This window comes from Oryctolagus cuniculus, chromosome 11 (genome assembly GCF_051225735.1).
Source record: "Oryctolagus cuniculus isolate XC-2025 breed Fujian yellow rabbit chromosome 11, ASM5122573v1, whole genome shotgun sequence".
In the NCBI taxonomy this organism is placed as follows: Eukaryota; Metazoa; Chordata; class Mammalia; order Lagomorpha; family Leporidae; genus Oryctolagus; species Oryctolagus cuniculus.
This window is the reverse complement of record NC_142877.1, coordinates 115,066,478-115,193,013: the sequence shown is the minus strand read 5'-3', so window position 1 is coordinate 115,193,013 and position 126,536 is coordinate 115,066,478. Positions and strand designations below refer to the sequence as shown.

The window sequence follows — 126,536 nt, the reverse complement described above, 5'->3', positions numbered from 1 at the left end:
GCTCCCCTCCCTGGGCCTCCGCGGTCCTGGGCTGGGTCACAAGCACTCACTCAGGGCTCCCACCCTGGTTTCTCCCGAGCTCCCTGCGGCCGCTGTGCTCAGCTGGACGGCCTGGCTGTTTGCTGGCTGGGGTCCTTGGTCCTCCTCCAGGGGTCTCTCCTCCTCCAGCAGCCACCTTGGGCACCTCGGTGCAGCAGCCTTTGAGGGCAAAGGCAGAGGCTGTCAGGTCTCTGGAGGCCTAGCCTTGAACTTGTAGAACTGCCACTGGGTTCCATTGGCCTATCCAGGTCACAAGGCCCTGCCCAGATTCAAAGGGTGGGAAATGGACCCCGCCCACTGCAGGAGCCCTAAGTCGAGGGGCCCTTCCAGCTCCAGCCCTGTCCCACGTGCCAGCCACATGCCCAGCATCCGGGCTGTAAGGAGGCAGAGGGCACCGTCCCTGCCCCCGGGAATCCCCTACCTCAGGGAGCCAGCAGGCGAGCTCCCGGGGAGGGGCCACTCTGAAAGACCAGCACCGGCACCGTGCACCCGGCGTGCCTGGCAACAGTCTCACCAGGGGCCTCCAAGTCCCACCCAAATACCTGGGTGCACCTCTCACCTCCCTCAGTTCCCCGAACTCATCCCAGACCCCAAGAGGTCTCGTTGGGCAGGGGAGGAGGTGGGGGCTCAGGAGCCAGGGCCGGGAGACCGGAGGCAGAGGGGCTGCTTCCACTTTGCTCTCCGTGCCTCCAGCAGGGGCTGCCCCCACCTGACTTCCCAGCGTGCACTTGGCTGGGGCAGGGCTACTGGGGCGGGGGGGACGACGCCCTTCCACCCTCTGCCTGGGGAGACCCCCTCAGGCTCTCACCTGGGAGCCCCGGCCCCTCTCTCCAGCACTGCAGGCCTGGCAAGCCCTGGCCGGTCTCGCCCCCCTGCCCCTGCCTGCCGGGTTCTCCGCAAGGCTGCGCCGAGCAGCACCCACAGAGGACTCGGGCTCAGGTGCTCCTGGACTCAGACCCCAGGGCACATGGGGCCCACCCTGCGGGGCCCCCAACACACCCAGAGCTACGGGGCCCCTTCAAGGTCCCTCCCCAACATCCTGGCCCCCCGTTTGCCACCTGCTCAGACACCCCTGGCTCTCCGGCCAGTCACAGCAAGGCGACCTGCGGGACGCAGGAGGGGCAAAGCCAAGAGCTCCTGAGCGCCAGGGAGGCACTGAGGGGGCGGGGTGCAGAGCTGCAGAGTGGAGCACAGGCGGGCGCAGGGCGCGGCTGCACGGAGCGGCTCCGCCCCAGATTCTGCTGCTCCCTCCGCTCAGAGCTGACTCACCTTCCCTCTCCCACCTGCTCCCCGTTCACAGCCCTCCCACCTGCCTCCCGCTCTGCTCCCTGCTCCCTGCTCCCCGATCTCCCCTGGCAGCCGTGGCGCTGTGCCGTGGGCATAAATAAGAGCCTCAGCTATGGGGCTGCAGGCTGCAGGGGCCCAGCCGCTTGCCCCCCACCGCCCTGCCCTGCCCTGCCCTGCCCCCTCCCGCTCAGTCACAGCCCCCGGGGAGTGGAAGAAGGGGAGCTAGGAGGGGTGCGGGGGGGTGCAGGAAGAGGGTGTGGTCTGGGGGAAGCTGACAGTCAGCTGCTTGCCCACAGCCCCCCCAGACACCAGCCTTGCGAATTCAGTGTGGCTTCCTACCCCGCTGTTTCTGGAAGCCTCCTTTCCTTAGGCGTTTAAACGCCTCACGGTGAAACAGAAGGACATCCGGGGGAGGTCAGCAGGGCACTGCGCCCAGGGCTGCTCCCTCCTGGTCTCTGAGTCCTCTCAGGTCAGCGGCCATGACCAGGACTCCTTCTTCCTGGGTTGCATTTCCTGGGTCGTGACTTTCCTGCGCGCCGGCGGAGTCTTCCATGAGGACATCGTGCCCCGAGATCACAGGGCTCAGGGGCCTCTGACGGGTCCTGGGGGCAGCCCGAGCCCCAGAATGCGGGCACCTTGAACCCAGGCCTCCCGGCCCCCAGCCCAGCGACCTTCCCACGGCTCCACACAGGACCAGCTACGTCATTCGTGGGGCCCACGCTAGATGGGAGGTGTGGAATTCTTGTTCGATAACCAAGTAAACGGAGCCGTGAAAAGCAGTAAAATCTTGTGCTTTTCCTCGCTTCGGAGTTCCTCCTCTGCTCACACGTGTGCTATGAAGTTCACTTGCAAAACACAAGCTCGAAGGTCCAAGGAAGACATTCGGAAGCGGAGAGCACAGGGCACGGGTCCCTGCGCGAGGCCGGCCCGGGACTGAGCTCTGCGGCCTCACCCTTCCCCCACTGCAGAGCCCCGGTGCTTCCTCCTCTCCATCCAAGCCCTCCGATGACCATCTGGGGGCAGCTTTGTCCCCCTTGTGGCCGTTTGCTTGGGCTAAGCGCTAACTATAAAGGCTGTCGGGATTCCAGGGAACGTTTGCCAGCCTCTCTGTAAACACAAGCTTCAGGGGTGGGCATGAGGACAGCACTAGGGGCCGGCGCTGTGGCGTAGTGGGTAAAGCTGCCGCCTGTGACGCCAGCATCCCATACGGGCGCCGGTTCGAGCCCTGGCTGCTTCACTCCCAACCCAGCTCCCTGCTAACGGCCTGGGAAAAGCAGCGGCGGATGGCCCAAGTGCTCGGGCCCCTGCACCCACGTGGGAGACCCTGATGGAGCCCCTGGCTCCTGGCTTCAGCTTGGTCCAGTGCTGGACACTGAGGCCATCTGGGGAGTGAACCAGCAGGTGGAAGACCTCTCTGTGAAAAGACACCGCTGTGTATCTCTGATCTGCGCCCTCTATCGGAGTGCCTGGGCTGGAGTCGCAGTTCCTCTCCCGACTCCAGTGTCCGGCCGCTGCCCCTGGGAGACAGCAAGTGGGGGCTCGAGCAGGTGCGCCCCTGCCACCCACGTGGGAGACCTGAGTGGAGCTCCTTGGCTCTTGGCTTCGGCCCAGCCCAGTGTCCAGCTGTTGTAACATTGCACAATGAACCGGTGGGTGGGAGCTGTGTCTGTCTCTCTTTGTGCTTCTCAAATTTTAAAAAAGCCAACTTTAGGGGCTGGCACTGTGGCACAGCGGGTTAATGCCCTGGCCTGCAGAGTCGGCATCCCATATGGGCGCCGGTTCGAGACCCGGCTGCTCCGCTTCTGATCCACCTCTCTGCTGATGGCCTGGGAAAGCAGTAGAAGATGGCCAAGTCCTCGGGCCCCTGCACCCATGTGGGAGACCCGGAAGAAGCTCCTGGCTCCTGGCTTCAGATAGGCACAGTTCTGGCCATTGTGGCCATTTGGGGATTAAACCAGCGGATTGGAGACCTCTCTCTCTCTCTCTCTCTGCCTCTCCTCTCTCTGTGTAACCCTGACTTTCAAAAAAATAAATAAATATTAAAAATAAAAGCCGACTTTAGCACCCAAACCTCTCCACGAGGATAGTACAGAGCAGGATTGCAAAGAGGGGACAAGGAAAAAGCTTCAAAACCAAGCCCCCACCCCCTCTCCTCAGGGTGCTCCCCCGGCCAGTGAGGAAAAGTGGCAGGCACTGGGCACATCCGTGGGCAGGAGGGTGGCCCTGGGGCTCGGGGCCAGGTCCAGTGGCACTAGCATGCCTGTCTGCAGAGGACAGATCTTGGCTGGGAGGGCCCCAGAGTCTTGGGTTCGAATTCTGCCGCTGTCATACAGGAGCTCTGTGACTTTGGCCAAGTTGATTTCTGTCTCTGTGTCCAGATCTATAAAAGGGCATGGCTGTCTGTCCCACGTGCTCCAACAAGACCCCGCGTGTGACCAGGCAGGGAACGGGGTCAGGCACGTGACTGGAACCAAGACAACATGCCCTGCCTCTGGGAGGATTTTGGCTGGCTTACAGGACGAGCCCAGGTGGTTTACGAACGGCCTCTGAGCTTCCTGGCAGCCACGCAGAAAGGGAAACCCGACGGGCGGCAGAGCTCTCAGTGCCTGAGCCCCGGTAGCAAGAGAAAGAGCTTGGGTTTGACTCCCTGTGGCCCAGCGCAACCTCCTCCCTCCTCTGGGCCCCTCTCCCCCCGCAGCCCTGGCGTGTGGCATCAGCCAGGAGGCCTGAGACAATCCTGCCACGCCTGTCAGGCCTGGGGCAGCAGCGGGCTCCCCCCTGGCTGCACCGGCTGCCCGCTGTGGCCCCAGTGCTCGGGCCGGCCGTGGAGGAGGCAGACCCCTGGGCAAAGCACACCGCGGGAGGGAGGCCACGAGGGGGCTTGGGTGCCCCCTGCAGGGGGACGACGTGCTTGCAGCTACCGCACAGAGCAGCTCCCGACCCTGACCCAGGCCCCACGGAGCAGCACCTGCCCCGTCCACTTCCTGGGTCAGCTCGCCTGACCCTCCCCTGTCACGTCCAGGAGCCGCTCTGGGTCTGTCTGAGCCCCCTTCTCCAGGTCTCCCGGTCACCACCTGGTGCAGGGACAGAGAGGGCTCAGAGAGAGGTGGCAGAGACAGGCGGCCGAGTCGGGCGGAGAGGGGGCGGGACGAGAGGAGACCCGAGCAGACTGGCAGCTCAGCTATGGCTCCTCCCAAGGCCCAGCGAATGCCGGTGCTCAGCCTGCACCTGGCCACACAGGACCCGGGACTTTGGGGACGGGTGGGCATGGAGGGTGGCTGGGGCGGCGTGGGGGGTGTACCCCGAGGACAGCACCGGGGTGCTGAATAACCAGCTAAAGAGAATTCGGAGGCTGAGGCAACCTTGAACTAGAGCAGCTGCCCAAGCCTGGGCCACCCGGGGCCGGGGACCAACCGGTCAGCACCAGGCGCGGCAGCAGCGCCCCGAGCCCTTCCTTCCCTGGGGGTGGAGACAGCTCTGGCCCTGCCCTGGGGGCTGATCTGCATGGTCACGTGGGCCACAGCAGTAGCTGGAGAGGCCTGCACTGCCCTGCTTGCAAAGCTCCCCCTAGCAGGGCGGGGGTCCAGGTCCTTCCCTACCCCGTATGAAGATGGACAGGCTCAGCAGGGTCTTATCCCAGGTCGCAGGGCACCGTGGCCCTCGTCCCGAGGCTGCGGCTGCCAGCCCCCCCATCCCGCCCGGAAGGCAGACTGCAGATGGGGGGGCTTTCCCGTGCGGGCAGCTGTGAGCCATGGGCGGTCTGGGAGCAGAGGAGTGAGAGCCGGGGCCGGCATTCAGGGAGCTGCAAGTGGTGGCTGAGTGGTCTGGAGTGGGAGCGGGCGGGGGCAGGAGCAGGAGGCGGGGGCGGGCGGCGCCGCAGCCGGGAGGGGCACAGCCTGCATGTAGCCCTTGCCCAGCTCCAGCTCCCTGGCTCCTGCGGGGGACGCTAGATGGACAGCAGGGAAAGGACGGGCCGTTCTCCCAACTTGGAAACACAGGCAGGACCCGGGACTCCGGCCAAGGCGCACACACGCGTGTGTGAACGTACGTGTGCATGTGTGTGCTTTGCAGCACGGTGAGCACCTGCCCCCCACCCCGGACACCAGCGCTGCTTATGGCCCGGCCGCCCCCAACCCCCAGCAGCCAAAACCCAGGCTGGAGAGGGCAGGGGGCTGTGCGCCAGGCCCTGCGGGCTCGGCTGCCACCGGTGCCCCCTCCCCTGCGGGGAGTCCTGGGCTTCAGCTGTAAACACAGAGGCATAAGAGCAGTCCCTCCTCTGCAGGGGCGAGGCCGGGCGGGTGGGCCCCTGAGGAAGGCGGGCAGCCCCCCGGGCCATCACACAACCTGCGGGTGGACAGCCCTTGGGGCCTGCATGACCCCATCTCCTGGAAGCTCAGATGGAGACACCGAGGCAGCAGGAATGGATGCCCACCCCTCCCAGGTCGCCCCCGGGGCACTCAGGGGACAGTGGCTCCTCCTCGTCCCGCCCTCTGCTGTGCACCGTCCGGCATCGTCCGGACCTGGGCTCAATCCCGGCTCTGCCACGTGCTGCTGCGTGACCTTGGACAAGCGTCTCGGCTCCTCGGTTAATGGGGAGCCCCAGTACCCACTTTCATGAGGGTGGAGGGGATAAGGCGTGCAGCCCCCCGCACCCCTGCCTTGCACCCCACCCCCAGAGCCCTCATCTCCTCCCTCGGGGGAGGGGGGCTGGCCGCAAAGGGACTGGACAGGAAAGGACTCCTGCTCCTCTCACGCCCAGCGGGGTCCTGTTTTCAATCCCCTTCCCCACCCAGGGGCCCAGAGCACCGGGCAAGGGCGTTTGGCTGCCCAAGGCTTGAGGCGTGAGGCCGGTGCCCGCTTTCTAGCCAGTGCCCCAGACTCCAGCCGCGTGGCCCAGGCTTGCGCCCCGCACCCCCAGGCAGGAGAGGAGCCCCTCGGGCTGGCCAGGCGCGAGCCGAGGACGCGCAGAGGCGTCTGGTCCCCCCGCGGAACCGAGGGATCTGGCTGCGGGCAGGCCGAAGGAAGCGGCGGGAGCCAGAAGAGCGCGGCTCTGCCGGGAGGCCCTGCCCCGCTCCCGTCGCAGCGACTGCAGGGGGCGCGCGGAGCGCTCACCTGCGTCTCCCCCGCTGCCGCGCAGAGCGCGCCCCGCCGCCTCCCCAGGGAAGTCGGCCCCGGGCCCCGAACCGCGGACGGCACCCGCCCGGACCCCGCGGGGTCCCTGCCTCCCACAGCGCCGCCTCGTGGCGGCCTCGGGCGCTGCGGCCGCTCGCGGACCCCCGCACCCCGACTCTGCGCCGAGCCCCGGCCCTCGGCGCCCCCCGCGTCTCGGCGCCTTCTGCTGCGAGCACCCCGAGGGCGCCAGGGCTGTGCCGGCCGCACCTGGCACCTGCTCACCCGACACGTGCGCACCTGCACAGCTCCCAGGCCCTTGGCCCATTTTGCAGGCGAGGAGAAGGGATTTGCAAGGCCGCGCCGCGAGCAAGGGGAGAGGGGTTGGGGTAGGAAAGGTTGGGGAAGGGGCTCAGGTAGCCCCGCCCTCAGGGCCGCTGGACTAGGTAGGACGTGCTGTGTTTGGAACATTTACGCTGTATCTCGAAGACCTGGAACCTAAAAAAAAAATTCTATTTTTTTAAAATATGGATTACATTGTTTAAGTGATACTATGTGGGTCATAGAGAGTTACATACAATACTGAGTAAAATTAATCTCATCTGCTTTTTATTGGATTACTGGAACACTCCCATTGACACGTGGATTATTTGTGCGGCTCTTGTATTTCTAGGAGACATCTCCGGATTGGCTTGACACTAGGTGCGAGCTCTCAGGCCACCCCCAGACCCCTGACATCCCGACCTGGGAGTTGGGGGCGGGGAGCCTGCATTTTAGGAGGATATCGCCCGGGATTCTGCAGGTCCTACGATGGAGACTCATCGTAGCCCCATCGTAGTTCTCAGCACCTGACGGAGTGAGTGCTCATTAAACACTTGTGCCGTGTGCGTTATCTCGTCCAGAACTCGTGAAAGGTAAGTAGAGCAGATAACACATTTTTAAAGTTCTGTGCACCTGCTCACCCCCAGAACTGACGTACTTGCAAGGACTTCAAAACGGTCGTGGAGGGGCAAGCGTTTGGTGGAATGGTTAAGACCCCGCTTGGCACGGCTGCATTCCGTATGGGAGCCTGGGTTTGGGTCCTGGCGCTGCCTCTGACCCAGCTTCCCGCTGCTGTAGACCCCGGGGGTCAGCAGCTGACGGCTGAAGTGCTTGAGTCTCTGGCACCGTGTGGGAAACCTGGGTTGGATTCCCAGCTCCTTGGGTCAGCCTGAGGACTGAACCAGTGGATGGAAGACCTCTCTCTTCCTCTCTGCCTATCTGATATAAAATGACCAGAGGCCAGCACTGTGGCACAGCGGGTTAAAGCCCTGGCCTGCAGCACCAGCATCCCATATGGGTGCTGGTTCGAGTCCTGGCTGCTCCACTTCCCATCCAACTCCCTGCTGATGGCCTGGGAAAGCAGCAAAGGACGGTCCAAGTCCTTGGGCCCCTGCACCCACATGGGAGACCTGGAAGAAGCTCCCGGCTCCTGGCTTCAGCCTGGCCCAGCCCTGGCTGATGCGGCCATTTGGAGAGTGAATTGGTGGATGGAAGACCTCTCTCTCTCGCTGCCTCTCTGTAACTGACTTTCAAATAAAATAAATCTTTAACAAGAAGAAGAAAAGGAGGAAGAGAACGGGGGTTACGGAGCTGGGCTGGAGGGAGGAAGGGAGATGAGACCTTGGGCAAAGGACACAAAACCTCCCTCAGAGGACTGAGTTTGGAGCTCCAGTGGTGCCCCGGTGACTGGTTAGCAGCGACGCCCGGTGCTGAGAATCCACTCCGGCCTTCTCACCACGGGAACAGCTGGTGGGTGACGCGTATGCTAATTAGCTGGACACACTTCACAACAATGCACTGGACTTGGTAAATGACTGGAATTTGTCAATTTAAAAAGACAAACAAATATGATTCTTGAAAATTGTAAACTAAATTAAAAAATCTGTGGGGTGGCGGGCGGGCACCGCGGCACAGCCGGTGGATCGACGCCCGCACTGGGGCCTGGTTTGAGCCCGGCTGCTCCACTTCCCATCCAGCTTCCTGCAGGTGCACCCAGGAAGGAGCAGGGATGGCCCAGGTGCTTGGGCCCCTGCACCCACCTGGGAGACCCAGATAGCGCTCCTGGCTCCGCCTTGGGCCCGGCCCAGCCCAAGCTCCTGCCGGCATTTGGGGATGAACCCACAGATGGAACATCTCTCTGTCTCTGTTTCTCTCTCTCTCTCCCTCTCTCTCGGTTACTCTTCCTTTCAAATAAATAGGCATTTTAGAAAAATTTGTGGAAAATAAAAGACAAATTTATTCTGATGCAAAAAATTCTGAAACTCATGTATACAAAAGGTCTCCCAAAAGTTAACGGGTAATGTATTTTTGAAAAAGCCATGGGGCTGGCGCTGTGGCATAGTGGGTAAAGCCACTGCCTGCAGTGCTGGCACCCGATAGGGGCACCGGTTCGAGACCTGGATGCTCCACTTCCAATCCAGGTCTCTGCTATTGCCTGGAAAGCAGTGGAAGATGGCCCAAGTCCTTGGGCCCCTGCACCCGCGTGGAAGACCTGGAAGAAGCTCCTGGCTCCTGGCTTTGGATTGGCACAGCTCTGGCCAATAGGGGAGTGAACCAGTGGATGCAAGACCTCTCTCTCTCTCTCTCTCCCTCTCCCTCTCCCTCTCCTTCTCCTTCTCCTTTACTTTCTGTGTAACTCAGACTTTCAAATAAATGAATAAATCTTTAAAAAAAAAGAAAAATCCATGTCTGATTTTAAAATTTTTAACAAAAATAGCTTACCTTTTAACTTAATTTTCCATGAATTTAAAAAATTCACTTATTTATTTAAGATTTGTTTTTATTTATTTGAATGGTAGAGTTACAGAGAGAGGTAGAGACACTTCCCAAATGGCTACAACGGCTGAGCTGATCCAAAGCCAGGAGCCAGGAGCTTCTTCCGGTCTCCCACATGGGCCCAAGGACTTGAGCCACCTTCTACTGCTGGATTGGAAGTGGAGCAGCTGGGACTCGAACCCGTGCTCTGATGTGGGACACTGGTGTTACAGGTGACAGCTTAACCTGCTGTGCCAGGAGTTAATTTTTTATTAAAAAATATTGATTTATTTGCAAGGCAGGGTGACAGGAAGGAAGGGAGAGAGACCTGTGTGGTCTGCCATCTGCTGATTCACTCCCCAGATGCCCACGACAGCCAGGACGGGGTCAGCCTGAAGCCAGGAGCCAGGCACCATCATGCACTGCCCCAGGCTCGTTAACAGGAAGCTGGGTTGAGAGCAGAGGCAGGACTCAAACCCAGGTGCCCCATACACGACGCGGGTGTCCAAGTGGCGGCTTCGGCCCTGCCCGGCCCTGGCTATTGCGGCCATTTGGGGGAGTCAACCCGTGGAAGCTCGCTCGCTCACTCTCTGTCCCTCTGCCTTTTAAATAAAATAAATGAATATTTTTAAAAGATTTACTTATCTATTTCCAAGTCAGAGCTACAGAGAGGGCGAGGCAGAAGCCAGGAGTTTCATCTGGGTCTCCCATGCAGGTGCAGGGGCCCAAGGACTTGAGCCATCTTCTACTGCTTTCCTAGGCCACGGCAGGGAGCTGGATCAGAAGTGGAGCAGCCGGGACTCAAACTGGTACCCACATGGGATGCCGGCACTGCAGGCGGCGGCTTTACCCGCTACGCCACAGCGCTGGCCCCATAAATGAATATTTTTTAAAAGGCAGGTATTTGTCCGGCGCCGCAGCTCACTAGGCTAATCCTCCGCCTGTGGCGCCGGCACACTGGGTTCTAGTCCCGGTTGGGGCGCTGGATTCTGTCCTGGTTGCTCCTCTTCCAGGCCAGCTCTCTGCTGTGGCCCAGGAGTGCAGTGGAGGATGGCCCTGCACCCACATGGGAGACCAGGAGAAGCACCTGGCTCCTGCCTTCTGATCAGCGCGATGCGCCGGCCACAGCGTCCATTGGAGGGTGAATCAACGGCAAAGGAAGACCTTTCTCTCTGTCTCTCTCTCTCACTGTCCACTCTGCCTGTCAAAAAAAAAAAAAAAAAAAAAAAAAAAGGCAGGGGCCGGCGCCGCGGCTCACTAGGCTAATCCTCCACCTAGCGGCGCCGGCACACCGGGTTCTAGTCCTGGTCGGGGCGCCGGATTCTGTCCTGGTTGCCCCTCTTCCAGGCCAGCCCTCTGCTGTGGCCAAGGAGTGCAGTGGAGGATGGCCCAAGTGCTTGGGCCCTGCACCCCATGGGAGACCAGGAAAAGCACCTGGCTCCTGGCTCCTGCCATCGGATCAGCGCGGTGCGCCGGCCGCAGCGCGCTGGCCGCGGCGGCCATTGGAGGGTGAACCAACGGCAAAGGAAGACCTTTCTCTCTGTCTCTCTCTCTCACTGTCCACTCTGCCTGTCAAAAAAAAAAAAAGAAAAAAAAAAAAAGGCAGGTATTGAACATCATTAGCCGCGATGGCAGAAATTACAAGTTTGCACGGCTTGGAAAGACGGTGGCTCTGTGGGCCTCGTGCGCTCTGGGCGGGACAGCAAGTGGCCGGCTGTCCCAGGGAGACAGCCTAGCCTGGCGCAACAGGGCTGAATACGTCAGCAACTCTGGTCTCCAGTTTCAGACAGAAGGCGACCTGTGTGGGGGAGACGGGGCCGTGCCGGTGCAGGGGGCGGGGCCGTGCCGGTGCAGGGGGCGGGGCTGTGCCGTGCAGGGGGCGGGGCTGTGCCGTGCAGGGGGCGGGGCTGTGCCGGTGCAGGGGGCGGGGCTGTGCCGTGCAGGGGGCGGGGCTGCGGCCGGGGGAGGGGGGGCGGCGTCCAGCTCGCAGCGTCTCTGCTGCTTCTCTTTTGCTTGTGCATCGTGGGACCTACTGCCGAGGCGTTGGGCTGCCCTTTGGAACTGGCGGCCCAAATCAGGTCTCCCAGGTGGGTGCAGGAGCCCAAGGACCTGGGCCATCTTTTACTGCTTTCCCAGGCCACAGCAGGGAGCTGGATCGGAAGTGGAGCAGCCGGGACTCAAACCGGCTCCCATATGGTGCCACTGCAGGAGGTGGCTTTACCCCTGCGCTACAGCGCCGGCCCCGACTTGGTTTATTTTCAAGACCTCACGAAAGTGAGTGACTTTAAAACAAAACCCAAGTAACGGACAGGAGATACACGAGGACCAGGAAGGAAGAGGCCTCCCGTTCCGGGCCCTCAGCTTGCCCGTCTGTAAAGTGGGCCCACGGCCCCGTCTACCAGGGTCCCTGCAAGACTGGGTGGGATGAGAGGGGCCCCGGCCACAGAGATGGTGCTGAAACCACGGAAGGAAGGGAGGGGGTGTGGGGATTCCACGGGGGGCTAGGGGACGTGGGGACGGCCGCATGATGGCACTGTGGCTGGAGGTGGGGCCAGCTGGGCCTGGGGAGGTGGGCACTGGGCAGGAATAAGATTGACCCAGAGATGGCATGCAAATAAATGCAAATTTGAATGCAAATGAGCCCAGCTGGGTGGCCAAGGGAAACTTCCCAGCTGTCGATTTTATTGTGAAGTGCGGCCCAGGGCCACCTGTGCCGACACCTTGGTCCCCTCCCCCCACCAGCCCTCTATGTCCGTCTTCTGGGGCAGCAGCCCAGGAGCCCACGTGTGGGGAGACCCCCGGGTGAGTTTTTCTTCCGCACACACGTGGCGTGCGGGGCGCCACACCATGTAAACATCCCGACAGCGCCCAGCCCCTCCTCACAGGCAGTGCCAGCGCCGTCCTGTGCCCTTCTGGGAGATCCTCTGCACATTTCAGATCCACGGCGTCTCAGGGTCAGGCACGCTGGGAAGCCCACGCCCCCAAGCACTCGGGTCTCTCCCGATCAGCCCTTTCCTCCAAGGCCTGCCTCCTCCAGGCAGCCTTCCTGACTTCTCCGGCTACGAGAGGTGGAGAAGGAGCACTCACTGCCCACCAGGCTCACCAGGCACCTGCTGCTGGTCCTGCACTTCCACCCACAAAAATACCAAATGGTGGGGGCATTAGCCTAGCGGCTCGGCAGAGCACCTGGGCTCCGGCTCCGACTCCTGGCTCCAGCTTCCTGCGGCTGAGCCCTGGGAGGCAGCGGCCAGGGCTCCAGGGATTGGGTTCCTACGGCAGAGCTGGGCTGAGGCTCCGGGCTTCTGCGGGCGTTTGGGGAGTGAACCAGCAGATAGGAGAGCTCGCCCTCGCCCTCGCCCTCGCCCTCGCCCTCGCCCTCGCCCTCGCCCTCGCCCTCTCCCTCTCCCTCTCCCTCGCCCTCTCCCCCTCTCCCCCACTCTCTCTCCTCCTCCCTCTCCCTCTCCCCACCTCTCTCTCCCTCCCTCTCCCACTCTCTCCCTCTCTCTCTCCCTCTCCCTCTCTCCCCCTCTCCCCCTCTCCCTCTCCCTCCCCCACTCCCTCTGAAATAAGTAAACACAAATTTTAAACTAACATCAATAAAAAAAGGAAAAATTCTGATTTGTCTCCCTGATTCCTTGATAGCATTAGCACCTGTGATGACTTGGGCTCTGGGGCCGCCCGTGCACGCTCGGAGCCTGCGCCGTCCTCTCCTTGGGCCTCCCAGCAGTGATGCCCGGGGACAGGGCGGAGCCGGGCCAGCTGGGCTCCCGCCAGCCCAGTCACTCATTAATGGGCGACCCTGGATGACCCGGCCTGCTCTCCTTCCTCTGGGCCTTAATGATCTCATCCGTCAAACGGCCTTGCTGGGGCCCTGGGCGCGGGGGTGCTGCTGGCTCCACCTGGGCGCCCCACCCCGTCTTCCCCCATCTTCTTGTCTCTGCTGCAGGCCCTGCGTCCTGTGGCTTCTCCAGGCACAGGGCTCCCGCAGAGCAGCTCTGTGGTCCCCGTGGGCAGGCCCAGGCTGCTTCAACTCAGAAACACCTGCAGGACAGGCGCACCGGCCGACAGCAGTGCTGCTGGGGGGGCCGGGGGCCATCTTCCGTGGCTGTCCCGGGTAGGAGCGAGCTGCAATGCCGGCATCCCACGCGGGTGCTGGCTTGAGTCGAACTCCACTGTCAGTCTTGGCTGGGCCCGGGAGTCTGGAGGGACCACGAGGAGGGAGGGAAGGGCCCTCCCCCTTGCCCCTTGGGGTCCTCCCTCTGCACCCAAACCCAGAGCCATCCAGGGGCCAAGACGGCCGGCTCCAAGGGCCGCACGGGGCCAGCCGGGCAAGGGCAGGCGCTGGGCTGGAGGGGCGGGGGGGGTGCACCCGTATGGGATGCCGGCATTGCAGATGGTGGCTTAACCTGCTGCGCCACAGCGCCGGCCCCATCAAAAGGTCACTTTCTTTCTTTTTTTATTTTGATTTTTTTAATTTGAGAGATAGAGTTACAGAGAGGGAGAGACAGAGAGAGAGGTCTTCCATCTGCTGGTTCACTCCCCAAATGGCCACAATGGCCGGAGCGTGGTCCATCTGAAGCCAGGAGCCAGGAGCTTCTTCCAGGTCTCCCAGGAGGGAGCAGGGGCCCAGCAGAGAGCTGGATGGGAAGAGGAGCAGCTGGAACATGAACGGAATGCTGGTGCGGCAGGCAGAGGCTTAGCCTACTGCGCCACGGCGGCGCCGGCCCCAGGTCACTTTCGAATCCACACCAAGTAGCTGGAGGGGTGCGCACTGTCAGGCTCCAGGCCTTTCTGGCCCTGGCCCCGACACCCCGTGACCCGCTCTGTTCCTTCCCCGCAACTCACCCGCCCTGGGCCAGGTGCCTGTCTCCCGGTCCCAGACGGAAAGCAGCAGGTACGGGCCATAGCCGGGGCTACGGGACCAGGGGGCAGCACACCCAGAGCCGGGGTGCTCATGCAAAGGGGGGTTGTGCACCCCTTTCATGCTGAGAAGGGAGCATGGGAGAGGCTAAGGCACTGCTGGAGCCCCACAGCTCCCAGGCTCGGGGAGGCCGGACAGGGGCCACAGCCTGGTCACGTGGCACCGCCTCCCAAAAGCTTCTCTGGTTTTCCACTCGGAAGTGCACCCGTGCAGGGCACTTCTGGGGGTCGTAGGCTCAATATGGAGAGGCTTCCGGGCTGGGGGCTCAGGGCTCGTCCTCTCTCTGCCTCAGGCTCCCTGGACTTGGCATCAAGAGAGGGCCCGGTCTGATGTGACCCGGACCCGGTCGTAGCCCCGCCGCCCGCCTGCAGCGTCCGACCTGGCCACACGGGGGCAGCAGGGGAGCGCCTCCCGAGGGCTGCAGGTTGAGCCCCGCCCCCGCGCTGCCGGAGGAGAAGGGGGCGCCCGAAGCCCCAGTATCTCCATCCGTCAAATGGATCAGGCTGCCTGCAGAGGCCTTTCTGACCCGGGCTTTGCAAAACGGAGAGGGCTTTGTGCCCGTGCGCCCGTGTCCCCGCCCACTGCCTTCTCACCAAAGCCCTCAGGCCCGGATGGAGCCAGCCCCAGAGGCCACTCCCAAGCCCAGCTCAGCTCTGGGTGGGGCTGGGGGAGAGAGAAGGACTGAGGAAGAATGAGGCCCCCCGCCCCGGCCTCAGGTGGCCCTGGCAAGAGAAAGATGTCAGCCCGAGATTCCTCCTCCTCTTTGTCACCACGGTCATCTCCATCATCATCATCATCATCGTTGTCATCATGGACATCAAAGAAAAGCAAGCGACTTCCTCCTCCGGCCGAGTGAAGCCTCGGAGGCAGGAGGCCCCCACCCGTGGCTGGGGAGTGGGCTGGGGGGGGCCCTGCTCGGAGGACACGCCCACCCGTGAGCTTGAGGCCCGGACAGGCTGTGTGCGGCTCCGCTCACGCGAGGGAGCCGGACGCACAGCGACAGAGCAGAGTGGTGGCCGCCAGGGGTGGGGGGCAGGGTGGGGGCAGAGTTTCAGTTTGGATGATGGGAGCTTCGTGCCACAGGGCTGTGTGCCTACAAGTGACAAAAATAAGCAATTTTGTGGGATGTCGATTTTGCCACAACTTGAAAAAGTATTTTCAGGGCTGGCATTGTAGTGCAGTGGGTTAAGCTGCCACTGGCATCCCAGAGTCCCAGATCGGAGCAGGGGTTCAAGTCCCGCAGGCTCCACTTCTGACCCAGCTCCCTGCTAATGCACCTGGGAAAGCAGTGGAAGATGGCGCCAGCGCTGGGCCCCTGCACCCATGTGGGAGACCCGGATGCAGCTCCTGGCCTCAGCCTGGCCCAGATCTACCTTTTGCCGCCCTTGGGGGAGTGAACCAGCAGATGGAAGATCTTTTTTCTTTTCTGTCTCTCTGCCTTTCAAATAGATAAATAAATCTTTAAACACTTACTTTCATTAATTCCTTTTAAATGAGCAAGAAATGGGCAAATGGAGCCCCCGGGGCAGTGGGGGGGTCCTCAGAGGGCAAGGACACAGAGGGGCTGGGGGCGTGCGCTGGGACCGCCACCCACACCTCTTCCTCCCAGCCCCCCTCCCCACGGAGCCGCGCTGGACATGGCCAGGTGCAGGGACTCTCAGGCCTACGTGCTCCCGCCCTGCCCCGCTGTCACACAGCCCTGCCTGCACGGAAGACCCTCCCCCATCTGTCCTAGGCCAAAAGCCCCCTGGAGCCCGGCTCAGGCCCTCAGGCCAGGTGGGGTCAGGTGACAGGGTCATGGGCCTCACACTCACCCACAGCTGAGCCTGCCCAGGCCTGCTGGAATGTCAGGGAGGGGCCGGAGCTCTGTCACCACGCCACCCTCCTCTTCCTCACACACTCATCCCCACTGAGAAGTTCAAAGCATTTCCTGTTCTGGAGAGGAGGCTGTGTCCTTCCCGACTCTGGCCTTGCCCGCCACTGCCTCGGCCTCCTGTCTCAGACCCCGCTGGGACCCTGCAGCCCTCATCCCTCCCGGCTGGGGGCTCAGAAGGTCCCTCCCATCCCCTGCACTGAGCCGGGACCCTGCAGCCCTCGTCCCTCCTGGCTGGGGGCTCAGAAGGTCCCCCCACCCCCCGCGTCCGCACCAAGGGCCTGGAGTCCCACGCTCCCTCCCCCCAGGCTGTGTGACCTCCGGCAGGGCCCTCTCCCTCTCTGAGCCCAGGACTGCTCTAAGCACAAAGAGAAAGTGCGGGTGCTCTCTGCGGCTCGGGGAGCGTGGCGCTCTGGGGGCGCCGTGTGTGTGGGCACTGGGCACTGGCTGGAATGGCAGCAGGAGGCTGGGTGGTCTTGGGGTGTCACACCACCCTACCCCTAAAGACCCAAGACAAACATGGCAGCCAGGTGGGGGCAGAAGTGGGGTCCCCAGCCCCGGAATGAGGTCAACTGAACTGAATTCATTCCTGCCCTGGCCCTCGCCACTGCCCAGGGCTGGAACCCAGGTAAGTCGCGGGCTCCCTGTCCCTAAGAAGCCGAGGGTCTGTTGGGGTGATGGCTGGCTGCCCCCGGAGGGGACTGGAAGCCAGACGGGGTGTGGGGGTCCCTGGGCTCCCAGCTCACCCCTGAGCCCGACTTGGGAGAAAGCAGCGTTTGGAATCAGCAGGACAGTGGTGGGAGCCACGTGTCCCCTAGAACTTTCTAGAAATGTCTCCTTCAGAGAGGAGGGGACCCTAATCCAGAAAGACACAGCCATGGCTCAATCAGAAAAATAGGCCCGTAGATTTTATCACAGAACCAGTTAATTGGATTTCCTTCCAAATCTAGGCCTGTTGAAAAAGCCAGACTCCAGAGCCTAAGTTGGAAGCAAACCCCGACGTGGTCCCACGAGCGGGCCCCGACACATCCAGCCCGGGGTCCCTCCAGTCCACAAGTGACCATTCGATGGGCTCAGCCGTTCCTTCTTGAAACGAAGTGTGGTTTAGGCCAACGAGAGCCCACTTTGGGCAGAGGAGCGGAAAGATCGGAAAGATCGGAACAGGGCTGGCGCCTAAGTGAGGAATCTGTCGCCCCTGCTCCCCATCCAGGGTGGCGCGGTGTGCTGTGTGGCGACAGGGCCAGGGGGAGGGCTGTGGATGCGAATCGGACACCAGCTGCCCCCCACGTCCCTGCCTCGTGAGTCCTCGGTGTCACCCTGTCTCCCTGAGCCCAGTTCCCCCCATTTAGAAAATAGGGAGACAGCAGCGAAAACTAAATCCAGAAACCCAGCAGAGACCCCCACCCCCAAGGGCTCCTCTGCCCCGCTCCCTCCCCCTGGGCCTGGGGAGACAGGACCCTGCTGCCTCCCTCTCTAAAGAGGATGCGGGCACTTTAAGGGGCTCAGGAAGAAGTCTCCCACCCTCCAGTCCCCTAGTGCCCACTCCCACTCCTGGACATCATCAGAGGCCAGGAGGATGTGCAAGGTGTGTGTGTGGGGGGCAGGGGCCTGTCCACGCCCCTCCCCACCTTTCTCACACACGCAGCTACAAAGCACAATGCGCCCCCCCCCCCCCGTGGCCCCTGCTCACTGCCAAGGCTCTGTGCAGATCTGTGCAGGACGCTCTTCCTTGGCCACGCGCTCGGCGCCGTCACGGTCCGTGTGCGTGGGGGTGCATCCCCCACCAATGGACGCAACTTGCTCCCCGCCTCTCCTCTCTCTCTCTCCCTCACCTGCTGCTATGAACAACCCTTCCTGCAGATCCTTCCCCTCCCCTGTGGGTACCCCGGTGGATAAACAGGAGGGCCCGGAACCCCGCAGGGAAGGGCCGGCCGGGGTGGCAGCGGGTTTGCAGAGAGAGGGACACCACCGTTGTCGCCAGCCTGGTGGTGTGCTCTCCTCTCTCCCTCACAGAGCTGCCTCCGTCCCCCATCCGGGTCTCCCACGGGGGCGGCAGGGACCCAGCGACTTGAGCCATCATGAGTCAGTCCCCAGCCCAGGCACCCCGGGTGCAGGACGTGGCTCTCAGCCACCAGGCCAAGCGCGCCCGGCGCAGCCTGGTCTTCCCCGTGAATGAGGTTTTACCGCATTTCAGAAGATCTCATACTGCCTTTCCCGCAGACCCTCCCTATGCCTTTATCCTGGAGGGCTGGCAGTGTTCTTGCTGCTCTCCAGGTGTTCTTTATAAATACTGAGGACGCGCGTGTTCCAGGGGCACTTTGAATGCGCGCGACCCGGAAGGAGTTTCCGCCGGCCGGAGGTGCATCCCTCCGGAGCTCGGGGGCCTCTCTGGGGGCAGGAGCTGCCAACCCCAGGGCTGTCTCCAGCAGGCAGGGAGCACGCGTGGGTGCAGCGCCCAGGCCTCTCCCGCCGCCCGGCCATCGCCATTCTCAGACCTGGGCCTCTGCTCTAACGCTGTCTGCATACCCTCCCCCACCTGAGGGGGCTGGGCCACACCCTCCCTCGTGCTCCTGCCCCAGGGCAGCATTGGGTCAGGCTGGAGTCTTTGGCCACAGCTCAGATCACACGTCAGGCCTTACCCAGGTGGCAGGCCCATTCCTCTGCCTGGACTGCCCAGGGCAAACTCCTACACATACCTGAAGGCCCCACTGCGTCAGGGAAGACGCCAGGGTGCCCGCCTCCTCCCCTGTGAGGTCTCGGGGCACCTGTCTGCGTCTGTATTTGCCCCAGCACAGCTGTGTTTCACAGTCCCTGTGTCCCCTAGATCTCCTGAGACGAATGACCGGGCGACTCATCAAAGGCAGGGCCCTCACCTTTGTCATCGGAAAAGGGCCATCATGACGCAAGGGGTGCTGGGAGGAGCAGGTGAGTCAGCTCGTGTGAGGCCCGGGTACAGGCCAGGCACACGGGAAGGATGTGGACTGCACATCCGCCCTGGGACCTCGGGCAAAGCCCTGCCTCTGTGCACGCTGGCGGGTGGAAAGTCGCAGGCTCCCAACCGTGGAAGACGGCCCAAGTCCTCGGGCCCTGCACCTGTGTGGGAGACCCAGAGGAAGCTCCTTATCCAGCCCTGGTTGTTGTGGTTATCTGGGAAGTGAACCAGCGGATGGAAGACTTCTCTCCTCTCCTCCCTCTCTCTCTCTCTCCCCCCCCCCCCCCCAGCTCTGCCTTTCAAGTGAATAGAATCTGAAACCCACAAGGATGCTTTTAGCCAAACCCAGACTGTGGCAACCTTGGTGTGGGTCTCGCTGAGCTGTGAGGAGGGCGGAAGCACAGGCCCGTGTTGTCATCCGTGAACCCTGATGCCATCTGCTGAGAGAGAAGCCAGCCGCAGAAGGCCACGGACACAGGACTGCACCTGCAGGAGGCGCCCAGAACAGGCCAGTGCACGGAGACAGAGCACGACACATGCTCACCTGCGGGGAGCCGCGACTTGGGAGGGCCTGCTGGCCTACAGAGAGAGAGATGTGAGAGATACGCGGAGCAGATCTCGATTCAAACAAACCAACTATAAAAAGACACGAGACATTCCGGACACAATTAGGAGGATTTGAACCCTGACTGAAATTACACGCTCTAATGAAGGGAATGGCCGCGGCTTTGCGCGCGTCCTGACCCAGCCCCTGCCTGCTGGAGGCATTCCCTGAGGGATCCAGGTGACATCTCCGGGTGTTGCCTCCCCTTCCACACACACCCCCGTATATGGGGGGGCTTGGGAGGGGCCCCCACCCCTGCCAGGCCAACCTCACAACCAGACAGAGACAGCAGGACAGGCAGGATCTGGGCCGCCAGCATCACGCAGGGGCCTGATACGCAGACCAGGCCCGGGATAACTGTGCGGCAAGAACACCAGATGGCTAGCCAGCTGCCCTCCTGGGGGACAGCGCAGAGGCCGCCGGGCCTCCAGCCGCGCTGCAGCGAGTAGACCCATGGACGTGGCTGCTGGGAGCCCCCGCCGGCCACTGCTCAGCCCCAGGACATGGCTGGTGACGGCAAGCACGCCAGGGGACCGGGCCCTCAGCCCCGCAGTGGACGTCACCGTGGTGCAGGCAGTGTGGTGCTTCCCGCTTCCAAAGGCGTGAAGCTGGCACGCAGCTCAGCTGTGCCCCGACGAGGCACAGGTGTTGGGCTTCGGGGCCCCCTGAGCGGCTACAGCAGCCCCCCGCTGTCTCCCACCATCTCAAGAAAAGCTGGGGTTCCCCGTTTTACAATGGGGGAGACCAACGCACAAGCGTGGAAGCGTTGACCTTGGGTGCGGGCGGCACAGGTTCACTGTCCACAATAAAAAGTGAAGTGTGAATGCATTGCCTTCCGTTTCTTCTTCCCATTTTACTGGCTTTCCCAACTGTCCACAGAACACGCGTGCACACACGCACACACACACGCACGCACACGGCTTTCATCACCAGAACCTATCGATGCCATGAAACTAGCGGGGCCGACGCTGCTGACTCCCAGTGGGAAGCCCCGCTCTTCCTGAGGCCTGGCTCTCGGGCAGCGCCACCCTCGCAGGCCCCGGGGTGGGCAGGAGGGGCTCCCCTGGGTGGGCAGGAAGAGGCTGTGCTGGGACTCCTTCCGCCACACCCCACCGCCTCCCCTTGTCCCAGTCCTCAGCTCCCTTCAGCCCAGTGGAGGCTGGTGACCTTTTTAAAAAATTTTTTTTTTAATTTTAAAAGAAGATTGATTGATTTGAAAGGCAGTTACAGAGAGAGAAAGAGAGAGAGAAAGAGGTCTTCCATCCACTGGTTCGTCCCTCAAATGGCCACAACAGCTGGAGCTGGGCCAGGCTGAAGCCAGGAGCCAGGAGCTTCTTCCGGGTCTCCCACGTGGGTGCAGGGCCCCAAGCACCTGGGCCATCCTCCACTGCTGGGAGCTGGACTGGACATGGGGTGCCAGGGTCGCAGGCAGCAGCTTAACCCACTGTGCCAGGACGCCTGCCCCTGGTGGCCCTCGAATCAGGAGCGTCCAGGGCGCCCTTGGCCTTGGCACGGAGCGGCCTCCCTGTCTCTGCTCTTTCTCACACTTGATCACCCAGGGCTCCACTTCCCATGGACCAGGAGAACCGGCAGTCCCAGCCCAGGGCTACTGCTAGGACTGGGAGAGGGGCCTCCCCGGACCACGCCCGGTGCTCAGACAGTAGGCATGTGTTCATGTGTTAAGAAATGAAGGCACTCTCTGAAAGCGCTGCGAGCCCACTGGATGTTGAAAACACAACAAACCCGGCTCAACGGCGCACTTCCACGTGCCGCCTCGCAGGCAGGGGCGCAGCAAGCTGTCTTTCCCGGCTCGGCCCTGGGCGTAAGCCTGTTTTCTCCTGAGCACCAGTGCAATCCCTGCATGTGGACCGTGAGAGAGACAGAGAGAAAGGTCTTCCTTTTTCCATTGGTTCACCCCCAATGGCCACTGCGGCCAGCGTGCTGTGGCCGGCGCACCGCGCTGATCCAATGGCAGGAGCCAGGTGCTTCTTCTGGTCTCCCATGGGGTGCAGGGCCCAAGCACTTGGGCCATCCTCCACTGCACTCCCTGGCCACAACAGAGAGCTGGCCTGGAAGAGGGGCAACCGGGACAGAATCCGGCGCCCCGACCGGCACTAGAACCCGGGGTGCCGGCGCCGCAGGGGGAGGATTAGCCTAGGGAGCCGCGGCGCCGGCCGCTTATGTTCTCCTAATAGGATAAACTATTTCTGGGGCCAGTGCTGTGGCTCACCAGGCTAAAGCCGCAGCCTGCAGTGCCAGCATCCTATCTGGGCGCTGGCTGGTTCAAGTCCCGGCTGCTCCACTTGTGATCCAGCTCCTGCTAATGTGCCTGGGAAAGCAGCAAAGGAGGACCTAAGTCCTTGGGCCCCTGCACCCGTATGGGAGATGAAGAAGCTCCTGGCTGCAGACTGGCCAAGCTCCGGCCATTGCAGCCATTTGGGGAGTGAACCAGCAGATGCAAGACCTCTCTCTCTCTCTCTCTCTCTCTCTCCCCCTCTCTCTAACTCTGCCTTTCAAATAAATAAATAAATCTTTAGCATAATAAAGTACTTCCTTGTATGGTTATAAGCTACGCGCATGCCTGGTGCTGTTGTGTAGTATTCCATTGTGCGCCCACGCTGCTAGCCAGTCCCCATTGTTGGGTGTTCTGAGTGGCTCCGTCACACAGAACGCTGCATTGAGCATGTGTTCTGGGTGACTTCATCACGGTAGGTTTCCTGGAACGGAGTTGCTGAGGCAAACACGTGTTTCAAGTTCTCGGGTAGTTAAACCTTTCGGAAGCCGGGGCTTTTGTCTGCCACCACGAGCACCCGGGCACTTTAAACAAAGAACCTGGCCGGAGGGGAACCAGCTCCCCGAGGAGAGTCCGCGGTTTCCTGAGCACAGGTGCCATGCCCTGAGACAACGGGGCGCGACCACCCGGGGCCCCTCACCCCGCGCCGGCGTCCCAGGCTCCTGCGTTCTTTGTAAGCCGGCGCGGGGTTGGGCCGGGCATTCCGCCTCCTTTTCGGATTCCTGTCCTGTCCGCCCAGCCCCGAGGGTGGCTTTGGCAGGCACAGCTGCGGCCGGGCAGCCCACGCGGGGCGTGCGTGAGGGCAGAAGAGTCCCCGCACCTCACCCCGCAAGCACGAGAACCACGAATCCCCCGGGGCCGGGAAGCCGGGGCGGGGCCGGGAGGTGACGTCACGGCCCCGCCCCCGGCCGGCTCCCTCCTCCTGGCTCGCGTCTCCCTAGCCGCAGTCCTCACCTGGAGAGACAGGTGTGCGCGTCTCGGAGGCCGACCCGCAAGTGTCAGGTGAACGCCAGCCGGAGCCGGGGCAGGGGCTGGGAGCGGGGCGGGGGCGGGGGGCCTCACCTAGCTCTGACCTGGAGCGGGGAGGGGGAAGAAGCCGCTGGGGTCCCTCGGGGGCGGGGGGCGCAGATGCTTTCTGTCCAGTGGTTATCGCGGCCCCGCTGTGCTGAAACTGCAGATCTGGGGTGGGGTGGGTGGGGGGCTGGAAGGAGAGGGAGCTGAGGAGAAAGCTGCGGGGTGCCCGGTGTTTGGACCAGAAATGTAGCATCAGGATCTTTGCACAGTGTCTCTGCTCTGCCGCAAAAGTAGTGCGCGCTGATTGGCTGCCTGATGGACAGAGAAAAGTAGGACCGAGACTGCCGGCGGTGCTAAGCGCCGAGGACACCAGTGGGGATGCCTGTGTGTTTGTGTGTTCCCGTCCAGCCTTTTTTCCACGCACGACCCTTCTCCCGTAGTTTTCTCCCACGGTGTTTACAGTTCTTTACGTCCTGTGCTTCCTCTCCAACATTGTGTCATTAGCATTTTGGGGTGTTGGGATTAGTCATCGAGCAGGTGTAGTCATTCTTTTTAATGGCTGTAGTGTTACACTGGAGGGGTTGGCTGGAGCTGGGGCCCTGACCGAGACAAGGAGGCCATGACCGAGGGCAAACAGGGGCTCGGGCTGGCCGGGGCCTCTCCCGCCAGCATGGAGATGCGGGAAGAGACTTCTCTCTCCACACATCAGCTTCCACGTCTGGGAAGTGGGCACGTAAAGCAACTTCCCCAGGGTGTTGTGAGGATAGGAGGAGCTAATTTAAAGTAGAGTCTCTGCCTCCTCTCACTCACACACACGTCTGGCAGGGAAAGGGGGCACGTGTGTGTGGGTTTAAAGGAGGGACTGGAACCAGGTGACGCTGCTTCGAGGCCACAGGTGGGGGTGGGGCTGGGGCGAGGGGGAGGGGGAGGGGGCCGAGCTCCAGGAAGCCCCAGGTGGCAGGAAGGAGCCAACGGGTGGCAGAGACCCCGGTCTGCTCTACACGGGCCAGGCACAGACAGAGCCCCCCGGGCAGGGCTGGGATCTCCAGGCCCCCGGCTGGGTTCAGCCCTTGGGACAGGCTTCGGAAGAATTCAGAGAGAGCAGATGGGTGGGGCTTGGCTGTGAACTCCTCGTGCAGGCGAGGGAACGGACGCTCAGAGGACAGAAGATTTGTTCAGGGCCATGCGCGGAGCAGAAGTAGGTTTGGACCCCGGAGTCCGAGGTCCCCAGGGGCCTCGATTCCAGAGCACCCCGGAGGAGGCAGGCAGAGGCGGGTCCGGGCTGAGTCATCCGCCGCACGTGGACCAAGCCGAGGGCAGCTCCTCTGTTCCTGGAGCCTCCGTGTCCTCACCTGCGAATTGGGGATAATGACTTCCTGTCCACGGACGGCGAGCCTGGCCCTCCTCCCGCCTCCAGGGGCCTGTCCAGTCCGTCTCTGGCCAGACACCCTCCACCCTGACCCCTCGGCTTCTCACTGCCTGGCCATCTTCAGAGGGGGGCCTGGGTGTGTGTCAGCTGAACCTAGCCTGAGGCCGCAGCTCGGCTGGGGGAGCCTTGTCTCTGCCTCTAGTGTGCGCCCACAGTGTGCGACTCGGTGTGGGGGATGGGCTCTGGGACCTGGTGGGAGTTCTGGGTGTTGGGGCAACACGATGTGGCTTCCCCAGCTGCAGCCGCAGCCCCAGCCCCAGCCCCAGGCCACCTCCCTCTGCCTGACTTCTAGCTCCAGGGCGGTGATCAGGGTGTGGGGTCTCTGCCAATGCAACAGAGTAGGGGCAGCTAGCTCCTGAGTCCCAGAAATTCAGAGGTGGTCAGTGCAGGGTCAGGGTGACAGTCCCAGGACCCGGAATCAAGGCTCTGCCCTGGGCCTGGGAAGTGAGGCTCCGTGCTGTTCCCACGCCTCTACCGCTTGCCCTTCGAGATCTGACAACCCCTCCCTGGGAGCCCTATTTCTCAGCCTCTTGTTCTGAGTGCGCGCAAGGAATACTGTGAAATGGGTACACGACTCTTTTACAGATGGTGAAACTGAGGCCCAGAGAGCTAGCGTGAGCTGCCCTAGTGGTGTAAGGATTCGACAGCCTCCCTCCAGGCCCCCTCTGTTACCACCCTGGGACGCCTCTTTAGCCGAAGTCAGTGTCTGGTTCGCCACATGCCTGGGTTTTCGGTGCACGTCCGTGTTGCCTCTGCCCGGGCATCGGTGTTTTCCGGGAGAGTCCCCGAGTGCCGGGGTCAGCTGGCAGCCCCGTCTCTGCCTAGTCCCTGACTCGGCTCGCACTGGTTCACAAGGACCTGGTCTGGGGCCTGGGGATCCTGGAGGAGGTGAGCGCTGCCAGGGCAGGCCCCACGGGCATCTCCTCTCCGCGCTCCCGCAGGGCTCTGCTCCCCTAACTGAACCGCTGGTGACAGCCCCCACTGTCCGCGTGCCAGGCTCTGGGCTACAGCTTCGTGCACCTCATCTTCCGATCCGCATGGAGTGGCTGCTGTCTCCACCCCCATTTCTCCTTTCATGCTTGTTTACTTACTTCCATTTTTATCTGGAAGGCAGAGAGACAGAGACACAGATCTTCCACCCACTGCAACAGCCAGGAGCCCACGACTCCTCCAGGTCTCACGTGGGTGACAGGGACCCCACACTCTAGCCGTCACCTGCTGCTTCCCAGGTGCACATTAACAGGAAGCTGGATCAGAAGTGGAGCTGGGACTCGAACCCAGGTGTCCCGGGTGGAGCTGTACCCACTGTGCCGCAGTGCCCGCCCCGACCGGCCCATTTCTGAGATGAGAAAACTGAGGTTGAGGAAGGGTTCCGTAAGCTCGCCCAGCCGCCACCGGCCTGGAGTGAGAGTAGCTGATCAAGGAGGGAATGAGCGTGCTGCAGCCTGGTCTTTCCCGGGGGTCTCCCACTGCCCTACAAGGTGCACCCTCTGATAAAACAGGGCCCGGCATGCGCTCCGCAGTCACAGACGCGCTTGCTGGCTTGCCTGTAACTCAGGAGTATCCAGATCTCTGTAGGAGAGTGTGCGCTATAAAGGAGAGATGAAAACCACGGAGTACAAACCCCCACTGTTTCCTCCCCACAGCCCACGGGGTCGCTGGGTGAACTCGATGGGGTGCGGGCATTCACTTGGAGACAGCCACGCTGGCTGCTTCCCGTGGGCCGTCCTGAAGGCGGAGGGAGACTGAGGCAGGACGGGGCTCCGGGGTGGGGTGCTCCCCAGCCTTTCTGACCATGAGGTTGGATTCTCTGAGGCTCTCCGGGTCTCTCCCTGTAGAGCAGGTGGGGCGATCTCCAGCCGTGGAACTAGACAAGCCCCAGGGATAAGTGCCCCACGCCGAGCTGGCACTTCGTCCCAAACCCCGAGCTGTCAGCTGCCTGGGGTTGGGACGCCCTGCCCGCCTTCTCCCTCCCCAACAACCTGCTCTCCCAATGGAGGTGATCCTGGGGGCCATCTGGCAGGCTCCCCACGTGGCCCCTGCAACCCCAAGTCTCTGGGGTTCACCTGCTTGCTCAGGTCGTCCCTTCCCACCCCTTTCATCCCCTCCATGTTCAAATTCACCCCCCCACCTCCTCTCACCCACCCAGGGGCATCTCCCAGCTTTCTGTGTGGTCAGGGCTTGGGGGCAGTCTGGTGGTTGTCCACACTGGGGGACTGATCCGATGGTGAATCCACATAGCCCCTCACATACAGTTAGCCACCAGTGTGCCCCTCATAGAACACCTGGAAGAGGGGGAAGGGGGTCTCCTGGGTCCCGTGGCCTGTCCCGTGGCCCTCACCGTCCAGTGGGTTCTTTCTAGTATTGCCCATATGTGGTCTGTCTTGTGTATACCCACGCAGGAATCAGATTATCCTCTCGGGCTCTGCGAGCAGTTGGCATTGGGAAACAGTGGCAGAGGGCCACGTGACATGGCAAGGAGAAGAGGGTGAACCGCACCAGCCCTGTGGAGCCGAGGACTGCTGTTGTGGGCCTCGGGATTGGTAGCCGCCGCAAGCAGCCTTGTTCCGTGGCCCGGCTGAGCGGTTGTGTGTCCCCGGGATGGTGAGCCCCACTTCCTGGAGGGTGGGAGGAGCAAGCTGGGGAGCAGAAGTGGCTCTTGGGATGAGCAGAGGGGTCCGATGTGCCCAGAGGGCTGGGAGGCGACAGACAGGCAGGGCTGAGCTGGGAGCAGGGCAGGGGGCCTTTGGGGAGAAGGGGTTGCTTGGTGCTCCCTGTGCACCAGGGAAGCCAGCGGTGTAGGCGATCCCGAGAGGGGTCCGCGTGCCTCCAGCCGACCTGGAGCAGGGGCACAGGGTGGAGAGGGGCCACAGGACAAGCCTGTTCCCGAGAGAGGGCTGCTAGGCCAGCTGTGGCCCAGGGATGGACAGCGCCAGCCCCTGCCTCTGCCCACCATGGCGCATGGCACAGTATTCCCCACTGGATGTCCGAGGAGGAGTGCCGTCTCTTGGAGCTTACGTTCAAGGGCATTCAAGGTGAAGCAGCTAATGTTTTCAACCGGTCTAAGTGGCACAGAGGAACAGCCTCCCAGGTAGAGAAGGACCAAGGGAGAGGAAGCTCACCTGCAACTGCGTGACCAAGGAACCCCGGGGAGGAAGTGGCTTCTGACTTGTGTCCTGAGCCACGAGTAGGCAGCAGCCCTTGAGGATCTGGGGGGTGGAGGGGACAGCCAGTGCAAAGGCCCTGAGGTCTGAGGACATGACAGAAGACCAGTGAGTGGGGGGAGTGAGGTCTGGGCAGGCAGGGGCCAGAGTGTAGCAGGCCCTGGGAGAGGATGTGGGTTTTATGGCAAGAGAAGGAGCCGAGGTTGTGTTTTCAGTAGCCAAGGACATGGTCTTGATCCACAGGCCACTGTGGTGTCCAAGAGAAAGACACACCTGGCACGGGGGTGGGGGGGACTGGGAGGTAGAGCTGACCGGAACCACTCGCATAACCCTCCCCACTGAGCCTAGATTTGCGTGACCTCAGATGCCTTCTCAACACAGTGCCTTGGACCCGGATCTCAGCCCCCGGTTTCCCTGGGCCTACCCTGAACGGCTCTGGGTAGCACCACAAACAGCCCCCAGAAGGGTCCCGCTGGACTCAAGCCCAGGCCTCTGGGGCCCCGTCCTGAGCCTGGAGGAGGAGGGAGGGGCCGCCACGGGGGCTGACCCAACCAGGCATGGCCCTGTGCTGAGGTCACCTGCAGGGAGACGCCAGGCTGTGGCACTGCCTTGGGCACGGTCAGGGGTGGGGGGACCCTCATGGAAGTTGAGACAAGGAGCCGAGGCCTTGCTGGGCACGGCGAGGAGAGGGGAGCTGACGGGGCAGCATCTTCTGGCTGGTGGGGCCTGGGTCTGCTGACCGCTGACCTCAGGGGTCTGGGAGAGATGTGAGCAGCACCTGAGGTGGGGAGGACCCCGGAAAGTTTTCTGCAGGGGCCCCCGAGGAGCGAGACCGAGACGAGCAAGGCTGGTGGCTCCCCGGGGCCCAGCTAGGTCTGAGACTCCAGCCCACCTGCTGCAGCGGGGGAAGGGGGAGGCTGGGGATCCAAGTCCCAGCAGGAGCCCGGCCCAGGGCCGCTCTGCTCCCCAGAAGAGGACGGGCCGGCGCCCTCCCTTGCTCAGGGATGCCGCGGCACTGCTGTGTTTGTGCATTCAATTTTTTTTGTAGTTGTTTTAAAGATTTATTTTATTTATTTGAAAGTCAGAGTTACACAGAGAAGGAAAGGTAGAGAGAGAAAAGTCTTCCATCTGCTGGTTCACTCCCCAGATGGCCGCAACGGCTGGAGCTGCACCAATCTGAAGCCAGGAACCAGGAGCTTCCTCCAGGTCTCCCACGCGGGTGCAGGGGCCCAAGCACTTGGGCCATCTTCCACTGCTTTCCCAGGCCACAGCAGAGAGCTGGATGGGAAGTGCAGCTGCCGGGACTCGAACCAGTGCCCACGTGGGATCCCGGCTCTGCAGGCAGTGGCTTTACCCACTACGCCACAGCGCCAGCCCTTGTGCATTCATTTTTTTTTTTTTTTATTTGACAGAGTTATAGACAGTGAGAGAGAGAGAGAGAGACAGAGAGAGAGAAAGGTCTTCCTTCCGTTGGTTCACTCCCCCAAATGGCCACTATGGCTGGCACTGCACCGATCCGAAGCCAGGAGCCTGGAGCTTCTTCCAGGTCTCCCATGGGGTGCAGGGCCCAAGCACTTGGGCCATCCTCCACTGCACTCCCGGGCCACAGCAGAGAGCTGGACTGGAAGAGAAGCAGCTGGGACTAGAACCCGGCGCCCATATGGGATGCGGCGCCGCAGGCGGAGGATTAACCAAGTGAGCCACGGCGCCGGCTGTGCATTTAATTTTTTAAAAAGATTTATTTATTAATTTGAAAGAGTTACAGAGAGAGATCTTCAATTCCCTGAATGGCCACAAGAACCGGGGCTGCGCCAGGCCGAGGCCAGGAGCCAGGAGCTTCATCCAGGTGTCCCACACGGGTGCAGGAGCCCAAGCACTTGGGCCGTCCTCTGCTGCTTTCCCAGGCTATTAACAGGGAGCTGGATCGGAAGTGCAACAGCCAGGACTCAAACCAGTGTCCTTATGGGATGCTGGCATTGCAGGCAGCGGCTTTACCAGCTACAATGCTGGCTCCCAGATTTTTTTTTTTTAAGATTGATTGATTGATTTAAAAGGCAGAATTACAGAGTGAGGTGGAGGGGCAGAGAAAGAGAGATCTTCCAATCTCTCCATCTTTCCCTCTCTAATGGCCCTGATGGCTGGGGCTGGACCAGGCCAAAGCCAGGAGCCCACATCTCTCATCTGGGTCTCCCACATGGATCCAGGTGCCCACGCACCTGGGCCATCTTCTACGGCTTTCCTCGGAGCATTAGTAGGGAGCTGGAGCTGAAGCAGAGCAGCCAAAACTCGCTGGAACTGGCGTTTGTATCGCGTCTCAGACAGCGACTTAACCCACTGGTCCACACCGCCAGCTCGTGTGTGCGTTCTCACTTGCATCATCCCCATTTTACAAGCAAGGGTCAGAGGGTTTCAGGAACTTGGCTGGCATCACACAGTTAAAAAGGGGCAGAAGGGCCGGCACTGTGGCGTAGCCAGTGAGGACATTGCCTGCAGCACCGGCATCCCATATGGGTGCAGGTTCGAGTCCCGGATGTTCCACTTCCAATCCAGCTCCCTGCTAATGTGCCTGGGAAAAGCAGCAAAAGATGGCCCAAGTGCTTGGACCTGAGCTGTCCATACGGGAGACCTCGATGAAGCTCTTGGCTTGGGCCTGGCCCAGTGCTGGCCATTGCAACCACCTGGGGAGTGAACCAGCAGATGGAAGACAACCCCCCCCCCCCCCGTGAATAAATAAATAAGTAAATCTTTATAAAAAAAAAAAAAGTGGCAGAGTGAGCATTTGAAGTCGGCTGCTTTGCCATGGCGGGCCTCCCGCCACCCGGCCATAGTCCTTCCCCTGCCCAGGCCTCCGTCTCTGGGTCTGTAGGGCAATGGCACGGAGCAACAGAGCGCCAAGGACCTGCAGCTGTTCTGCAGTCCGGACTTGCGTCCAGGAGAGGGGGGGAGGGAGGGGGCTGGGGGCTTGCTGGGGCCACGTCCTCTACCTGCCTCCTGGGAGGGTGGCTGTGAGCCCTGAATGAGTGCAGGCAGGGGGCTGTCTCTTTGCAGCCCATTCACTCACACACTCAGCAAATACTTGTGAGAAGCCTCCTGGGTGCCAGACTCTATTCTAGATATTGGCCACACAGTGGTGCCCAGAATAGCATCAACTGCCTGCCTCCCTGCAGTTTTGTCCTTTAAGTGGGGGACACAGACAAGAAAGTCCTAAAGTGCCTTACGGGGTGCCTGAGAGCAAGCGAGAGCCAGCGGAACAGTGAGGCAGAGAAGGGGAGAGGCAGGCCCTGGGGGCTCGGAGGTGTTTTTTTTGCTTTCATATTTATTTTATTTATTTGCAAAGCAGAGTTACAGAGAGAGAGGGAGAGGCCCAGAGAGAAAGGGATCCTCCACCCACCTGTTCATTCCCCAAAGGGCCACAAGGCTCAGGGCTGGGTCAGGCAGAAGCCAGGAGCCAGGAGCGTCTGAATCTCCCGCGGGATGGCAGGGCCCCACGCACTCGGCGGCCTTCCCAGGCGCCGTAGCAGGGAGAAGGATCAGAAGCGGAGCCGTGCGGGGTGCTGGTGTCTCACGGGGCCATGACACAGGCCCCGCGTGGGTGGGTGGGGGAGGTAAGGATTTCTAATCAGGACACAGGAAGCCCTCCCTGGGAAGGCCTTGGGAGCCAGGACCCAGAGCCCTGCCAGGCCGTGTGGCTCCCAGGTGGAGCCTGCAGCTGCACTCACTCCGGTGAGACACTGCGCTGTCTCCTGATTAGAAATCCTTACCTCCCCCACCCACCCGGGGCCTGTGTCATGGCCCCGTGAGACACTAGCACCCCGCATGGCTCCGCTTCTGATCCTTCTCCCTGCTGTCGCCCCTGGGAAGGCCGCCGAGTGCTTGGGGCCCTGCCATCCCGCGGGAGACGCAGGAGTTTGCAGGCGGTGAGCAGGAGCGAGGCTTGTGGGAGCAGAGGTGAGGGTTGAGGGGCAGATCCTCAGATCCTGCAGGGGGCGAGCGGACTTAGACTCCCGCAGGGGTGCTGACACCGTCTCCCCTCACCCATTTCCTCCGCGGCCCTGTCATCACTGGCTGGCAGTTCCGGGGCAGTCCATGGGCCCCCAGCCCCATGCCTTGGGGTGCTGCGGGTTCTCAGGGGAATCTGAAGATGGCAAACAGGTACAAAACGTCAGGTTGGCAGGCGCTAGAAAGCTGTTCCTCTCCCTCCCACCCAGTGCTGTGGCGGGGTGTTGGGGTGGGTCTATGCCTGGAGCTCCAGCCTGGTTACCTCTTCTGGGAGGAAGCAGGTGTGTATGTGTGTGTGTGTGTGTGTGCGTGTGCGCGTGCGTGCGTGCATACAAGTGGCGAGGGGGTGGGAGGCTGGGGGACTGCGGCTGGCCACACCTTGCTTTGCGGTGGGGGGTTGGGGCTGTTATTTCGGTGGCGCAGCGGGCTAAGCCGCCTGTTGCTGACACTGGCATCCGTGTCAGAGTGGCTGCTGGACATCCGACCCGTTTCCCTGCTAATGTGCCTGGGAGGGTGGCAGGTGATGGCGCGGGGACTACTCACGTGGGAGACCCCAGTGGACTTCCTGTCTCCTGGTTTTGTCCTGGCCCACTGCTGGCTGCGTGAACATTTGGGGAGTGAACCCATGGATGAAAGATCTTTCTCTCCCTGTCTTTCTGTCCCTCGTCCTCTTGAATAAACACATCTTTCAGGAAAAGTAAACTTGGGGGTTAAGTCCGGGAGGAAGCATTGAGGATCAGGTTGGAGAGAGAAGCCAGGCCTGGGGCTGCTGGCACATGGTGAAGGGGCCTCTTGCTTTGATGGGTCTCCTGTCCGCTCTGCATCACCCCTTGCTTCCCCTGGAAGCTAACCTGCAAAGCTGGGAAAACAAAAAACCCATTTTTTTTTTGAAAGGCAGACACACAGAGAGATCTTGCACCTGCTGGTTCACTCCCCCAATGCCCTCTCAACAGCCAGGGCTTGTCCAGGCCAAAGCCAGGAGCCAGCAGCTCCATCCGGATCTCTCACGTGGGCGGCAGGGACCCCAGTACTTGGGCCGTCACCTACTGCCTCCCAGGGGGTACATTAGCGGTAGGGTGACTCCAACCCAGGGACTCCAATAAAGGGTGCCGGTGACAGAGCCACTGTACCAAGTGCCTGCCACACCTGCCCCCGCTGAGCTCTTCAGAAAGATCCGTGGCCAGGTAGTGGACAGGAAGAGGACTTGGGCCCACAACCGCCAAGGGGGTGAGGAGACGCCTCTGAGGGTCCAGGAACTCTGGGCTTCTTAGCTGGCTGTGTGGGCAACCGGGAGGCCCAGGGGCCTACTGCGTCCAGGGCCCCTGCCGAGTAGTGGGGAGGTGGGGCATGGCTGTAAGTGTCGGGTGCCTGGAAGCTGCAGACCCATGAGGGCTGGGGTGGGGCGGGGGAGGTGTCCAGGCTCCTCCAGGTTTGGGGCTTGCAGGAGTTACCTGTGCCCGTAGGCAGCTGCTGGGAGGAGCCTGGTTCGCTGTAGGGCACAGGAAAGAGAAGGATGCCCTAACAGCCTGTTGGCAGGAAGTGATGCAGAGAATGCCTGTCCCAGGGCTGGGTCCTTCGCAGGCACCCAAGAAGAGTAGGGTCTGGGCTGCTCCGAGAGGCCAGGGCCCTGCTGCCCGGGCTGCTGCTCAGGCCGGCCAGGCAGGGGCCAAGTTGACCACGGCGGGCCTCACTCTCCTCCTCCAGGGAGTGGGCTCCTGAGAGACTCGGCTTCCGGGAGCCACTGGGAGAACAGGCCTGGCTTGTGCAGCTGTGTGTTCCTGCCTGGGCCACCGTCTCCTGACCTGGGAAAGGACCCGATCAGCCAGGCTCCGGGCAGTTTGGCCAGCGTGTGACTAAGGCCCTGAGGCTCGAGGGAAGATGCGCCCATTATGGAAGTGACTCTTCCCAGGGCCCAGGGCTTCCGGATGGCACGCGGGGCACTGGGGCGTTCTGTGTGTTCACGGCTGCCGTCCTGTGTGTGTGAGAGCCTGGGTGTGTCACTGACGTGAAGCTTTGCATGGCACAGTGTAAATATCATTGTTTTAATAACCCGTGCTGGACCCTTTCATCGAAGCCGCGGAAGCCTTAATTAATTCTCCTGGCGACCCGGGGGAGGGCACTTCTTCCCAGGGCCAGGTGGGAAGACTTGGTGAGGTGTGCACCTGACTCCAGGGTGATGGCGCTGTGTGCCGTCGCTCATTCAACAGGTGAGCGGAGCTCGGTCAGGATCTGCCCTCTGCCCAGCGCGGCTCGAGCTGCAGGGCAGAAGGGAAAGCTCTTGGCGCTGAGTCTTCCGTGGCTGGAGAGGGCGAGAAGGCAAGGCTGCCTGCCCGGGCCTTTTGTCAACGCCCCTCCCACCCCCACTGTCTCTGCAGCACCCAGAGGCCGCAGGGAGGGAGCCCCCAGCTCCCCAGAGCGCGAGCACCCGCAGGGCAGCCAGGAGCGGGGCCACCAAAGCCCCGGCCCCACCCCGCCCTCCCGGCTGGGCCCCGGCCGGCCGTCTGGGTGTCGGTGTCCATCTTTGCTCCCCGACACCCCCCTCCCCCGCCGCGGACGCCTGCGTCCCAGGCAGGGCTCCCCCGGGGGCGGCGGGCACTGCGTCTCCCCGGCCGCGCCACCCCCACCCCCGCCCCCCGCGTCCTCGGACTCCGGCGCGCGGGCCCTTTAAATCCTCCGGGGCGGCGGCGGGCCGGGGATGACATCAGCGGGCGGGCCCGGGGCTCAATGGGAGCCGGCGGGCGCGCGCCGGGCGGGAGCGCGCGAGCCGGCGGCGGGGGCGGGCGGGCAGGCGGGCCGGGCAGAGGGCGGCGGCGGCGGCGGCGGCGGCGGCCAGAGCTCGGAGCCAGAGCCCGGCCGGGCCGAGCGGAGCGGAGCGCGGCGGCGGCGGGGCCGGGAGAGGCTGGCGCGCCGGGCGGCTCCGCGAATCCTCCGGCATCCGCCCCGGCGGGCCGCCCCCGCCCGCGGCAGCCCCCCGAGCAGCGGCCCGGCACCGGCGCCTTCCCGGCGGGGTGAGTATGGGGGGTCGGCGGGCCCGCGGCGGGGCGCAAGCCCGGGGGGAATCGGGGCTCCCCCGCCTCTTTGTTTTTGCCGGGAGAGGGCGGCGGACACGCGCGTCCGCGCCGGCTGTGGGGGGCGGCCCGCTCGGCCGGGCGAGGACAAAGGCGCGGCCGGGGCCGGGTGGGGGGGCGGCTGTTATTTTTCGGGCCGGCCCCCGCCTGCCCCGGCGGGTGCCCTCGAGGCCCGCGGCGGCCACCCCGGCTGCGGTCGGGGGCGCCGAGGGCGGGGCCCGGCGCCGGGGCGCCGGGGCGCGGGTGGCCGGGACCGGGGTCAGCTAGGCCGCGGGGCGAGCGGTCGCCGGGCCCGCGGCCGCGTCCTCCTTTGTGGAGGGAGCCGGGCTGGAAGGGGACCGCGGGCCCCGGCGCCTCGGAACGGCCAGCGGCCGAGCGGGGTGGGCCCCGCCTCAACTTTCCCCCGAGTTGTGTCGCCGCGGGGAGGGAGCGGGGACGCCCGGTGTCCGGGATGCGCCCTCCGCCCGATTTCGACGCCCCAGCGAGAGGCCCGTGCGCCGTGCGGGTTGTAGTTTTCTGCTTTTTTTTTTTTTTCTTTTTTTTCTTTTTTTAACCAGCTGAAACTCCTGAATCTTCGATTTGTGTTTTTTGTGTTTTTTTGTTTGCCTTTTTTTTTTTCCTTACTTTCTCTCCCCACCCTCGCGGGAGAAGCCCAGAGAACTGGGAAGTCTCTCCCTTTCGTGAATGAAGCTGTCTGCCCGCCTCTGGGAGGCAGCCCTCCCTGGGGCCGTGGCCCCCGTGGGGTGGGGGTGCCCCCCCGGGGGCCTGGCTGGAGGCTCCGAGCAGTCCCAGGGGCCCGCTGATCCGGGTTGTTGCTGCCGGAGTCCCCGCTCTGCAGGCGGCCCCAGCCAGGGCAGAGGGGCTGGGGGTCATGTGCAGTGTATTTACGTAAGACACCCAGACAGAGGGCTCGGTATTTATGTAACCCGCGTGGGTATTTATGTAATATAGGATGCGGATATATTTCTGTTCCTCTCCTAACCTGCGGCTTTCCTGGCTCAGTGCGTGGTCTCTGAGTTGGCATTGGTGGAGGATGGACTGGGGTGAGGAGGAGGAGGGAGTGTTTGCGCGGGGTGGGGGGGTTGGGGGACGCGTGTACACCCATGCCCCCCTTGGGAGCAGGGCCCCCGTGTGCCTGGTTTCCTATCTTCCCTTGGTGTGTACACACTCGGGAAGCTGGGCGCTGTGTGTGGGGGAGCAGCGTTCTGTACGGGTGCGCTGCTGGCAGCCGCGCACCTCGGCTGGGCCGGCCAGGCTGTGGGCAGAGGCCCTTGATTGAGAGCCCAGAGTGTGGCTGGCACAGGATGGAGGCTTTTTCTTGTGGCTGTTGGAGAAGCGCTCGTGGTGGCTCCCTGGAGCCAGGTGCCAAGGCTGGGGTGTCCCCTCGGGCCGGTCTGACCCCGGGCTCAGCTGGGGTGTCCCCTCGGGCCGGTCTGACGCAGGGCAGGAGTCACTCGCGTCTTCCTTACTCTGTTGGCCTGGCTGCTGGGGGCACCCTTGCCGTGGGGTGGGGCAGACCCTCGCCAGCACAGGCACAGCTGCTTCTTGTTTGTGAGGGTGGAAGCCACAGGATCCCTGACTGGTCCTGGGCGGCGCTGGGCCCGAGTCCCTGGCCTGCTGGCTGTCCCCACGGCGAGGCGAGGCTCTGGGCTGCCTCTTCTCTCACAGTCCACTGTCCCCGTCCCCCCCAGCAGCTGCAGTGACTCCCAGGCCTTCGAGTTTCCCACTGGTCAGTCAGGAGCGTGAAGTGCCTTGATGTCCCGCAGGATCCGGGAAGGAGTCAGAAGCTCCCTGCCCCGTGGGGCCTGAGCCCCCAGCACAGGGGCTCCTGGGAGGGCAGAGGTCTCCAATTCCCTGAGGCTTTGCCTGGCCTTTGGTGGGCGAGGGGCAGGGTCCAGCAGGCTGGGCCCCTCCCTCAGCTCCCATTCTCTGAACCTGGTGTTTCTGCTTCTGTCTGCAGCTAGAGCGAGTCATGGAGCTGCGAGTGGGGAACAAGTACCGCCTGGGGCGGAAGATCGGGAGTGGGTCCTTCGGAGACATCTACCTGGGTGAGTGTTCCTGGGCTCAGCCCTCCTGGGGCCCCCTGGGGACAAGGAGGAGGATAGGTCCCAGGTGTCAGCCCCAGGGCCATCCAGGGGGAGGGCAGAGAGCCTCAGGTGTGGGTGTGACCGCTGGGGGCTCCTCCCCTTCTGGGTGGGGCTCTTGTTTGCTGCAGGCTGGGGTGGGGGGATTCTTAGCTCTGATTTCCAGCTGTAGCTGCCCTGGGTCTCTGGCTGGGCGTGGGAAACCCCAGGCTGAGTTGCATCCTGGTGGGTGGTGAAAGGCCTGGGCTGCCCTTGACCCCCACCCCCAGTGAGGTCCGCTCCCTGTGGCCTGGCTCCTGGAATGTAGCCCGCGGGAGGGCCTTGGGGATGAGGGAGGGAAACTCTCCCCCCGGATGTGCTTCCTGTTGAGGAGTCTGAGCTTGTCCTGGTGTTGTCTGATTTTAAACAAATCGCCCACCGCAGCCCTCTCACGTGGCGTGTCTCGGGTCCTTCTCAGGGCACAGGGCCTGATCATGAGCCACAGCCCCGGCTTTGCAGTTGTGGAGCGGAGGTCTTCAGTGGTGGGGGTGGGGGTGCCTGGGGCTGGTGGAGGAAGGGGCGAGCCCCCGCCCTGCCAGTCTCAGGGCCTAAGAAGCAGGCTAGCGCCTGGTCTGGGCCTACTTCCCTCCTTGGAACTGAAAGTGACCGGGTTCCGTCCTGGCCCCTGCGGCTCGGGGAGCCTGTGCCACGGTCACACTCTTAGCCGCTGGCCCCTTCTGAACGGGCTCTCTCCTCCTGGCCGCCCTGGGCCTCTTTCACACATCGGGAAGTGGAGGCAGTGCGTGGCCAAGGCACCCTCCCGAGGTGACGGGGGAACTCACTCAGGCGTCCTGATGCTGCCGCCCACTCCTGAGTGGTGGGAGGGAGTCCCAGCCCCTGCTGCGGGGCTGCCCTGCGCCTCAGTGTCCCCACTGCGCAGGCCGGGCGGTGATGCAGCCTGACTGACCACTGCTCTCAGGAGGCAGAGCCGGAGCAGCGCGGGGCGAGCGTCGGCTGCTGAGGGGCTGGCCGAGTGTGCAGGCTGCTGCCAAACGCTAAGTCGATAACTGGCCCAGAGGAGAGTGTGCCGCGCTGCGGAGCTGGTCAAGGGTCCTCTGTGATCCCCGCTGCTCTCAGGAGCCAGTGTGGGTGACGTTCGTTTGCCCTTTGTCCCCTGGCCGTTCACTGAAGCCTTGTCGAGGGAACCAGTGGGGAGCTGGGGACCGTGAAGCGGCTTCAACTTAAGGCTGGGCGGAAGAAGGTTGGGGTTTGGGGATCCCGCTCATTTCCCTCACTGTGTGACCCGAGATGAGCCCTTGTCCCCCTGAGCCCGGCGTTCTTACCTGAGAAACGAGACTGTGAGCTTGTGCTGGGGAGAGAGGGTCCTCCTGCCGGACTCAGCCCTGGGGCCCGGAAGCCGCACTCCTGAGAGCAGCAGGTGCAAGGTTAGCTCTTGGCACAAACGCACCCCCTCTCCTGGAAGGCACCCTCCTTTTACAGAGGGAAACTGAGGTCCAAGGCCACTCAGAAAAACCAGGGTCCCTGGCTCGTGTGGGGACCGCACTTCCTGTTTATCTGTGTGGTCGTCTCATTCTTTTAAAAACGTTTTTCCAAATCTGCTCCTCTTTGTAGCAGCTCTGCAGTACCTTTGACCCAGGTGTAGGTACTGGTGTCTGGGTCCTTGAGCAGGTGATGGCCTGCGACCAGTCTTGACGTCCCCATCCGTAAAAGGGGGTTGTGAGAAGTAGTGACCCTGGCTGTGGAACCCGGGCCCGTGCTGGGCCCAGCAGTGGCATGCATCTGCTGCACCCATCCTCCATCCTCGTGGGAAGCCGGTGCTGTCAGAGGCCCTGGGGCTCCGTGGGTGAGATTGGGTGCGGGGAGTCAGTTTTCCCAGCTGTCCGGCCTGCGCCTTCCTGTGGTGAGCGCCTCTTCCGTCAGTCTGGATGGTTCCCTTTGTTCTGAGTTCTGGCCCCGTTCTTGCTGCTGGTGCCCAGGCCAGGGCCCGACTCCAGATGGCCTCTGCAGGTGGGCCTGGGCAGAGTCTGCAAGTCCTGCTTTCCAGGATCCGCTGAGGGCCAGCACGTTGTATTTGCAGCTGCAAGGCCTGCAGCACCGCCCCAAGCCCTCCGCGTCACGAGGGGACAGCCAGGAGAGACCGGGCCCCGAGATGGCCAGAGCGAGGCCTATCGCTGGCCCTGCGTCCTGGACGCTCTAGCTCTGAAGCCTGGGGCAGTGCCCTCTGGCAGGGGTCACGGGGTGCGAGTTAGTGCAGGACGCTCCAGGCTGTTGCTGGCATGGGTGGGCTTCCTCCCGTGTCCAAGGGTCTGGAAGGAGGCACAGTCCCCCCCCTCCCCCCCACAACTCTCCAAGGTCCTTCCCTTCTGTGGCCGACCAGGCTCAAGCCCTTCTCTCTGGCCAGTTGTTTTGGGACTGTCCAGTGTCCCCAGCAGTGCTGCCGTGTGACCAGCCTTGCTCTGCGTCTTTGGGGCAGTTCTGGCCTCCAGGCCTTCATCCATAGGGCCTCTCAGCACACCTGCCCTGCTCGGCCTTCAGCGTGGCCTTCGCCAGGAAGCCCTGTCCCGCCGGCTGGTGCTGTGGCTCCCTGCGTGCACTGCTCAGAGGAGCTGCTGAGGTCCTCCAGGGCCGGCCGTGCAGCCAGAACACAGCCCGGGCCCTGTCTGCTTTGGATGAATGAGACGCTCGGGAATTAGGGTGGAGGGAAAATCAGGGGCTTGGGGGCTGCATTTCCCACCTGGCTCTGCCCTGCGCGGTCTGGCCGACCGCAGGCCTGCACCCGAGCGCAGTGACTGCGAGCGTGAGGAGAGCTTGGAGAAGACTGACGGCTTCCTGACAGTTGGAGGCAGCCCAGGCCAGCGTGGTGGGACCGGCTTGGAGGGGCCTGAGCCAGGGCCAGCTGTGGCAGGAGGTTTCCAGCACTCGGCGAGGCGCGGCAGACTTTGACAGCCCGGGGCCCTGTCCCTGGGAAGCCGTTTGACCTGTGGCGTCTCAGTTTTCCCACGTGTCGGGTGCCGTCCTATGCAGGACGGTGCCCTCTGTTCCCCCAGCTCGCCGCCACCCTGCTCACATCCGAGAGTCCCCAGGGCCGAAGCCCCGCCTCGAGTGTTGTCCGGCTGCACGCCCTGCCTGGGCAGGGCCGCCTTCAGCTCTTGCCTGGACAGCCGCAGTGCTGCCTCCCAGGTCACCTCCCCCACCCCTTCCAGATACTCCAGTGAGTCTCGGGACTGATTTCTGTCCCCAGAGGATGTTTGCCACAATTTGGAGACGCCTGTTTGTTACAGGTTGGAGGGGTAACTTTGGCCTGTGGTGGGCACAGCTTACGGTGCACAGGAACGTTGGTGGTGCTAGGGGGACCGCTGGCACCCACACACCTGCGCCTGGCGTGGGAGGCCTTCAGTCTCCTCTCGCTGTCTTCTTCAGCTCTCTGGGTCCCACTGCACCGCACCAGGCAGAGCTGACTGCTCCTCCCACCAGGCCTGTGCACGTGCCGCTGTATCTCTGTGTGTCTGTCCCGGTTCTGCCTGTGCGCTGGGCCCAGGCAGCCTGCCCTCCGGGAGACCCGGATGCTTGCTCTCCCTGTGCCCCCACTGGCCTGTGCGCACCGAGTGTGCAGGGGCGCAGCCTGTAGCCCAGGGCCTGTGCGCACCGAGTGTGCAGGGGCGCAGCCTGCAGCCCAGGGCCTGTGCGCACCGAGTGTGCAGGGGCGCAGCCTGCAGCCCAGGGCCTGTGCGCACCGAGTGTGCAGGGGCGCAGCCTGCAGCCCAGGGCCTGTGCGCACCGAGTGTGCAGGGGCGCAGCCTGCAGCCCAGGGCCTGTGCGCACTGAGTGTGCAGGGGCGCAGCCTGCAGCCCAGGGACTGTGAACACCGAGTGTGCAAGGGTGCAGCCCAGGGACTGTGAACACCGAGTGTGCAGGGGTGCAGCCCAGGGCCTGTGAACACCGAGTGTGCAGGGGTGCAGCCTGCAGCCCAGGGCCTGTGCGCACTGAGTGTGCAGGGGCACAGCCTGCAGCCCAGGGCCTGTGAACACCGAGTGTGCAGGGGTGCAGCCTGCAGCCCAGGGCCTGTGCGCACTGAGTGTGCAGGGGCACAGCCTGCAGCCCAGGGCCTGTGAACACCGAGTGTGCAGGGGTGCAGCCTGCAGCCCAGGGCCAGGCCAGGGCCCCTCGTCAGATGTAACGCGGCTTGCTGTGTCCCAGGCACACCAGCACCTCCGGGTGGCGTGGTGGGTGAGGTGCCAGTTCTGTCTTTGGTTTGGAGTAAGGCACTTGTAGCTCGAGGGGTGTTCGGACTGGTCCCATGTGAGTAGGTGGCAGGATTGGGCCCCCGCCGCTTGGCTCTGGAGCTCACACCTTTAAGATATACTTATTTATTTGAACAGCAGAGCAGCAGAGAGAGATAGATCTTCCATCCACTGGTTCACTCTCCAGATGGCTGCAACAGCCAGGGCTGGGCCAGGTGGAAGCCAAGAGCCAGGAACCCCATCCTGGTCTCTCACATGGGTGGCAGGAACCCCAAATACTTGGATCATCATCCACGACTTTCCCAGGCACATTAGGAGGAAGCTGGGTAGGAAGTGGAGCAGCTGGGATTCGAACCAGCACTTCTGTGTGGGCTGCCGGCATTGTAAGCAGTGGCTTTACCTGCTGCCCACAACCTGGCCCCCAGAAGGCTGCACTCTTACTTAACCACTGCACCCTCCTGCCTTTGTCTGCTGGGAGCTGGGGCGTGGCTGGGGGACCCCCGGAGCCCACCCCCCCCCCATGCCCTGGCAACACCTGGAGCCGCGCAAAGCACTGCATTTCCTCTCCCACTGCTCACTGGATGTAGTCGTCTGTCCGAGTTTTCGTTTTCTTTTTATGTGTGGTTCAGAAACCAAAATACGCAAAACCACAGAAGTGTTCCGTGAAAGCAGCCTGTCCCAGGTCACGTCCGTCCGCGCCGTGACACGTCCGTGAAGCGAGGATGTGGGATACCAAGGGCTGCAGGTGTTTGGGGGTGAGGAAAGCATTGTAGAAGTGGTGGTGATGGCCGCACAACCTTGCAGTATCCTGAAAACTGCTGAATTGTGCACTTTGAATCGGTGGTGTGTGAATCGCATCTCCAGAGGGGGCTGAAGTAAAGTGCAGTGTGTAGGGAGGAGCCAGTGGCGTGCCCCCCGCCCCCCTTGGTGCCCGTCTTTCCTGGTTCTGGTTCTTCTCAGCGTCTCCGTGGGTAGACAGAGCTAACCGCAGATGCCTGCTTCTCCGCTGGAGCCGGGCTGGGCTCCGCGGTTCACTTCCTGCATCTTGGAGCTCTTTCCACTTGTGCACAGAGAGCTTCCTCATTCTCTGTCCTTTGTGTTCTGCTTGGTGGATGGGCTGTGCTTTATTTAGCCAGTCCCTGAGTGATGGGCATTTGGGTTGTGTCCAAGCTTTTGCTGTTGTGGACAGCCTTGTCCAGGCCTGGCTCTGCACCGTGCGAGGATGTCACTAAGCCCCCAGAAGTGGCATTGCTAGTCGGAGCTGGGTGGTGTCAGTTCACCCTCCGAGAGGGGTTGGCCAGATCCCACCCTGGCCAGCTGGGCACGGGGGCGCAGCGCCCTCCTCTCGCAGACACGCGCAGCCTTGCTCGGTTCTGCCTGCGGGACGCTGCACAGCCCTAGGTGGAGGTGGTTTCGGGGATCGCTGGGTGATGCTCTTACGAGGAAGCTGAGCATGCTTGCCTGTGAGAAGCCGTTTGCTCTAATGAGTTCCTGCCCAGGGAGGCGTCTGTCCACATCCTTCGCCCCGTTTCCTGCTGGATCTTCTACCGGTGTGTAGGAGCTGGTTTTATCCTAGTCCCTGCCTGTGGTAAGAATTGCAGGGATGTTTTTCTTAGGACATTATTTCTGGTGTTTCTGCCACGCAGAAGGGATTCTTTTTTTGGTGGAGAGAGAGGCTTTTTTTTTTAAACAGCTTCTGGATTTTAAGTTAAAAAAAAAAAAAAAAAAAAAGCCTTGCCTAACCCCAGGCTTCTGGGGCACCTCCCCTGGCACCAGGAGGATGTGGCGGCCCCCTGACGGCCCCTGAGAAGTCCCTGCCCACCTGTCTGAAGTCCTAAATTGTTCTAAGTTGCCCCTAAGCTACATTGTAGCGTGCGGTGTAGTTTTGTAGCTTTGTAGCTGCCACAGGCAGGTTGTGCTGCCTTCTCTCTCTCTCTCTGAGAAGTTGAGGGAGGGAGCGGATTCCTGGCCTCGCAGTTAAGACGCCCCTTTCCTGCCCCTTTCCTGCGTCGTGAGCTTTCGGTTGGTTCTCTGCTCTGGCTCCGGACTCCCACTTCCTGCCAGCAGACCCCCGGAGGCAGCCGTGACGGCCCAAGTCCTAGGCTCCTGCCACGCACGTGGGAGACTTGGATGGTGTTCCCAGCAGACCCCGGGGGGCAGCCGTGACGGCCCAAGTCCTAGGCTCCTGCCACGCACGTGGGAGACCTGGATGGTGTTCCCAGCTTCAGCTCTTGGCCATTACAGGCATTTAGGGAGTAAATCAGCAGATGGGAGCTCACTTTGTCTCTCTGCCTCTCAAATAAACAAATAGTTCTCTAAAAATAAAAATTGAGGTAAGGTTCACATAACATGAAATTAGCCATTTTGAGAGTACAGCTTGGGGGCCGGCGCCGTGGCTCACTTGGTTAATCCTCCGCCTGCGGCGCTGGCTTCTCATGTGGGCTCCAGGTTCTAGTCCCGGTTGCTCCTCTTCCAGTCCAGCTCTCTGCTGTGGCCCCGGAGGACAGTGGAGGATGGCCCAGGTGCTTGGGCCCTGCACCCACATGGGAGACCAGGAGGAAGCTCCTGGCTCCTGGCTTCGGATCAGCATAGCTCCGGCCATAACGGCCATTTGGGCAGTGAACCCACGGAAGGAAGACCTTTCTCTCTGTAACTCTACCTGTCAAAAAAAAAAAAAAAAGTACAGCTTGTGGCAGTGCACTCACAATGTTTTGTCACCTCTTCTCGTTTGTCACCTGCCCTGAAGAACACCACATGCTCGCTAAGCAGTGGTTCCCCGTCCCCACCCCTCCCCCAGCGAATCCCTGTCTGCCCCGAGCCCAGTGCCCTATTCTGAGCATTCCATATATACATCGAGGGTTCAGACCACAAGTGTTCAGATTTCAGATGTTACCTGGGGATGTTTTATACGGAAGAGGTGTGTTGGGGCTGCGCTGGCACAGTGGTTAAACCACCACCTGCGATTCCGGCATCCCACGTGAGCACCGGTTTGAGTCACAGCTACGTTGCTCTGCTTCTGATCCGACTCCCTGCTCAGGCACCTGAGAAGGTAGCAGAATTGCTACCCGTGTGGGAGACCTGGTTGGAGTTCCAGGCTCCTGGCTTTGGCCTGGCCCAGCCCTGGCCATCGCAGCCTGCTCCCAGTAGATAGAAAGATCTCTCTCCCTCTCTCCTTTGTGTGTGTGTGTGTGTCTTTCTGTAACTACCTTTCAAATAAATCTTTGTTTAAAGACATTTTATTTATTTGAAAGAGATACAGAGGTAGAGATAGAGATCTTTCATCTGCTGGTTCACTCCCTAAATGGCCTCAACAGCCGGAGCTGAGCCAATCCAAAGCCAGGAGCCAGGAGCTTCTTCCAGGTCTCCCAGGTGGGTGCAGGGGCCCAAGGACTTGGGCCTCCTCTGCTGCTTTCCCAGGCCACAATAGAAAGCTGGATCAGAAGTGGAGCAGCTGGGACTTGAACTGGCGCCCATATGGGATTCCAGCTCTGTAGGCTGGGGCTTTAACCCATGGTGCCAAGTGCCAGCCCCATAAATAAATCTTGGCTGGCACCGTGGCTGAATAGGCTAATCCTCTGCCTGCGGCGCCGACACCCTGGGTCTAGTCCCGGTCGGGGCGCCGGATTCTGTCCTGGTTGCTCCTCTTCCAGGCCAGCTCTCTGCTGTGGCCCAGGAGGGCAGTGGAGGATGGCCCAAGTGCTTGGGTCCTGCACCCCATGGGAGACCAGGAGAAGCACCTGGCTCCTGGCTTCGGGTCAGCGCAGTGCACCCGCCACAGCGGCCATTGAGGGGTTGAACCAACGGAAAAGGAAGACCTTTCTCTCTGTCTCTCTTTCTCACTGTCTACTCTGCCTGTCAAAAAATAAATAAATAATTCTTAAAAAAAGAAAAAGGTCTGTTGAGGATGTGACCAGAGTCTAAACATGAAATTCATCTCTATTTTGTATACACAGAGGCTGAAAGCCGTTCTGTACAGTGGTTGTAGTAGTTTGTGAGTGTGGTGTGGGTTTTGCACTCGGGGTGTATGTTGGCTCCCAGGTCTTGGCCTGTGAAGCACCTCACATTTTGGATTCGCAGTTTGGGGTATACGCTTTCCTGAAGGGGCTGCCGCGTGGAGCTGCCCGGCTCAGGGCGTGGGAACTGGGTAAGCGCAGCGCAGCTGTGCCAGCCCCGCGTCCCTGCTGGGTGTGGTTTTTTTTATACAAACTCTTGCTGCGCTCGGGTTTTGCCCAGGCCGCGTGTGAGGACCCCGCTGGCCCGAGGACGTCCGCTGACTGGGCTGTCTCTCTGCCAGTGCTGAGGGCCAGCTGGCGCCTGCCCTGAAGCCTCCACTGGTCGTGTCCCCTCTGGACCTCTGTGTCGTCTCTGGGTGCTGACAGCACGCCGTGCTAGCCCACCCATTACTGCAGTGGGAGGGGGTGAGGCGAGGACTTGATCTGTTGTCACTTCTGGGGCCGTGGGGTGGGCGGGGCAGAAAGCTGGCCTTGCTGTGTGTGAGGGTGGTGGTCTCAGCCGGAGCCCAGGCCGTAGGTGGGACCCTGCAGTGGGCTGGGGGTGCAGGCAGGACCCTCTTTCCTAGACCCAGAGGCCAACAGACTTAGAGCTCAGCCTGTCTTCTCATCTGTGAAAGGGAGATGAGAGCTGGGGTAGAAGGCGTGGGGCCCCCCCGGCAGGCGCCACAGTGACGTGGGCGGGGCGGGGCCGCAGTGCGCGCTCTCCATCCAGGCTCCTTGCTGCGCCCCGTCTGTGGGTCTGCAGTAGCCCGGTGCCCCCTCCTTCCCTCGCACTGCCCCTGTTCTGTCCCACTGCCTCCTTCCCGTCTGCCCTGAGGCAGGCACCCAGGGAGCTCGGGCCCGGGCCACAGCAGAAGTGCTGGCCGGGAGGCCTGCCGGAGGGTGACGCTGGGCCTTGCTTGCTCCGCCCGGCAGGTGCCAACATTGCCTCTGGTGAAGAGGTGGCCATCAAGCTGGAGTGCGTGAAGACAAAGCACCCGCAGCTGCACATCGAGAGCAAGTTCTACAAGATGATGCAGGGGGGAGGTGAGGCGCGGGCGGGGCGGCGCTGATGCCTGTGGCGGGGTGGGGGTGGGGGGCTGCCCCTGACAGAGTCCCTCTTCCCCGGCCCCCAGTGGGGATCCCGTCCATCAAGTGGTGTGGGGCCGAGGGCGACTACAATGTCATGGTCATGGAGCTGCTGGGGCCCAGCCTCGAGGACCTCTTCAACTTCTGTTCCCGCAAGTTCAGCCTCAAGACGGTGCTGCTCCTGGCCGACCAGATGGTGAGTCCCCTGCCTGCCCCTGCCAGGGGTTCCTGGATCCTCTGGGCGCCGGGGAGCGCAGAATGCCAGCCCTGTCTGCAGGAGACTGGAGGAAGAGGGCACAGTGGGTCAGGACGGGGGCCCACTGACTGTAGAATCTTGCAGGCGTGTGAAGTACGGATTCCAGGCCCCTCTGCAGACCTACAGGGCAGGCTCTGGCTCCGGGTGATTTCAGTGCCTCCAACCACGCAGACCTGGGTGTCGCCCCAGTGTGGTGACCACAGGTGCACTGCCAACTCGCTCTGAGCCTCGGTCACCTCTTGCAAGAGCCTGCCCTGGGTCAGGTGGTTGAGGGATGAAGTGCGTGGCCCTGAGCAGGTGCCCGCTGATGAGCAGTTGGGCCCTCCAGGCCTTTGTGGACGTGGGGAAGCTGTGTATGGACGCAAAGCCTTAGACTTTTGGAACAGCACCCTTGTGCGGCCAGGTGCTGGTCTTTGTTTGCAGCTGGCCTGGGAGTCCTTGCGCCCTGCCACTCCAAGCTGCACATGCGCAGAGAAGGGGAGGGGGCTCCTAGGGTGCGACTCAGAAAAGCCTCCAGGGCTGCTTGGCCGTGCTGAAGCCGGAGGCCCTGGTGAGATGGCGTGACCTGCCTGGCCACGTGCTGTGTGCCCCAAGAGATGGGATGACCTGCCACGCGCTGTGTGCACGGAGGTGCAGGAACCACAGAGGCGGCTTATGTGTCTGCTTGGCTTTGCTGTCCTTTGGGAGCGAGAGACAAGTCCTGGCTTTCGTGTTCCGTTTCCATCACCCCTGCCAGGTCTGGGCCTCCTGCCCCTCCCCCCAACTCTGGCTCTCTGCCTCCCCAAGTCCTGGGAGGAGCAGCCAAGCAGCCTAGGCTCCCCTAGGGGCCAGAGTCTTCCTCCCTGATCTTGCCATTAGCTTTCCTACCTTGCTGTCACGTATCTCACGGCAGACTTAGTTCCTCCGTGCCACCTCTTTCAGGAAGCCTTCCTTGACCTGCCCCTTGGGGTCCTTTGTAGTTGGAGACAGATCTTTTCTCCCTGTTGTGTGCCTCTCCTGTCTCCGTGGCCCAGCACGTGCTGAGTGACGCGCTGTCGCCTCCCGCAGATCAGCCGCATCGAGTACATCCACTCCAAGAACTTCATCCACCGGGACGTGAAGCCGGACAACTTCCTCATGGGGCTGGGCAAGAAGGGCAACCTGGTCTACATCATCGACTTCGGCCTCGCCAAGAAGTACCGGGACGCCCGCACCCACCAGCACATCCCCTACCGGGAAAACAAGAACCTGACCGGCACTGCCCGCTACGCCTCCATCAACACCCACCTGGGCATCGGTGAGTGAGCCAGGCCCAGCTCTGCAGCTGCCAGCCCTGCGTGGCGGCCCCGGGTGCTTCTCCGGCGAGCCTCTGAGAAAGCCCCTCCCACACCCCCAAGCCTGGCCCTGTTCCAGCTCTGTCCCTTGGTCAGCAGAGCCGTGGGTGCTGCCCTGCCTTTGCTGCCCTGCTCCGTCCTCACAGCAGCCGTCTGGATAAGGACGTCTCCCTGCTGGACAGGCTGGGAGACGCAGGCTCCCACAGCTAGCATGAAGGTCGCGAGCTTAGCAAGTGCCAAAGCCAGGTGTGACCCCAGCCCCGACCGATGCCAAAGCTTGTGCCATCTCCATGGAGCGGGCCAGGCGTGGAGGCCAGGCCCACTGCAGGTTGTTGAATGAGTGAGAGCCTAAGCAAGTGGCGGTGGGAAGGCCCTGCCTCAGCCCCTGCTCTGTGCTAAGGGGAGACTCGGAGCGACTGTTTGTCTCGGGTTGTAGTGAGCGATGGGGGGATCAGGTCCTGGGTGCACAGTGAGGAGCGGAGGCCGGAGGAGACCCTGCCCCTCACCGCCTGTCGCCTCTGCAGAGCAAAGCCGTCGAGATGACCTGGAGAGTCTGGGCTACGTGCTCATGTACTTCAACCTGGGCTCCCTGCCCTGGCAGGGCCTCAAGGCGGCCACCAAGCGCCAGAAGTATGAGCGCATCAGCGAGAAGAAGATGTCCACGCCCATCGAGGTCCTCTGCAAAGGCTACCCCTGTGAGTGCCCAGGGCAGCGGAGGGTTGGCCTGGGCGCCCCCTGAGCCAAGGGCCACTCCTGTGAGGACCCCAGCGGGCAGCTTCTTCTCAGGGAGGGTCAGGTGACAGGGAGCTCGTGCTGGGCCACACAGCCCGCGGCGCCGGAGCTAACCTCGTCCACCGGGGAGGCCTGGACGCCACCCCACGCTCGTGCTTCGCCTCCCGAGGCTCCCCGGCTTTGTGGCCAGGGCAGTGGGAGCTTTCCTCCTGTTGCTTAGACCCTGCTGGGTCCCTGGAGCTGGTGACAGCTGCTGCCGGTGTCTCCATGTCCCCCCGAGCAGGTGACAGCAGTGAGCTAGGCTCCTCTAAGCCAGCCGCCCGAGAGTCAGGCGGGGGCTTGGTCACCAGCGGGAGGGCTGTCCTGTTCCCTCTTGGTCCCACCACCACTGGGGATGCGGGTGGGCGGCTGGCGGTGTTGGGAGTGTGGGCCTCACCCGTGGCCTCTTCTGTCTCGTGGTCCTCGCCAGCTGAGTTCTCAACATACCTCAACTTCTGCCGCTCGCTGCGGTTCGACGACAAGCCCGACTACTCCTACCTGCGCCAGCTCTTCCGCAACCTCTTCCATCGGCAGGGCTTCTCCTACGACTACGTCTTCGACTGGAACATGCTCAAATTCGTGAGTCACCTGGAGGCCGAGGCGGGCGTGGGGGACTGGCTGGGGGAGGCCGCAGTGACCTGGTGGCGGGCGGGGCTCCCTGCAGGGGAGGGCCACGAGCCGGACCGCGCGGGAGACCTCGCCGGGGCCTCAGCGCCTCCCCTCTCCGGCCGCATCTGTGCGGACAGCACGTGCCGGTGCAGTCGGCGGGGCCCAGGCAGGGTGCCGCCTCCCGCCAGAGCCAGGAGGACCTGGCTGGGCCTCCAGTCCCTCGTGTGTGCCCGTGGCGGGGCGTGGACGGCACTGGCAAGCCCCCGGGCCGCCCTGCTTGCCATCTGCACCGTCCTGCTGCTCCTGCTCGGCGCTCCCCCGGCGGCTGCCCTCGCCGCGGCCCCTCTGGCCAGCCCGGACCCGTGCAGAGCGGCGGCGTTCCTCCTGGTCCTGGGCCCCTGGGTCTTGCTAGGTGGCTGTTCTGTTTCCCTCTTTTAAGGGTCCTGGGGGTGGGGTGGGGCGAGGCGCTCATCCGCTGTTCCCGGAGCCCTGGAGTCCGTGAAATCCTTTGTCTTGTTTCACATCTCTTCTGGAAAAGGGGGCTTCCTCGAGCCAGGCTCAGCCCCGTGACAGCGAAGCTGTTGCACCGCCCTGCCCCCGCCCCTGTCCCTGTGCCGGGCCCACGTACTCACCCACGTACTGGTAAGGACCCTCCGGGGCCTGCGAGATTTGTCACTTGACCATTGAGCACGAGAGGCTGAGCCTCAGCTGTGCTCTCTCTGTCCCTTCCAGGTGCCCGGCGCCTCTGGGCACCCAGGGCCCCCCAGGTAGGCTCGTGGAAGAGGTAGAGGAGCTGCCCCCCCAAAACTACTGGCCTGTGGTCTGGACTCCGGGGCCTCAGTTCTGACATCGCCAGGTGTGCTTGAGCCCATCGGGACCAGGCTTTGGGATGGTGGGGGTGACCTGAAGAGGGCGTGGAGAAGACGCCCTGCCGCAGATTCTGGGAGTGGACCGCTGCCCGCTGGCCGCGCCAGAGCCTGGAGCAGGAAGGGAGGCTGCCGCCCAGGAGGGCCTGTTGGGAGCTGACACCGAGAGCAGGCTCAGACCGTCGGCGACTTCTGTACTGAACCTGAACTCATTAAACGCCTCCCACGCTGCAGCCTGTGTGCCTCTCCTTTCACGGCAGGGCTGGCCTGCCGCTCTGTCAGGTGTGCAGGACCAAGGCCTTGCTCTGGATGCCGAGCCGCCGCCGCCGTGGGCTTCTCTTCTCTCTGGGTCCCAGGAAGTGGCCTGGACCCGTTTTCCCAGGAGGGGGACAGAAGTCAGCAGGGACAGGGGTCTCACAGGCCGAGGAGCCCAGGGAGAGGCCTCTGTTGCCCTCCTCTCCAGGGGTGGGGGTGGGAGGCCTTCGCCCCAGACCACAGCTTGGAGTGTGGCTGAGGGCTGGGGGCACTGGGGCCAGCTCTTACCCACCCTCTGGGACGTCGCTCCCAAGGCTGGTGTTGCGGGAGGCTTGGCCTGGGGCTCGGCACAGCTCTGAGAACGGATCCTGCGTACCGTGCCGTCCGCTGCGGCAGCCGTGGGCTACACGCCTCTCTTTAATTTACATTGAGTGCTTGGCCAGAATTGAAAAGGCAGCTCCTCAGTCGCGCTCACCTTCAAGCCCTCAGCAGCCGCGGTGGCTGTCCAGTGCAGTACATCCGGCAAAGCAGACCCGAATTCTCCATCTTGCCAGAAGGTTCTATGGACTTGTTGGCAGAGCCTCTCCCGGGACCGTGCAGCCCCCAGGATCTCTTCCCAAGCCAGGCCAGGCACGCCCTCCCCACCCAGTGCCGGTGCTCTGAGCCCATTCCTGAGTTGGACGTGGGGCCGTTGGACTGGAGGAGTGGGCGCCTCTGTCCTCACCGCCGTGGTGAGCCGGGCCGCCCTGCCAGGGCGCTGGCCGGAGCCCGCAGTGCTGACCTGCACCCGTCCCCCAAGGCCGGGCCTCTCCCCGCAGAAAGCCTTCACCGCCCGCCCGGCAGCCTCTGCCGTGGGAAGGATCCCGCAGCCACTCGGTGTCAGGGCAGCGACTCCCTGGATCCCAGGAGCTGGGAACTGCCTGCTCACCGCGGCCCTGCGCACCAAGGCCCCAACAGCCAGGAATTCGGACAGAGCCGAGGACACCGTGCAGCGGGGGACGCGTGTGTGGCTTTGATGTGGACTGTGTTTTCTCACGGGCGAATAAAGGCCAAGAAAGCTCCCTGGCATGTGTTTCTTGAGGGGTCACTTGGTTCTCTTGCCTCTGGACCTGGCACTGGCGGAGGGTCGCAGAGGGCAGGGGCTCCAGCCGTCCACTCATCTGCTGGCCTGGGGCTGTGCACCTCGGAGCGGATCGCCGAGCCTCAGTTTCCCCAACTAGGGGACGAGCTGGGACCTGGCTTGCAGGGTGGCCATGCCCACCCCTGCCGCAGGGGGTTTTAATAAGCGGGTGCTGCAGCTGTGTTTCTGCTGAGCCGCTGTCCGCGAGCCCGGGGTGAGGACCGAGGGTCAGAGGTCAGGAGGCGGAGCCCTCGTGGTCCCAGGAGACACATCCAACCCTGACCCCAGACTCCGGGGAAGTTGTTCCTAGCGTGTTCTGCTAAGGCAGGTGCCAGAGCTGTGTGCTTTTGGGCTTGAGAGCAGAGCAGGGCAGGGCCAGGTGACCTTAGACCCCACATCTACCCCACGGCTCATGGTCTCCACCCGGCTTCCCCGTTAGGACTCAGGGGTCCTTCTGACCCCAGCCATACCTCTGTGGGCTCCTGAAAGATAAGAACCACCCCCACCCCATTTCTTGACCAGTCCCTGGAGACGCTGGGTTTCAGGAACCCATATCCCATGGCCTAGGAGCAGGCCCCCAACTCAGCCCTCAGCTCTCTCCACAGATGCGGCCCCCTCCGCGCCAGCCCCCTGCCCTTCCCTGTGGACGGCCCCAAGACCAACTAGGTAATGCGGCCAGGCGCTGCCTGGCCCCGCGCTCCTCTCTGGGCCTTTCTCCCTTCCGCCTGCACTGGGGGTGGCAGTGGCTGGAGGGCTCAGGGCCCTTCTGCGCCATGGCGCCTCGCCTTCGGGCCTCTTCCCTGTGGGGCAGCTCGCCCCAGTTTCTTGTCTGTGTGGGTCCCTGGGCCTCCTGCTGTGACCTCCTAGCACCTGCCAGGTCCTGGGGCAGGGGGAGGACAGCCTTCTGACGACTGGGCTCTGGCGAGCTGGTCGAGTCCTGGCCCTGCCTGTAGCTGGTTCCGTCTCCGGGCCTGTGCTCTCCTTCCTCGCGACACTTCTTCCTGTCTGCTGGTTGGGTCTCTGACCACTTTCCCTGCTCTGGAGTCTTTGAGGGGCTGAGGGCTCTTGGGACACAGAGGGGCCAGGGCAGCTCGCCGTCCCAGGTTGGGAAAGCCAAGGGTTGTGCTTGGTCGTTCCCGGGGGTGTCAGCCTCTGGGCCCCGTGAGGCCAGCGTGGGCTGACCTCTGGTGGTCACGTGGTGTCATTTCCCTGTGCTGTGGTCGTGGGTCATCTCCAGCCTTCTCCGGTCATGGTTTCGCGCTCTGTGGGAATTCAATTGGACCAGACGGTTCCTAAGATGTGCTCCCCGGTGCCCGCTGCCCTGTCCCACGAGGGGGCCGGAGCCCAGAGCACCGTAGCCTCCCTAGGCTGACCAACATCTCGTCTTGCATTCCTGCAGGGTGCAGCCCGGAACCCCGAGGACGTGGACCGGGAGCGGCGAGAACACGAGCGCGAGGAGAGGATGGGGCAGCTGCGGGGCTCTGCTACCCGGGCCCTGCCCCCTGGCCCCCCCACGGGGGCCACCGCCAACCGGCTCCGCAGTGCAGCCGAGCCTGTGGCTTCCACGCCAGCCTCCCGAATCCAGCAAGCTGGTAAACGGGCCACGGGGCGCAGGCTGGGTCTGATGGGGTGGGTTCCCTGCTGTGTGCCCACACTGAGGCTCGCTCCTGCCGCCCCCCAGGCAATACCTCTCCCAGAGCGATCTCGCGGGTGGACAGGGAGAGGAAGGTGAGCCTGCGGCTGCACAGGGGCGCGCCCGCCAACGTCTCGTCTTCAGACCTCACTGGGCGGCAAGAGGTCTCCCGGATTTCAGCCTCACAGGTGAGCGGGGGAGTGCGGCCTGGCTGCCCTGTCCTCTGTGCAGCAAGCCCCCCGTCGTGGAGCTGGACTTGGCCTTGCTGAGTCCTCTAGGGTCTAATGAGCCCACTGAGCAGAGTCAGACACTGAGGCGCAGGGAGGTGGCTCAGAGCGGTTGAGCCCGAGAGGACAGCTGGGGTCCTGGTCACGCCACATGCGTGCGGTGGGCTCTCTCCAGCATCCCCGCTCCAGCACATCACACTAGGAGAGCTGAGAAGGGGGCAGGTAGCCGGGCAGGGGTGGGCAGCGGAGGGCGGGGGTGTCCCCTCCTTGTCTACCGCTTGGCTGTGGCTGGGAGCCTTTGTCTACAGAGTAGGGGTGACCTTAGGTCATTGGGATCACACACCCCTCCCTTGGCTTGGCGCCTGGTGGGCTGGGGGTGGAGCTCCAAGCCTCTACTACCAGCAGCTCTCACGCCCCATCTCTGCCCCCTCCCCCAAAGACAAGCGTGCCATTTGACCACCTCGGGAAGTGAGGAGGACGGCCGTCGGACCAGTGTTTGCTTAGGTGAGTGTCTGCCGCGGACGTGGCCAGCCGGCTCTAGAAGCACCCGCTGGGCCCCCAGGAGACCGTGAGTGGCAGATGGGGTGGTGGCAAATGGTGCCTGGCACCCCTAAAACCAGCAGACCTCAAGCGAGCTTACAGCACGGAGCCTGCTCCACGCGGGGTCGATTGTTTAGGAAAGTGTCTCCAGGCACCTGCCCTCAGTTCCTCTTTGCCTTAACGTATTCTGGAAGGTTCTAGCAGAGACTGAGCCTTGGCCACCTCCTGAGCTGCCCCAGGGCTGCCGCCCAGTGTACCAGACAGGTCAGCTCACACCGCACCTAGGACAGCTCACCTGCCGGCCCTGGGAGGCTGCGAGGCCGAGAGCAGCGACTGCACTCAGGCCTGGCTGTGGTCGGGCGTTGCGCTGGGGGCTCCACGAGGGTGTGCTGGCAGCGGGGTGGGGGTGGGTCAGCTCCGTGTGCAGGAGGCAGGCCCAGGACAGCCCGAGCGATTCGCCTTGCAGGGATTTCCTGAGCACGAAGCAGGCGCCCGCCTCACCCCAGAGGCGGCAGCTCCCGGGAGGCCGGGGCGAGCCTGGGGCTGTGTGCTGGGCCTCAGCTCTGGCCCGCCCCCGCAGAGGGACAGGTGGGGACAGGCCGGCGGGGGCTCCAGGGCTTGGCAGCTGGGCTCCTAGCCGGTCTTCTCTCTGCCCCTTCTAGTGTCTTCACTGTATTTTCTTCTAAAAAGCAACGACAGACAAGATGGAGGAAAAAACCACTCAAAAGAACAAAAAGGAAAAAAAACCCAGCACAAAACTGACGATGGAGTTTGTTTCTTTAGTTACTTTTGCCAACTGCAAGAAGACGGGCCGCCCTCAGCACCGAGGACCCCTGTCCCCTTGCATCGCCCGCCGCGTGCTCCCCCGGACAGCGGCCACAGAGCCAGCCGCCAAGCCCCGCCCCAGCCACCACCACGGCCTGCTGGGAGCGGCCCAGCGGGACAGCGGAGACGCTGAGATAAGCGGCCAGACGTTCTGTGGGGGCTTTCCCAGCGCCCTGCGAGCCCTGGGTCCCGGCTTCCTCTCTGAGACCCCGCGCAGGTGGAGGTGGGCCCGAGGCCCCGTGTGCCAGTGTGTATGAATTTGACCTGTTGTCCCCAGGGCCAGGTGCTCGGCGCTGCCTGCCAGGCCCCGTCTGTCCTCATCCCCTGACAAGGACATGGGGTGGGCGGTGACCTCCACGTCCCTCAGGGCACAGGGGTCCCCCCCGCCCCCACTCCACTGTCAGCCTGTGCAGCCCCATCTTCCACTGCTGGTCTTAGGGCGGAGTCTGTGAGACCCTTCCCCAAAGCCCCTGGCTCTGGGCCATAGGTGACTACTAGGTCCCCACGACCAGCTGAGGCCCCGCCCCTCGGAGGAGGGGCCGGGGTCAGGCTGGGAGTGGATTTATGCATTCTTCCTGGTTAACACCTGTTTTTGTTTTTATTTTTTGTTTGTTTTCTCTGTGTGTGTATTTCCTAATTTATTTACCTCTGTTTCCCTGTTTTCCTTTTTTTTTTTTAATTAAGGAGCAAAGCTTTTTATTACTTTGTAATTTAAAAAACTGAAAAAAAAATACTGAAGAACTTTGGGGGGAATTTTGTACTTTTTTCCTGTGTAAATATTGGACTTTTTTGAGCTTTATTGTGGTTGTTACTTTGAAGTAATAAAGTAGAAAAGGATCAAGTCACGCAGGAGCCTTTGTCTGCTCCCCCGCAGCCCTGGGCCAGCCCTCCAGGGGCTCAGCTGAGGGTCTCCATGAAGTGAGGACCCCGACCAGGAGGGCCACACTTTGGGCAGCAAGGTTGGCAGGCCCCTCTGTGCTCCTGGGAGTCCGGGAGTCGGAGGTACAGCGAGATGCCCGAGGCCACAGCTTGAGTGGCAGAGCCAGGACTGGAACCCAGGCCATCTTGCTCCGAGAGTGAGGCACCTGGGGTCGGGGTCCAGCACTGACCGCCCCAGGGGCCCTGGGCAGGATCCCGCACTCAGGCCTGGGTCAAGGGCAGCCCCTGGCCTTGCCTGCCTCTGTCTTGGACCCAGTGGAGTTGGTCAGCCCGTGCTTGTCCCCACTTTCTGCTCCCCTGCCCCCTCACCCGCAGATTCAACCCGGAAGGACAAGCAGGACCAGAGGGAGGGGTCAGCTGGGGCTGGGGCGGGGGCTCAGGAGCGTCCCCTCGGGCTTGGCTCAGAGCCCTGCGGGCGCGGGCATCCGAGACCCGGCGACCCACAGCCTGGCGCGTGGCGAGGCCCGGTGTGTGAGGCGCAGGTAGAGGCAGGTGACCGACTGGGGCGCGTTGCCCCAGCCCTGGATCTGCAGGGAGACCGCGCTGGCCGGGTGATGGCGGGGAGGCCGCGGGCACGGCTGGTCCGTCAGGTACCAATGCACTGTCCCAGTGTTGGCTGGACGAGGGGCGGAGGGTGCAGCCAGGAGCCCCCGGCGCTCCCCTCCCCCAGGACCCTCCCTGTGGAGCCTTGGAGGACATGGGAGGGGCTCATCTCCACCTCCACGGGCAGGGTGCTCGCCGAGTCCATGGGAAACGCACATTATGGAAAATCCAGGCAGGAGCTTCTGAGTTTTCGCTTCATAAAAACGAACTGAATTCTGTTTCCACAAACTTCCTGAAATGCCCAGTGGTGACAACTGTAGCTCCTACTAACGTTATGTCGGTTTGTATTTCAAAGTAACCATTTTACTATTACTTCTAAAGAGGAGCCTATGGAATAAACACTTTTATTTTTTTGGTAGTTGTGGCTAATCCTCCGCCTGTGCCGCCGGCACCCCGGGTTCTAGTCCTGGTCAGGGTGCCGGATTCTGTCCCAGTTGCCCCTCTTCCAGGCCAGCTCTCTGCTGTGGCCCGGGAGTGCAGTGGAGGATGGCCCAGGTGCTTGGGCCCTGCACCCCATGGGAGACCAGGAGAAGCACCTGGCTCCTGCCTTCGGATCGCTCAGTGCGCTGGCCATAGCGACCATTTTGGGGGGGTGAACCAATGGAAGGAAGACCTCTCTCTCTCTCTCTCTCTGTAACTCTGCCTGTCAAAAAAAAAAAAAAAATCTCACTAGTAAATCTTTAAGGGGGTGGCCTTGTGGCGTAGGGGGTGAAGCTGCTGCCTGCCTCGCCGGCATCCCATGTGGCCACCAGGTTGAGTCCTGGCTGCTCCGATTCTGATCCGGCTCCCTGCTGACGTGCCTGGGAAGGCAGTGGGTGGTGGCCCATAGTGAGTCCTTCTACCCACTTGGGAGATCCAGATGGAGTCCCAGGCTCCTGGCTTCAGCCTGGTTCAGCCCTGTCATTCCAGACATTCGGGGAGTGAACCAGCAGATGGAAACATCTCTGTTTCTCTCCCCTCCCCTCCCATTTTGCCTTTCAAATAAATAGATCGGTCTTGGGAACTTGAAAGGATTCTTTACACTGTGCGGCTGTTTCACCCTTTCCGTGAGTGACTGTCCCCCTCCCTTTCTGGGCGGTGGGTCAGTTTCCGGACGTGTGAGATGTTTCCGCAGATCCAAGCCAAGCTGAGCGGTAGCTCTCAGCGTCTGCCCTGCTCTCTGGCTTATTCCCGAGCTCCTTGTGCAAGGGAGGGCGCAGGGGCTGACAAGGATGCGTCCCCACACAGGTTAGGAAGTGCACCAATAGCCCCCAGCCACAGGGGCCAGCACGCCCCCTGCTGACTGGTTTTATTATTTATTTATTTGAAAGGCAAAGGCGTAGTGAGAGAGAGAGGTCTTCCAACCGATGGTTCACTCCCCAGATGGCCACCACGGCCAGAGCTGTGCTGATGTGAAGCCAGGAGCCAGGAGTTTCTGCCTGGTCTCCCACGCAGGTTCAGGGGCCCAAGCACTTGGGCCATCCTCCACTGTTTCTCAGGCCATAGCAGGAAGCTGGATCAGAAGTAGAGCAGTCAGGCCTGAACCAACACCCACAGGGGATGCTGGCACTGCAGGTTACCCACTGTGGCACAGCTCATGCTCTTAACCCTCACCATACCCAGGTACTGCGTAAGGGTAGCCATTTCCACCCCGAGGTGTGAGACTTGCAGCCTGGCTAGTGACACATCCCATTCCAGAATGCAGTGAGGTGCCCGGTGTGAGCGAGGGACCAAGGCAGCGGGCGGGGTGGGGAGGGCAGCAGGTGTCTGTTGTCTGCAGGGGAGGTGTGTCAGAGACGCTGGACCTGAGCCAGGAAGCGCGATGGGGCGGGCAGAGGGAGTTCTTCCCAGCAGTGTGAACAGCATGTGCAAAGGCCCACAGGTAGGAACTGGCTTGGAGTATCTGGGGAGGAGGAGGGGAGCCGTGCAGAGGGGGGAGGCTGCAGCAGGCGGAGGCGTGAGTGCAGATGGCTCTCCCACTCCCCACCTGCACGCAGCTCGTCCTTGAGCCCGAGCTTCCTCCCCTGTGCCGCGGGAGCAGCTGCCCCGTGCAGCGCTGTCATTCCCTCTCAGCCTGAGCACTTCAGTGCCCGCACCTGCGCCCCAGGGCGAACCCTGAGCCAGGAGAGGACCTGAGGGCTGTTAACTTGAGGAACTGAGTCTGGCAGGAGCCGGGAGGAGGTGGGAGGAGGCCGGAGGAGGCTGGAGGGGACGCAGGGAGAAGCATTAGGGAGCCGTGGCCGCAACCAAGGTGGCAAGGGTGACAGAGCCCTTCCAGAATAAGTCGGTTCTTAGCAGGCAGAAGGGGCCGAGGGAAAGCAGGTGGGGAGAGGAGGCCAGCGAGAGGGGAGGGGCATCAGGAAAGGGTGGGGCTTGGAGGAGGCCGGACATGAGCTGGGGCATGGTCAGTGTGCTGAAGCCAACGTGGCGGTGAAAAGGGTGAAGCCGGCAAAGTCCCAGCTGTCCACTTCTCCCCAAGTTCCTTTATTAAAGTTTTTTTAGGGGCTGGCACTGCGTTGCCAGCAAAGCCTCCACCTGTGACGCCTGCATCCCATACGGCAGTTGGTTCATGTCCTGGCTGCTCCTTTTCCAATCCAGCTCTCTTCTATGGCCTGGGAAAGCAGTGGAAGATGGCCCAAGTGCTTGGGCCCCTGCATCCATGTGGGAGACCTGGATGAAGCTCCAGGCTCCTGGTTTTCGTCTGGCCCAGCCCTAACCATTGCTGCCATCTGGGGAGTGAACCAGTGGATGGAAGATTCTCTTTCTCTCTGTCTCTGTCTCTGTCTCTCTGTCTTTCCCTCTCTCTGCAACTCTGACTTTCAAATAAAAATAAATATTTTAAAAAAGTTTTTTTTATTTTTTATTTTTTTTTTTTTATTTTTTTATTTTTGACAGGCAGAGTGGACAGTGAGAGAGAGAGACAGAGAGAGAAAGGTCTTCCTTTGCCGTTGGTTTACCCTCCAATGGCCGCCGCTGCAGCCGGCGCACCGTGCTGATCCGATGGCAGGAGCCAGGAGCCAGGTGCTTTTCCTAGTCTCCCATGGGGTGCAGGGCCCAAGCACCTGGGCCATCCTCCACTGCACTCCCTGGCCATAGCAGAGAGCTGGCCTGGAAGAGGGGCAACCGGGACAGAATCCGGCACCCCAACCGGGACTAGAACCCGGTGTGCCGGCGCCGCAAGGTGGAGGATTAGCCTATTGAGCCACGGCGCCGGCCTTTAAAAAAGTTTTTTTAAAAATTAATTAACTTGGGGGTGGTGGTGATCAGGCAGACCTGACGCAGGCTCCAACAGGTGTGCCTCCAGCCGTTCAAGGAGAGAGGCTTCTGCTACAGTTTTCTCTCTCTTCCCTCTGCCCACCTCCATCCACACTACACTTCAGAAACAGAGATGGCCGTCGTGACAGCTGAAGGTGCTGAGCCCCCAGTCCCCCTCCCCAGAACCCGCAGCAGAGGCACCAGAGGAACACATCAGTCATTCAAAGGAACAGGTGCATCCCAAGCTCCAAGCCCCAACCCCAAGCCACCCGGTCCAGGACCTGCAGACTCTGCTCGGGTGTCCCTCTCCCTCCCGGGCCTGTTCCGCTGCCTCCCTGTGGGCTGGGGAGGGAGAAGGGGTCTGGGGCAGCACGGTCGTTGCTGTGGGGACACCAAGCCCCTTGCTCTCTCCTCCTCATCCTCTGCCCCCCACCCCAGCCTGAGTGTCCTCCCAGCCGCCCCATGTGTGGCCACCTCCTGCAGCCCAGGTTCAGGAAGCTGCAGGGAGAGGTTGCTGGGGTGGGAGGGCAGCCCCCTGGGGACTCCTGGGAGCCATGGATGCCAGCGCACAGCAGCCTGGCCCCGCTGGGTCCCTGGGAGAAGGCTTCCTGGTAATTAGGGCTCCCCGAGCCCTTTCATCCCAGCGTCTTCAAAGCACCTGTGATTACGGAGCGGCGGTGGTGCCTTTGAAGCCCTCAGGTCCAGGTTTACCCAGGGGGGCAGGTGGCCTGATGAGTCACCGTGGCTGGCTCTGGGGCGGGGGTACCCAGGGCTCCTGCTTCCCCCTCACCCCCACTCCACACGAAATCCTCCCCGGGACCCAGCCTCCCTGGCTCCCGACGGCCGTGTTCCGCACCTTTGCCTCCAGCCTGGGGTTTTCTAAAGACTCGGACACAGACAGAAGACCCTCCCCCGGGCCTGTTGTTGGTTTGTGTGGGCTGGCTGGGCTGGACTCGCCGATGCTGCCCACCCAGGTGCGTGTGCAGCTGGACGGGCGCCTTATCTCTGGTGTCTCCAGCCTGCCAGCCACCAGCCGCACCCCCGGCTCGCTCAGAGGCACGCCCCAGATGGCGTCCCCCCGCCCCACATGGCGTCCCCCCAGGAATGCTGCGCTCAGAAAGGGCTGTGTGACATGGAAGCATTCTCTCTCTCTCTCTCTCTCTCTCTCTCTCTCTCTCTCTCTCTCTCGGCTGATCCCTACGGTGGGGGCGCGGCTGGGTCCCGGGTTCACCCAACAATCCACCACAAGGACTGGCCACGTGCCAGGCCGCACTGATGTGACCTTGGCCAGAGCAACGCTGCCTCCCCATGCCTCAGTTTCTGCATCTGCCAGGTGGCAGTCACGGCGGTTTGCTGAGATAATGGAGAGCTGGGTCCATGGCCTTCCACGTGGTAGATGCTCAATAAAAAAAAATTAAAAAGTGCTGAAGATGGGCCGGCGCCGCGGCTCACTAGGCTAATCCTCCGCCTAGCGGCGCCGGCACACCGGGTTCTAGTCCCGGTCGGGGCGCCGGATTCTGTCCCGGTTGCCCCTCTTCCAGGCCAGCCCTCTGCTGTGGCCAGGGAGTGCAGTGGAGGATGGCCCAGGTGCTTGGGCCCTGCACCCCATGGGAGACCAGGAGAAGCACCTGGCTCCTGGCTCCTGCCATCGGATCAGCGCGGTGCGCCGGCCGTAGCGCGCCAGCTGCGGCGGCCATTGGAGGGTGAACCAACGGCAAAGGAAGACCTTTCTCTCTGTCTCTCTCTCACTGTCCACTCTGCCTGTCAAAAAAAAAAAAAAAAAAAAAGTGCTGAAGATGATGGAGAAGAGGACACGAGCTGCAGCCCCCACGTGTCCGGTTCTGAGAACACAGAGATGGCAAGGCCTCATCCGTGTGCCCTCGCCTCGTGCGTGCATGCGCACGTTCTCCCGGCTTCCAGAAAGTTCCTCCGTATTTAAAGTCACACACATGCATGAGTGCACACACACAAATACAAGATCGTGGAAGACACCTGCGATCTTTTAATCCAATTCCCACGAATTTTTAAAGCCCTCTTGTATTTGTAGTAAACAAGGCAACCAATATGTACTGCTCTGTAGAATATTTTGTTCTTTCTCAATTTTAAAATTGCTTGTTCATTCATTCATTGTTTATCAGAAAGACACACACAGAGAGAGAGAGAGAGAGAGGGAGAGAGATTTCCCATCTGCTCATTCACTCCCTAAATGCCCACAACAGCCAGAGCTGGGCCAGGTCCAGGCCGGGAGCCGGGGGCTGGCACTGTGGCGCCATGGGCTAAGCCATCACCTACGGTGCTGGCATCCTAGTGGGCCTCTTTCTTTGCTGATTATCAGACCAGAAACGACACTTACTGAGTGCTAACATGGCCCAGCCCTTCTGTGTGTTATCTCATTTAATCCCCACGTCAGCGCCGTTATTATCTCCACTTCGCAGATGTAGAGACCACGTTGGCCCCTGGCGGGCAGCCTCCTCAAGCTCTCCTGGCTTGTCGGGGTGGAGCTGGGATTTGAGCCGGTGGTTTAGCGACTACACAGACCCAAGGCCTCCCAGGAGCCGCCCCATGCTGACGGCCCTGTCCTGGCTCCCCCCATCCCTGCCCCCCGCGAGGTCACACCTATCCCTGCCCTGCCTTTCTGGGGACCCCAGGAGCTGCACCACAGCTGAGGTCTCCCCCACAGGCAGGCAGTTCTTTCCCTGTTCTGGTGGCGACGCCCCATTTTTCCTTTTCCGGACTCCTCCCTCCTTCTCAGCACCCCGGACTGGCTCCAGGGTCAGGGCTGTAACCTAGGCCTGGCTCACTGATGCGCTGCATTTCCTGGCTGTCATGATTGGCTCAGAGAAGGGAACACCATCCAGGCTGAACCAATCAGAAGCGATCCTGGGACACACTTTGGAATTCTCTGGAAAGAGGCCAACACCCACCCACACGGAGGGAAATAGATTCCAGTGTGACCTCAAATCCAGCTCAGCCTGGGGATTCCCAACTAAGTAAGCCCAGAGCCTCCTTCTTCAGCTTAGTTAGAACTGGGTCTGGTGGGCTGCGACCACGGGGTCTAATTTGTGTCTGCAGACAGTGGCACCCCAGCCCTGTCGTCCGGACCTCCTGCTGCCACGGTCCCTCTCGCACTGCACTCCCGACCGATGGGGAAACCGAGGCTCAGGGGGCAAAGCCACACGCCTGGGCTCACATCACTCGGGAGGCAGTGGCGCCCTGGGCATCCTTGGGACAGACGGACAGAGGGGCTGCAGGCGGTGAGTCCAGAGTGCCGTGGGCTCTGGGCAGCTGCACGCCGGAGGCCTCTGCTCTTTCCCCCACTTCCCCCACCATACAGTGCGGTGGATTTAGGGCAGAGGGAAGGGTGACGAGTGGAGGGATGTAGGCTCCTTTCTGCCTCCCCAGACACGAACTGCCACGGCTCAGCAACCTCCGGGCATGGCCAGCACAGCCACACTCCCCTCTGCAGCTGGCACTAATGGAACAGAAGGCATTGACTGAGCCACGCTCCCCTCTGCAGCTGGCACCAGTGGAGCAGAGGGTATTGACTGAGCCACGCTCCCCTCTGCAGCTGGCACCAGTGGAGCAGAGAGTGCTGACTGAGCCACGCTCCCCTCTGCAGCTGGCATTAGCGGAGCAGAGAGTGCTGACTGAGCCACGCTCCCCTCTGCAGCTGGCACCAGTGGAGCAGAGAGTGCTGACTGAGCCACGCTCCCCTCTGCAGCTGGCATTAGCGGAGCAGAGAGTGCTGACTGAGCCACGCTCCCCTCTGCAGCTGGCACCAGTGGAGCAGAGAGTGCTGACTGAGCCACGCTCCCCTCTGCAGCTGGCACCAGTGGAGCAGAGAGTGCTGACTGAGCCACGCTCCCCTCTGCAGCTGGCATTAGCGGAGCAGTGGGTGCTGACTGAGCCATGCTCCCCTCTGCAGCTGGCACCAGTGGAGCAGAGAGTGCTGACTGAGCCACGCTCCCCTCTGCAGCTGGCACCAGTGGAGCAGAGAGTGCTGACTGAGCCACGCTCCCCTCTGCAGCTGGCACCAGTGGAGCAGAGAGTGCTGACTGAGTCACGCTCCCCTCCGCAGCTGGCACCAGTGGAACAGAAGGTATTGACTGAGCCACACTCCCCTCTGCAGCTGGCACCAGTGGAGCAGTGGCCTCTCGTCTGTGGATGCTCGCTAAATAGGCCTGGGTGGGGGCTGAAACTCCACCTGGGTCCTTACCCTGATGCAGCCTCACCTGGGGGGAGCATGGGGGCAAGGGAGGGCAGTTCACTCAGAAGGAAACAATACATCACTTCTTTTCTTTAAGATTTATTTATTTGTTGTGAAAGTCAATTACAGAGAGAGAGACAGAGAGACAGAGAGAGAGAGAGACAGACAGATTGACAGAGACAGAGAGGCATCTTCCATCCATTGGTTTGCTCCCTGGATGGCAGCAACTGCCAGCCCTGGGCAGGCCAAAGCCTGGAGCCAGGAGCCTCCTCCAGGTCTCCCAGGCGGGTGCAGGGGCCCAAGCACCTGGGCCATCTTCTGTTACTTTTCCCAGGCCGTTAGCAGGGAGATGGATTGGAAGCAGAGCAGCTGGGACTTGAACCATCACTCAGATGAGAGACACTGTGTTCCAAGTGGCGGCTTCACCCACCGCACCACAAAGCCAGCTCCAACTTTTATTTCTTAGTTTGAAAATCTTGCAGACAAAATTTAGAAAGTATAGAGAATATTAAAAAGACAATGGCCAATGTTTGCAACCCCGCCTCTTAGGAGGATCCTGTTCATTAACACTTCATTATATTTCCTTCCAATCTTTTTTTTTTTTTTTTACAGAGTTTAGAACAAGCTGACATACAAATGTATTGTCTTTTTCACCCAATATTATATCTAATCATTCCCTTCGTGGACATGATCAGGAACATACAAAGAGGTTTTTTTTTAAAAGATTCATTTATTTATTTGAAATGCAGAGTTACAGAGAGGAAGAGGCAGAGAGAGAGAAAGAGAGAGAGAGAGAGAGAGAGAGAGAGAGAGAGAGAGAGAGAGGTCTTCCATCTGCTGGTTCACTTGCCAAATGGCCACAATGGCTAGAGCTGCACCAATCCAAAGCCAGGAGCCAGGAGCTTCTTCCAGGTCTCCCACGTGGGTGCAGGGGCCCAAGGACTTGGATCATCTTCTGCTGCTTTCCCAGGCCACAGCAGAGAGCTGGATTGGAAGTGGAGCAGCTGGGACTCCAACCAGCACCCTTATGGGATGCTGGCACTGCAGACCCACAGCTTTACCCACTACTCCACAGCGCCAGCCTCAGAGGTTATTTTTTTTTTTTTCTAAATATTTATTTATTTATTTGAAAGTCAGAGTTACAGAGAGAGAGAGAAAAAGTGAGATCTTCCATCTGCTGGTTCACTCCCCAAATGGCCACAACAGCCAAGATTGGGCCAGGCCAAAGCCAGAAGCCAGGAACTTTTTCCGGGTCTCCCACGTGGGTGCAGTGGCCCAAATACACATTAGCCCAGGCACACCAGCAGGCAGCTGGATTGGAAGTGGAGCAGCCGGGAAATAACCAGCGCCCAAACGGGATCCTGGCGTTGCAGGTGATGGCTTTACCCACTACACCACAACGCTGGTCTCACAAAATGTTACTGTAATAGCTACGTGACGTTGCATGGTGTGGCTCTACCATGCTTACTGAACCATTCTCCAGTGACCTGCAGATTATTCCCAAACTTTTATTAGGGTGAAACTAATTAAAACAGAATCGGAGCGTGGCCTACAGGTTAAGATCCCTGCATCGCAGAGCTGTGGTCCAGCAGGCTGAGCTGCCGCTTACGACGCTGGCGTCCCAGTGGGAGTGCTGGCTGGGGCCCTGTTGCTCTGCGTCTGATCCAGGTGTCTGCTACTGCGCCTCTAAGGCAACGGAGGACGTCCTGCTTGCTCGTGCTCTGCCACCATGTGGGGCGCCTGCGCGGAAGTTCCAGGCTCCTGGCTTTGGCCTGGCCCTGCTTTGGCTCCTGTGGGCGTCTGAGGAGTGAGTCAGCAGATGGAAGACCTCTTCCTCTCTCTCTCTCTCTCTCTCTCTCTCTCTCTCTCTCTCTCTCTCTTTCTGCCTTCCACACAGACCCCGCATCGCACATCAGAGGGCCTGGGTTTGAGTCTGCCCTCTGGCCTGACTCCCTGTTCCGTCCTCCTGCTAATGCAGACTCCAGGATGCAGCAGACGAATCGAGCAGTTGGGTCCCTGCCACCCACACCGGAGACCCGGATGTCGTTTCGGCTCCTGGCCTTGGGGCGTGGACCAGAGGATGGGTGAGCTCTCTCTGTCTCTCCGATAAATAAAATAACAGAAAGGGGTTTAGGATCGTGGGAGAGCTGGGGGTTTGCTGGGAAGCCGAGGTGGGGCTGGAGGTGGGGTGAGATGTGTCTCCTTCATTGGCGGGGGCTGGGGTGTAGGGGAGGCCATGAGGCCAGTGTGTTGGGGATGGCAACCATCATCAGCTCCAGGAGTGGAGGGAGCTGGCATAGTTGTCAGAGGGGTCCTTTTTTTTTTAATATTTATTTATTTATTTGAAAGTCAGGGTTGCAAAGAGAAGAGGCAGAGAGAGAGAGAGAGAGAGAGAGAGAGAGATAGGTCTTCCATCCGCTGGTTCACTCCCCAGTTGACAACAGTGGAGCTGTGTCGATCCGAAGCCAGGAGCCAGAAGCTTCCTCCAGGTCTTCCCACGCGCGTGCAGGGACCCAAGGACTTGGCCATCTTCCCCTGCTTTCCCAGGCCGCAGCAGAGAGCTGGATCGGAAGTGGAGCAGCCGGGACTGCAGGCAGTGGCTTTACCGGCTGCACCACAGCACTGGCCCCGCCACGGGGGTCTTTGAAGCTCCTTCAGAGCCATGGACGGGCCATGCATGGATTCGGAGGAGGAACAGAGCGGGCGCTTATCTCCCTGTTGAAAAGGCTTTGAAGGAGGCTCTGACCTCCAGCACGGAGCACCGCCGAGGGCTGCCGGTGCCACAGCCCGAGCTGCCACGGCTCTCGGGCAGGGTGACTTCCTGTCCCTGCGCCCCCTTTCTGGCAACCCCCACCTAAAAATACGTGCCAGCTGCCTCCGCCCCAGCCAGCCTGGGGCCTCTGTAAGCTGAGAACTCAGAGCTCCTTTGTGGGGCAGGGACGAGGATGGGAATTTGTGGGGGACACTGAGGGCCAGACTGGCTCTGGCCTGTGAGACGCCGGTGCCAGCTGAGCATCGCAGGGAGGGCGAGACGGAGGCGGTGACCTGGCCCGGCCCCGCAGCGCGCAGGTCGATGGCCATAAGGACTGGGAGGCAAAGGTAAACTTTGCTTGCTGGGACAGCCCCAGGGACTCTCTACCTGCCGCGGCCGGCCCCTGTACTCAGTGCTGGGATTACATCAGAAAACAGAAACGACACACATCTGTCTTCTGAGAACCTGTGCTCCACTGGAGGAAGCCAGGAAGCGAGGCAAGCTATACGGTGTGAATAGGAAAAATCTGAGAATGCGCCACAAAGTTCTTGGCAAAGGGAATTAAAGGATAGGTTTATCCTGGGGGGGGGGGGGGCTATGGATGCATGTGAGGGGGTCTGACAGTTTTGCCAGGGCGGTCAGTGCAGGCCTGGCTGAATTGGGCACATTCCAGCAAATGCCCGGGGAAGAGGAGGGAGGGACCACCTGTGTACCTGGGGGAACAGAGGGGACAGCCAGTGCAAAGGCCCTGTGGCCGAGTGTGCTGGGCTGGCTCCAAGAACAGCAAGGGGTCAGTGTGCAGCGGGAGAGGGCAGCCTCCAGTGATGCTTGCAGATGGACCAGCGGGCAGCCGGCAGGAGGCGGGTGGGAGGTGACTGGAAGGCAGGATGCGGCAGCCCGCGGGCGACCACAGCCCAGGGGGAAGCCGTGCGGGCGGCCCGGACCGTGCAGGTGGGGGGGCTCAGTAACCCACAGACTTCACCGACGTGGGCGGGGTTCGTGGACGGGTCCGCAGGCTAGGCTGGATAATCCCCGAGGAATTCCGCCGGTCAGGCCGCCTGCTGCGGGGCGGGCAGCGAGGCCTCGGCTGGGGCGCGGGGTGGGGGTGGGGGGCTCTGTCCCGCCCGCAGGTGCGTGTCGCCCACCGCCCGCGGCCCTCGCTCCGCCTTCATCCCACAGCTGCACACGAGCCCTTGACTCGGCAAATGCCCACCGTATCTTGTTTCGCCCTCGAGAGGCTCCAGGGGAGGAAATTAGGGGGAAGAGAAGCGAAGCAGCTGACGGCCAGCGCGAGCCAGGGGCGGAGCGTGGAGCTCACGGCTCGTCCCGGCACCCCGGGCAGCTCCGCCGCGGCTGGGGCTGGGGCCGGGGAACCCGACCGCCCGCGGCGGCGTTCGCGGCGCGGCCCCTTTAAGGCCCGGCGGGTGATCTCAGCCGCGCGCCCGCCGCCCCGCCCTCCCCAGCGGCGCGTCCAGTGCGCAGGCGCGCGGCGGCCGCACTCCGCTGGGCCCGGGACGAGCCGGCGGCGGCCGAGAGTCCGGGGCTGCGGCGCCGCCCGCCCGCCCGCAGAGCCCGCCGCCGCGCACCTCCGCCGCCGCCGCCGCCGCCGCCGCCATGGGCTCCTGAGGTACCCGGCCCCGCGGCCTCGCCCCCGAGTCCCGGAGCGGGGGGTGGGGAGCGGCCGCGGACTCCCGCGGGAGAGGGGCTGGCTGCTGGAGAGGCCCGCGCGGGGGGCGCCTGGCGGCTCGCGGCGGCCGTGGGTCCCCGGGCGGGGAGGACTCGGAGGCGGCCGGCGCGGCCGCGCCCTGGGGTTCCTCAGGGGTCGCCCCGTGGGTGTGCCCTCTGCCCCTCACGCCAGCGTGGCAGGCCCGCGCCCGGAGGGTGATGGGACTGGCCCGTGGGAGTGGCCGGGCCGACCGGCGCTTTGCAGGTGGGATTGCGTGCGCCCAGGTGCGTGGGGGGAGGCCCCGGTGCCCTGGGGCCGCGGATGGCCGGGAGAGGCCTTGGGGGCTGCTGGATGGAGGGTGCACACCGGTCATCGCGTTGGGAGGGAGGGGGCCGACGGGAAGCTGGCGCCCCAAGGGCTTCTGCCTCCTGGGGGCCCGCAGAGGCTGATTCTAGGCGGGGGTATCCACCCGGTGAGTTGTGCGTTTCCTCGCGGGCGCACCTTGGGCTCCTTGATGGGTCCCCTTAGGACTGCATGTGCTGGGTGGTGCTAGGTGGCTGCGGGCCGCGGCGAGGCGGTGGGTTCCCAACGCCCATCCCCTCTGGGGGGTTGTGCGAGGCCAGAGTTCACCGCGCCCCTCCCTCCCAGGAGAGCGCGGGTGTTTGCGCGAGGTGAGAGCCTGCATTATTTATCCGACGTCGGCCTGTGCTCTGTGTAAGGGAGACGAGCCGTAGCAATCTGTGCCCTGGGGGCCGCGCCGGGCACACAGCTCGGCTGCACCTGCCGGGAGAGGCGCGGTCTCAGGTCTCAGAGGTGCCACTTCCTTGACAGGTGACTGTTCGCAGCGTCCCTTCAGCGTGCTTGGGGGGCGCTGGCCGTGCACCTCGGAATGGGAGTCAGAGCCGGAACTGAGGGCCAGGACACAAACACGGGATGATGCCCAGCTGGTCAGGTGGTGGTAGGGCGGCCGACAGGTGGTCACGGTGACGTGAGAGGAGTAGACGCGCGGCAGGAGGGAGGTGTGGCCAGCATGGAGGACTGCAGCGCCCAGCACGGGTGACCTGGGGCCCTGGAGGGTAGCTGACGTCTGCCTGGGCTCTTGTGGCTTCCACGTACATTCTCCTAGCCAGTCCTCGTGCCTGCATGGGAGTGGGGAGCTCTGGTTTGTGCAAGAGGGAAACCGAGGCCCTGCGGAGACGGGTGACGGGTCCGGCCTGGACGGAGTGGCCCTTGAAGTGGGCCCTGGCTCTGGCTGCTGGGTTTCGTTGCCTCGTAACTTACTGAGTGTCCACTGTGTGCTGTGTGCCCATGCCAGGGGCGCAGAAGTCGGGAGGTGCACACAGACGAGGCCCCGAGGGGGCGTTCTGGCTGCCCCCACACCGTGGGCACGCTGGGGCACGGCTGTGCCGTCGCGGGGCGTCTGACCGTGTGCTGAGCGGCTCCCACGGTGCCGGTGGGTTATGCAAGGAGCTCCCTGGGTGATTCTCGGCAGGCGGAATGCGTGGGTGACCCACTTGCCCTAGTTCACCGCGCCGGCCGAGTTCGGAAGCCGGTTTCTCCTGCTCTGACTTCGGGTCTGGCTCGGCCCGCCCAGCGCTCTCCCCGCGCGGGGCTCGGCGCTATTTCCAGTCCCCGCTGTGCTCATTTCTTTCTGTGCGTTCCCTGGAGTGGAAACGGCCTCTGCGAGAGAGAGTACAGCCCTTGAATGAGACTGGAGGTTTGCTGTGTGCGTCTGGGAGGCTGTAGCTGGGCCCCGGGAGGGCCTCTGCCCCAGGACCTTGGGCCGTAAACACGGACTGAATGCCATGGCCGGCCCTGCACGGCCTGGGCCTGGGGAAGGGAGGCCAGAGGCCTGGGTCGGCCCTCCAGAGGCTGTGGTCCACTGTTTAACAAGTAGGTGCGAGACAGTGCTTGTGATGGGGACAGAGGGCCCTGAAGGGGCGCGGAGGACAATAGGAACAATAGCTCATTTATTGAGCACTTACTGTGTGCCAGGCACAGTTCAAAGTGCTTCCATGAATCGCCGTGTTTCATCCCAGCGCGGTGGGGGCCCTCACCTCGGACTCACGGGGGAGGTGGTGGACTGGGGCCTTGAGCTGGCTGGACTGACCCTGGAGCTCACGCTCGTCCCCGCTCCAGTAGGGGTGCTGGGCCCATGGAGGAAGTAGAGGGCATCGCAGGTAGAGGGAACCCTGGGCAGACGTGGAGACCTGAGACCCTCACCGCTCAGGGTGGCCGTGGTGGGCCCAGGCTGCGAGGGCCCCACAGGGCCTGGCTGAGGGGCTTCAGCTGGAGCCTGGTGTGGTCACCAGGGAACCCTTGGACTTTCTAAAAAGGAGCTGGCGCACTTCGCCCGGTGTGGCGTGGGGGGTCGTCCCCCGTTGTCCTCCGTCGTTCACGCCCCCTAATTCCTCCTGGAAGATCCGCCTTCCTCTCCTTGCTCCCCCCGGCACCTGGCCCCCCTCGAGCCCTCGCCACCTTTGCCTTCTCCCCCTCCAGCCACTCTGGTCCTGAAGTCCCGGCGTGACCCAGGCCAGGCCTCTGGAGCCCAGGCCTCTTTGGCTCCACTGGGCTGGAACCTTTGTTTCCCTTAATTTTTATTTGAGAGAGAGAGAGGAATAAGCAGGTTCTCATCCGTTGATTGACTCTGCAAATGCCCACAGCGGCCGGTACTGAGCCAGGCTGGAGCTGGGGGCTGGGGCCTTGGTCTGGGCCTCCCTCGTGGGTGGCAGGAGCTCAGTCACTTGAGCCGTCACTGCTGCCTCCCAGGGTCTGTGGCAGGAAGCCGTAGCCGGAGCTGAGACTGCCCTGGCGCTCCAGTATGGGGTGCTCTGTCTTAACCACTAGGCTAACTGCCAGCCCCGGGACTTTTTTTTTATATATATAAAAAGATCAACAGTTGTATTAACAGTTGACTTTCTTTTTTTTTAAAGATTTATTTTTATTTATTTGAAAGGCAGAGTTCCAGAGAGGCAGAGGCACAGAGAGAGAGAGAGATCTTCCATCTGCTGGTTCACTCTCCACATGGCCTCAATGGCTGGTGCTGTACTGATCCGAAGCCAGGAGCTTCTTCCAGGTCTCCCACTTGGGTGCAGGAGCGTAAGGACTTGGGCCATCTTCTACTGCTTTCCCAGGTGCATTAGCAGGGAGCTGGATCAGAAGTGGAGCAGCCAGGACTCGAACCGAGGCCCATATAAGATGCTGTCACTGCAGGCGGTGGCTTCACCCGCCACACCACAGCGCCAGCCCCATCCCTGGGACTTTTTTTTTAAGGACCGCAGTTCTTCCTGGTTCCCCGGAGTCTCGTGGGTCCTCACTGACTTCCTGTGCCTGAGATCTGGAATGCCTTGAGAGCCGTGGTGGCTGTCCATCATCCACGCCCCCGAGGCATCGGCTCTAAAAATACAGGCAGCGGGGACAGAGCAGGACGTGGAGCCAGGGAGGCTGGGTGTAACTGGCCGGTCTCATTTGTGAGCTCAGTGAGGAGTTAGCGGCTCCTCCCAGCCACTCTGGGGGCTGGGCTGGCCAGCGTTTGATGCAGTGGACATACATGCCAGCATCCCTCCCCACAGCTGAGCGCGTGGGGCCTTTCACTGCAGTGTCGCTGAGGCACAGCTGAGCGGTCCTCACTGGGACACGGCAGACAGGGGACAGCAGCTGGCGGCGCTGGATTTGAGGAGTGGAGTCGGGGAAGATGTGTGAACTGGGTGTTTTTGGATAGGGGGCTGGGGATGCAGGACAGGGAGGGAGGGAAGGAGGAAGAGGGTGAGCCAGGAGAGAGAACTGGGTGGGATGCTCACCTGTTCTTTAAGAGTAGGGGTGGGGGTGTGGGGGGGTGTTACTATGGTGTGGCGGGCAAAGCCACCGTCTGCAGCGCCAGTAGCCCATGTGGGCGCTGGTTTGAGTCCCAGCTGTTCCTCTCCTGATCCAGCTCCCTGCTGGCGCACCTGGGAAAGCAGCAGAAGATGGCCCAAGTGCTTGGGCCCCTGCACCTGCATGGGAGACCCAGACACAAGCAGGGTGGAGGTGGAGGTGTGTGAGGTAGGGGTGAGGGGATGGTGGAGTGTGAATTCTGACAGTGCAGCCGTGGTTAGGGCTGTCGTGACCCAGTGTCTCCATGGAGCTCAGCAGAGCGCCTGGCACATGGTACAGGTTTGGTAAACACCGGCTGATACTGAACATCCCTTACAGACTGCTTGTTTTATTCTGGAAAGAGGTGTCACCGGGCAGCCAAATGGCTGCAACGGCCGGAGCCGCGCCAATCCGAAACCAGGAGCCAGGAACTTCTTCCGGGTCTCCCATGCAGGTGCAGGGCCCAAGGACTTGGGCCATCTTCCACCACTTTCCCAGGCCACAGCAGAGAGCTGGATTGGAAGTGGAGCAGCCAAGACTTGAACCGGCACCCATGTGGGATGCCAGTGGCTGAGGCACAGGATTAACCCATGCGCCACGGTGCCGGCCTCACAGTGCTCTTGAGGGAACCCGGGGCCACGCTTGCCTGGGTGTACTTCTCCAAGGGGCTGGTGCTTCAGCTGTTGCTGTGTGTCGGGGCAAGGAAGTGAGGCCCAGGCCCATGGAACAGGAGTGTGAAGCAAAGATCTGGTTCTTTGTCGGCAAAATGGTTTGGCCTGGGAGCCAACACCAAGTAGACCTGAGCAGACGTTCAGTGAGAGTGATCTCCTCCGGACAGACAGAAGGAAGTGACGGGGGAGGCGGCCGCGCAGAGAGCTGGACGGGCACCCACCTTCCCTCCCACCACCTGCACCTCTGCACCGTGCGAAGGGGCGCCCTCAGCGGGCCTTGCTCCGGCCTCTGCTTCCCCTGGGGCGGGCGCAGAGGGAGCGTGAGGCTGGGCTCGCAGGCTGAGCGCGGCTGAGCGCAGAAGGGCACGCGGCCTCTGTTGGTGACGGACTTCACAGCGCGGGTGCTGGGAGAGTTCCTGACTCAACGAATGGGCAGTGGATGGATTGATGGCATTGCCACTCCAGAAAAAGCTGGAATTGTTGTTGGAAAAATGTCGACTATCAAGGCTGATGAGGACAGGACTGTTCACTGGCACGGAGTTCGTGTTGCTACTCTCAGGGCCTCGGGTTTGCAGGGGCAGGCTGGCCTGGGTGGTGTGGGCGCTCCGGCCTGTGAAGGGAGGCAGGAAGCCCAGCAGACAGCACTTTTCCTCCTCCTGCAGGGCGGAAACCAGCGGGGGAAGATCCCACCCAGAAAAACCTTTGTCCTGACCCGCGTCACTTCCAGCCCTACTGTGTTTTAAAAAGTCCTGTGCAGCTAAGCGATTGTGTCCTGAGAAGTCTGCAGTGTTGAGCCTGGCGCTGCCGCCTTGAAAAACAACAGGCTTCTCCGATATTAGAAACAGCGCTCGCTGACTGTAATAAACCCCGAAAAAGATGGGGGTAAGAATAAGAACCAGCCCAGAGCTCAGTCCCGGAGGTTGAAGTGGGTGTGCTTCCTAGGCACACACAGGCCTTCGTTCTCTGCTTACCCTGGATTGCGTGCATTTCCCCGTGGGATGAAAAAGCTCGCTGAGGGTGGGTGTGGGCATAGCAGTTGAGACACCAGTCGGGGTTCCTGCATCTCCTGTCGGAGCGCCTGGCTCCTGACTCCAGCTTCCTGCTAATACAGACCTTGGAAGGCAGCAGTGATGGCTCAAGTACTTGGTCCCTGCCACCTATGCGGGAGGCCTGGATTGGGTTCCTGACTCTTTGACCTAGTCTAGGCCTGGCTCTCGTGGGCATTTGGGGATTGAAGGAGTGAATGAACGTTCATGCTTTTTTTCTCTCTCTTGAATTAAGAAAATGATAGGGGGACGGCCCTGAGGTGCCGCTGGTTAAGCCATTGTCTGCAATGCTAACATCCCACGTGGGCGCTGATTCTAATCCTGGTTGCTCCATTTCTTTCTTTCTTTCTTTCTTTCTTTCTTTCTTTCTTTCTTTCTTTCTTTCTTTCTTTCTTTTTTTTTTTTTTTTTGACAGGCAGAGTGGACAATGAGAGAGAGAGACAGAGAGAAAAGTCTTCCTTTTGCCGTTGGTTCACCTTCCAATGGCTGCCGCGGCCGGCGCACCGCGCTGATCCTAAGGCAGGAGCCAGGTGCTTCTCCTGGTCTCCCATGGGGTGCAGGGCCCAAGCACCTGGGCCATCCTCCACTGCACTCCCGGGCCACAGCAGAGAGCTGGCCTGGAAGAGGAGCAACTGGGACAGAATCCGGCACCCCGACCGGGACTAGAACCCGTTGTGCCGGCGCCGCTAGGCTGAGGATTAGCCTAGTGAGCCTCAGCGCCGGCCCCCGGTTGCTCCATTTCTGACCCAGCTCCCTGCTGATGCACCTGGGAAAGCAGCAGATGATGGCCCAAGTCGTTGGGCCTCTGCACCCATATGGGAGACCTGGAAGAAGCTCCTGGCTCCTGGCTTCTCTGCCTGGCCCACCCCTGGCTGTTGTGACCATTTAGGGGAAGAGGGGAAGTGAACCAGTGGATGGAAGACCTCTTTCTCTTTCTCTGTAACTCTGCCCTTCAAAAAAGAAAGCTACCTATAGATAGAAAAGAGTCAGAATCAGAGCCCAGTGCTTTGTTCCAGGTTCTCTGTAGGGAGATGGGGCCCCAGCCTTTTTCCCGGGTAGCACCGTGGTGTGAGTGGTGGACAGGGCACTAGACTGAGAGTCAGAAACCTGGGCATGACCTTGGACAAGTCCCTTGCCCTCTTTAAATTTCATCCTTTCCAGTGGAGGCTGCTCGTGTCCTCTCTGCCCACCTCCCGGTGTCACAAGGTTCAGGTGAGGCCCAAGGTTAGAAAGTCCCCGTGGCTGGGAGGCAGGGCGGGTCGTGTGGCTGTGAAGATGGGAGGGTGTGTGTGCACTTTCCTAACACAGTCTGCTCTGTGATCCTCCTGATAACCCTGCTCCTACACACTTTACGTAAGGGTCACGGTCAGCCCCAGGACGGCCATCCTCCCCCCCTCCCCGCCCAGCGAGGCCTCCGCAAGCCACTGCCTCCTTCAGCTCAGACAGCCTCCCCTCCCCGGGGACCAGAGAGTTCATTCTCTTTGTTTTTCTCCTGTGCCACCCCTGCGGACAGCCTGCCACCGGGAGGCCCTGTGCCACCAGCAGGTGGCTGAGAACCTGTGCTCTGTGGGCGGGGCTGTTTCTCTGAGCTCTCTGGGGCATCTTTATGGGGAGACAACAGGCGCTGGCAGAGCCTCCTGGTCTCCGTCTCCAGCGGCCGTGTTTCCCAGCTCCGAATCTGCGATTCTTCAGCAGTCAGCGGGGGTGCCTGGGAGGGGAGGCGTAGCGAGAGGTGTTGGGGAGGGCGGTGAGCGAGGACATTAGTATCAGTGATATTAGCATATGATCGTGCTAACTTGACCGTCCTCCCTGGATTTGCATTGTCAGGCTTTGCAGAACGTTTCGGAGAGTGTTTGATTTACCTTCCCCCAGCCCTGCAGCAGTCCCCGCGCTGTGTTGTAGATGGAGAGACTGAGACTTGAGATCCTAGGGAAGGGACTTCGGGTTTTCTGGTTCAGCATCTGCAGCCCCCCCTGCCCTCAGCGAGCTGGCAGCCCCCCGGGAAGCTTGGCGCACGGAACGGCCGCTTAGACCTGAAGAGCACGTGAGTGGAGGTTTCGACAGACGGGAGGCGGTCAGCTCTGCCCGCGCTGGGCGCAGGAGCCAGGGCTCCCAGAAGCATGGTCGAGCTGGAGCTCTGGGAAAGCTGCAGTAGCGGGTAATGCTCGTATTAGCAAAGGGTCGGAAGCCACCTGAACACCCATCCGCAGGGAGCCGGGGACAGGTCCATCCTGACCGGGGAGCGCCGTGCAGCCAGGAGCAGTGAGCTGAGGGCTCGCGTGCTGTGATGGGCGGCTGCTGGGTGAGAGCAGCCAGCATGGGGAGCGGGTGCTGCCACCCAGGCACGCGCCGTGAGGCCCTGCGGGAGGAGAGAAAGGCGTTATCGTTACTACTACGAGAAAGGAGGCAGGAGAAACACGTCTCACGTCTGTCCCCTGGGTCCAGGGTGGCGAAGGTCTTCAGACTGTGTGGGAGCAGCACCTGCCATGGCGAGGCATGGGACCAGACCCGTGTACCAAGGTGGACATCTGTTCTGGGTTCCTGTGTTTGAGAGACTGCTCGCTTCTGAAGGGGCCCCGGGGCCGCCAAGCTCCTGTGTGGCTCCTGCCCGACACATCCTCCCACCTCTGCTCGTGCCCAGGCCTCGGGATGGCAGTTTCCTTCTCTGGGTTCCCTGCACGTGTGCAGCGATGCCCTAACAACAGAGACTCTAAAAATGCGGTCAGACCCATTGTGAAGGCATAAGGAGGGGCAACTTTCAGCAAAGAATGGGGAAGAATAACAGGAGGATTTCTGTGTCAGGGGAAGCCCAGTGAAAGGGCAGCCAGGTGTTGGGGTGCCGGTGCTGAGCGCTTGTTCCCCGAGCATGCCCTTTGACCATCACCTTTCCAAACATTAAGATAAATAACAAGCATAAGAACTGTAACGCCCCCTCTTGTCCAATGTAGGAAGGTCAAGGCTCTGGCCAACCCCAGGACAGCCAGCCTCACGCAGGCTCCTGACCGCTGTCTAATCAGAAACCGCATTCCTGGGGCCCTGGTGTTGTGGCACAGCGGGTAAAGCAGCTGCCTGTGATGCCTGCATCCCATGTGAGTGCTGGTTCGAGTCCTGGCTGCTCCACTTCCCATATAGCTAATGCTTATGCACCTGGGAAAGCAGCAGAAGGTGGCCCAAGTGCTTGGGCCCCTACACCTACGTGGGAGACCCTGATAAAATTCCTGGCTGCAGACTTCAGCCTGGCCCAACCTCAGCCATTACGGCCGTCTGGGAAGTGAACCAGCGGTAGGTTCATTCTTTCTCCTTTCTCTCTAACTCTGCCTCTCAAATAAATAAATCTTTAAAAAATTTTTTTAAGAACACACCCCTGATTCCTTCCCAGAGGACTAAAAGTGAGGGTCTGGGTGTTCTTGGTGAACGCCACGCTCAGCCTCAGGCCTGGAGAGACACGGCCACTTCCCTCGGCCCCTCAGCTACACTGCAGCGACTGGCTTTGTCATTTTAAACCCCTGCTCTGCTGTGCTCACTTCAGGGCATCCCACTGACAGCAAGGGCTCCAGATCTGACTGTCTCTGCTCCGCCTCGGGGCCGGCAGCCAGCCAGGCCCTGCCCAGGCCTCTGCTCCCGGCTCCGCTCCGCACACCTGCCTTTCCCTCCACGGGGCCCAGGTCCTTCCTGACGTTCCAAGCCCAGCCTGGTTCCCACCTGCGCACTGCCCTCTGACCTCCCCGCTTCTGTATCCGTTCTGGCATTTGGGGCTTTTTACAGCGTCCTCCATGTCTGATTCTCACCGGGCTGTGGGCTCCCTGCCCCTGCATGAGTGAATGGGTGGCTACGCCCTCTGCATGCTGGGATTGGAAGTTGTGGGGCCCAGGCCTGACACCTGTGAACTTACCCTGGTGCAGTCACAGGCCTGGGCCCAGGCCCTCCGCCGAGGGCCTTGCCTGGGTTCCTTCTGTGCCGTCTCGAGACCCCAGGACACACAGCTGTTGTGATTCACTCTGCACGTGAGAAGGCAGAGCAGGCACCTCGCCCAGGCCGAGGACTGGCTGACCCCTCTGGAGCCCCAGCCTTTGTTCCGGTTATTCTGCCACATCCCACGTCACAAGTAATAGCGACACCCTCGACTCACTATTCAGACCAGGCTGCGCACCAGCCCTGGAACCCTCCCCGGGTGACCGCTACTCGTGCCAACACTGGGTTTGCTGTGGCAGGTTTGACCCTCCCGTGAGCGGAAGTGCCCCATGCACGCTGGGGTCAGGAGGTCACCAGGACTGCCTGTGGGTCCTCTTCGGCGCCGGGGCAGAGTCCGCTGTCTGATGTGTGGCTGTTCCTCCCCTCTCCTGTGCACAGGCAGCCTCCTGCTGTGCGTGTCCAGCGCTGTGTCCTTGGGGCCCGTGGGGCGCGGCCAGGGTGGGATGCGGGCCCACCTCACTCGCTGTGCCTTTGTGTGAAGGAAGTTTGGGTTGGGCTTCTCCCCGAGCTTCCTGGGCTGGAGCTGGGCTTCCCACTCCCACAGGGCAGTAGGGGGTGTGGCGTCCGGCTTGTGCTTTGCAGGGGACCCGTCTTCTGTCCGTGCCAGATGGGATTTTGGCAGCTGGCAAGGGGATCTCCTTTACAGGGCCTTGGAAGCCCAGCTGAGAGGCTGAGCGTTGGTCTGTTTGTTCTCACTTGGGAGAAAACCCGCACAGGAAGAGTCCAGACTGGCTTGTGTTGACGAAAGCAGACTCTCACAGCCTAGCGCAGGAAGCCTTGCTGAAGGAGCTGGGGTTCCTCTGTGACCCCCTCCTTTCCCATGCCCCTCCCCTGGCCGACAGCCGAGGCATGGATGGGCAATCTTTCTCTGCTGATTGAGATGTCAGTGGGAACTTGGCCCTTCCACTCGTCTGTGTTGATGGCAGGGCAGTGGAGGGGAGAGGCCTGTGCCCCCGTGAGGGCGCCAGGCAGAACTGCCCAGCTGCTAATCTGCACTGGAGAAGGGCCAGGCTGGGGGTTGGTGACCTGCTCTGCTGTGTGGGTCAGGAGCTGACGACCCGAGCGGCATGCGGAAGCCAGACGGGCTGCGTCGTTCCTAGGCAGCTGGAGTGGGGCAGAGGGGCCGGTTCGGGTGAATGGCCCTGGAGTTGGAGTCTGCCCAGCTGGCGCTGTGGGCGTGGAAGGTTCTCCGCGTGCACAGAGAGAAAACCCACCCTCCAAGCTGGCCTTAAGTGTCCCAGAGACGTCCGTGCAGGCGTGGTGCTGGTTCTGCTCAGCGGTGGGCGGCAGTGGCCTGAGAGTGCGTCATGGCTGCAGCTCAGAAGGGCTTGGACCTGCGACTAATGAATGAAAGTGTGGCCTCAGAAGGTTTGGAAATGAAAGCACCAGAGACGGCCCGGCCAGCCTCGAAGGCCCTGGGGCACGTGAACTCCCAGCCTGAACCAGGGCGAGCTTGCTGTGAGGTCGGGGAGCAGCGGGAACACATGCCAGCACCAGCGCCAGGGCCTGTGCTCAGAGCTGGCTCCCATTGTACAGACGAGGAAGCCGAGGCAAGCAGAGATGATGTAACTTGCCCGCAAACACAAAGCTGCCCAGTGGCAGAGTGGGAGCCAAGTCCAGGTGGACTGGCTCCAGAGCCCCCGGCTCTGTGACAGGATGGCCAGGGCAGAGGAAGGGACCTTTGACCAGGTGGCTTGGGCAACCGCCTCAGCCCCCAACCACGTTCCTTCTTTGCCAGCTGTGGCTCCTGCTGCGGCGGCGAGTGACCGGAGCAGACTTCAGACAGACCCACCGTCCTGCCGTTTGGAAGTCAGAAGTCCACAGTGTGTTTCCCTGGGCTAAGCTCAAGGTGTTGGCCGGCGCCGTGGCTCACTAGGCTAATCCTCCGCCTTGCGGCGACAGCACACCAGGTTCTAGTCCTGGTCAGGGCGCCAGATTCTGTCCCGGTTGCCCCTCTTCCAGGCCAGCTCTCTGCTGTGGCCCGGGAGTGCAGTGGAGGATGGCCCAAGTGCTTGGGCCCTGCACCCCATGGGAGACCAGGAGAAGCACCTGGCTCCTGCCAATCGGATCAGCGCGGTATGCTGGTTGCAGCGTGCCAGCCGCGGCGGCCATTGGAGGGTGAACCAACGGCAAAGGAAGACCTTCCACTCTGCCTGTCAAAAAAAAATAAAAAAATAAAAACAACAACAACAACAAAAAAGGTCGAGGTGTCAGTGGGGCCAGCTCCTCCTGGAGTTCGGGGGGAGATCTGTGTCCTCACCTTTCCCAGCTCGCAGAGGGCACCTCCCCCGCTGCCACCAGCAGAGCCTCTCCCAGGCTCTCCTCCCTGCTGGTGTTTTCCTGCCTCTTTATTCACGGGCCAGCACTGTGGCGCAGTGAGTTAATCCTCCACCTGTGACGCCAGCATCCCATATGGGTGCTGGTTCTAGTCCCGGCTGCTCCTTTTCTGATACAGCTCTCTGCTATGGCCTGGGAAAGCAGCAGAGGAGGCCCCAGCACCCACGTTGGAGACTTGGAAGAAGTTCCTGGCTTCAGATCAGCACAGCCCCAGCCGTTGTGGCCATCTGGGGAATGAACCAGCGGATGGAAGACCTCTACCTCTACCCGCCCCCCCCCCATCTCTCACTCTCTGTAACTCTACCTCTCAAATATATAAATAAAAAAACCTTAAAAAATGTATTTATTTGAAAGGCAGAGAGAAAGACCTTCATCTGCTGGTTGACTCCCCAGATGGCTGCCAACAGCAGCGGCTGGAGTTGGGCTGATCCAAAACTAGGAGCCAGGAGCTTCCTCCAGGTCTCACACATGGGTGCCAGGTCACAAGCATTGCGTCAGCTTCCATTGCTTTCCCAGGCCATAAGCAGGGAGCTGCATCAGAAGAGGAACAGGTGGGACACGAACTGGTCCCCATATGGGATGCCGGCGCTGCGGGCGGAGGCTTAGCCCACTGCGCCACAGCGCCGGCCCCGTCCCTGCCTTCACACTCTCACCCTCCTGCCTCCCTCTCTTGAGGATCCTTGTGGTTACATCCAGAGTCCTGGCTCCCCCTCAAGGTCCCTGTCTCGTCTGCAGAGTCCCTCCCGCCGTCCCAGGTGCCTGTGCATGGGTCCGCAGGGCTGGGATGTGGATACCTCTGGGAGGTCGTCATTCAGCCCACTACACGGGGCAGGGGGGTGTGCAAGAGTAGGGGTCCCTGGAACATGAAGTCCAATGACTCAGAGGATGAGGTGTGGGTGAGGTGGTGAGGTGCCCTGGGAGAGCTTGCAGCCCAAGGCAGGGGCCACACCTACCGAATACCTCCTGCTTTGGGATTTGTCTGGAAAGGAGGTATCTTTGTAAAGGAGGGCCAGCCAGAGGATGTGTTTCCTGGAGGACTGGGTGTGTGTGTGTGTGTGTGTGTGTGTGCCGGGAAGTGGGAGTTTGTGCCACTCCTAATTAGGTCCTGGACTTGGCAGAGCTCGGACAGCCTTGCCAGGGTCTGGTGGACTCTCCCTCCAGACACCTGCTTCCCCGTCCTCTGCATATTCTCGAGTGTCCTGCTGGCTGCGGGGTTGGCTCCCGGCCCTCTGGACAGAGGGTGGGAGGACGTCTATAAACCATGAGCTACTTCGTGTGGACCTGTTCTCTTTCCCACCAGCTCTCCTTGGGCCCTGGGACCTGCAGCCTCGAGGGGCCCCCCCTCTTGGTGCTCCCGGGTGTTCTGACTGGGACAAGACCCTGCTCACGTGGCTGTCAGAGGGCCCCGTGAGCGATCGAATGCCACAGGAGTTTGCCAGCTGGGCCACACTGTCCCAGTGCGCTGTTCCACAGTGTCCTGGTGCAGGCGTCCTGCTCACACGTGTGCCTGTCCCAGCGACAGGAGATGGCACCCACGTCTCCCTGCCTTCCTCCTTGTGTTTCCTCGGTCCCCAAAGCACTCATTCAGCAACCATGAGGGCACTCCAGAACGTGTAGAAAAGTGGCTTTGGCCCGGCTAAGCATTGGCCGTTACTGCTATTTGGAGAGTGAACCAGCAGGAGGAAGATTCTCTCTCTTCTCTTCTCTCTTTCTCTTTCTCTAGCTCTGCCTTTCAAATAAATAAATAAATCTTTAAAAAAAGAGAGATGTTTTTGGTGCCAAAACATTTTGAAATCCATGAATCCATGCAGTGTTTTCATAATATGCATTTTACAAGTAACTTTTTAAAAAAATTATTTATTTTGGAGCTGGGCCAGACCAAAACTAGGAGTCTGGAATTTCATCCAGGTCTCCCACATGGGTGCAGGGGGCCAAGGACCTGGACATCTGCTGCTGCCTTCCCAGGCCCATTAGTTTTGAGCTAGATCGGAAGTGGAGCAGCCGGGACTCAAACCGGCATTCATGTGGGTAGCGACATTGCAGGTGGCATCAGCCCGCACTGCCACAACGCTGACCTCCAGTGAACTTTTAGAAGATCCCTTGTATGCATGCATTTCAAAGTTTTTGCACCAAAATACTTTATTTTAAGTAAAGATTTATTTATTTATAAGGCAGAGTAATAGAGAGCTAAAGAGATCTTCCATCTGCTGGATCACTCCCCAGATGGCCAGATGGGTCAGTGCTAGGCCAGGCAGAAGCCAGGGACCAGGAGCGCCATCCGAGTCTCCCATGTGAGTGGCAGGGACCCTAGTACTCAGGCTGTCCTCTGCTGCTTTCCCAGGCGCACTAGCAGGGAGCTAGATCGGAAGCAGAGCCGCTAAGACTTCTACAGGCTCTCCAAAGTAGGCTGCTGGCATCGCAGGTGCTGGTTTAACCCACTGCGCCACAACACCAGCCCCCCAGAAACCTCCTGTTTTAATTCCACTTTTCATTACGGTGACCTGGGTGGACATGACCCCTGCCCTCAGGGAGCCCACCTCCCCAGGAAGTCAGGATAAGTGAGACATGGGAAGACTCGGCGTCTGCAACCTGCCAGTGCTCAGAGCTGGCGCTGTGCTTGGTGTGGCTGGAGTTGGAGCTGGACGGAGCCGCGGGGGCGGCCTGACTCGTGTGGTCATCGCCATGTACAGCCAGTGCATTTCAAGTGCTCAGTATGTGCACGCGTTCAGACAGTGCCCCTCGGGCGTGACCTCTGACCTCCAGAAGGTCCCTGTCTAGGGGAGAGGTCACCACCCGCCAGGGACTCCTTGGCCAGTGTTCCTGCCCCAGAGGACATCTCCCCCCGTTTGAGTGGGAGCTTCCATATTCCAGAAGCAGCCAGAATATTGCTATCTTGTTCCAGTTAGGAAAACGTCAGTGTCTAGGCAGAGCCCCTCCCTGTTCCCCCACCACGTGGGCCGAGTTGTGTCCTGGTGGGGTGCGTCACACAGGCCCCTTTGCCTGCCTGGGCGTGACCTCTCCGCGCTGGCAGCCACCGGGTGTGACTCAGCCCCTCACCGCTCCCTCCGCTCCCAGCCAGACACTGCCGTGCAGCAGTCCAGCTGAGCTCGGAAAGTGTCGGCGCTGGGGGCTCCTGGGATGGGATGCCTGTGGCGTGTCGGGGAGGCCCGAGGCCAGCGATTCATCACTGTCCCCTGCTCCGCTCTTCCACATCCCTGCCGTGTGCCGGCATTGCGCAGTGCCTGGAGAGAGGTGGCCAGGGCAGGGGGACGCTGTCAGGCAGCACGGCACGGCCAGGGGAGGCCAGGGTGTGAGGAGTCGTCGAGGGAGGAGTTGCAGGACCTGCGGGAGCAGGGAGGAAGGAAGGAGTGGACTCGTGTGTGCAGGGGCTGCGAGGCGCCTGGGGAGGGAGCCCAGGGCCCCAGCTCTGTGCAGAGCCAGGACCGAGCCCGGCCAGTCAGGTTCTGCCACAGGTTCAAGAGGCCTTCAAGTTGAAAATAGGTAAAAATAAGTCACATCCAACCTCGCTTCCTCAGGCATCCTCTCTCTGCGGCTCTGGAGGACGGTCCAGGCGCCGTCCCCTCTCCCTGGCACTGGGACCCTGAATGCGCAGAAGTCCCCAAAGCCTGCGGCAGACTAATTGTGTGGCAAAAATCTGACCTGAATTGGTGGGGAGACTAATTAGCCTTTAAAAATATCTTACCTGGGGCGACCCTGTGTGTTAGACTCGGGGGCTGCCTGGACAGGGTGTCAGCGCACGTACAGCACCGTAACTAACATCTGGAAAATTCTGAGTCCCTAATCTCACCTGGTGCACGGCCCTGGCTGTAGAACAGTGCGCCTGTGTTCTCCCCAGGAGGCGAAGTGAGAATCCAGTCACCTGCCCTGCCCCGGCTCAGGTGGTGACACGGATTCCAGCTCAGCTCCCCGACTCAGCCAGGGCAAAGTGCCAGCTGCGTGGCCTGGCCTCTGCGCGGCTTGCTGGGCACCTGTGGTTGGAGACGAGTGTGGAGTGGCCGCACCCACTGGCAGGTAGGCCACTGGGAGCTGGGACAAGTACTAGACTGCTTTCTGTCTCATCTGGGACTGAGGGAGCCGGGGTGTCCAAACCTTAGAAGGGATTACAGCGCTGTGAGGCAGCCCCCAGAACCTAGCACGTACTTGCACAGAGACGCATACGGCCGGCTGCCCCGGGGAGGACACGGGTCGAGAGACTGCAGAGAAGCGGCCGGGACATCAGCGGCCCAGCTTGGAAGCCTCTGGCCTCTGCCCGTCTGTACAACTGCTCTTCAGGCCTTTGCTCACGGTCCCTGTCAGGAAAAGAAAAGGCGAGCCGCCTGCAGCGCGCGTCCGCAGTGTGTAGTGCGCTGTGCGCATGCACGCCATAGAACCCGCTCGGAGGACAAACCAGGAGAGCCAGAGAGCCAATCACTAAAGAGTTCTCTGGTGGGTGACGCTGGTCATTTAGGGAGAGGGTGCCTTAACGCGCCCTGACATCTGGAAGGCCAGTTTGTGTAGGCTGCGTCCTAGTGGCTGCCCTCCCTGCGGAAGTGCTATGGTGGACGCTGGCCGCGCGGGGGAAGCACACGGTGGACGCTGGCCACGCACGGGGGACGCACAGGGAAGACGCTGGCCGCGCGCAGGGGACGCACAGGGCGGGCTCTGGCCACGCACGGGGGACGCACATGGTGGACGCTGGCCGCGCGCGGGGGATGCACACGGTGGACGCTGGCCGCGCTCAGGGTGGGTGGGTAGCGCACACGGTGGATGCTGGCTGCGCACGGTGGGTGGGTAGCGCACACGGTGGATGCTGGCTGCGCACGGGGGACGCACAGGGCGGACGCTGGCCACGCACGGAGGACGCACACGGTGGACGCTGGCCACGCGTGGGGGGTGCACAGGGCGGATGCTGGCCGCGCTCGGGGGACGCTGGCCACGCGGGGGGGACGCTGGCCACGCGTGGGGGACGCACAGGGCGGACTCTGGCCACGCGCGGTGGGGGGGGCACACACAGTGGATGCTGGCCGTGCACGGTGGACGCTGGCCACTGCTGGGGTTGCACACGGCGGACGCTGGCCGCACGCGGGGGGCGCACACGGCAGACGCTGGCCGCGCGCGGGCGGGGGGGGGCACACAGTGGATGTTGGCCGTGCATGGTGGACGCTGGCCACTGCTAGGGTTGCACACGGTGGACGCTGGCCGCACGCGGGGCGCGCACACGGCGGACGCTGGCCGCGCGGGGGGGGCACACAGTGGATGTTGGCCGTGCACAGTGGACGCTGGCCACTGCTGGGGTTGCACACGGCGGACGCTGGCCGCACGCAGGGGGCGCACACGGCAGACGCTGGCCGCGCGGGGGGGGGGCACACAGTGGATGTTGGCCGTGCGCGGTGGACGCTGGCCGCACGCAGAGGACGCACCGCCGGCTGGCTCTCCGGAGGGGCTGCTCCTGTTTCCGGCACATGCACCCGGCAGGCAGAGGACCTGTTGAAATGTGGCTGGTACTTTTCCATGCTCTCGCGGGCCAGGCAGATGCTTTTGTAAACTAAATGGAAAAGGAGAGCATTTTGTTTTAATACACGAGTCCCAAACCCATTCAGATACTGTGGAAATTTGTAAACACTAGAGAATTTTGTTCCGTGGATTTTTTTAAAAAGTAGTTTTGACGTGAGAGTTTTTAAAAAATTTTATTTTTAAATCCGTGATCAAACTGAACGTTGTCTCTGGTAACACAACGCCTCCCAGAGAGGCTTGCTGACCGCCCCGCCCCGCCCCGCCCCGGCCCAGGCTCGAGCAGCTGCTGTCTTGTCCATTGCGCTCACCTGCCCAAGCCACGGAGATGCTGGCAATGCCGTGGAAACGTGGCCAGGAGACGCGTCTCCGACAACCAGCCGCCACAGAAAACCAGGACAGATTGGAGCTTTTCTGTGAAAATGTGTAGCTTCATTGTAAGGTTTGACGACTGCTTCTGCAAGGTTAACAGCAAATCTCCAGTACCAGGGATTTCCTGAGTTTCTGCCCTCTCCTTACAGAGTTCATGGAGCGTCTGCCATTCCGCTCTCTGTAGCTTTTCGGGGGGGGGGGGGATTCAAGTGCACCAAAGTCGATCAGATGGGTTAACGCCTTCTCCTGCCCGTCACTGAGCGTGGACAGTTGCGTGCTAGGGTGGGGGCGCGTGCTGTGGGGAAGTGCTTGGGATCCTGCATCCTCAGAGTGCCTGCTGAGTCCTGGCTGTGCACTTGCAGTTCTGTCTCCTGCAGCGCACAGTGGGTTCGAGCGTTTTGGTCTCTGCCACCCACATGGGAGACCTGGATTGAGTGCTGGGTTCCTGGCGTTGGCCTGGCCCAGCCCTGCCTGTTGTGGGCATTTGGGAAGTGCACCAGCAGGTGGAAGATCTGATTCTGTCTTTGTGTCTCTTTGCCTTTTTTTTTTTTTAAAGATTTATTTATTTATTTGAAAGTCAGAGTTTTACACACACACACACACACACACACAGGGGTCTTCCATCTGATGATTCACTCCCCAGCCCCAGATGGCTGCAATGGCCGGAGCTGTGCTGATCTGAAGCCAGGAGCCGATCCGAAGCCAGGAGCCTCTTCTGGGTCTCCCACATGGGTGCAGGGGCCCAAGGACTTGGGCCATAGTAGAGAGCTGGACAGGAAGTGGAGCAGCCGGGTTTCAAATTGGCACCCATATGGGATGCTGGTGCTTCAGGCCCGTTGTTAACCCACTGCGCCACAGTGCTGGCCGTCTCTTTGCCTTTCAAATAAAATTAAAATAAATAGAAACTTAAAACCAGTTACACATCGTATAGTTTTGTTGCATCCTTTTCCCTCCACCCGCTTTTCCAAGAGAAAATCCTAGATGCCGTTTGATTTTCACCCGTAGGAACTTCAGTGTGCGTCTATATGATAAAGACTTAAAATATTTATTGAGAGGCAGAAAAGGAGACAAAGTTCCCAACTGCTGGTTCACTCCCACATGGCTGCATGGCTGAGCCAGGGCTGGGCCAGGCCGAAGCCAGGAGCCAGGAGCTCAGTCCCGGTCTCCCGTGTGTGGGTCCCAGGGACCCGGCCACTTGAGCCATCGCCGGCCGCCTGCCCAGGTCTGCATTTTCAGGAGGGTGGAGTCGGGAGTTGCGTCTGCGACTCAGACCCAGGCGCTCTGATGTGGGATGTGGACGTCCTAACTAGGGGCTTGACCGCTAGGCCAGACACCTGCCCCGGAAAAGGTTTATGTCTGGAACAATTGTAGAGTCACAGAGAGCCGCACACACTCCCTCACCCAGCTTCCCCCTTTGTGATCTTGCCGAGGCAGGTAGACTGCAGGCGCTGCTTTAGGCGTGTGCGTGTTTGCGTGTGTGTGTATACATGCATGTGTATGTGTGCAAGTGTGTGTGTGGCGCCACAGCGCCAGTCCCATCACCACCACTGTGGTGACGCACAAGCGGTTTCATTGCAGGAAGTCCGTCCTCCGTGACCCTCTATGTGCTTCAGACAGAAAGTCTGTGAGAGCTTTATGGTGACGTGAGAGAGTGTGGAAATCTGTGCAGTTTTTTCATGAAGCTCATTTTCGGGGGCGTGGGACGTGGGACGGAGCTCCTGACTCCTGCCAGGGCCGGCTCTCTGCTCCTTGTCTAAGCGGAACCCTCGGTGCGTGGCCTCTGTGACTGGCTGGCTTTGCTGAACGCTGCGTCCTGGAGATCCGGCCAGCCGTGGACGCCTCCGTCGTCGGTCACTTCCACTTGCCGAGTGGTACTCCCCTCTGGACGCCTCCGAGTCTGTCTGACCTTTCACCTGTCGGAGGACATTGGGTTGTTTTTGGGGTTTGGAGACTGTCAGTGCTGCTGCTGTAAATGTTTGTACCTAAGTCTTTGTGTACAAAACCCAGGGTGAACATCTAAGAGTGATTGCCGGGTTGCGTGGGAAGTGCGTGTCAGTTTTGTAAGAAACTGGCCGGCTGTTTTCCATGATGCCTGGGTCACGGTTTCCTCCTGCCAGCCATGGCTGGGGGGTGCCCACCCTCTGCAGGGCCGGCATTGTGGGTCACGATTTCCTCCTGCCAGCCATGGCTGGGAGGTGCCCTCCCTCTGCAGGGCCGGCATTGTGGGTCATGATTTCCTCCTGCCAGCCATGGCTGGGGGGTGCCCACCCTCTGCAGGGCCGGCATTGTGGGTCACGATTTCCTCCTGCCAGCCATGGCTGGGAGGTGCCCTCCCTCTGCAGGGCCGGCATTGGTTTTATCTCTCAGGGGATGGTATCTCATCGAGGTTTTCATTTCACTTCCCTGGTGGCTGCTGGCCAGGGACCTCTTCCTCAGTGAAATGTTCCTCGTGGATTTTGTCCTTTTTTTAATCAAATTGTTTTGTTTTTACTGTTGACGTTTTTGAGCATTACTGTTTCTTTTTTAAAACACATTTTGTTTGAGAAGCAGAGAGAGAGAGAGACAGGACTCTCACCCACTGATTCACTCCCCGGATACCTACAACAGCTGAAGTTAGGAGCCAGGAACTCCATCCAGGTCTCCCACGCAAGTGGGATTTAAACCTGCAGCTGGGAATTGAACCCCTGCCTATATGGGATGCCAGCATTGCAGGTGTAGCTTAACCTGCTGTACCACAGCACTGGCTCCTTATTTATTTATTTATTTTTAAGATTTATTTATTTGAAAGAGTTACACAGAGAGAGGAGAGGCGGAGAGAGAGGTCTTCCATCTGCTGGTTCGCTCCCCATTTGGCCGCAACGGCCAGAGCTGCGCTGATCTGAAGCCAGGAGCCAGGAGTTTCTTCCAGGTTTCCCACATGGGTGCAGGGGCCCAAGGACTTGGGTCGCCTTCTGCTTTCCCAGGCCACAGCAGAGAGCTGGATTGTAAGTGGAGCAGCTGGGTCTCAAACCAGTGCCCATATGGGATGCTGGCACTGCAGGTGGCGGCTTTACCCACTATGCCACAGCACCGGCCCCAGGCTCCTTATTTTTTATAAATAATTTCCTTTAAATTTTTAAGTTTATTTTCATTTTATTTGAAAGGCAGAGAGACATATATACAGATATACAGAGTCTCTCTCTCTCTTTCTCTCTCTCTCTCTCTTACACACACACACACACACACACACACACACATCTTCCAGTTGCTGGTTCACTTCCCAGCCTACAGCAGCCAAGGCTGGGGCGGGCTAGCCCAAAGGCAGGAGTCAGGAACTCCATCCCATTTCCCACATGGATGACAATAATTGAAGTACTTGAGGCATCGTCTGCTGCCTCCCAGTGTAAACTGTGAGAAGTGGAGGAGCTGGGACTTGAACCAGGCACCCTGATGTGGTTTGCAGGTATTCTAAGGGTGCATGGACTGCGTCGAATAAAGGGGAGTCAAGCAGGCCCCCACCCACCCAATCCTGCTGCACCTGCTGGCATTGCCCCCTGTCCCCTGCTTCTCCAGGGCGTAGGGGTCAGCCTCTGGCTTCTGAGACCTAGGCAGGCAAGAGCTCCTTCCCAGGGATACCACATCCTCTCCAAGCATACCCACCACATGCACTGACCGGCGGGCAGGGTCCCAGGTTGTGCAAACTGTCCTGGGCGTTGGCTGGCCACCTGTGTTGTTGCCTTGGTCCAGGGAGGAAGGCGAGCTCTGGGCCTTGAAGGAGCCCTGGGCGCCTGCCTCTCCTGGGTACCAGGGCCGTGTGTCTGTGAGTCAGGCTACTACTTTCAGTCTTGGGGGGGAGACCATTATGAAAAACCCTGGAATCGTTTGGTGCCGGGTGGCAAGTCCCAGGTCGTTTCCGCGAGATGAGACAGCGTTACGTACTTCAGACTTGCCGGGAGAGAACACTCGAGGTCACGTCTGGGTGATGGTTTGTAACCCACCAGGGCCTCCTGAGGGTGGCTTGAAGTCACAGGGTCCCGGCGCGGAAGTGAAGCCGACGCTGCCGGCCCGCGCCGCTCCCCTCGCCCAGGGATCTCCAGGCTGTGGTGGGACATGGTGGTCGTGTCCTGTTAGGAGGCGCTGGAGTGGGAGGGGCAGCTCAGCCAGGCCCCCTCTCTCGAGAGGAGCTGGGACGACAGCGTGAGACGCCTGGTTTGAGTCCTGGCTCTGATCTGTGTGGTTCTGGGTGAACCACACGATCCACGTAAGGAAACGTGAGCCGGCCCCACGAGTGCCGGCGGTGGCCCCTGGGGTCGTGGAGGGGCAGTGGAGTGGAGTGAGCAGAGCCCCGGGAGGAGCTGGGCCGGGGGCCCGCACCCGCCTCTCGTGAGCAGACCCCGCCAGGGCGTCTGGTCAGCTTGCAGTGTCTGCTTCCTGGTCTGAAGCCGGCTGCAGTTCTGCCAGGACTCTCTGTGGGGAGGGGCTTCTGTTTTGGCCTCTGGTCAGGAACCAACCAGCCTTGGACTTGCCCCGCCCCTCACCTGGAAGGTGCACCCCCCCTTCCTGTTGCTCATTTAATTCGGGATGATAGACAACGATGATTTACACCCAAATCTGCTTTTTAAAGAAGCCCTCTGGCGCTGGCTTTCGGGTCTGCAGCATCTCGCAGGAGCTATTGTTAGACTTGTCGCCGTCTCGTTTCCCAGCTTGCCACCAGCCTTTTTCTTTATATAGATGCCTTCTCCATTTTTGAGTTTCTTTATATAGATGCCTTCTCCGCTTTTGCGTTTTTAGTCTAGATCCGGCTCTCCGTGTCAGAGATCGCCTATGTTAGGAAGGTGGAGATGTGAAGAGCTCTCCCAGTAGACTTCCAGGGGGCGCTGATGGTGGTGGGTGGTGGCAGAGGCTCCTGGCGACCTCGGAGAGGGCCCTGGGCCGAGTCAGTAACTGGGGGTAGACGGCGGGCAGGGATCACAGGGCCAGGCATGGCCTGGGGCCCCAGCAGCGTATTCCTGCCTGCACACTAGCTCATGGAGCCGGAAGGGACTGTGGGCTCAGGCTGAGATGGTCAGTGTTGAGTTTGGCCATGTTTGGGTCAGGCAGCGGAGACCCTTAGGCCCAGCGAACTCCCTGGGGGTACCCGGCTGACTGGGGGTGCAGCCAGGACCCGGGTTGCCAGGCCTGGGTCTTCCCAGTGTCCACGCTGTGCATCTCACACAGTGTAAAACCATTCCGTTAGCTGTCAGGTAGGCCTGGTTGCTCTGGTTGGTGACGGGGGCGCGTTGGTCTTGCAGGTGGCTGGCTGGGGCTCATGCCTGGGTGAGAGGGAGCGGCCAGTTCTAACTTCCTGGTTAGTCCTCCCGAGCTGCAGCAAGATGCTGTCCATTTCTCCCAGTTTTGGGGGCTGGAGAGTCCCAGATCCAGGCGACAGCAGCTCCCGTGTCGGTGGGAGCCACTCCTGGTTCGGGACGGCAGTGCCCTCCATGGCGGAAGGGCTGGGAGCTCTCCGAGATCCTTTTCATGAAGACGCTGATCTGACTCACGAGGGCTTCGCTCGTGATCCGATCGCCCCCCACTGCCCGCGCCCTGAGGATTAGTGCTCAGCCTGTGCGGTGTGGGGGGGCGCAGGCCTTCGGGCCCCGAGAGAGCCCTGGGCTCGTTGACGGTAGTTCCAGCCTCTGGCCAGCCTGAGAGCCGCCTGTGACCCGGGTCCCGTCCCAGAAAGCCGTCTCTGCCACAGCTCGACGCGTCCTCCTGAACTCGCCTGTGTCCGTTTCCTCGGCCCTTCACGTAGAAGCAAATTCTTCTTGAAGGAGTGGAAACCAGTGGGTGATAAAGTTTGACGTTGCACGTGGCCGAGGTGCAGGGGATCCCACGCCAAAAGTGGGGGTTTGGCCTCGGGGAGTGGGCGGGAGGATGTCAGACACATGAGCGAAGGACGGAAGCAGTGGCACGCGGGTGTCTGGCTGGGGAGTGTGCGGAGGCTCTGAGGAAGGGGGGGGGCCAAGGCAGAAGATGGGCAGGTTGGGAAAGAGCCAGGAAGTCTCCCAGGCAGCCCAGCTCGGGGTGCGTGTGTGTGTGTGTGCACGTGTGTACATGTGGTCGTTTGGAGCTGGGGGGAAATGGCAATGAAATGGCTCATGGAGAAGTTCTTTGGCTGTTGCTGGGGTGTGGAGATGGCCGGGCCCAGCACCCCAGCACGTGCTGCAGGCACAGAGCCTCAACCCTCGGGGAGCCTGTGTTCTAGCTGGGGTGCAGCCGACAGATGCGTGATTTAGTAAATGTAGTGCACTGGATGCAGTCAGATGTCGTGAGTGCTCAGTGCAGAGGAAAGCAAAGCAAAGCCGTCAGGAGTGCCTGGGAGGGCTGTCCTGCGTGAGCAGGTGGCCAGCGTGGAGACCGAAAGGAAGCGTGGGAGTGAGCTACGTGACCAGGCAGAGCGACAGCCAGTGCAAAGGCCCTGAGGCAGGAGCAGGGTTCGTATGTCCAAGGAGCAACAACGAGGCCGATGTGGCTGGAGCTGAGATGAGGTCCGGCAGCATCGAGGCCCCGTTGGGCAGTCCTGTGCGCCTGCGTGAGGATGCCAACCGTTCCTCTGGAGAGTTTTGGGCAGAGGAGAGGGGTCTTGGGCTGGCTGAGGTCTTAGAAGGCTCATGAGACTGCTGTGTGGGCAGTGGTGACGGGGCAGGGGCAGAGAGCCCGGGCGGCACTCCGTTGATCCATGCGGGCGGCCGTGGCCCTGGGCCATCTGCGGGTCGGGTGAGGTGCAGACGCGATGTCGCGGCCTGGGCAATTCTCCTCCCTGGGAGGAGGAGGCTAACGCTGCGGTTTCTTCCCCCAGGTGGGCTCCTCACGTCCCCCCAGGGTCTCTCCGGGAGCCCTTCCTGCTGCCAGGCACCATGACCGTGAGGGGGGCCGCGCTGGCCCCCGGCCCGGCGGCGTCCACGACCGCGGCCGCCTCACCCGGCGTCTCCACGATCCCCGAGGGCCGCCCCACGGCCATGGAGCAGCCTGTGTTCCTGATGACGACCGCCGCCCAGGCTGTCTCCGGCTTCTTCGTGTGGACGGCGCTGCTCATCACCTGCCACCAGGTGCCTGGCTCCCCTGCAGGGTCCTTAGGGGTCTCCGCCCAGCCAGGCCGTGGCCCTGATGTCTGAGCCTCGCGTTCCCAGAGGCCTCACCCAGGAGGATGGGTTTCTTGCTTGCTCCCCAGCACAGCCCGGTCCGGGTTGGGTTCTGTTTTGTGGCTCCAGCATCGGTGTAGCTTCACGGTGTCTGACAACAGGGAGTCTGGAAAGCACCCTGGGTAGTTTGCGCCTACAGTCAGAAGTGACACTTGTCACTTCCGCCTGCTTGCTCTGGGCCAGAGCTGGTCTCGGGTCCAGCCTCAGCTCCAGGGGGCACATGGGTGGAAGGGACCCCCTTGCAGAGGAGAAAATCGAGAGCCAGAGAGGGAGGAGGGACAGGCACTAACCTGGTGACATGTGAGTTGGTGGCAGAGCTGGGTAGACATCATGTCTCCTGTCCCCTGAGCTCAGGGCCCCAGGGGAGGCTGCCGTGGGCTGGGGCAAGCCGTGGGGCTGGGGGGGGGGGGAGTTTGAAGGTCGCTTGGTGAAGAGGGACGGAGTGGATCTGCACAGCTTACCCCTGGGTAGCCCCTCGCCGGCTGCCCAGTGACTCCAGCCATTTTGGAACCCACTTCCATCCAAGGCATTTTGACTCACAGCAGATGGGGAATATTTCCTTCTTGTCCCCAGCCTGGGACTCGGCTAGGCCAGCTGCGATGTCATGAGAGCTGGGCCAAGACCCTCGGGAGCTGTGGGACGGCCGATCCCAGCCGGAGCAGTCTCGTGTGCAGCTTTTATCCTCTCCGTTGCTTTGTCAGAGTCTCGGTTTGCGTGGGGAGGGGGCGGCGCTGCCTCTGGGTGACAGATGGGGAAGAGAGGCCGGCGCTGCAGCCAGAGGGGCCCCTGAGGCTCAGGGCCCAGGAGGGAGCCTGCGCCAGGCCATAGGAAGAGTCTGGCGGCGCTGGAGTCAGGACGCATTCCTGTCGCCTCCGCCAGGCAGAGGGGAGAGGGTCCGTGGACAGGGCAGGAGGCGTGGCGTGACCGTGGGGCTGCGGCTGACCTGGCCCTCTGCCCACAGATCTACATGCACCTGCGCTGCTACAGCTGCCCCAACGAGCAGCGCTACATCGTGCGCATCCTCTTCATCGTGCCCATCTACGCCTTCGACTCCTGGCTCAGCCTCCTCTTCTTCACCAACGACCAGTACTACGTGTACTTCGGCACCGTGCGCGACTGCTACGAGGGTGAGCGCTGGGTGTGGGCGGGGCCTGGGGAGGCCACGTGGGCCAGCCGGACGCAGGGGCGATACCCCTCCTTCCTGCCCGGAGGTTCTTCCCTGCGGGGCCTCTGGGCGTCACGATGGACAGGTAGCCGGAGTCTCACCTGACAGATGCGCTTCGCGGTGGGACACAGACACCTGGGCAGGGGCCGCTGGCGTCTTGGGTCAGGGGTGGGCGGCGAGTAAGGGGACCATTTCTGGCTCAGAAGCCCAGGGAGCCCAAGGTGCTGTTGATCAGGATTCAGCCAGCAATCCATGGCAAGGCGGTGGCGGGGCTGGCCTCCTTCCCCACGCTGGAAGGCAGGACAGGGACAGAGCCAGCCTGCAGGCCACACAGAGAGAGGCAGACTTTCCTTTGTCCATTTCACACACAGAAATATGACAGGATTGGAAACTGCAGGTTAGAAGCCTCTCCATGTGGAGGGAGGTTGAGGAGGGAGAGGCCAGGGGCTCCAGGAGCGCTCACAGGCCCATGCCCGGGCCCGCTGGTGAGGAGGGAGAGGCCGGGGGCTCCAGGACCAGTCACAGGCCCGTGCCCGGGCCCGCTGGTGAGGAGGGAGAGGCCGGGGGCTCCAGGACCGGTCACAGGCCCGTGCCCGGGCCCGCTGGTGACAAGGGAGAGGCCGGGGGCTCCAGGACTGGTCACAGGCCCATGCCCGGGCCCGCTGGTGACGAGGGAGAGGCCAGGGGCTCCAGGACCGGTCACAGGCCCATGCCCGGGCCCGCTGGTGAGGAGGGAGAGGCCAGGGGCTCCAGGACCGGTCACAGGCCCATGCCCGGGCCTGCTGGTGATGAGGGAGAGGCCAGGGGCTCCAGGACCGGTCACAGGCCCATGCCCGGGCCCGCTGGTGAGGAGGGAGAGGCCGGGGGCTCCAGGACCGGTCACAGGCCCATGCCCAGGCCCGCTGGTGACAGGCGCTGAACTCGAGATCCCTGCTCTGATGGGGTGTTTGTCACCCCTTGAGACACCCTTGTGCCACGTCCCAGGGCCTGGGTTCAGCTCTCGGCTCTGGATTCCAGGTCCAGCTCCTGTCAGGCCATCCACGTGGGAGACAGGGTGGAAGCCCCAGCCCCTGGCTTTGGCCTGGTGCAGTCCTGGCTGTTGGAGACATGTGGGGAGTACCCTAGTGGGTGGGAGTTATCTCTCTTTCTCTGCTTAAATACACATTTTTAAAAGTCAAGAAAGTAAGTGGTGTGTGCTCCGACGCCTGCCCTCCTCGGTGCCGGCAGTTTTCCGTCTCGTGCCCACTGCTGGTTTCGGATCTGGTGAGCCGCTGTCTGCTCCCTGACCCGGGAGGGCTGCGCCCGCCCTGGGCTCTGCGGATGTCGGGGTGCAGCGTGTGTGTCGCCCAGTCCTGGAGTCTTTCCAGTCCCACGTTGGGCCTGTGCATCCCTGCGGGCCCGTGGGGCGCGGGAGGTGCCTTGGAATTTGATGAGGAAGTAGAGGTGCTTATCAGGGGCCCCCTCGGCTCCCCACACCCTCCCTCTGGCCAAGCACGACAGGCGTTTCCCGGCCTCCACACCCTGGCGTGTGCCGCTTCCCCGGTGCCTGCAAAGCTCTCCACCTGCCCTGTGCCTGGCCGCTGCCTCTCCACCTCCAGCCTCCCTCCAAAGAGGCCTCCCTCGGAGAGGCCCTCCCTGTCCTGGTCACTCCTAGCACCTTGCCCGCGTCCTGGGCCACGCATGGTTTGCAGGGCCCTTGACAGCCCTTGGCGAGTAGATCAGGCCTAGGGCCCAGGCCTAGACAGAACCAGGCATATTGGGGATTTCACTTCATAATTTCGTTTTAAAGATATATTTATTTATTTGAAAGTAGAGAAGGAGAGGTGGGGGGGGGAGGGAGGGAGGGAGAGAGAGAGAGAGAGAGAGGGAGAGAGAAGTCTTCCATCTGCTGGTTCACTCCCCAGATGGCTGCAATGGCCAGAGCTGCACCGATCCGAAGCCAGAAGCCAGAAGCTTCTTCCGGGTCTCCCACCGTGGAGCAGGCCCAAGGACTTGGGCCATCCTCTACTGTTTTCTCAGGCCACAGCAGAGAGCTGGACTGGAAGTCGAGCAGCCAAGACTTGAACTGGTGCCCATATGGGAAGCCAGCACAGCAGGTGGCAGCCTTACCCGCTACGCCACAGCACTGGCCCCTTACTTCATAATTTTTAAAAAAGATTTTGGGGCCAGCGCTGTGGCTCTGCGGGTTAACATCCTGCCCTGAAGTGCCAGCATCCCATATGGGCACCGGTTTGAGACCCAGCTGCTCCACTTCCCATCCAGCTCTATGCTATGGCCTGGGAAAGCAGTAGAAGATGGCCCAAGTGCTTGGGCCCCTGCACCCAAGTGGGAGACCTGGAAGAAGCTCCTGGCTCCTGGCTTTGGATTGGTGCAGCTCTAGCCATTGTGGCCAACTGGGGAGTGAACCATCAAATGGAGGACCTCTCTCTCTCTCTCTCTCTCTCTGCCTCCCCTTCTCTGTGTATCTCTGACTTTCAAATAAATCAATAAATATTAAAAAAAAGATTTATTGATTTATTTGAAAGACACAGTCACGGGGGTTGGGAGAAGGGAGAGAGGGAGAGAGAGGGAGACAGAGATTTTCCCTCCCCTGGTTCATTCCCCAAATGGTTGCAATAGCCAGAGCTGGGCCAGGCTGAAACCAGGAGTCAAGAGCTCCACGTGAGTCTCCCACATGGGTGCAGGGTCCCAAGCACTCGGGCCATCTTCTGCTGCCTTCCCAGGTACATTCGCAGGGAGCTGGGTCCGAAGTGGAAAAGCCAGGATTCAAACCCGCACTCTGATATGGGTGCCAGCGTTGCAAGTGGTGGCTTAACCTGCTGTGCCACGGTGCCAGGCCCACGTCACAACTTTTGAATGAGTTGCTTTATCAAACCTCTGCTGTGTACCTTGCATTCTTCCACGTGGGGTCCCTGTGCCTTCTTGAGGTGGGAATACTGGGGTCGTGTGGGGGCCTGCCCAGGGCCTGACCGGTGCTCTGGGGTCTGGTGTTCCTGGAAGCCTCTGGGGGCTGGTAGGGCAGGGACGGCCAGCGAAGCCTGGGGCCGACAGGCCTCTTCCTCGGCTGCCGGCCTCCCGGGGTTGCCTGGGAGCGACCTCTGCTCCCCTGGCTCCTTCAGAAACAAAACACTGTTCCAGCGGAGGGGGGCCCCTCCCGTGTGGGGGGGGCAGGGCAGGCACCCTTCTCCTGGGCCCTGAGGCAGGGCCGCGTCCCGGGACCCTCTGCCCACCCGCCTCCGTGCCCCAGAGGTGGCAGCAGGTGGCTGGCAGGTGCCCCGCTGCAGAAGTGTCTTTGTCCCGCCTCTGCCCCTCCCACCTGCCTCCCCCCCCCAGTGAGGGTCCTGAGAAGCATGTCTCCTAGCAACGCCATTGTCCCTCCCTGGCCTCTGCCAGGAGTTCACAAACCGCGCACGGCTGCCGCGGAGATCGGGCAGCCCCGGGCACCAGCTCTTGGCGTCTGCGGCAGCAGCCTGGCCCTGCCCACCCCTTCCCGCACCCCCCACCCTTCTGCTATGGAGAGTGCTGTGCAGCACCCTCTCAGGGTGGGTGACGGGGTGCCCCAGGAGCCCCGGGCCCTTCCTGTTCCCCCACCCACCACAAGCCCTGGGGCAGGCTGGGGGCAGCAGCAGCCTGGCCTGGGAGCTCCTGTTCTAGACGCAGCCCATGCCGAGGGCAGGCTCAGGACCCACACTGCACAGAAGGACTTTTAAGGACAAAATTCTGCCTAAAAACGAAAGCGCTAAGATGCTACTGTTACTAAGAAGCAGTAGCCTGTGCGCGGTTGAGGCGGGAATGCTGCGCGTCGCCCTCACTCCCAGGTTCCCTGTACTTTTCAGCTGTTTCTTGCGAGAACAACCTGAAAATGTGCTTCTCTTGTGCTGCTTGGTTGTCTTCCCATTTTGTGTGGCGTACCCCAGGGGCTTTGTTCTAGACGGCTAGAGTGAGGGATCTCACCCCTGGCGTGCACACGCCACACACAGTGTGCGTACACACGTCCGCACGCGTGCCTTTCCCTCATCTCTCCAGTGTGATCGTGTGTGCATTTTTCCTCTTCCAGTTCAGGGTTTTTCTTGTCTGGCTAAATGCCGCAGAGCCGAGGCGTACGGGGTCCCCAGACTGCACTTCCTGTCCTGGTAGGACTTGCTGTTCTGCCGTGGCCCTCCCCGTCTTGCCTTTTTACTCGGTTTTCTCTGTCCCTGCCGTTCCTTCGCTCCGAGTCCTTCTCTTCCTGCCCTGCCTGGCCCGCTCGCTGTCAAGGCCTCCACTGCTCAGCTGTCGCCTGGCTCGTCATTAACCATCACTCGGAAGTCGGCTTGCCGCCTACACCACCTGTTGCCCAACGACCGTTGCTTGTTTGCCGGCTCCGCTGGGCTCGAGGACATCTTCCGGGAGCTTCCTGAGAAAGAGGGTGCCTGGGAGTTGGTTCCCTGTTAACCCTGCCCGCGTCTTTCTCCCTGTGATCGGGGTGGGGGGAGTTCGGTTCCAGTTCAGAACGGTTCTGCCCGGGATTTGGAGGCGTGTTCGCGCTGCAGCTCCTGGCGCGGTTTTGGGAAGTGCGGTGGGCTGGGCCCCCTCATGCCTCCGTGTGGAACCTGCGTCCGTCCTCTTCCCCTTGCTTTCGGACGTTTGTCCTTGGTGTTCTGCAGTCCACAGCTGTGGGGTCGTCCTTGTGCGGGGCGGCCTGGCAAGCACTTCCCCAGGAAACTCCCGTCCTGAGGCTCTGGTTGATTTTCCAGAACGTTCTGTGATAATTTCTTCCCCTCTTCCCCTCTGCCCATCTCCCTCCTCCCTTTCCGGACACCTGTAATGGGATATTGCGTTTCTGGATTGTTTGCATTTTCTGTAGCTTTCCCAGCTCTTTTTTGTTCTGTTTTCTAGGAGCTTTTCTTGTTTGTTTGTTATTGTTGTTTTTGTTTTAAAAGCTTTAATTTTGCTATTGACTATTTCCTTTACCAGTGAAGTGTTAGTAGCTCTGCCCCATTCATTCATATGTATACATTCATATATATATATACACACACACATATACATGCTTAATTGTATCTGCATATGTATGTATTTTTAATTTGAGAACTGAGGAGCCAGCGTTGTGCTGTAGTGGGTAAAGCCACTGCCTGCGATGCTGGCATCCCATGTGGGTGTCGGTTTGTGTCCTGAATGCTCCATTTCTGATCTAGCTCTCTGCTGTGGCCTGGGAAAAGCAGTGGAAGATGGCCCAAGTGCTTGGACCACTGCCACCCATGTGGGAGACCCAGAAAAAGCTCCTGGCTTTGGCCTGGCTCCGTCCTGGCCATTTGCAGCCCCCTGGGAGTGGATGGAAGAGTGTGCGCTCGCTCGCTCGCTCGCTCTCTAACTCAGCCTTTGAAATAAATAAATACATCTTGTCCACAGCAGGGCTGGGCTGGGCAGAGAATCAATCCTGGGAGCTGGAATTCAATCCAGGTCTCCCACAGGCGTGGCTGGGGCCTGACCACTTGAGCCATCTCACCTGTTCCTCCAGGGTCAGCATTAGCAGGAAGCCGGGATTGAAGGGCCAGGGCCAGGAACCAAACCCAGATAGTCTAACACGGAGCAGGTATCTCAGCCGCTGGGCCGGATGCCCGCCCTGGTTTTATTGTGTGGCCCTTTGTGTTTGGTCTGGGACGGAGGACTCTTCTCTCTCTCTGGGGATGTTAATTGCAGATTTTTCTGTTCCCTGCATAGCCTCCATCTCCTGAATCCCTGCCATTCGTTAGCTTGGTCTTTGACCCTCAGATGTCCGTCCTCAGTGACTTGCACTATTTCAGAATCAGGCTTTGTTGCCAGGCCTGCCGCTCGGGGGGCGGAGCCCTTTGTGCGCGGCAGCGGGCACAGGTGCCGCGGGAAGGCTTTCGGGTCTGGGCCTGATTCCCCAGAGGGAACTCCTCCCCTCTGCTGCTGGACAGGCGGAGTCGTAGGTGCAGAGCGGGAGACGGGACGGGGGGCGCCTCGCCCTGCGTGCTCATACTCGGCTTTGCGCTTTCTGCAAGTGCCGTCATCACGTGCAGCCCCCCGCACGGTGGCCTCCAGGCCTCCCCGCTGCCTGGCAGCTCCGGGCTGAGGCTTCCTGAGGTCGCGTTGCACAGACCACACCCGGCCCTGTCCAGAGCTTCGGCCGTCTCCTCGTTGCCCGTTGTCTCCTTGTCCTTGAGTGTTTGCAAGACACCCCCCCCCAAGTCTCATTTCAGTGACATCTCGGGGGGGAGGGGCAGGGAAGGTGGAGATGGGTGTGTGTCCAGCCTGGCGCCATGGATTGTGGAGAAGTGACTCGGCCAGCCCAGGGCCCGGGGTGAGGCCTGCCCAGTGTGAGTCAGTGTCACCCACAGAGGATTCTGGGGCAGCCTTGGGGGCTGTGAGGGGAGGCGCAGGAGGCGCAGGGGCCCCCGGTTCCGAGCTGGAGACAGCTGCCGCTGTGTGGTTACGGATGCGCGGTTGTCACTCACGGTTCCTTTCTCCTGTTTCTCATCACGGTCGGCTCATTCTCATCTCCCAGTGGTCTGTGGAGTATCAGTCTCACCCCCATTTCACACGTGTGAAGAACAGACCTGAGTGTGCTGTGCAGAAGTCATGGGAGAGGCCGTTACTGAGTGCTGGGGACGTTCTGTGCCAGGACGGAGAGAGGGCAGGGCAGGCCTTGGAGCTGGAAAAGCGGGCAGCTCGCTGGGGAGAGAGATTTGCCACACGTGCAGGAAGCACTGGCGAGTGGTGCTGCGTTTGCCCGTGGCAGAGTGTGGTGAACTCGAGCTTCCTAGCAGAGGAGGCACAGCCGGGGTGAACCCGGCCGAGGGCCCAGCCAGAGGCCTCGCTCTGACAGGTGAGGCCAAGGACTACAGGTGCTTGGTCGGATCAACATCTGCGCAAAGAAATACTCGGGAGAAGCCAGTGGAAGGAAGAGATCAGAAACAGCACTGGGGGTGGCCAGAAGCAGGAACCGGCAGAATCAGCAGAGGACGGAGAAGCCCGAGGGAAGAGAAGAGGCGAGAACGGCCCGGTGGGAGCTGGGCAAGGGCGCCCGTGCCAGGCAGGTGCCCCACACGCCTGGCTGGCGCGCACTGTGGCCGTCCTTGGCAGTGATGACCACAAGCCCCCGAGAAGGGGCGAAGCGGTGTTCTGAGGCCCCTACGTACACAGAGCAGAGACTTCTGTCCCAGGTGTGTCTTAGTCCCTTCCCTGAGCCTGAGTCCTTCATCAGGAAAACAGGCGTGCTTTGCTCTCAGCTGCGGAGGCCAAAAGCCCGAGACTGCGGCGCCCCGACTCCGCCCCTGGTGAAGGCCTTGTGGCCAACGGCATCCCGGTGGTGTGACTGCATGAACCATCACGGGACGAGACGGGAGCCAGAGAAATTCTAACAGCAGCCCACTCTCGCGGGGGCCAACCAGGGTTCCAGGAGAAGCAGCGGCCCCACCATGTCCCGCTCGGCCCTCCACGCAGTGCGAGGCAGCCCTAGGTGATGGACAGAGGGATGGACGGTGTCCGCCCGCTGCCCCGGGGCTGATGGCAGAAATGGCTGCAGGGCAGCTTAGCACGCCCCCTCCCCTGGGGCTGTGCTGTTGCTTCCTGGGCACCCCCCCCAGAGAGAGAGAGGGGTAGAGAGGGGCTCTGCTCCCGGACCTCCAGCTCCATCCTGGAGACGCTGTGGAGGAGGGAGGGAGCCCATCGCGAAGCCTCCGTGGGATGGGACTGGCGTGGTCAGAGGACGGCCAGGCCGCTGGCCGGCTCCTCGCTGCCCACCACGTTGCGGCCTCTCGTCCTCTCTGCCCTCACGTCTTTGTGTTTGTTTCCGGGGTGCAGGTTGTTGGCTGGGATGCTGGGGTGTGGTGCTGTGTGCGGTTCTGTCATTCCCTGGGAGGGAGCCTGCTGCTGCAGCGGCCGTGGGCCCAGGTTTAGGCTGGTGGAGTCACGTCCAAGGAGGGGGAGTGAGACGGTCCTGACTCACCAGGGTTCTGTAAAGGGAACCGTCAGCAAATTGCTCTTCTCCAGACCGGCTGGCCCCAGAGCACCTTTAAAAGGTCAAGAGTGTTGAACTGAGAGACAGATGAAATTTGATGATTCTGACAGTTGAATGCAGAGCGGGAGTTGGACAGGCAGTCGCCCGCGTCACTGGAGTGTGCTGACGCACGCCCGGATGCAGGAAGGGGCGGAGCTCAGGCGCCAGAGCATCCTGGGGGCCTGGGAGGGGCGCTGACCTGCGGCTCCCCAGGTCCACACACTGGCCCTCCGGCCCCAGCTTCTCTGCAGGTTTTGTCTCTGCTCGCCCGGGGCAGGGCGAGGTCCAGCAGAGGAGCAGGCCGCCTGCCCCAGCAGCCTCACCCAGTGTGGGGCTCGCACAGGGTTCATCTGAGGGACCGCACAAGCCGGGACCTCTGCTTGTCCCTGGGGCGGGACTCAGCTCCTACCTGCCTGGCGTTTAGGGTCCAGAAGACCAACAGCAGCACGCGTGGACCGCGCCTCATCCTCCACTGCACACGCTCCTCAAAGAGTTACCCCCTGCTTGTATATGTGGAAACTGAGGCACGGACCCCTGGGGTGTTTGCCTTGTAGGGGGTGGAACCACGGGCCACGGGCAGACACAGGCCCAGGGCTCCTGAGTCCTGCCTTCTGCCCCTGGCCTGGAAGGATCAGCCAGATGGAGGAGACCAGTGGTGCAGGAGTGGTCGTGGGGATGGACGTAAAGAAGATGCCACCGTGCCGAGGAGGGGAGGTCCTGGCACGACCGGGAGCCTCCCCAGCGGCTGAGTGCGGAAGCACACGGCCAGAGCACCACCGTGTACGCCAGTCTTGTTCACGGGTCCTGGAGGTGAGGAATTTGCCCAGGCCTCCCGGGAGCAGGGTGTCCCCACGCCGTGCTATCTGGGGCAGGGGTCACCTGAGGCTCACTTGGGTGTCTGGCAGTTGATCTGTCAGCCGGGGGCCTCAGCCCGCTCCGCGTCGCCTCCCCCATGGCCGCCCTGTGCTTGCTCAGGGCGTGGAGGTTGGGTCCAAGGTGAGAAGTTCAAGTTCAAGGGAAGAGGAGCCAGAGGAGCAGCCTTCTCTGCCCCCTGTGGCAGATGTCACAGAATGTCACTTCCGTCGTGGTCCCAGGTCCCCCCCTCTGCAGAGCTTCTCTCACAAGGCAGCTGGACCCAGCCTCGAGTGGACACATCCGTTCTGCTTGACCCTGTGTGGCCTGGGACAGAGGTTTTCAGTGACAACAGATTTGGCTTGAGCTCACTCCTCTTTCCCCCTGCCCCAAAGTTCTAGTCAGCGAAGAGCGCCCTGGAAATCAGTGGTGCTCCTGCTGTCACCAGATGTCCTGAGCAGCCAGGGGCGCATGGGCCCCAGGGGGGCAGGCAGATTCCCAGGGGGCCGTGACAGCCGCCACTCAGTGCCTCTGAGCACCCTGCACACAGACGGAACCCTCACAGTCACCTCTCGGGCAGGTCTGTTACCACCAGCTGGTGGCAGAGCCGCGTCGCAAACCCTCTGCCGTGTGTGTGAACGGACAGCCACAGCGTGGCCGCTGAGTGCGAGGGGGTGTCCACGTGGGTGCTGCCTGGAAGTGGTGGGAGACTTGAGCCACCGTGAGTGGCAAAAACGACCCCAAATACAGCTCTTTGCTGATTGTTATGGCCAGCTTTTGCCTAAAAATGTGTCCTAATAGTTTCTGTGCTGCGGTTTGCGACGAGTAAGCGCTTGTGGCCTGCCCATGCGTGTGGCTGCATTGCAAGGAGAGAGTGGGCTCCTCGGGAGGCCCGTGGGTGCTCATGCCCCTCAGCGAGAAGTCCTGGAAAGCGCCTGCTACGTGAAGTCCGGGGGCGAGAGAGCGCAGATGCCACGCTGGTCCCCAGAGGTGTCTGGGTGGGCGGCATCGAGCTGGGCTCAGAGGGCCCACGGAGTGCCGTGAGAGGGGCACCGCAGGCCATGGGACTTGGAAGCACAACGTGCAGATGGGTAGAGAACCTGCTCTGAGGACCAGGGCAGCACTCGTGCTGCAGGAGCCAGGCACCCCCTGGAGCCTCGGGTGTCTGATGGAGCCGCGCCAGGGAGCCTGGAAGGACCGTGCTGCAGGGGTCAGACCAGGTGCGGGAGCCCTCAGGCCTCCCTACCGCTGCTGGCTTTGGATCATGCATTTTCTTTTTTTTCTTTTTTTTCTTTTTTTTTTTTGACAGGCAGAGTGGACAGTGAGAGAGAGAGAGAGACAGAGAGAAAGGTCTTCCTTTTGCCATTGGTTCACTCTCCAATGGCCAGAGCGGCTGGCGCGCTGCGGCCGGCGCACCGCGCTGATCCAAAGGCAGGAGCCAGGTACTTCTCCTGGTCTCCCATGGGGTGCAGGGCCCAAGCACTTGGGTCATCCTCCACTGCACTCCCAGGCCACAGCAGAGAGCTGGCCTGGAAGAGGAGCAACCGGGACAGAATCCGGCGCCCCAACCGGGACTAGAACCCGGTGTGCCGGCGCCGCAAGGTGGAGGATTAGCCTATTGAGCCACGGCCTAAGGATCATGCATTCTCATTTTATTAGAGAGAGATTGATCTTCTGTCTGCTGGTTCACTCCCCAAATGCCCGCAACAGCCAGGGCTGAGCCGGGCCAGAGACAGGAGGAGCCTGGAACCCCACTTGGGTCTCCCACTTGGGTGGCAGGGGCCCAGCTATTTGAGCTGTTGGTTAGCTCCTGCCCCCCAGAACCATCCATGGGTCAGAAGCAGAGGAGCCAGAACTCAAACCAGGCACTCCCATGAGGGATACGGGCGTCCCAAAGTGGCGGCTTGGCCTGCCTCTGGCCTCACTCCTCCGTGGACGCTCCCCTCGTCCCCGCGTCCTTGACTCCTGCTCTGCTCCCGCGTTCTCCCTAGTTGTGCCTTCTGCTGCGTCCTCTCGCTGCTGTCTGCGCTCTCCTCCTCCCTGGATCCTGGCGCGGCTGCGCGCTTTGGCAGCAGGCTTGGCCCCCACGTTGCTGTGTTGACAGCGACCTTCACACAAACCGCTGCGCGGATCCCAGGTCTTGGCGGGGACGCTGAGCCATGCCCCGGGTCAGAGTGAGCGGCCGAGCTCCCTCAGCCTTTTGTGTTGTGTTCTGTGCACCTCTCCCGGGCTTCCTCACGGCTTCTGGTGCTGCGCCCACACCAGGCACCGCCAGGGGTGCTGGGCGGGTGAAGGTTCTGCTCTCATTCTTGCTCAGAATTTCTCCTGGGACCCCCCCACCCGGGGAATGGGTTATCATCATCGTCAGATGAGCGCGTTCACCCCAGAACATGCCCCCTGCCGGGCCTCCCAAGCCCCCCGTTTGTGTCCCCGAGAGCGGGGCTTCCCCGCACAATCCCGATATCCCCACCAGTGAAGCCGTGCATCCTAGCTTTGAACTTGCAGATGAATGTTCACTGCATTTGCTGTCGGTCAGCTGTGCTCCACAGCCTAGGACGGCACTCCCGACGCCTCCCTGCTGCCATGGCTGGCTCTCACTTTCACTGCTGTTTGGAACTCCACTTGCTGATGGGAGTGGTTTTCTCAACACCCTCTCCACAGCCTTGGTCATCTACAATTTCCTGAGCCTGTGCTATGAATACCTCGGGGGAGAAAGTTCCATCATGTCGGAGATCAGAGGGAAGCCCATCGAGTGAGTATGACGTGCCCACAGCCCCTGCACGTGAGCGGTCCTGGCACCAGCTGGACACTGCCCACGACCCGGGCCTGCTGGGCTCCTCCCACACGTCCCAAGCCGGGCCATTCACGGACTCCTGTGAGAGTCAGTGACTCCCCGCTCTGTCCCTTCCCGTCTCCCTCGTGCCTTCCTGTTAGTTTACTTCTCCCCGGTTTTTACAGTGAGTGCTTTCTGATAGGTAGGGCCAGGGCAGCCTACTGCATGGGCAGCCGCTCTGCCGCACCCCTTCTTGGCCATGGCCATGGGTTTAAAGCTGCTCCCCATCTGTGCCTGGTGGCCTGGGTGGGAGAGAGGGCAGCCTTCCCCAGCCCCCGGGAAGGGGTCTTGGCTGCTACCTCGCCACCCTCTTGCTGCGCTTGTCTCTTTCAGGTCCAGCTGCATGTACGGCACCTGCTGCCTCTGGGGGAAGACTTACTCCATCGGATTCCTGCGCTTCTGCAAGCAGGTGCGTCTACAGGCCAGGAGGGAGACAGGCGGGGGCTGGGGGCTGGGGTTGTAAGCCTTTGGGGGGTCGACCCTGCTGCTGGCCACTCTGGCCCCACTTGGGGAATTCCTGTTTCTCACAAGGCACTTCAAGCCCCCAGCATGTACGCCCCAAGCTGTTAAGGAGGCACCATGTTGGCCAGGGCGTGCCCGGACGGGCAGCAGTCGGGGTCCTGGGAGCGTCTGGTGTGGTGCGTTGGGCAGGAGCAGGTCCCAGACTCTGGCTCACTCTGACGTGGGCGAGCATGAGCGTTCTAGTCTTACCGGAACATCGCCGGCTGCGGCTGGAGGGTAGGAAGCTCTCAGCATTAAAGAAACGTGACCAAACAGGCCTTGCTTCCGGCGTCTCCCTGGGGGCTGTCCGGCAGTGTCGGTTCCCGTGGCTGTCCTCCCTGTGGCCTGCAGCAGCCCCGCCCTGCTGGAGGAGTGTGGTGGGCCCGGCTGTCTGGCTCGACTGCGTGACCTCAGATCACTCTCGGCTTCTCTGAGCGTTGGTTTCCTCCTCTGTAAGGTGGGAGTGAGACTTCTCTGCAGGGCTGGTTGTACGGTCGCACGTGCGAAGTGGTTAGCCCGGTGCTGGCCCAGAGCCCGTGGAGTCTGAGCATGCCACTCCCAGTCTTCCCGCCCTGGTGCCTGTCTCCTCCGGGGCTCCACGGGCCTCTGCCAGCCCCTCCTGCATTGCCAGAGCTCAGTCACGAGGTGGAGGGCCGCCCACAGCCGGGTCACCGAGTCACCGTCATCGTGACTTGCGGGAGGGCTGGCCGCTCCTCCCCCGTGGGGTCCCGCGGCCTGGGCACATCACAGCCTGGACCTGGACCTGCAGACTGCAGTCCTGCTTTCCAGAGCACCCTTCCCTAAGGTGTTCTGAATCCAGAGTGTCTCCCTGGGGACCTCAGGGAAGAGTCAGGAGTGCCTGGGGCCAAGGGTGGGGCAGTCAGGGTCATTGTCAGCAGCTGGCCGAGCTGTGAGTCACTGCCTCGCCTCATGGTTGTGTTGTCTGCAAAGTTGTAGTCTGATCACTAGTCTCCGGGGAATTCCTCCTAGGCCTGTGTGTGTGTGTGTGTGTCAGGTGAATCCCTCCCCAGCCCTGTGTGTGTGTGTGTGTGTCTCAGGTGAATTCCTCCCCCGCCCTGTGTGTGTGTGTGTGTGTCTCAGGTGAATTCCTCCCCAGCCCTGTGTGTGTGTGTGTGTGTGTGTGAGGTGAATTCCTCCCCAGCCCTGTGTGTGTGTGTGTGTGTGTGTGTGTCTCAGGTGAATCCCTCCCCAGCCCTGTGTGTGTGTGTGTGTGTCAGGTGAATTCCTCCCCAGCCCTGTGTGTGTGTGTGTGTGTGTGTGTCTCTCCGGTGAATCAGCCCTGCGTGTGTGTGTGTGTGTGTGTCTCAGGTGAATTCCTCCCCAGCCCTGTGTGTGTGTGTCAGGTGAATCAGCCCTGTGTGGTGTGTGTGTGTGTGTCTCAGGTGAATCCCTCCCCAGCCCTGTGTGTGTGTGTGTGTGTGTCAGGTGAATTCCTCCCCAGCCCTGTGTGTGTGTGTGTGTGTGTGTGTCAGGTGAATTCCTCCCCAGCCCTGCGTGTGTGTGTGTGTGAGTGTGTGTCAGTTGAATCCTTCCCCAGCCCTGTGTGTGTGTGTGTGTGTGTGTGTGTCTCAGGTGAATTACTCCCCAGCCCTGTGCGCCTGCAGGCTCTGCTGTGTGTGTGTGTGTGTGTGTGTGTGTGTGTGTGTGTAGGGGGAGGTTTTGTGATAGAGGAAAGAGAAGGGCCTCCACCCCTTGGCACAGGGTCAGAGGAGTCCCTGTAGCGCCCCAGAGCCCCAGGCAGGCACAGGTGTCCTTGGGGCCAGGGCCCCGTGTCTGGGTCTTGTGGGGCGCTCGTTGACGGCAGCCAGCCCCCCGACTGCAGCCCAGCAGGAAGGTCTGGGAAGGAGCTGGGCCTGGCACGTGTTGAAGCCCCTGCTGGTCGTGGTGTCCGGTCTGGCTAGGGCAGGCCCTCTGAGAGCAGGTTGGGGGCTGGGGGGGGCGGGTGCTGCACTGCAGCTTCTCCTTGCCTCAGTCTCCTTGTGTGCGCTGTGGGCGCTGGCGCTGGGACCTGCTCAGCGCGTCGTGAGCACCCAGGGAAACCCGGCCTCACCAGGCTCGGCGGCGTCCGCACTTCCCTCTTCCTCCCGGCTGGGGCTGACCGGGCCTCCGCACGTCGCTCTCCCTGGCTGCTTGCCTGATCTGGAAGGAGCCAGGCTCCCTCAAGCCTGGCTGGCTGGCGCCCAGCTCTGCCCACCTCCTCCGAGGGGGCCTCCTGGCTTGGTTTACTTGCTTTCAGACAGGTGGCCCTGGAGGTGTTGTGGGCGCTGTGGACACCGCCTGGTTTCCTGGGGCCCCTGTAGGGGTTGTGGAAAGCTAGGTAGGATGGCAGAGCCCGTCCTGAGAGCGCAGAGGTGGGGACCTCCACGCGGAGGCTGTGCTTCTACGCCGCCTCCCCCTGCAGAGGCCCCGGGACAGGGCACTGGTGAGAGCCTTCTCCTGGGGAGGCTGCCGCTCGGAGCCCGTGTACGGCCTGGGCCACGCGGCCAGTAGCGGCCAAGCCGAGCTTTCAAAACCCCAGAGCTGTGCGCTTTGTGCTGCGCTAGACCCTCCCCCCCCACCCCAGTGAGACCCCCAGGAAACAGCCATACTGGATGGAAGGGGGCCCTCGCCCATCCCACCCCCCACTCCCTGTGGGACCGGCATTGAGGCTCCCAGGACCCGGCCTGCCATCTCCCAGCCCCCTCCCCAGCACTCAGCCCCTGGCTTCCGTCCCCTCTGCCTCTAGGTCTTTGTGTGGGCGGCTTGCTCCACCATCCCCCTCTGTCTCGGACACGTGGCTGATGCCGCTCCCCCAGGAGCCTTCTGTCTCCTGGCCCGTTCAGCAGGTGTGGTTGGTCTTTCCGACACCCTGGCCTTGGCCTGGTCTCCCACAGAGGCTGCCTCCCCTGCAGACAGCAGTCCCTGTGGGGAGGCCGTGGCGCCTTCCCCCATCCCCAGCGTCTGGCCTGGGCTCTGGTGCCAGTGCTCATCCTCAGAGTGGCGCCGCCTCCTTCTCTCCCCGAACAGGCCACCCTGCAGTTCTGTGTGGTGAAGCCGCTCATGGCCGTCAGCACCGTGGTCCTCCAGGCCTTCGGCAAGTACCGGGACGGGGACTTTGAGTAAGCAGCGGGTCCCCGCCGGGGTGTGTGGGCCGTGCTCTGGCTGAGGGAGGGGGGCTGCCAGGCAGGTCCCGCGGCCGTGCCCCTCTGAGCATTAAGGATGTGCAGGCCTCGCCACACCTCTGATCCCAAGCCTGCTAGTGGGCACTCTTGCCCTTAGCCCCACTGCCGGTGCACAAGCGAGCGAGCCCTCGGCTGCAGCCGTGTTCGGTGGTGCTGGGGAGCAGGCCACAAAATCCCAGGGACCACTGCGGGGCCAGGAGCCACTTGGCTTTGTGAGCTGCATCCGCGTCATCCAGAGGTCGGCACAAGTGCCGGCCCTGTGCTTGGGTACCTCGCGCCCTCCTCCTGGGGTGCACACGACAGCCTTGCCTGGACACGGGGCTCAGAGGTGCAAGCCTGAGGCAGCAGGGCAGTTTGGCACCACCCACTGGCCTGTGGCCTCCCTGCTGGCCCCCACCAGGAGTGGCCCCCGAGCTGGGACAGCCGCAAGCGCAGCTCTGCCCTGGGGCACCCCTGCAGGTGCTGTCTTCCCCAGGCGCCTGTCGCCGCCCTCAGCAGCTCACTGAGCTCTGGGCTGCACACAGGCAGGGCGGGGGGGGGGGGCACTCTGCCTGGGGTGGGGGCCGCCCCAGCCAAGCCTGCCCTGTTCTGCAGCGTCACCAGCGGCTACCTCTACGTGACCATCATCTACAACATCTCCGTCAGCCTGGCCCTCTATGCGCTCTTCCTCTTCTACTTCGCCACCCGGGAGCTGCTGAGCCCCTACAGCCCCGTCCTCAAGTTCTTCATGGTCAAGTCTGTCATCTTCCTCTCCTTCTGGCAAGGTAAGGCCCTGCTGGAGGCTCCCGGCTGGGAGCCCGGGGGGGGGGGGGGGGGCTCGGGGCGCTGGGGGGGCCTTTCCCAGGAGCTCCCAGGGGACCCGGGCAGGGCCTCTTCCTGGGGAATTGGTGGCCCCGGTCTGGGTGGCCGACGAGGAGCTGGGGCCAGGCCGTGCCTCCCCACGCAGGCATGCTGCTGGCCATCCTGGAGAAGTGCGGGGCCATCCCCAAGATCCACTCGGCTCGCGTGTCAGTGGGCGAGGGCACCGTGGCCGCCGGCTACCAGGACTTCATCATCTGCGTGGAGATGTTCTTCGCGGCCCTGGCCCTGCGCCACGCCTTCACCTACAAGGTCTACGCTGACAAGAGGCTGGACGCTCAAGGTGAGAGCTGGGGTCCCCGCCCGGGGCCCTCCTCCCTCCTGCCTCCTTCCTGGAGGAGTTGCCGGTCAGCCGTGGGGTTCCCCGTCTACACGTTAGAGGGGGCCCCTGGGGCCTGGGGGACAAGGCCAGGAGGGACCCACGCCCTTGCCGCCAGCACTGCCGATCTGTCCTGGAAGCTAAGCCCACCGATCTCCTGCAGCAGATCTGAGTGTGGAGCCCAGGATGACAGAAAAGCAGACGGGGACTCTGGTGAACACGCAGGTCCCCCGGGGCTGCTGGCGTGAGCACGGTGATCCGTCCGGGCCCTGATTTCCTGTCTCTGAAGTTCTGAAAACAGACGAGAGACCTGACGAGTTCGCAAGCAGGCTCAGAGGGCAGCCGCCTCTCTCCTGCTGGTCTGCTGGTCAGAACTGAACGTGGAAATGCCCTGGCGAGCTCTTAAAGCTGTGCCCCCCGGCCCCACCCTCAGAGGCCCGCGGCTGGGACCTGCCTGGCGCCGCCTGGAGAAGCCGCCGTGGGCCGAGGGCCGAGGGCTGCCCCTGCAGGGAGGGCGAGCTCTGGGAGGCCAGGGAAGGGGCTGGCAGGTCTGTAGCCACTGTACCCAGCACGGCGTGGATTCCGTGGCCCTGGAATCCAGCTGCGGCCTCCCCAGGTCCTGCCAGCGTGGCCACCTCAGGCCTCAGTGGCGGTGTGACAGGTCATGGCCCCTGGGTGGGCATAGGGCTCCCTGCCCCACCCCCTCTTCTCCCCTTCATTCCTGCCCCCGGGGGCGAGGCCCACTGGGACCTTGTTTTCCGACACACCTGCGGCCCGGGGGCTTTCAGTCACTTTCTCTCTGACTGCACACCGCCCTGTGCCCACCAGGCCCCCACTGGGAAGGATCCAGCAAACACCCACCCACTCCTGACGGCAGGGCCCTGGCACCTGGCCTGGCAGAGCCTGTGCCATGGGAATTTCACCCTTGGGCTTGGGGCCTGGAGCCTGGAGCCCCACCCCCACCCCCCCAGGAGCAGGCGGGCCATGACAGAGAACTGTTTGTGCACTGTGGGGCTGTGCTGGCCCGAGCTGACTCCTCACGCTGCCCCCCCAGACACACCCACCCCAGCAATACAGCCCGGCCACGCGGGCCGCCCTCCCCCTTGCCTGCCTCCGACTACGTGTGGCCAGGCCAGTTGCCCGCCTGCTAGCCCAGGCCCGAGCCACATTTTCCTTGTCTGTAAAGTGTTGTGAGCTCTGTAAAGCTGCAGCCGGGCTTGGAGAGAAGTTGGGGTCGGGTGTTGAGCCTTAGACACAGAGGGGGAGCCCCCACCAGCCTGTGTCCCCTCCCTGTGTGAGCTCTTGGGAGGGGCCTTGCTGAGCGACCGTCCCCTCAGGTCACAGAGGACAGCTGGATGCCCTGGGTGCCTGGCGGGGTCGGGGGGTTGGGAGGGGAGGTGTGGGCGCCACGGTCACTCAGCTGTCTCTTGTCTTCTCTGTCTCTCCGGCTCCTCTCCCCGCCCCCTTGCCCCACATTTGCCCCGGGTTTGGCCGCGGGCAGTGCCGACATACGGCCCTTACGGTAGGTCCCACTCTCGGTCTGCACGTCTGTCCTGCACGTCAGTTCTGGTCACTGTTGCGCCTCTGTCCGTAGCTCCTCCTGTGTCCCATCTCCTTCCCACGGGCACTGCGGGTGGGCGCCAGCACAGCTGCCTGCCCCAGCACCGTCGGTAGAGCTTGCCTGCTTCCATCCTGGTCTCATTGTTCTGGAATCCACCCTGCTCCGTTCTGGGGCACAGTGCGTGTGAACGGGGTCGCAGGGACATTCGCGATGCTTCCACGGCGGGGAAGGCGAGGGTGGAGAGAGCTCCTTGGTTAAGTCCAAAAGTCCTGCGGTCCAGAGCTGGGCTCCTCGCTCGTGTGCCGGCACTGTGGCCCGGGCCGTTCTCCCCTCGGAGAGGCAGCGCGGCAGAGCGGAGCGGGGAGGGTTTCCCACGTCATCTCTGTCCTCATGGGAGGGGCCTGGGCGGGGCGTCGGCGGAGCCTGGGCGCTCCCAGCTCCCAGGCCCTCTCGCCCAGCACACATGACTGTGTCCCGGCCCCGGAGCCCGGCCTGGCCTCCCGAGGGTGTCGTGTCTGCCTCCCCGCAGGCCCCCTGGCTGCTCTGTTCCCCAGCCAAAGGACTGGCTCCCACACCTGCCCCTTCTCGGGGGGTTTGGTTGAAGGACAGCCTCAGGGTGGGGTCCGGCCGGGGGTCAGGTGCCTGAGGCTGAGCCACTGCCTGACCCTCCCGCCGCCCCCCGCCCCGCAGGCCGCTGCGCCCCCATGAAGAGCATCTCCAGCAGCCTCAAGGAGACCATGAACCCGCACGACATCGTGCAGGACGCCATCCACAACTTCTCGCCCGCCTACCAGCAGTACACGCAGCAGTCCACGCTGGAGCCCGGGCCCACCTGGCGCGGCGGCGCCCACGGCCTCGCCCGCTCCCACAGCCTGAGCGGCGCCCGCGACAACGAGAAGACGCTCCTGCTCAGCTCCGACGACGAGTTCTAACGCGGGCGGCTGGGCCGGGGCCGGGGGCGGCCGGCGCGGCTTGGGCTGGCCCTTCTGTATCGGACCAGAAACTCACATATCGCTTCCTGAGGAGTGGCCAGACGCCGGCTGCCCCGAGAACAGGCCACGCGCGCCCAGGCCAGGGGCAGAGGACACGGGCCTCCGCTCTCGTGGGGGCCTCGTGGGACTGGGCCAGATGCGCTCGGGGACCAGCGGCTGTGGCCTTCCACCCTCCCCCTGCCCAGACTCCTGCTGAGGTCGGCAGGCCCAGCCCACCCCTCGCACCGTGCAATACCCTGGCCTGGGGCTTCCGGGCCTGCTCCCGTCTCCCGCTCCCCTCTGCCTGATGCTAGATTCGCCTCGCCCCGGCAGGAGGAGGGCACGTGGACGCCCATGGGCCCCTCCTGGCCCACCTGCCTGGCATGCTGCAAGGGTCCAAGCCAGACACCACGTGCCACCGCCCCACCCGGGCAGGTGCTCAGGAAGAGCCCTGCTGGGTGGCCTGACGTGGCCGCGCCCTGCCCACGGCCTGCCGAGGACAGGGGGTCCTTCCTCTTGACGGGTGTGGAGCCCTTGCTTCCGGCTGCCCGGGCCGGCCTCCCAGCCCTCTTCCTGGTGGAGTAGGAGTCTCTGCCGGTCCCGGCTCTCCCTGGCGCTTCTCCCTCCGGTTTCAGGGGACGGGTCTGAGTCTCCGCATTTCAGGCCAGTTTCCGGGGGGGAGGGTGGGAGGTGGGAGGTGGGAGGAGATGTCCCCGGCTCCTCTCCTGGGCTCCTGTCTGCACAGGGCCTGGCGCTCTGCCTCATGTGGCCCCCGGCCATCTCTTCTGTGCCTTAGTCACATATGAACGCTCGCTCTCCGCCCCCGTCTGCTCTGGGGCCTTCCTGCTGCTGGCACTCAGAGGACCCTGCAGTGCCGGGCCAGGCACCCTTGGACGGGCCTCAGGAGTGGCCAGGACCACCCCCTCCCTACCCCCCTCTGTCCCCAGACCCCTCAGGCAGGCCCGGCCTAGATGGGCCCCTTGTAGGAGGAGCCTCAGGCCGCCACGCAGGCTCACGTGGGCACAGTGCGCTGGCATTTGACACCTGGAGAGCTCTGGGTTCGGGCTGCAGCCGGCTCTCCAGGGAGGGAGGGTGAGGAGGGCCCTGCCCTGTGGCTTCCACAGGGATCTTCTGTCACTCCCAGAATGGGGGGGCCGCGGGTGGGGGTGTGGATCCATCCCAGCCCGGAGCCCACGCGTGGAGTACTGGACGCCAGCTCTCGGCCGCCTGTCGGAGGGCGGCCCTGGCCGGCTCCCCGCCCCTTGCGTCCCCTCCTCGTTTTCCTTTCTCCTTCCAGGCCAAAGTGTGTTGCTGGGTCCTGCCCCCCATCCGTGCCTGCTGGTGTGGGGGTGGGGTGGGGTGGGGTCGGGGAGCGCAGGGGCGGGAACGCGTGTCCACTGCTCCGTCTCCTTCCCAGGACGCATAACCTACCTTGTCTTTGTTGTTTTAGTTTTTTCCAGATAGAGTAGCTCTTTGTACATAAAAAAATACTTGAAAATTAATTGTATGACGTATGAGAAGACAGAGCCTAGTTTTGTATCTCGTTGTATGACTGCCCTGAGCTCCACCAGAAAGCCGCTCTATTTTGGTCTCTGTGACATTTTAAATGCGTGACAGAAGTGAGCAGATAAAGTGAGGAAGAAGTATATATATATATATGAGATAATATAGATTGTACCGAAACCCTCCTGCCTCGGCTGCGCTGCTTCCAACCCCTGCGTGTGCTGGCCTGTGTGGGGCGGGGTGGCAGGAAGCCCTCTCCCTCCCTGTGTGCCATGGGTGGGGGTGGGGGCTTGTCACATGGCCTCTCCCCAGCCGCCTGGCCACCAGGGGCCCCTCCAGCCAGGCTCTTCCTCCTCCCCCGTGCCCATCCTCCACCCTGGGACGCGGGTGTCTGGCCGCGCAGGCCTTCCTGGGACCTGGCCCGCGGCTGACAGGGGCGCTCAGGAATGCGGCGTGGGTGGGGGAAGTTCCTAGCCCGCCCCGGGCCCAAGGTAAACAGTCCCCTCTGCCCCCCTGGCTCCAGTGCTTTTCCAGAACCCACCCTCCCCCCAGTCCTGCTCACAGCCTGGGCGCCCAGTGCCTTCCCCACCCGTGCCCTGGGGTGGATCCGGTGAGGCTGCAAGAAGCCAAGTGGGCGCCCCAGGCTCCACGGCGCGGGGCTGCTGGGTTCAGACGCCAGTGCCGCGACGCCCCAGAGGGGCCGGCAGGTTGGGCTGACACTGGCGAGCGGGCCAAGGGAAAGGCCGGGGCTGCGCAGAGGGAGCCGCTGCCTGCCCCTCCCAGGACGTGGCCATATTTCTGCTTCGCTGGGAGGGTGACTCCAGGAGCCCAGGAGTTCTGCTCTGGGAGGGGCTGCGCTCGCTGAGGGGACGCCCAGGGACCTGAACCCTAGATTTCCTCGTCCTGGCCTTCCCCAGGGCGCCTTGTAAGTCAGCGCGGCCCTGGCCTGTTCCCGCTTCCAGGCCACCCCACGCCGCCGTGCGCAAGCCAGAGATGGGCCTCGCCCTCCCACCTGCCAGAGGGTCCCCAGGGGGCGAGAACCGACCCATCCTAGGCCCCCCACTCACACGCAAACACGTCTCTGTGGAAAAAGGACTTTATTCAGGAAGTCTACAAAATACAGAATGCGGATAACGCGCTCACTGTAAGTCAGAAAATAAATAACGTCTGGGGGCCGGGCAAGGGTGGCTTTTTTTTTTTTAAATACTTTTGTGTGTGTGTTGTTGCCATCCAGCTTTCCCTAAATATAAGATAAAATATTGTGATTTATTTGCAGGTATAAAATATAAATCCCAGCTCAGGGCCATGTGCCACTTTCCCCAGGAGTGGGAGTTTGGGCTCTGGCTGGGGAGAATAACTTAGATTCGTGCAATAAATAACCAGTGGGGGGCAGGTGTATACAGTGGGGGGGGGGCAGGAAAAAGGCCATCCGTGCACTGGTCGCCCCACCCCATAGCGGGCAGGGACGGACCCAGGGACTCACACCAGGCAGCAGGACCACAGGCTCTGCCTCCTCACCTCCACCTGCCACACGGTCACTTCCCTCGTCCCTTCTCTTTGGCCAGCTCCAGAGCACCCTGGCTGCAGGGAGAGCCCAGGGTGGCCAGGCCAGTTCCCTCCCTCTCTTCCGTCTGTATCACTTTCTTGGTCCCTTTGCTTCTCCTCCTGTCCCTTGCAGAGAGCTGGCTCCCAGACCAGGGCAGCCCTCCGCCACCTCTCCAAGTCCCTGTCCACCGTCCCGTGGAAACCGTGGCTGGAACCCTGCAGCAGAGTGGGAACTGGTGTTTGGTTCCAGCTCACTCACTCACTGAATGTGGCCCCAGGCACCGTCCCCGTGAGTCACCGGGCTTCAAAGGTCGTATCCAATGACCAGGCTTTGGAAGGCCAGACACCCCCACAACCCAAGGCGGAGGTGGGAGCAGGAGGGGGGTCTTCCGGGCAGCGTCTCAGCAGGACAGCCCCACGTCAGGGACAGGGCCAGACCTGGTGTCAAGGGCGCATATTGGCACAATCGGAGCAGCTACCCAATAAGGGGTGCCCCCTTCTCGGGGCCGCCGTGTCCCATTCCTCCCAGCATGAGGAGGGGCAACTCCCACGGTCCCACGGAGACGGCCGGAGCCCCGCCCCCACGACCGACCGAAGTTGCCCCTCCCCAAGGCACTGGGTCCCAGTTTCGGGGGCTGCAAGAGGAAGACGCGGCCCGGGAGGAACTGTGGGTTCGCCACAGGGGCAAGTGGCTGCAGAGCAAGGGGGCCCTGGGGCAGAGACCTCGCTTAGGCACTTCGGGAGGGGCGATGGGATGGGGCTGGGGGCGCGGCTCGGGCGGGGGACGGGGCGGGCACTAGGAGGAGCAGGAGGCGGGGCCGGGGCCGGGGGCCGGGCCGGGGCCGAGGGCCGGCGCGGACTTGACGATGGTGATGACGCTGGCGGGCGCCACGAGCGCGGCGGGCCCGCGCGCGGCGGCCACGGAGCGCGCGAAGCCCTGCAGCGCCTCGCACTTGCCGCGCAGCGCGTCGAGCTCCAGGCGCATGGCGGCGTTCTCGCGCGCCAGCTTGTCCACCTCGCGCTCCAGCTCCGACTTCTGCTTCTGCAGCTCCTCCTTCTGGCACACGCGCTTCACGCGGCAGCTGGCGGCGTAGCCGCGGTTCTTGAGCGTGCGGCGCCGCTGCTTGAGCCGCGTCACCTCCTCGGCCGAGAGCCCGCGCAGGTTCCGGTTCAGCTCGCGCACCGACAGCCCCATCAGCGCCTCGTCCGACAGGTGCGGCGTGTTCTCGCTCAGCTCGCGCTTGATCTGCCGGCAGGGGGCACCTGAGGCCCGGGCCGCGCGCGCCCGCCCCCGCGCCCCGCGCGCCCCGCGCCCGCCCGCCCCGGCTGGTGGCTGGAATCCGGAAAGGGGAAGAAATGCAGCCGACGCCGGATCCGAGCGCCAGAGAAGGCCGCCCCCGGCTCGTCCCGCATTCCGACCCAGCACCGACCGCTCCTGAGCTCGGCCCGGAAAGCACCTTTGAAAGGGGAAGTGCTCGGCCCTGGGGGCGCACAGCCCCCCTGCGCCCCGGGCCTCCCGGTCCGCAGCCCGGGGGCCCTTCCCATGACGTCACGAGTGCCTGACGCCTGCGGAGCCCCCTGGAGGATTCCAGGAAGGGAAGGGGAAGTGAGCGCCCCGGCCGGGCCACCTCCTCACCTTCAGGGCTTTGCTGGATAAGGGATCCACAGACATGTTGGCAGCCGGTGCCCTCGGGGCTGGAGACCTAGGGGAGAAAGGAGGCCACCAGTTGTTTTTTGCTCCCCACTTAGAGTAAAATCCAACTCCTCCCTTAGCATTCGGAGCCCCTGCTGTGTTGGAGCGCACGCCCAGCCCCTTCCTCTGCACACTGGCCCAGCCACATGCTGTCCCCCGGCCTCCTCAGAGGGACCCTCTACCACTCAGGCCCGAGCCCAGGGTCACCTCCTCGGGGAGGTCTTCCCTGGCCGCGGGGCTGAAGCGCCCCTGTGTCACTCGCTGCACCTGTGCACTGAGTGGTTTTGTGGTTCGTCTCTCTCCATCCGTTTTCCCAGGAGGGCAGAGGCTTTGCCTGTCTCACCACACGTCGATACGTCTGACTCCGGGGCAGTGCAGAGCAGGCGCCCCACAAACCCACAGCCCGCAAGTGGGCACTCCTGCCCCGGCCCAGCTGTGATCTGACTTGATTTCTGCAAGTTCTCCGGGGCCAGCGCTGTGGCGTAGCCGGTAAAGCTGTCACCTGCAGTGCCAGCATCCCACATGGGCGCAGGTTCAAGTCCCGGCTGCTCCACTTCCGATCCAGCTCTCTGCTGTGGCCTGGGAGAGCAGTGGAGGGTGGCCCAAGTCCTTGGGCCCCTGCACCCGCGTGGGAGACCTGGAGGAAGCTCCTGGCTCCTGGCTTCAGATCGGCACAGCTCCGCTGTTGCAGTCAACTGGGGAGTGAACCAGCAGATGGAAGACCTCTCTCCCTCTCTCCCTCTCTGCCTCTCTGCCTCTCTGCCTTTCCTTGGCTCTCTGTGTGACTCTTTCAAATAAATAAATTAAAAAAAAAAGTTTTCCTTCAAGTATAACCTACATACAGAGAAGTACACAAAACACACGTATAGCCAAGGACTTCACAATGTCCCCAGCACCCCATGGACACAGCGCGGGGCCAGTCCCCAGCCCTCCCCAAGCACAGGGGGCGTGGCCCAGCAGGGCCCCAGGCAGCGGGGCCCCAGGTGTGGCAGCAGCTGTTTGCCCAGGCGTGCACCTGGCACTGGGGGCGCAGAGGTTTATAAACACTCGAGGACGGCACCTGCCGGGGTCAGCGGTCACTGCTCTGGGACAGGCAAGGCCTCCCAAGGCCCCTTGAAAGCAGCTACCCTGTCCCTGCCTGGTGACCAGGCCTCCTGCAGTGTGACCCGAGCGCGCTCCTGGGCCAACCCCCGTGAGGAGTGGGAGAACACCAGGAAGCTGCCTGGTGACTGGAAGCCCGGCGTCCTAGACGCTGTCATTACAAGACCCCAGGAACTGGAGGCAGGGTGTGAAGGGCCGGGGCCAGGCCCCGGCTCCCTGACACGGCCGGCAGGACCCGGATGTGTGCTGGGGACCCTGGAAGAATGCAAGAGCAACAGGCCCTGGCCCGCACACGCCGGGGCTTGTGGAGGGCGGCCCGCAGAGCTCTCTGCACCACGTGCCGCCCCGCGTGTGACCCAGGGCAGCACGTCCATCAGGGCAGCTGTCCTCTCCCAGCAGCCTCCACGGCACCCGTCCCAGTGGTCTCCACGGCCACAGCGGTGCGCCCCAGCACTGGCTGCTCCTCCAAGGGACCAGGGAGCTCCCTCCGCCCGGCATGCCTGCTCCCGGGACAGCCACGGAGCTTGCTTCAGATCCCACGTTCCCAGCCACTGGTGCCCACGGCGCGTGCACACACACAGCCTGTCTCCCTCCCCAGCCTCGGGTTTCTCTAGAGCACCCTGGGCGTCGCTGATGACCGATCCTCCTGTGTGTTGCGTCTGTGGAATGGAGGTCCTGTGGCCCACAGCTGCCTCCCGGGGCTTGGGGCAGGGGCCTGCCAGCCCCTCCCCGCCCACACGGCCAGGGGGTCCAGCAGCTCCAGGGAAAGGAGGAGCGGTTCAGGGGCGGGAAGCTGGCACCCACAGGGATCTCAGGCCAGCGGGCTCTAGGGACTTCCCGTGCGGTGGCCAGGAGGGGCGAGGCCCAGGGTCCCAGGCCAGCGCTCAGCAGCCGTGGTGTCCTGTGCGGCTCCCCGGTGGGGAAGGCCTGCTTCCTGGTGGAGCTCTGAGCTGTAGCCCTCACTGCTGAACAAGTGGGCTCCGCCTGGGCCCGGGCCTCAGTTTCCCTGCCTAGCCCCTCCAGTCCCTGTGGGCTCGGGCCTGGCTTGCCCAGCAAGCTGTCTCTGGAGGCCTCCATGCCTGCCCCCTCACTATCCCTCCTGCCTGGCCCAATCATATGGACCCCACACTGCCCTGACCAGTCACTGACATGTCCAGACCCCGCCCTCCGCTACCCTGCCCGTCAGAGCCACACACGGCCCTGCCACACAGTGCCCCAGGGAGCTTCCTGCCCTGTGAACCCTCCTGTGCCACCACCAGACTAGAACCTGCTGTGGCTCCCACTGTCCTGAGGCCAGAGGCCGGCCCATCCCCAGGCTAGTGCACAGCCTCAACTGTGCACCCCAGCCATGTGGGATGTCTTCCTCTGACCCCACCCGGGCACTCCCCCCCCTCCCCCTCCTCTGTCGGGCAGGCTCCTCTTCATCCTTGTGCCCTCCTCCTCCTCCAGGAAGCCCTCCCTGACCTTTAGGCCTTGTTAGGCACCACCCCCCACCTCCACCCCCCTCTCCCCACCACACAGCCATGGGCTGTTTCCTTGTCTCTCCACCAGGCAGGGAGCTCCAGGGGCTGAACCAGGATGGCTGGCTGGGCGGAGTCACTGACACCATCACCCAGCTGGTCAGCGTCCAGGCCTGGCCAGACACAGTCTGCGAGAAAACCTCAGGCCAGCCCCCAGTTCCTCCTCCTTCCCATCTGTGTCCCTTCCGAGGGGTAGAGACGGCACACGGGCGGGGCGGGGGGCGGGGCACGGCAAGGGAGCAAGGTGGGGAGTGGGAGACGGAAAGAGCACTGAGTGGGGGCACGCCCTGTCCGTCTTCTCCAGGCCACCTGACCTTGGCCGAGACTCCACCTCTCCGGGTGTCCACTCTCCTCTGCGCGGTACCTGCCTGGCAGGTTCTGGTGGAGCGGAGGGGTGCATGCAGTGGCGGTCAGCCAGCGCCCGGGAGGGCAGGAAAGCGAGAATCCGAGCTGCCGGAGCCGGGGCCACAGCCAGCCCTGGCCGCGCTCTGCCTCAGCAGCTCCCAGCTGCCCGGGGCCAGCCCAGGGACGGCCCTTACAGCCCTAGGCCCCACCTCCTCACTCCCCCAGGGGGCGGCGGAGACCCAGAGGGGCCATCGCTTGCCTGAAGTCCCATGGGCACCTGTGAGGCCTGGACTGAGTGCCGGCTCCTCTGACGACTGTGACTTGATGCCTGGCAGCCCCCTGGGCCACACAGCCAGCACGGGGTGGAGTTCAGGACGGGGTTCAGTGTGAGGTTCAGGACGGAGGCCACCCTGGTGCCCACTGCCGGGCTTCGAGGGGCCAGGCTTTGGGCGGGGCCTGCCAGGACACCCGCATCCGGCTGCACAGAGGGGCCGGCCGCGAGGGGACCCCTGATGATGGGGTGATCCCTGATGATGGGCACAGCACGGAGACACTGGCAGGGGCCACACGCTCGGGAGCCGCGAGCGGCTGGCTCGCCCACCACACCCCTCTCCCCCGCCCCTGCCCACTCATGGCTCATCAAGCCCACACGTACTCCCAGGAAGTGACACAGAGCCTCTGAGTCCTTCTCAACACAGCCCTGCCTGCCCCTCTCGCTGCTGGGGCTGGCTGGGACACGGACCCCAGGAAGTCCTCCGCACTCCCCTCCAGCCCGTCGGCTCCCGCAGGCCCCCGTGCCCAGGGGATGTCACGGAGGGAAAGTCACAGAGGGAAAGTCCCACAGGCTGCCGCGCTGTGCTGGGAGCCCAGGAGCCTGGGGCTTCCGGCCCTGCCGGCCTGGGGCTTGCACAGCAGCAGAGCCGGCCTCGGCCGGGTGGCTGCGGGTGGCAGTGGGGGACTGGCGCCCCGGGGCCTGCTCCCACCCCGGCCAGCGCTCTCTCAGGGCCTCCCTTCCTGGCCTCTTCTCTTCCCTCGGAGGCTGGCAGAACCCCTCCCAGGGTCTGCAGGTTCCTAACCTTCTTTGGAGGCCTGGGGAGTGAGCTTTCTCTTGGGGATTGACAGAGGCCTCGCCCAATCAGCAGCCAGCGGCTCTCGCGCGCAGCCCCGGCCCCGGCCCCCGGGCCCACCCCAGAGACAGCCTGGAGACGGCCCACCCACTGGCACGGCTCCTCCTGGCTGCCGAGCCATTCCGCTTGCGCGCTGTGAGGACACAGGGAAAAAATGTGTTTTCCTGGGTCTTGGCAGCTGGCGCTGGGGGCACTCCTCCCTGCTGGAAGGGGAGCAGGGCAGGGGGAACCAAGCACAGCAGGGAAGTGACGGCGGGGGGCTCCAGCCCGGGCTCTGCCCCCCACTCACATCCCGGCCTCCCCTCCCCGGCATGCCGACCGCCCCTCAGCCTGAGGTCCCGTTCCCACAGTCATGGCCTCCAAGCTGGTGGTATCCTCGGAGCACCAAGACCACCAGCGGAGGAAGGCCTCGGAGGAGGGTAAGGAAATCAGTGCAGGATTCCTGGAGGCGGGGGCGTGACAACACAAACTCCTAGCCCCTTCTGTGCTTGCACAGCCAGAGACCACTTCTCCTTTCGGATGGCCCAGGACCACAGCCGCCTCCACCTCCACGCCCTGTCCTCCTCGGGAGCTGTCAGGAGGACTGACACAGACCCACACCGCTGCCCGGCTGCCCCCCGCTCCAGCCCATACAGGCCAGGCTCTCCGCCTGCTCCCAGGATCTCAGGCTAACATCAGCTGAATGAATGGGCATACATCCTGTGTACGTGTTCCCCAGACACATGGCAGCGTGTGTGCGTGTGTGTGCATGCATGTGTCCGCGTGCGCGCGCGTGTGCATGTGTGCGTGCGCGTGTGCGCATGCATGTGCGTGCGTGTGTATGTGTGTGCGTGTGCATGTGCGTGCGTGCGTGCGTGCGTGTGCGTGCGTGTGTGAAGCCCCCAGCCCCACTCCCTTTGGGGGACAGCGTCAAGACGCCAGGCCCTTTCCCCCCTCAGGGCGCGGAGCTCTTCGGGAACATGGACCCAGTGCTCACGCACTGCGTCTGCAAACATCCAATAGCTGTGGCGTGACGGGCGCCGAGGGTCCACGGGGATCACAGCCCCTCACGCCAAGGGCTCCTCGGACAATCACCACCCATCGCTCGCTGGTCACCTCCTCAGGGACGCCTCCCTGATTGCCTTGGCTAAGTCAGAGCCCCGTCCCTACTTTCAAACCACAAGGACTTCCCCCAGCGCCTGGTCCATTGGCAAGGCGAGGCTAAGAGTGTTGGCACTGGGGCAGCCCACGCTGTCCTCGGCCCCGTGGACCTGGGGTGCGTCTGAGCGGCTGCAGCTCCCAGTGCTAACTTTCCATCTGCGACTGAGTCAGCGCCACTTCCCCTCAGCCCGTGACCCGCGGCCCTATTTGGGGATGTTCCCTGCCCGGCTTTGGCTCCCGGCCCCGCATCCTGCTGGCCCGGAACTGTGGGCTTTGCCTTCTCTCGTGTGCCCCCGGGAAAGAGGCTGTGCACAGAGGCGGCCTTAACGTCCCCTTCCTACCTGCCCTCTGCCACTCTGGGGGTTGCACACGGGGACACCGAGGGTCCCAGCCACGGGCGCAAAGCCCCAAAGGCTCAAAGCTGACAGACGACAGACGACCCTCGCCCTGGCAACCTTAGCTGCCCCCCGCCCCCGGTTCTGCAGCCTGTGCGTGGGGAGAGAGGGAGCCAGGTGAGCGCCCAGAACCCTCAGCAGCTGCCACCGGGCCAAACGCGTGCTTTCTGCAGCTTACAGGGAAAGGGGCCAGGTCAGTGCCCACCCTTCACACTCCGCCTGCTGACCCTGCCGGGCCCCAGCTGACAGCCCTGGCTCTGCCGCTGGCTGCTGACCGGCTTCTGCGGCCCGGCTGTCCGTCCATTCGCCCCGACTGGGTGGTCCCACCTGTGCACTACCAGGAGGGCAGAAACCAGCCCTGCCTATCCTCCACCACCCAGAATGCTCGCCTGGGACCCTCCTCTCCCCCCAGGCCTGTCTGTTCCCCTGGGACAGGGGATGAGCAGCCCCGGGGGTGAGTGAGGTCTTAAGGGTCCACCCTCCCCAGGGAGCCGGGAAATCTGGGGATGAGACCCCGGGCTCCAGCACACCTTAGTTCAGGGACCCAGCAGGGTGCCAGGTGAGAGGTGCCCAGCCCAGCTGGGTGAGGTCTGGCCAACCGCGCCCCACCCTGGGTCTGTAGGCACAGGCTGTGGGTCACATGGCTGCGGCCCTGGGAAACCCCACGGAGAGCGGTGGGAGGGGCAGCCCTGGTTGGCAGGAAAGAGTGGGAGGCGGGGAAGAATCCCTGGACCCGGTGCGATCACGGACCCGGCCGCCGCCTTCGCTGTCTTCATTCTGCCTCGGTCCTGTGGACGCCCTGGGGCACGCCCTCTCCTAGGTACACACGCATGGACACCATGGACACACACAGGCACGCCCGCTGGCACCAGGGGCACACGCACGCGCGCCCCGCCCCGAGGTACACCGCGCGCGCCCCGGGCCGGATACCTGGACGCCGGCCAGGGAACACACGCAGCCGCCGGCCGCGGACGTAAACACACCGCGCACGCAGGACGGCGGGCGCGGGTCCAGGGCCGCTGCCCCCGGCGTCGCCTGCCCGCCCTCCCGCGGCCCCCGCGGCCTCGGAGGGGGCCCGCTCTGCCCCGCCCGCCCAAGCCGGCTGCGGCCGCGGCGGGTCCAGTCTTGGCCCCCCGGCCCGCGCCCGCCGCCGCGCGGTGGATCCGCGGGAGCCCCGACGGAGCGGGCCCGGGCGCCCCGCCTCAGCTACGACCCCCGGCGCGGGGACCCCGCCGCCTCGCGGCCCCGCGCGCAGCCCCGGCCCGCGCCCCGCGTCCTCACCGTCTCTCGGCCCGCTAGGCCTGGCGCCCCGCGCGCGTCTCGCCGCTGCCCCGGCCGCTGTCCGGCCCCGCGCCCTGACCCTCTGCTCTCCGGCCGAGCCGGGTCCCGGGAGCGCCGCGCCGAGTTTTGTTGTGGGGCGGGCGGCTCAGAGGGCCTGGGAGCGCGGAGTTGTAAGGCGAGCTTCCCGGAATTACTCACTCACAGGATTCCTTTCATTCATAAAAACCCAGTCATGCGGTGACGTCACCCCGCGGCCGCCCGCCCCGGCCCCGCCCCCGGGAGGCCACGCCCCGAGAGGCCACGCCCCAGGGAAAAGGCCACGCCCCGGGGCCGCCTCCCTCCCTCCTGCAAGCCTGCCCCAGCCCCGGTTCCAGCGCCCCCGGGATGCGTTCGCGGGACGCCTCGCGAGAGCTCGCGTGGGTGGGGGTGTCATTTGCTTCCCTGGCTGCCGCTTTGAGCCTTTTGTCCGGATGACCTCATCCAGTCCCGTGATTTGTTATCTATTTATTGAAAGGCAGGGAGCCGAGACAGCCGGTAAAGAGGTTGTCCATGGGCCGGTTCACTGCCCACATGCTGACAGCAGTCGTGGCCGGGCCAGGCGGCAGCCAGGAGCTGGGAACTCCACCCCGGAGTCCTAGCCACCCACCTGCTGCCTCCCAGGTGCGCAGAAGCAAGGAGCCGGGATGGGGCGCGGAGCGGCGCCCGGGGCTGCAGGTGTGTGTCCGTCAGGCCCCGATTCATATTTTCAGGGCTGACGGCTTCTCTGAGTTTGCGACTCAGCCAACCACCCACCCCGCATCCCGCGGCTGTCAGTTGGGACTGCGATCACAATGCCAAAGCCCAGCTCCCGACCACAGACCCCACCCCCGCTGCCGCCAGTCACCCCATGGGGTTCCTCTCCCTGGTCCTCCCTTCCTCCCTACTCAGGAATGAGCCCGTCTGCCCCCGCCCAGCCCCCTGCCCACCACCTGCTGGTCGGCTTCCCTGGACGCCGGCAGAGCCTCCCTGTGGGCTCCCTGCCCTGCTCCCCAAGGCCCTCTCCGTCCACGAGCCAACGTCCTCCTGGGAATGGAGGTCAGGTGTTTTCCACACCGCCTCTGGCTGCACACCCTCAGTGGCCTGTCTTCCGTTAGTAAGGAATTGTGCCTGTAAGGCCGTCACAAAACACAGCAAGCAGCGGAGTAAGGGAGAGGACTTATTGGCGGAAACCCGACAGACTAGGGGAGGGGCGAAGAAGGAGAGCGTAGGGGGGAGAGAGAGAGAGAGAGGGAGAGAGGGAGCCACGTGCAGGAACAGGTCTTCTTAAAACTTTGCCAGGGGCGGGCGGGGAAGTAGGAGCAGTGAATCCCATTGGATGGGGGTGGAGCTGACACCTGTGGTGGGGCCAAGGGGTCACCTGGCTTCCAGCAATGGCGGGGGGGGGGGGGGGGACTAGAGCCTAGGATGGCGTCTGGGGTGTAGATCGCACCACAGATAAGAGATAAGACTGTGCCATTTTACTAACAGCACCTCTCGGGGCTGGCACTGTGGCTGGGTAGGCTAAGCCTCCGCCTGTGGCACCGGCATCCCACATAGGCACAGGTTCTAGTCCCGGCTGCTCCTCTTCTGATCCAGCCCCCTGCTAACAGCCTGGGAAAGCAGCAGCAGTTGGCCCAAGTGCGTGGGCCCCTGCTACCCATACGGGAGACCCGGATGGAGTTCCTGGCTCCTGGCTTCAGCCTGGCCTAGCCATTGTGGCCATTTGGGGAGTGAACCAGCAGATGGACGACCTCTTCTCTTCTCTTCTCTTCTCTTCTCTTCTCTTCTCTTCTCTTCTCTTTCTCTGTAACTCTGCCTTTCAAATGAATAAATAAATAATTTTTTTTTAAAAAAGGAGGCCTTTCCTGACTTCCCTGGCAAAAGGAATCTTGAGCTGAAATTTGTTTTTATGTTACGTTATTATCGCTACAGGCTATCACCTTGTTCATG

The 126,536-nt window shown here is 62.2% G+C and overlaps 3 protein-coding genes across 20 annotated transcripts; 2 read left to right on the top strand and 1 right to left on the bottom strand.

Moving 5' to 3' along the window:
- Window positions 1-22,309: 22,309 nt before the first annotated feature.
- On the top strand, window positions 22,310-55,194 carry CSNK1E (casein kinase 1 epsilon). 17 transcript variants are annotated; one of them, XM_089307630.1, is made up of 12 exons: window positions 22,716-22,856; window positions 36,489-36,576; window positions 45,782-45,892; window positions 45,982-46,130; window positions 47,238-47,466; window positions 48,028-48,198; window positions 48,705-48,853; window positions 51,730-51,790; window positions 52,524-52,716; window positions 52,806-52,945; window positions 53,424-53,488; window positions 54,308-55,194. In XM_089307630.1, exons 2-11 carry the CDS (start codon window positions 36,501-36,503, stop codon window positions 53,438-53,440), a joined length of 1,296 nt encoding a protein of 431 aa, XP_089163756.1. In that variant the 5' UTR covers window positions 22,716-22,856; window positions 36,489-36,500; the 3' UTR covers window positions 53,441-53,488; window positions 54,308-55,194. The 17 variants fall into 17 exon arrangements, with proteins under 17 accessions (XP_089163751.1, XP_089163752.1, XP_089163756.1 ...); XM_089307629.1 differs by having other exon boundaries at window positions 54,187-55,194; XM_089307631.1 differs by lacking the exon at window positions 51,730-51,790 and having other exon boundaries at window positions 54,187-55,194.
- A 12,354-nt stretch (window positions 55,195-67,548) lies between these two features.
- Window positions 67,549-114,601, top strand: TMEM184B (transmembrane protein 184B). Of its 2 annotated transcripts, XM_051845909.3 has the most exons (10): window positions 67,549-67,711; window positions 92,329-92,578; window positions 93,633-93,798; window positions 105,355-105,445; window positions 105,860-105,935; window positions 109,055-109,146; window positions 109,804-109,973; window positions 110,156-110,350; window positions 111,888-111,908; window positions 112,638-113,136. In XM_051845909.3, exons 2-10 carry the CDS (start codon window positions 92,387-92,389, stop codon window positions 112,877-112,879), a joined length of 1,245 nt encoding a protein of 414 aa, XP_051701869.1. In that variant the 5' UTR covers window positions 67,549-67,711; window positions 92,329-92,386; the 3' UTR covers window positions 112,880-113,136. The 2 variants fall into 2 exon arrangements, with proteins under 2 accessions (XP_051701869.1, XP_051701870.1); XM_051845910.3 differs by lacking the exon at window positions 111,888-111,908 and having other exon boundaries at window positions 112,638-114,601.
- Window positions 114,602-115,503: 902 nt separating this feature from the next.
- Window positions 115,504-124,788, bottom strand: MAFF (MAF bZIP transcription factor F). Its single transcript, XM_051845936.3, has 3 exons — window positions 124,569-124,788; window positions 117,603-117,669; window positions 115,504-117,212 (listed from the first exon to the last, which is right to left on the bottom strand). The coding sequence occupies exons 2-3, from the start codon at window positions 117,636-117,638 to the stop codon at window positions 116,763-116,765; spliced, it is 486 nt and encodes a 161-aa protein (XP_051701896.3). The 5' UTR covers window positions 117,639-117,669; window positions 124,569-124,788; the 3' UTR covers window positions 115,504-116,762.
- Between the last annotated feature and the right edge of the window lie 1,748 nt (window positions 124,789-126,536).

Bases quoted from the DNA above. Each gene is read 5' to 3' on its own strand.
- CSNK1E (XM_089307625.1), top strand. From the start codon at position 36,501: ATGGAGCTGCGAGTGGGGAACAAGTACCGCCTGGGGCGGAAGATCGGG. The intron at 45,893-45,981 runs GTGAGGCGCGGG...CCCGGCCCCCAG, and splicing joins CAAGATGATGCAGGGGGGAG to TGGGGATCCCGTCCATCAAG. The intron at 48,199-48,704 runs GTGAGTGCCCAG...GGTCCTCGCCAG, and splicing joins CCTCTGCAAAGGCTACCCCT to CTGAGTTCTCAACATACCTC.
- TMEM184B (XM_051845909.3), top strand. From the start codon at position 92,387: ATGACCGTGAGGGGGGCCGCGCTGGCCCCCGGCCCGGCGGCGTCCACG. The intron at 105,936-109,054 runs GTGCGTCTACAG...CTCCCCGAACAG, and splicing joins TCCTGCGCTTCTGCAAGCAG to GCCACCCTGCAGTTCTGTGT. The intron at 109,974-110,155 runs GTAAGGCCCTGC...CTCCCCACGCAG, and splicing joins CTTCCTCTCCTTCTGGCAAG to GCATGCTGCTGGCCATCCTG.
- MAFF (XM_051845936.3), bottom strand. From the start codon at position 117,638: ATGTCTGTGGATCCCTTATCCAGCAAAGCCCTGAAG. The intron at 117,213-117,602 runs GTGAGGAGGTGG...CCCTGCCGGCAG, and splicing joins TATCCAGCAAAGCCCTGAAG to ATCAAGCGCGAGCTGAGCGA.